Source organism: Phyllobates terribilis, unplaced genomic scaffold (assembly GCF_046119375.1).
Source record: "Phyllobates terribilis strain yellow unplaced genomic scaffold, ASM4611937v1 Scaffold_10__3_contigs__length_209671492, whole genome shotgun sequence".
Classification (NCBI taxonomy): domain Eukaryota; kingdom Metazoa; phylum Chordata; class Amphibia; order Anura; family Dendrobatidae; genus Phyllobates; species Phyllobates terribilis.
Window position 1 is genome coordinate 72941357 of NW_027362770.1, and position 144179 is coordinate 73085535.

Here is a 144179-nt window from a genome sequence, read left to right on the forward strand (position 1 = left end):
CTACGTCCCTGTATTGACTACAGAGGACTCAATCTCATCACGGTAAAAAACAAATATCCCCTGCCACTCATCTCCGAATTGTTTGACCGTCTCAAGGGCGCCAGGATCTTCTCCAAGCTGGATCTACGAGGAGCGTATAATCTGGTCCGTATCCGTCAAGGAGACGAGTGGAAGACGGCATTCAATACCCGGGACGGTCACTACGAGTACCTTGTGATGCCCTTCGGTCTCTGTAATGCTCCCGCGGTCTTTCAGGAACTAGTCAACGACATCTTCCGTGACCTCCTGTACTCCTGCGTAGTGGTATACCTGGACGATATCTTGGTCTTCTCTCCGGATCTCCCCACACACCGGAGGGATGTTCATCAGGTCCTGCTTAGGCTTCGGCAGAACCACCTTTATGCCAAATACGAGAAGTGCCTCTTCGATCAGACCTCCCTTCCGTTCTTGGGCTATGTTATCTCCAAAACAGGTCTACAAATGGATCCCGAGAAGCTCTCTTCCGTTCTAAAATGGCCTCGTCCTGAAGGTTTGAAGGCAATACAGCGATTCCTGGGCTTCGCTAATTACTATCGTCTTTTCATCCCACACTTCTCGTCTCGGACTGCTCCCATATCTGCACTTACCCGTAAGGGGGCTAACCCCAGGACATGGTCGCCTGAAGCCGAGGAGGCCTTCCTTTCCCTAAAGAAAGCCTTCGCCTCTGCTCCCGTCCTGCACCGTCCGGACTGTAATAAACAATTCTACCTGGAGGTTGATGCCTCCTCCTCCGGAGCCGGAGCGGTGCTCACCCAAAAATCTTCTACCGGGAGAATGGTAACATGCGGCTTCTTCTCCAAAATCTTCTCCTCGTCGGAGCGCAACTACTCCATAGGAGACCGTGAATTGCTAGCCATCAAATTGGCACTGGGGGAGTGGCGCTATCTGCTTGAAGGGGCTCTCTACCCGGTAATTATCTACACGGATCACAAAAACCTGGCATATCTCCAAAATGCCCAGAGACTCAATCCTCGCCAGGCCCGGTGGTCGTTGTTTTTTGCCCGCTTCGACTTCATTCTTCATTTCCGTCCGGCGGACAAGAACGTCAAAGCTGATGCCTTGTCCCGGTCCTTCCTGTCCTCCGATCAAGAGGAGGAACCTACGCACATCATCGACTCCTCCAAAGTGATGAATGTGGCCCCCTTGGATCTGACTCGTCTTCCACCCGGTAAGACGTTCGTAGCTGTGCCAGATCGGGAGAGGGTTCTTCGCTGGGGACATTCTTCTAAACTAGCTGGCCATGCTGGCCAAAAGAAGACCTTCCAACTTATTACCCGGCATTACTGGTGGCCTACCCTGCGTAAGGACGTGGTAGACTTCGTCGCGGCCTGTTCATCCTGTGCCCGTAACAAAGTTCCCCGACATCTACCTGCCGGCCATCTCCTGCCCCTTCCCGTACCTGCTGCTCCTTGGCAACACATCGCTATGGACTTTATCACCGACCTTCCAGTTTCTGCCGGTTGTACTGTCATTTGGGTTGTCGCTGACCGTTTTTCTAAGATGGCCCACTTCATTCCCCTGCCTAGTCTCCCGTCTGCACCTGAGCTGGCTAAAGATTTTATCCGCCACATCTTCCGTCTCCATGGTCTGCCTCTCCACATCGTGTCGGATCGTGGGGTTCAGTTCACCTCACGCTTCTGGAGAGCCACATGTAAGCTGCTGGACATTACCCTGGACTTCTCCTCCGCTTACCACCCTCAGTCCAATGGTCAAGTGGAGCGGATCAATCAGATCTTGACCAGCTACCTCCGGCACTTCGTTGATGCTCACCACTCGGACTGGGTGGATCTGCTACCATGGGCCGAGTTCTCTTATAACAACCATGAGAGCGAATCCTCTTCCAAATCCCCGTTCTTTATAGTTGGTGGCCAACATCCCCGGATTCCACTTCCTGTCTCCATTTCTGTGGACAACCCTGCTGCGGAGTCTCTTGTCAGCGAATTTTCTACTATTTGGGAGAGCACCAGGTCCGCTCTTCTTCTCTCCTCTGAGCGGATGAAGAGATATGCTGATAAGAGACGTCTGGATCCGCCCCAATTCCGTCCGGGAGACAAGGTTTGGCTCTCATCCAAACATGTGCGGCTCAAAGTACCCTCCTACAAGTTGGGTCCTCGATTCATCGGTCCCTTCGAAGTCCTCAGGCAAATTAACCCTGTGGCCTACAAATTAAAACTCCCGGCCACCCTACGGATCCCCAACTCCTTCCACGTATCTCTCCTCAAACCCGTTGTCTTTAATTTTTTTTCCAAAAATCCAGGTACCCTTCCTGCTCCGGGTTCCGCTGATGACATCTTTGAGGTAGAGAGTATTCTGGCCTCCAAGAGGGTAAGAGGAAAAACCTTTTTTCTGGTAGATTGGAAGGGGTTTGGTCCTGAGGAGAGAACTTGGGAACCCAGGGAGAACATCAATGCGCCGCTTCTCCTTGAAAAATTTCTTTCTGGCCAAAAAATGAGGGGGCCTAAAGGGGGGGTACTGTAGCATCGGCGTCTCTGCCCCGTTCTAGGCAGAGACGCCGTCCCTCTCACCTCCCCGCTCCTGGCGCGGCGTCCTCCAGCGCTTCTCTCCCCGCTGCTTCCGGCACGCGCTCCTTCCCCGGCTGTGTGCTTAGGGCGTGCGCGCTTCCCCTCTCTTAAAGGGACCGCACGCGTCGTCCTAAGGAGTCCCCGGCCAATTGCCGGAGGACCTCCCATGTAAAAGGCACCTCCTCCAAAATGGAGGTGCCCGAGCAATGTTGTAGCACTGTTCACTACTCTGCTTCAGCCCTCAGGTCCCGTTGCCAGTTACCTGCCAGATACCTGCCAGATTCCTGCCAGCTTGCTGTCTTATTCCTGCCTGATATTCTGCTACCTGCCTGCTAGCCTGAGGTCCGACGGTCTGCCTTCCAGCTCCTGTCAGTCTGTCTAAGGACCAGCTTGCCCGCTCACCTGGGAGCGCACATCTGCTACCTGCCTGCTTGCCTGCGGTCCGACGGTCTGCCTCCCAACTCCTGTCAGTCTGTCTATGGACCAGCTTGCCCGCTCACCTGGGAGCGCTCATCTGCTGCCTGTCTGCTAGCCTACCTGGAGGCTCTGCCGTCACGTGCTGTGACCACCCGCCTGTCCAGAGACTTCTGCCCGCTCACCTGGGAGCGCTCATCTGCTACCTGTCTGTTGGTCTTCCTGGAGGCTCCGCCGTCACATGCTGTGACCACCCGTTTATCCAGAGACTCTCGCCTGCTCACCTGGGAGCTCACGTCTATCATCAGCCGCCACAGGTCGTACCAATCCTTTACCCAGAGACTGCCCCGGTCACTTGCTGTGACCTCCTGCCCGTTCATCCAGAGACTGCCCCGGTCACTTGCCGTGACCTCCTGTCCGTTCATTCAGAGACTGTCCCGGTCACCTGCTGTGACTGCCTGCCCGTCTACCCTGGTCGCCACCCGCTCCCTTACAAGGACCGCCCCCTTGTATAGTAGCTCAGAGGTTCCGCCTCCCAGACCCGTTACACATTAGAGGACTTCCTGGGAGAAATCACACCCAGGGTAGATAGGGTTTCCCTCTATGCCAGTACTTTCACCGAGCTAAATACAACTCAGCAAAAAAAGCTGTGGACTGGCTCCGTACCGTCCCTGGCCACATTCACCTATCCACGTGTTTGTGGTTAGGCGGTCCTTCCCAGTAAGTTCATAGGGGAGGGCACAGGTAATGTTGTGGGACATGTGCTTGTGGAAGGCGCAGACGATACCAGGAAAAATAGTTGCGGCTGGGGACCGAGTATGGATACCCGGTCGCCGCCGCCATAAGATTGTGGACTGCTTCCACTCCCATGAGCCTAAAAGGCCACATTTCAAGTGCAAGCTGCTGCCCAGAAATCTGGCAGTTTAGTATTGCGGCCTGTGGGTGGGCGGGTGGGTGGCTGCCTGCATGCCTGTGCTTGCATTCCAAGTAACAGAAAACTGAGCAGATGGTGGTCTCTATCATCATCATGGTCTCACCTCTGCACTATGAACTCTCCTGAAAGAGAAGCCAGGGCCCACCAGAGGAGTCTCTGGTTTTCTGGTGGGTCTGTCCATCCCTGCCGAGAAGCGGCCCTGGCTAAGAAAAGTGTGGGGGAAGGTTCCTGGACACTCTATGGCTGCTTTTTTAGTGTGGATCGGACGTGCTTATTCATGTTATTTCTCAAACCGCATTGCAGATCAGGCCATTGCCCAACTCTGTAGTCATGAAATTAAATGCGCAAAGAAAGATGTTTGTGTGTCAAAGCACCCCCAACAAGTGCAAGTTGATGTTGGATGGGCTGCCATTGTTTCTACAACAAGCTGCATTAGATGACTTCCTGGGAGAAATGACACCCAGTAGATACAGTTTCCCTCTATGCCAGTCCTTTCACTGAGCTAAATACAACTCAGCAAAAAAAGCTGTGGACTGGCTCCGTACCGTCCCTGGCCACATTCACCTGTCCACGTGTTTGTGGTTAGGCGGTCCTTCCCAGTAAGTGCACTGGGGAGGACACGGGTAATGTTGTGGGACTCGTGCTTGTGGAAGGTGGAGAGAATACCGGGAAAAATAGTGGCGACTAGAGATGAGTGTTGTTCGACTCGAACTGTTCGCCAATCTCAAATTCGAACTGTTTTGGGCGGTGTTCGAGCCGTTTGGCGAACACGAACGATTTGAAAAAAATTCGGCTGTTCGAGGTTATGTTCGATAACTGTTCGTGCACCAAAATCATAACTGGATTTTTTCTCAGTAATGATGAAAATTAATGTTAATAGGCAGTTTGAGTGTACAGCGGGGCGGGGGGAGGGTCAGGGGATGGATCTCTGCAGGAATAATGAAGATCTCCATTTTTTTTTCTCTTTCCCGCATTTACAGTGGGGAGGAGCAATCTGTCAGCCTATCAGCAGAGCACACACGGAGCAAAGTGCTTATTTTCACACAAGCAAGGGCATGTGTCATTGGTAGTGTATGTCACATGTCCTTGCCCTATAAGACCCAGCCATTTTCCCCGTCGCCACCATTTTCTCACTGCTGCAGCTGCGTGTTAGACGGCACCGCTGTTGCTGTGTGCGCTATACCTTGTTAATTTCAAGCCAATTTTCGCACAAATCTACAGATAGCTTGGGAGTAGGGAATAGTTGTGATTGCAGTCTTTTTAAGGACTAGGTTACAGCATTTCCTACGACTTTTATCAGGCAGGTCTGTGCTCTTAAATAGATAGGTTGGGAGTAAAGACTAATTGTAATTGCAGTCCTTTTCAGGACTAAGTTACATCAGTTCCTATCAGTTTTTGCCAGGCAGGTCTGTGCCAGTGCTGTGCAAGTTTTTTTCACAGCATTTGGCTAAATCTAGCAAAGCTAACCCTTTTTGGCCTATTGCAGAGTGTGTTAGTCAGTGGAGTAGCCTATCTGTGTTGCAAGCTACACCACCTGTGTATAGAATACCAATTTTTTTACTGCACCTAGTGAAGTAAAACCTTTTGGGCATAGCATCATGTTATTAGTCCATCTATACTGACCTCCATCAGGTTGCAAATTGAATATCATTTTTTTCTGCATCTAGCTCTGAAAAAATATTTGGGCTTCTAGCAGTGTGTGGGACTTGGTCTATTAGTCCATCTATACTGACCTCCATCAGGTTGCAAATTGAATATAATTTTTTTCTGCGTCTAGCTCTGAAAAAATATTTGGGCTTCTAGCAGTGTGTGGGACTTGTTCTATTAGTCCATCTATACTGACCTCCATCAGGTTGCAAATTAAAAATAATTTTTATCTGCATCTAGCTCTGAAAAAATATTTGGGCTTCTAGCAGTGTGTGGGACTTGTTCTATTAGTCCATCTATACTGACCTCCATCAGGTTGCAAATTGAATATAATTTTTTTCCGCATCTAGCTCTGAAAAAATATTTGGGCTTCTAGCAGTGTGTGGGACTTGGTCTATTAGTCCATCTATACTGACCTCCATCAGGTTGCAAATTGAATATAATTTTTTTCTGCATCTAGCTCTGAAAAAATATTTGGGCTTCTAGCAGTGTGTGGGACTTGGTCTATTAGTCCATCTATACTGACCTCCATCAGGTTGCAAATTCAAAATAATTTTTTGTCTGCATCTAGCTCTGAAAAAATATTTGGCCTTCTAGCAGTGTGTGGGACTTGTTCTATTAGTCCATCTATACTGACCTCCATCAGGTTGCAAATTCAAAATAATTTTTTGTCTGCATCTAGCTCTGAAAATATATTTGGGCTTCTAGCATTGTGTGAGACTTGGTCTATTAGTCCATCTATACTGACTTCCATCAGGTTGCAAATTGAATATAATTTTTTTCTGCATCTAGCTCTGAAAAAATATTTGGGCTTCTAGCAGTGTGTGGGACTTGTTGTATTAGTCCATCTATACTGACCTCCATCAGGTTGCAAATTGAATATAATTTTTTTCAGCATCTAACCCAGACGATAGTTTTGGCCTAATACCACAGTTTGGCCACTCAGCTCTGCTCGGTTCCCATCCATTGTTTTTTTGTGCAAACAACTCCAAAGTTGTGAATTAGTTAACCACCAAAATGAGTGGAAAAAGGCCTGCTGCTGGTGGAAAGGGGAATAGGCGTGTTGGGAAGGGGAAAAAAGGTTGTGTCTGTGGGGTAGGTGTTAAAGCAACAGTAACATCTGCAGAAGAAAGACTATCTTCCAGCCAAACTAAAATGTCTACTTCTTTTAGCGGACAATGTGATAAGATCCCTTTCTTACGGCCACGCCAATCGCTACAAATTCCAGATGAGGCACAAAAACAGCAGGTGGTTCAACGGATATCAAGTGCTCCTTTAAGTGGGCTCTCCTCCACATCAACTTCAACATCACAAATACTCCAGTCCTCAGAGGTGTCACCCCAATCGCACTTGCTTCCTCACAGCTCCCAAATCTCCAGCTGCCCGTCTGAGTATGAGGTAGAACAGATGGTTGAGTCTGCAGAGCTGTTTACTCATACTATAGCCTGGGAATCAGAGGTCGTCTCCAGCGCTTCTGTGAATCCAGACGAGGAAATTATCTGCACTGATGCCCAGAATCTTTATGAGTCGGATCCAGGACCAGACGCAGAAGGTTCTGAACATAATGTAGACCATCATTCCCAAACTGTAACTCCTGTTGGTGGAGACAATGAGGAAGACGATGATGAGACTCAAATACCTCATTGGAGCGACAACTTTAGTTTTTTGTCAGGGCAGGAACAGGTTGGCTCTGAGGACGACGGGTGTGATAACACACAGGGTGATGATGATGAGGTTGGAGATCCCACTTACTGTCAACCCACAGTCAGCCAAGAGATGAGGTCAGCAGAGGAGGTGGAGGAGGATGCTAGTGACGACGAGGTCAGGTTGCGCCTTCCTGGACAGAGACGTAGTACTGGAAGCACGTCAACAACTGCATCCTCAAACACAACTCTGCCTCTGACCACAAGTCGTGGTGGCTCTTCAGGTCGCATGGGTGCTAAGCCTTGCATAGCCTGGGCATTTTTTCAGATCGATAAAGATGACCCAACTCGTGTTATCTGTAACATTTGTCAACAAAAGCTAAGTAGAGGCCAAATAATACATAGTTTGAGTACTTCATGCATGAACCGGCACATGGACATGAAGCATAAGTTGCAGTGGGAAGCTCACTGTGCTACAATGCGGCCTAGCCGGCCGGGCCAACCACCGTCTGCCACATCTTGTGCATCCGCGGCCTCTTCATCCTCTGTGACTGTGGGGACAGCAGTCACACCTGTTTTGGGACGCAGACCTGCCACGTCTTTACCCGCAACAGCCAGCGTGATTGGCAGGTCATCATTTTCTTTGGAGGTGGTAACACCAGCTGGTGTTGAGCGCTGTCCGACATCGATAGCACCACCTTTAGATCAAGGCAACCTAACATGTCCGCCTGCATCTTCCTCACAGACCGGCAGTTTGCCGGGACACCCTTATCAACCCCGTCTAAGCACAACAGCCAGCCCGCGGTCCCTCAGATGTGGACAAGTAAAAGACCATTTCCTCTTAGCCATGACAAAGCTAAGAGGTTGAATTTCACCATCTGCAAGCTCTTGGCTACAGAAATGCTGCCTTTCCGCCTGGTGGACACAGAGGATTTTGGAGACCTTATGTCCGTCGCAGTGCCCCAGTACCAGATGCCCAGTCGGCACTACTTCTCAAAGAAAGGTGTGCCTGCGCTCCACCAGCATGTCGCACACAACATCACCGCTTCTTTGAGAAACTCTGTGTGTGACAGGGTGCATTTCACCACAGACACTTGGACAAGTAGGCATGGACAGGGGCGTTACATGTCGCTGACTGTGCACTGGGTAACTATGGTGACAGCAGGACAAGGGGCTGCTGTCCAAGTCTTGCCGTCCCCACGAGTTGTGCGTCAATCCTCTTTATCTCAAAGTTCCTCCACTGCTTCTGCCTCCTCAACCTCCTCTCGGTCCTCCACCTGCACCAAAAGCCTGTCTGGTCATGCCACAAGCTTTCTAACTGCGCAGAAGGGATCCTGCACACCTCCTTACTATGCTGGCAGTAGGGCTCAACGTCATCAGGCGGTTTTTACTTTGAAATGTCTGGGAAATGTGAGTCACACAGCTGAGGAGTTGTGGTCAGCTCTGGAGAACCAATTTCATGAATGGTTGTCTCCACTGGACCTGAAACCAGGGAAGGCCGTGTGCGACAATGCTGCAAACCTGGGTGCGGCCCTTCGCCGGGGCAATGTCACACATGTGCCTTGTATGGCTCACGTGTTGAACCTCGTTGTCCAGCAATTTTTAGCCCACTATCCCAGACTAGATGGCCTTCTGCAGAGGGCACGGTCGCTGTGTGCTCACTTCTGCCGTTCGCATCCCGCAGCTCAGTGACTTACATCTCTACAGAAGTCGTTGGGCCTGCCACTTCACCGGCTAAAATGCGATGTGCCTACCCGGTGGAATTCAACTCTGCACATGTTGCAGCGACTGTGGCAGCACCGACAAGCCCTGGTGCAATACGTTCTGATGTATAGCCTGGGCCAAAGAGATCCAGAGGTGGGGCAAATCACGCTGGAGGAGTGGTCTCAGATCAGGGACCTATGCACCCTTCTGCACAGTTTTGAAATGGTGACGAAGATGTTTAGTGCTGACGATGCCATTATCAGCATGACTATTCCGGTGATTTACATGCTGGAGCACATGTTAAACAGAATTCGGAGTCAGGTGGTGGCACAAGAGGAGGTGGAGGAAGTAGAGGAGGAGGAGTTGTATGCGGAAGGGCTAACATCTGCAAGGTCCAGACGGTCGGCAGCACCAAGGCGGCAGGCATGTGAGGGTGGGGGAGATGGTTTTACCAGGGCGCATGGTAGCAGCCAAACTAGTGAGGAAGGTGCAGGAGCCCAGGAAGAAGTGGAGGATGAACTGATGGAAGACTCATCAGATGAGGGAGACCTTGATCACATTTCTGTTGTGCGAGGTTGGGGGGAGAGGACAGAGGAAGGAAGCATGATTGTTACCTCGCCACCAACACAACAGGGACTTGGTGCTCCTGGATGCGCAAGACACATGAGTGCCTTCTTGCTGCACTACCTGCAACATGACCCTCGAATTGTGAGAATTAGAAATAATCCTGACTACTGGGTTGCCACACTGTTATATCCCCGGTACAAAAGTAAATTTGCAGAAATTATTCCTGCCATAGAAAGGGATGCACGCATGCAGAAGTATCAGCAGAGACTGTTGCAGAATCTTACATGTGCTTTTCCACAAAACACCAGTGGTGCACGTAGTGAATCTCACAGTTCCAACTTGCCAACTGTGGGACCGTCGAGTGTTCAGCACTCAAACTGTAACAGAAACACAGTATCTGCTGGTAACATCAATTTTGCGGAATCATTTCACCACTTTTTTAGCCCATCCTTTGCAAGGCCACAGGAGACAAGAAGTCTGACACATAGTCAACGCCTAGAGACGATGGTACAGGAGTATCTCCAAGTAAACATTGAAGCCATGACTGTGTCACTGGACCCTTGCTCTTTTTGGGCTTCCAATCTGGATAAATGGCCGGAGCTCGCCACTTACGCCTTGGAGATCTTGTCATGCCCCGCAGCCAGCTTTCTGTCTGAACGTGTATTCAGCGCTGCTGGTGGTGTGCTGACAGATAAGCGCACGCGGCTCTCCACTGATAATGTAGACAGACTCATGTTCATAAAAATGAACAAATCATGGATCCGAAACGACTTTTCTACCCCTGTGTCATCCTGGGGAGAGTAAAAGCTTGATGATTGGTTAAAATCACCTCACCAACCGTTTTAAGCTTTCAAATTACTAATCATGTTTATCTGTATCTTGGCTGGAAAATAATTTGGGCTTTGTAGCAGTGTGCAGTACTGATTCTATTAGGCCATCTATACTAAGCTCCACCAGATTTAAAATTAATAATAATTTTTAGCTGCATCTAGCCTGGAAAATAATTTTGGGGCTCCGAGATGCGCAAGACACATAAGTTCCTTCTTGCTGCACTACCTGCAACATGACCCTCAGATTGTCAGAATTCGAAGTAATCCTGACTACTGGGTTGCCACACTCTTAGATCCCCCACACTCTTCGATCAATCTTTTAATTTTAATAAAGACCAAAAAAATGGTCATTTTTGAAATTATAAGCATTAGCAGGTTATTAGAAACTGAAATCAAACAGTTTTCAACTCAAAACTTTATTCTAGGTTATGTTACATTTGCACATAGGACCCCTTGTTCGAAAGGAGCTTCTGAACTCTCTTATCCATTGAATTTGTCAGGTTTTGGATGGTTTCTGCTTCAATTGTTTTGCATGAGGACAGAATACCCTCCCAGAGCTGTTGCTTAGATTGGAACTGCCTCCCGCCATCATAGACACTCCTTTTGATGATGCTCCAGAGGTTCTGATTGGGGTAGAGGTCAGGGGAGCATGGGGGTCACACCATAAGTTTGTCCCCTTTTATGCCCATATCAGCCAGAGATGCAGATGTGTTATGTGGAGCATGAGACGGTGCATTATCATGCATGAAAATGATGTTGCTGTGGAATACACGGTTCTTCTTCTTGAACCATGGCAGGAAGTGCTGTTTGAGAAACTCCACATACATTATGGAGTTCATCTTTACCCCTTCAGGGATCCTAAAGGGGCCGACAATCTCTCTCCCCATGATTCCAGCCCAAAATATTACTCCATCTCCTCCTTGTTGGCGCTGTAGCCGTGTTTGCGTGGGGTGTCCATCCACCAACCATCCTCCACTCCATCCATCTGGACCATCGAGCGTTGCACGGCACTCATCCGTGAACAAAACAGTTTTGAAGTCAGTCTTCATGTATTGTTTGGCCCACTGGAGCCGCTTCTGCTTGTGTGCAGTGGATAGAGGAGGTCGACAGGATGGCGTACGCACAGCTGCAAACCTCTGAAGGACCCTGCATCTTGTTGTTCGGGGGACGTTGGAGGCACCAGCAGCTTCAAAAACTTGTCTGCTGCTATGACAAGGCTTTTTTGCCGCTGCTCTTTTAACCTGACGTAATTGCCTGTAGAAAAGAGTCCTCAATTTGCCCTTATCAGCACGCACACGTGTGTACTGTGAATCAGCTACATACTTCTTGATTGCCAAGACACTTCATCCTGATCATCGCACAATGTTGATTGTAGTCATGCCTTGACCTAAACACTCCACAATTTGTTGCTTCTCAGCAGCCGACACATCCTTTTTCTTTCCCATTTTGGCAGAAAATGTAGGCTGCTTAATAATGTGGGACATCCTTCTTAAGTAGTCTTGCCGTTCATTGGACACACCTGCCAAACTAATTAGCACAGGTGTCTGCAATTGCTTACAGTGATATAAAGAGCCCTGACACACATCACCATCAATGAGTTTAACTGACAAACAAACAAATTCTTCCCTTATCACTCCTAAACACTTTTTGCATAATAATTTGGAACACAGTGTACATGTGCTTTTCCACAAAACACCAGTGGTTCACGTAGTGAATCTTACAGTTCTAACTTGCCAACCGTGGTCTGTATGGAGTTGTTCAAAAAAGGGCCCAAAATTAAGATAACATAGACGGGAGAGGTCTCTATGAATAGGAATTCCTAAGAATTTGATACCCTGTGAGGGCCAGGCAAAGGGAAAGTTGGACTGGATGGAATCCTGTATGGATTTGGGGAGGGAGACATCGAGGGCCTCAGACTTCGCTGTAATGATTTTAAAATTTGACCATGTAACAAAGTGATCTATTTCAGCCATAACAGCAGGGATGGATATATGTGATTGAGTGATATATACTAGGACATCATCAGCAAATAGAGAGCACTTGTACTCGGTGCCTCCCACCTCAATCCACCTAATATTGGGGTTATGGCGAATTGATGAGAGCAGGTGCTCCGTCACTAGGATGTATAAGAGAGGGGACAGAGGACATCCCTGCCTTGTCCCATTGGTGATTATGAAAGGTGATGAAAATGTTCTGATGCACCCCCTGTGCCTTGGGACATCCGGAGCCGGACCCTTTTTGGTGGATGCTGGTGGTTGTAGTCTCCGTGGCTGCGACCCGGTTCCGTGGCTCAGGGCTGTCAAACCAGTGGCGGAACTATTTATGTGGTTTTGATGTTTAAATGTCCGACTACGCCACCCGTGGATTGCGGTCAGAGTGAACCGCCGCTGCAGGGCAGACCGCTGAGGCTGGTGTTGTGGGTGCAGCAGAGCGTAGCATAACTCCCCACGGGAGAAGTATAGCCTCAGGGCAGTGTATGCGGAGGATGGGGGTGATGGTGCAGGGCAGCAGCAGTAACGACACGGAGTCAGTGATGCAGTCTAGGGCCTTTACTCACAGTTCTTATTATCCAGACCACTTCTGCAGGTAACAGCTGCCCACGTCGTACTGTGCTCACCAGGTGAGGGGCTCAGACAACTCCCAGATAACTTTGGAGCGCTTCACAGGACCCCCTTTGTGTGTCCTTTGTCTGGCCTTTCTTACCAACCCTTCTGTCCGGCTGCCCCGGGCCTCCTCTTGGTAAACTTGGCGCCAGTTTCCCTGACCCTATGTGCTGCCCTCCTAGCGGGTGTAGCGAGGGGCTGCGCCACATAAAATGTCACAGCCTCCGGTTTCTAGCTGAGGGTCGTTTCCCGCCTCCACTAGTTTCAGGGACCGGTCTCCCCCTTTGGCCTGACCCCTCCACGCAGGAGGATTCGGGCGTGCGGTGGCGACTCGCCCGTCCACACCCCTGGAATCCCTTCGTTCCTCATTACTGGAGCCTTCTCCGCTCCTCTTCCTTCCTTCTCCCTCTTCCAGGCCTGGGCCTCTGTTACTAGGCCCGCCTCTGGAGCAGAGCTCATGCAGAGCCCCTGCTCCCTGTCACTTCTGCTCAGACTTGTCTGCACTGAACTAAGATGGTGCCCACCTTTTATACTCCCTTCTCAATGCACCCAGGAACTGCTTCCTCCCTGCTCCTGCACTACAGGGTTCCCCTTCCTCAGTGTTCCCTCCCCCCACTCCAGCCAGGAACAGGGACTGTCGTGCCCATCTCAGGGGCATATTGGTCGCCCTGCCCCACGGCAAAGTGGTGTAATGCATGCAGGTGTCGGGGTCCTGATCCACACTCCATCCTTACCTGAGAGTGAGATATCACACCTCTGGGTGAGGTGCAATACCCCTGCAGCAACCGAGCCCTCGGGGTGATACAGTTCCATTTATCTTCAGCCTAGGTGATGCATTGCGATACAGAGCCGTGATTTTGGCTATAAAAGGGTCCCCTAGACCCCTACCCTAAGCTTTTTAAGAGAATAATATATGGCGTGCCAGGAGACTCTATGGAATGCTTTCTCAGCATCCAACGAGAGTATCTAATTACAAATTTTTAACTGCATCTAGCCCAGGAAATACTTTGTGCCTAGTAGCAGTGTCTGCTAGTCAGCGGATTATTCCAGCTGTTAAGCAAGCTACACCACCTGTAGTTTGGACACTTAATTTTTTCAAAGGAAATGCTTCCGGACCCCGGGATACTCAGTGAAGAGCATCAGGAGGCACCGCAAGTCATAGGGGCTGGGACTTGCGGTAGGACGCCTTGCGGTGGACCGCCGAGCTCGATCCTTATAAAAGCTTTTTAACTGCAGCAGCTTTAGTGGACGCTACTGGAGCTGGAATTACGCGGCTGCTGGCATGAGACTTGCCCCCCAATAGATCCTTGTAAAAGGATTTAAAGTGTATTCATTCAAATTAGAGAGACAATTTAAATTAAAAAGCTTAGACCTGCCTCCACCACAGGGGGGCTCGCTCGACCCACTAGCGGACAGGCACCAGTATTGGGAGAGGGGTGCTGGCCGTCAGGGTCCACCGCGGCTCTGGCATAAACCCGGCGACACGGAGGTGGCACGGGCAGGAACGGACTGGCCGTGTCGGCTTCTCACTTTTTGGATTTTAGAAGGGCATGACATGCCTATATCTGTGTCTCCCCCTCCTTTTACTCCTCCACCTCTTTTCTTTTCGCATGACTATATGTTCTTGTCTCTTTTCCATGTGTTATTTATGTCTTCTGAGCAGTTTGTCAGCTTTTGGACACCTTTGAAAGTGTTTTCTATGTGTTTCTATGCGTTTTTGTTTGCCTGCCATTGGTTTTAACAGTGTTCGAAGGTGTTCGACGAACAGTTCGACGAACAGTTCGGCGAACACAAGGGTGTTCGACGAACCGAACCGAACTCGAACACTACGGGGGTGGCTCAACACTAGTGGCGACTGGTGACCGAGTATGGACACCCGGCTGCCGCCGGCATGAGGTTATGAAAAGCTTCCGCCTCCACTAGCCTAAAAGGCTATATTTCAAGTGCAAGCAGCTTTAGAGGACTTCCTGGGAGAAATGACAACTGGGTAGATATGGTTTCCCAAGTCCTTTCACCAAGCTAAAGAATATGGCTGTGGTGAAATACAACTCAGCAAAAAAAGCTGCATTAGATGACTTCCTGGGAGAAATGACACCCAGAGTAGATACAGTTTCCCTCTATGCCAGTCCTTTCACCGAGCTAAATACAACTCAGCAAAAAAAGCTGTGGACTGGCTCCGTACCGTCCCTGGCCACATTCACTTGTCCACATGTTTGTGGTTAGGCGGTCCTTCCCAGTAAGTGCGCTGGGGAAGGAACGGGTAATGTTGTGGGACCCGTGCTTGTGGAAGGCGGAGACGATACCGGGAAAAATAGTAACGGCTGGGGACAGAGTATGGATACCTGGTTGCCGCCATAAGATTGTGGACAGCTTCTGCCTCAACGAGCCTAAAGGCCACATTTCAAGTGCAGGTGTGGCACCCCAGGGGTCTGGTTTCCACAGTAATAGCAATATTACGTCTGAGAGCAGGTGGGAGGTCTCCTGGTCAGGAATCCTATGCATGCCACACCTCCTGCCCAGTCCTGGGAGGGGAAGAACTTCCCCTATATAAAACTAGGGCTGAGGCAGGGTTAGAGGAGAAAGAGGAGAAGAAGAGTCCCAGACAGAGACATAGTCTGGTCTGGAGAGGAGCAGCTATAGGAAAGAGAGATCAGGAGCTCAGTGGGAGCAGTGCTAAAAGGAGTCAGGGGCTGGAAGCTGTAGAGCTCGCCCTGATTGAAGAGTTCTCACCGGACCCGGAGTCCGAGGCTGTGGGGACTAATCCTTACCCAGCAGCAGAAACCGACCGGCAGGGGATTTCAGGTCCTCTGGCCCAGAAACCCGAAGGCACGGTCACACGCAAGGGACCAGCACCGCCGTCGTGGAGCGGAAGCTACCAGAAGGCCCCGAGTCACCGGCCATACGGGTGAGCACCACACGGTACACTCAGGGACGTGGGCTACTTTTACCCGCCTCTAGCAAGGTAGCCAGAAGAGTACAATTAGTTGGGGAGGCCTACAACTCCGCCTGGCCAGGGGAGATCCTATCTGCTCACAGACTGACCAGGCCCCGATCGCTAGCCAGTACTCCGGGAGGGTCTACCTTTGCCACCAGTAAAGACCCTGAACTACACCGCACCGTCTCTGAGTGGTTCCTGGTGCCTGCGTGCAACTCTGCTAACCCTATCATTCACGTCGGCTGCCCTGAGGCCATACCCCTCCCGTTGGGGGTTATACCACCTACGCTGCACAATCGTACCACCGGCCTCAGCGGTCTGCCCTGCAGCGGCGGCCTCATAGCCGCATTCAACGGGTGGCGTAGTCGAACACTCTAACATCTACTGCTAAATACTGCCACTCAGCTTGACTCCCTGGGCACGGACCGGGTCACCGCCACGAGACTACTACCCCTATCAGATCCGGCTCCGGGTAGGCTCCCGCGTGCGCAACGCTGCGCGACTCAGGCTCAGGGGCGCGTCAACTTTTGGCGTAGTCGGCAGGATTACGTGCCCGCAACCGACGGGTACTGCGTGCCTGAAAGAAGACTGTTAAACTTACCTGTGGTGAAGAATCCCGCCATCCGGCGCCATCTTCTGCCTTCTTCCCGCCATCCGTGAAGTTTTCCCGCCATCCGGCGCCATCTTCTGCCTTCTTCCCGCCATCCGTGGAGTTTTCCCGCCGTTGGACGCCATCTTGAAGACGCCGCGCGGGAAGAAGAGGGGCGTGGACTCTGAAAGCGCGCGAGAACTGAAGCCCCGCCTCACGTCAGGATGTTGCGTAAGGTCCTGGAAGGAGCCCAGCAGACGCCGACGTCACAGGAGCGCGACGGAAGGTCCTCAACCCTGACGATCCACTGCGGAACCGCGGCCTACGGAAGAGGATCATCGCAAGGTAGGCCACGGTCCACTAGGGGGGAGGAGGATGTCGGATACGGAGGAGAGCTTCACTGCCACCGCCACCGCCAGCGCCACCGCTGCAGCGGTCATGCCTTTCACCATGCCCTATATCCCGGGGGCAGCCTGGCTACCCCAGTACTCAGGGGAGTCACATACCCTGAATGACTTTAGAGAAAAGCTGGATAGCCTCTTCCAGGTGTACCCCCTCACAGAAGAGCAAAAAGTGAGCATCCTGGTGGCCCAACTAACCGGGGCAGCCCAAAGGGAGGTAAAGTCCTGGCCACCTGGGAGGAGGACTGTCGCAGGGATATTAACCCGGCTGAAGGACACCTTTGATACCCGCACCTCAGCCGAGATTAAGCTTAGATTCTACGGGTGCAAACAGCGAGCACATGAGAATATAAGGGACTATGCACTAAACCTACAAGAGGCCCTGAGAGCCATTAAGCAGACCGACCCTGACGGCGTGGGAAACGAGGACAGGCTGTTGACCGAACAATTTATAGAGGGACTATATTGCAATGCCCACCGAACCCAGTTGCGGGCAATGGCCTTACAGGATCCTCATCTGGACTTTGCACAGTTCAAGGACAGAGCCATCCGGGTGCTCCGAGAACCGGCACCGGGTGGCGTGGTGACCCACAGGCGCCCTACTACCGCTTACCACCAGGAGGCGGCGCCCTTGTCGGCAGGGCCTGTGGGAGCTGACGCGCAGGCTTTGAACAATGACCCGGCTCCAGACCTGCACCATCAGGTCCAAGAGCTAGCTAAAAGCGTTGCTGCGCTAACCCGAACTGTGCAGTCTTTACAGGTTTCTGCTCCAGGGAAGATCCAGCTGGCATCCGGACCGGAGGACATCCCGTGGCGTCGACCAAGGAGGACCCCACCGGCCAGAGGAAGACCCAGCGACCGATACAACGAGGACGGACAACCCATCTGCCGCCGCTGCAATCAACCCGGACATATGGCAAGGTACTGTCCTTTAAACTGGCACAACCTGGGGTAGAGGGCCAACCCCCAGGAATAAGATCACCAGGCCCATCGAACTGGCGTGACAAATATGTGGGAGGACGTCCAGTCTTGCCTGTGGTACTGGATGGCATTCCTATGAGTGCCCTACTGGACACCGGGTCACAGGTCACCACCATCCCGTACGTGCTCTTCAAGCAGTACTGGAATGACTCGGATATAACCTGCTACCCTGACGACGACTTGAGTATCATCGCCAGCAATGGTCAGCCCGTGCCACAGATCGGATTTAAAGAGATGACCATTAAAATCGGTAGAGTCGAACTGGCAGCACAGGGACTGATCATTGTAGACATTGACAAGCGCGAGAGTCACCCAAAGATAACTCTAGGAACTAATGTGATTGAAAATTGTCTTGCAGAGGTGATTTTCATTTTACAGCAGGTTGCCAAGAACGCCAGCTCCGGCCAGCAGCATGTGCTCCAAAAAGAGATCCGGGCACTGATGCGGCGGCAACAGGTGGAACTCTCCGGTGGTGAGATAGGAAGCGTGAGAATGTGTGACCCTTTCCCTATTGCCATGCCCCCGAAAAGTGAAATGATGATTTGGTGCCGGGCAGCTATTGGTCTGAGAGGTAGAGATTACCAGGCAATGGTAGAACCAGTCTACTCAGACAGTAGGCCCACCATTTTGACGGCACGGGGGGTGGTTGATGTACGCCATGGGAGGGTGCCCGTTCGCATAATAAATATCGGGAAGAGGGAAGTATACCTGCCCCGGTATGCCACGCTAGCCAAATTGTATACCATCGACCAAAATTCTGTACAATCAGTGGAACCCTTGCCTCCATCTCACCCAGAGGAAGGTAACGGCTCTAAGAAACCAATGGAGGACTGGTGTCAGCAACTACATTTGGGAACTGACTCCACTCCCTCACACCAGAAACAGGGAGTCTATCGGGTGGTTCAAGAGTACGAGAGAGTGTTCAGTAAACACCCGTTAGACTTCGGGCGAGTAAAGGGGGTAGAACACCACATCCCCACGGGAGACCATCCTCCCATAAAGGAGAGATACCGACCCGTACCCCCTGCACACTACCAACACGCCAAGGGGATGCTTAGAGACATGAAGGAGGCTGGAGTAATCAGGGATAGCTGTAGCCCCTGGGCAGATCCACTAGTCTTGGTTAAAAAGAAGGACAACACCATGAGAATGTGTGTAGATTACCGGAAAATCAACCGTATCACACACAAAGATGCGTACCCCTTACCAAGGATAGAGGAGTCTTTGGCTGCTTTAAAATCTGCTAACTTCTTCTCCACTTTGGATCTCACTAGCGGGTACTGGCAGGTTCCTGTAGCAGAGGCGGACCGGGAGAAGACCGCATTCACCACCCCGATGGGACTTAGCGAGTTTACCTGCATGCCGTTCGGACTCTGCAACGCACCAGGAACCTTCCAACGATTGATGGAATGTTGTCTGGGACACCGAAACTTCGAGACGGTCCTGTTATACCTGGACGATGTCATCGTCTACTCCAAGACCTAGGAGGACCACCTGAAACACCTGGCAGAAGTGTTCGAAGCCCTGGAAAACTACGGCCTAAAGGTGAAACCCTCCAAGTGTCACCTCCTGAAACCAAAGGTGCAGTACCTGGGACACGTGGTGAGTGCTGACGGAGTGGCTCCCGACCCTGATAAGATCACCGCAATTAAGGAATGGCCAAGCCCCTCCAGCGTAAAGGAAGTGCGGCAGATCCTCGGGTTGGTAGGCTACTACCGAAGATTCATTCCCGGTTTCACCAAAAAGGCAGCTCCTATGCAGGACCTCCTGATAGGCCAGTCCAGGAAGGCCAAGAACCAGAAGCCACCCTTCAAATGGGAGAGGCTGGAAGAAGAGTCCTTCCGCCAGCTGAAGATGGCCCTCACGGGGGATGAAATCCTGGCGTACCCTGATTACAGCCAGCCCTTTATCCTCTACACCGACGCAAGTAACATCGGGCTAGGAGCCGTACTGTCCCAGATCCAGCAGGGGAAAGAACGGGTAATTGCTTACGCCAGCCGAAAACTGCGACCCACCGAAAGAAACCCTGAGAATTACAGCTCATTCAAGCTAGAGTTCCTGGCAGTGGTGTGGGCAGTCACCGAACGCTTTAGGCACTACCTTGCCTCTTCCCGGTTCACCGTGTACACGGATAACAACCCGTTGACACATCTGGACACTGCAAGACTCGGTGCCCTGGAGCAGAGATGGATGGCCCGTCTGTCCAACTATGAATTTACGATCAAATACCGGGCAGGACGCTCCAATACCAACGCGGATGCCTTGTCCAGAATGCCAAACCTACCGGACGTAGGGGAAGATCCAGAGGAACTGGAAGAAGTTGAACTCCCCGCGTTCCACCGTCATGGGACTATCCAGTATTCCCACCGTGTAAGGGGTAAGCAATCTGCTACGTTCAACCCCTTACCTCATTACAACTGGGCGGAAACGCAAGACAGTGACCCCGCCGTCCGACTGGTGAAGGAGATGCTGACTCAGCCAGATGCCCGCCTTGACCCAGACGCTCCGGAGGAGGCCAAGCAACTGTGGGTTGAGAAGAGTCGACTGTTCCTTTACAAGGGGAAGTTGTGCCGCAGAATGGTTAACTCCCGGACGCATGAACTGATCTGGCAAGTAGTGGTGCCAAGAAGAGACGCGGCTATGGTACTGGAGGCATACCACAACGGAGCTGGGCACTTCGGATGGAAGAAGCTGGAGTTCCTGCTGCGCGGGCGGTTCCATTGAGTAGGCATGAGAGGAACCATCGAGAGGTGGTGCAGAGACTGTGGCCCATGCAACCTAAGAAGGAAGGACCATGCTAGCCAGAAGACTCCCCTGCAGTCCATTGTCACCAAGCAGCCATTGGAACTGGTAGCCTTGGATCATGTAAAACTGACCCCCAGCAGAAGTGGCTACGTCTATGCGTTAACCATCGTGGATCACTACTCCCGGTTCTTGGTTGTCGTCCCCGTCAAGGACTTAACGGCTCAAACAGCAGCTAGAGCCTTCCAGCAGCACTTCTGCCGTCCACACGGATACCCAGAGCAGGTGCTGACGGACCAGGGACCTGCCTTTGAAGCGGAGGTCTTCCAGGAGTTCTGCACTCTGTATGGCTGCCGGAAGATAAGAACAACACCCTATCATCCACAAACCAATGAACTCTGCGAGAAAATGAACCAGGTGGTGATAGACCTTTTGAAAACATTGCCCCTGGAAGAACGCAGTCTGTGGCCTGAGAAACTGCCTGATCTGGTGGACCTATACAACCACATCCCTGTAGGTTCTACCAACTGTACCCCGGCTTACCTAATGAGAGCAAGACCTGGTAAGCTGCCTGTTGACCTGGATATGGGAGTCCTGACACCCGAGGACACTTCACCAGAAGCAGACTGGGACACAGAGAGGCAGCAGCAGTACCGGAAAGTACAGGAGAGCGTGTGACACCCAGAGTAGATACAGTTTCCCTCTATGCCAGTCCTTTCACCGAGCTAAATACAACTCAGCAAAAAAAGCTGTGGACTGGCTCCGTACCGTCCCTGGCCACATTCACTTGTCCACATGTTTGTGGTTAGGCGGTCCTTCCCAGTAAGTGCACTGGGGAAGGAACGGGTAATGTTGTGGGACCCGTGCTTGTGGAAGGCGGAGACGATACCGGGAAAAATAGTAACGGCTGGGGACAGAGTATGGATACCTGGTTGCCGCCATAAGATTGTGGACAGCTTCTGCCTCAACGAGCCTAAAGGCCACATTTCAAGTGCAGGTGTGGCACCCCAGGGGTCTGGTTTCCACAGTAATAGCAATATTACGTCTGAGAGCAGGTGGGAGGTCTCCTGGTCAGGAATCCTATGCATGCCACACCTCCTGCCCAGTCCTGGGAGGGGAAGAACTTCCCCTATATAAAACTAGGGCTGAGGCAGGGTTAGAGGAGAAAGAGGAGAAGAAGAGTCCCAGACAGAGACATAGTCTGGTCTGGAGAGGAGCAGCTATAGGAAAGAGAGATCAGGAGCTCAGTGGGAGCAGTGCTAAAAGGAGTCAGGGGCTGGAAGCTGTAGAGCTCGCCCTGATTGAAGAGTTCTCACCGGACCCGGAGTCCGAGGCTGTGGGGACTAATCCTTACCCAGCAGCAGAAACCGACCGGCAGGGGATTTCAGGTCCTCTGGCCCAGAAACCCGAAGGCACGGTCACACGCAAGGGACCAGCACCGCCGTCGTGGAGCGGAAGCTACCAGAAGGCCCCGAGTCACCGGCCATACGGGTGAGCACCACACGGTACACTCAGGGACGTGGGCTACTTTTACCCGCCTCTAGCAAGGTAGCCAGAAGAGTACAATTAGTTGGGGAGGCCTACAACTCCGCCTGGCCAGGGGAGATCCTATCTGCTCACAGACTGACCAGGCCCCGATCGCTAGCCAGTACTCCGGGAGGGTCTACCTTTGCCACCAGTAAAGTCCCTGAACTACACCGCACCGTCTCTGAGTGGTTCCTGGTGCCTGCGTGCAACTCTGCTAACCCCATCATTCACGTCGGCTGCCCTGAGGCCATACCCCTCCCGTTGGGGGTTATACCACCTACGCTGCACAATCGTACCACCGGCCTCAGCGGTCTGCCCTGCAGCGGCGGCCTCATAGCCGCATTCAACGGGTGGCGTAGTCGAACACTCTAACATCTACTGCTAAATACTGCCACTCAGCTTGACTCCCTGGGCACGGACCGGGTCACCGCCACGAGACTACTACCCCTATCAGATCCGGCTCCGGGTAGGCTCCCGCGTGCGCAACGCTGCGCGACTCAGGCCCAGGGGCGCGTCACAGGCAGCTGTCAAAAATTTGGCAGTATAGTATTGCAGCCTGTGGGAGGGTGGGTGGCTGGCTGCGCTTGCATTCCAAGCAATGGGGTAGGGACAACTGAACGCTGCACTGGTACAAGGACGTGGGCGGTGATTGTTGCAAGTCTGCAATGACAGAAGCATGGTGGGAGGCATCTTCGCATGCGCCAAGGATCACTTATGATGGGCACACTTTTAGGCAGTGACCTGGGAGTCAGAAATACTTCCACAGGTCTTCCCCATGCTGTTCCCATGTCTTTTCAGCACTGTATGCATGTGTCTGATGATGTGTCACACACCACATGGCCAGATAAGGTTGTAAAATGTTAAAATGACATTTCCCAGTGAATGCATTTGTCATGGTTGAAAGCAGTGCAAAATTGCAAAACGCATTAAAAATGCTACGTGTTAATATAGCCCAAGGTGTGGAGGAGTATTTGGTTATTTATTTTGCCTTATATACAAGTCATTACCCTGAAAAGGATGTTCCTTAACATATTTCCCAGGAAAATCCATTTTGGTTTCGTTTTTGTATGTTTTATTGTGAGTCCGTAAAAGTGGCGTAATACTCTGAAAACGTTGTTGACAGCAGTGACCTGGGAGTCAGAAATGCTTCCAAGGGTCTTCCGCATGCTGTTCCCATGTTATTTGAGCACTGTTCCCGTCGATTTGGGCAATTTTTAGGCCCTCTGCAGACCGCCGGGGGAAGCCGTCTGAAATATACTCAAATTTCCTATAGACTTACATTGGTTTCGTTGCTCGGGTCGAGCACCTGAGTATTCCAATTTGCTCGATCCGAGCAACGAGTACTCGAGAATTTTGGTGCTCGCTCATCATTAATGGAGACCCAATCAGGATGCTCCACATTTCGAAAAATTAGCGTCAGACACCAGCAAAGTAGCAACAATTTCACTATAATAGAAATAAGACCCACACCTCTTCCAGTACAGCCAATCCAGGAGATGGAGACCTAACCAGGACTGTTCACATTTCCCTAAATGAGGGCCTAACACCACTGAAGTGGCATAAATTTCACTAGATTCTAAGTATTGCAAAGGAGACAAAAACTTCTTCCACTACAGCCAACCCAATAGATGGACACTCAATCAGAATTCTCCACATTTGCAATATTAGCGACCGATACCAGGAAAATGGCATCAATATCACTACAGTAGAAATAGTGTAAATAAGACCCACACCTCTCCCAGTACAGACAACCCAGGAGATGGAGACCTAACCAGAAGTGTTTACATTTCCCTAAATTAGGGCCTAACACCACCGAAGTGGCATCAATTTCATCAGAGTACAAGTAGTTTAATGGAGACCCAAACCTCTTCCACTACAGCCAACCCAATAGATGGAGACCCAATCAGGATTCTCCACATTTCCAAAACTTATTGGCAGACTCCAGCAAAGTGTAATCAATTTAACTACAGTAGAAATAGTGTAAATAAGACCCACACCTCTTCCACTACAGCCAACCCAGGAGATGGAAACCTAACCAGAACAGTTCACGTTTTCCTAAATGAGGGCCCAACACCATCGAAGTGGCATAAATTTCACTAGAGTATAAGTATTGCAAAGGAGACCAAAATCTCTACCACTACAGCCAACCCAATAGATGCAGATCCAATCAGGATCTCCACATTTCCAAAAATTAGCAGCAAACATCAGCAAATTGGCATCACTTTCACTACAGTAGAAATAAGACCCACACCTCTTCCAGTACAGCAAAACCAGGAGATGGAGACCTAACCTGGACAGTTCACATTTCCCTAAATGAGGGCCTAACACCACCGAAGTGGCATAAATTTCACTAGAGTATAAGTATTGCAAAGGAGACCAAAATCTCTTCCACTACAGCCAATTCAATAGATGGAGACTAGTGATGAGCGAGATGCTATTTCCCGGTTGCTCGGGCAGGAACTCGGGTCCCCTCCCTGCATGTAATGCCGTAGCCATGTTGGTTGTGGGCATTACAGTGATTGGCTGGCCGCACAGCGTCATCAGGTCTATATCAGACCTGGCGCCGCCATGCTCATGACAGTCGGTCCGGATCAGACAGTGTAGGGAGAGCTGCTGCTGTGTCAGGGAGAGATTTGATTGTGTATTAGGTAGTGTAGGGAGAAAAACCGTACATTACACATATCCTTCTTAACAAACAGTCCTTCTGAGGACTAATCCATCTGCAGAGATATCAGGCAGGCAGGGTGTATAGGCAGGCAGTGTATATAGCAGACTGCAGTGAATATAGCACAAGAGGCTCCATTCCAATTCTGCCTTCTGCTGCTGTTAGATATTTCTATACAAAGGCCCAGATCTCAGGGGCCAGGAATACTTTTTTTGGATCTTAATCCTCATTATTTGCTTAAAAAGCAATCCAGAGAACACAGTTTTTTTTTGCGCCATTTGCTTGTTGGCACAGCAGAATACAGCCAGGTCCTTTTTTATATTAGAGCGCTAGAAATCCAGCTATTTAAAACTGTGTTTTCTCCGTCAAACGGATCACATATATGTTGTCAGAAAATACTGCCATTTCTGGCCTCCATTAAAAATTTCCTTTAGTGTGTCATTGAAGCAATTCACCGCAGTTTGCTGTTCAAACTACTTACCTACAGGCCAGGTATTTAAAACCGTGTTTTCTCCGTCAAAAGGAAAACATTTACGTTGTCAGAAAATACTGCCATTTCTGACCTCCATTAAAAATTTCCTTTAGTGTGTCAGTGAAGCAATTCACCACAGTTTGCTGTTCAAACTACTTACCTAGAGGCCAGGTATTTAAAACTCTGTTTTCTCTATCACACGGATCACATATAAGTTCACTCCAAACTCAGTCATTTGTAGTGAGCATGGAAGATACTGTCCTCCATTTAAAATGGGCAAGGCACGTGGCAAGGGATGGGGAATTGGACGTGATGGTAATGGTGCATACAGAGGCCGAGGACAAGGCCGTGGGCAAGCCGAAATTGTGCCACAACAAACACCCACATCTTCTCGCCTGAACTTCCTGTCCCAATTTCTAGGGGACCGCAGCACACCACTATTGAACCCAGAGCAGTGTCAAAGGGTTGTTGGTTGGATAGCGGATAATGCTTCCAGTCACTTAGCCACCACCACCACCACCACCCTGTCTTCCACACGGTCAAGTCTCAGTAGCCGTGAGTCTGGACCACATATTCCTCACCCTGATCCTTCCTCCCACCATGCCGAGTACCCAGAAACAACTGATGCCACACTTGGACACTCTGAAGATCTGTTCACTTTTCCATTTATAGATTCGGGCCTCTCGCCCGGTCCACTTGAAGCGGGTCAAGAGGAGATCGCGTGTAACGATGCCCAAATATTTGAGCAGCCACGGTCACATGAAGGCAACGGTGGGAAAGTGTCACAAGAGGTGGATGATGATGAGACATAATTGCCAGAAAGTCAGTAGGACCAGGGTGCGGAAGTGGAAGATGAGGTGGTGGATGATATAGTAACTGACCCAACCTGGCAGGAGGACATGCAGAGCGAGGACAGCAGCACACAGGGGGAGGGAGGCAGAGCACCCCAACAGGCAGGAAGAAGCAGTGTGGCGGCCGCAGAAAGAAGGCAGGCAGCCGTTCCCCGTCACACCAACATGAAGGAAGTTGCCAGTACAACTGTTAGGTCTTCCCGAGTCTGGTTGTTTTTAAAGACTCTGCCGATAACCCCAAAAAGGCCATTTGCACCACCTGCCAGGCCAGCATCAGCAGGGGTGGCAAAACGACCAGCCTGACCACCACCAGCATGATCAGGCACATGGAAGCAAAGCACCCGACTTTGTGGGCCGAACCCCAGGGTCCAGGAAAAGTGTCTGCGGGTGGCACCATTGCTTCTTCCGCTGTTGTGCATGCAAGCCAATCCCCTGTCCATGGTGCATGTGAAGACGCCTCCTGCCCTGCACCAGTCATTGCACACTCTCAAGTAGCAGCATCAGGAAGCACGTCCACTTCCTTGTACCAGCGTAGCATTCAGTTGTCCATACCCCAGTCCTTGGAACGCAAGCGCAAATATGCAGCCAAAGCCCCACAGGCCACACTACTAAATTTTCACATTTCACGAGTGCTTGCGCTCGAAATGTTGCCTTTTAGGCTTGTGGAGACGGAAGCATTCCACAACCTGATGGCAGCGGCCGTCCCTCGGTACTCGGTCCCCAGCCGCCACTATTTCTCCCGGTGTGCCGTCCCCGCATTACACAAGCACATGTCCCAAAACATTAGCCGTGCTCTCAACAACACAGTTACCGGGAAAGTCCACCTAACCACGGACACGTGGACAAGTGCTTGTGGGCAGGGACGGTACATCTCGCTGACGGCACACTGGGTTAACATAGTGGAAGCCGGGACCCAGTCGGACCTTGGGACGGAACACGTCCTTTGGAGGCCAAGGATTGCGGGCCCTAGGTCAATCAGGGTTGCCCCCACAGTCTACAGCTCCTGCACCTAATCCTCCTCAGCCTTCTCCTCCTCTTCAGCCTCCATCTCCGTAATGACCACATCAGTCACAAGCTGGAAGCACTGCAGCACTGCCTCGGCCAAGCGGCAACAGGCTAATATGCTTAGGTGAAAAAACACACAATGCTGAAGAGTTGTGGACAGCTTTGAAAGAGCAGGCAGATCTGAGGCTCACACCACTGAACCTACAGCCAGGCATGGTCGTGTGTGACAATGGCCGGAACCTGGTGGCGGCCCTGAGGCGAGGCAAGCTCACACACGTACCATGCCTGGCCCATGTGCTTAACCTCGTGGTTCAGCGGTTTCTCCAATCCTACCCGGAGCTGCCGGATCTGCTTGTTAAAGTTCGCCGCCTGTGTGCCCATTTTAGAAAGTCAGCTACAGCTTCCGCCGCCCTTGCAGTGTTTCAGCAGCGTTTGCAGCTTCCGGCTCACAGATTGGTGTGTGATGTCCCCACGTGTTGGAACTCTAAAATGCAGATGTTGGGAAGGATTTGTGATCAGAAGAGGGCAGTTGTTGAGTACCAGCATCAACAAGGCCGTCTGTATTCAGTTCAGACTCCACACATAACCTCAGGAGTGGACATGGATGTCAGATATATGTACCATCCTCCAAAACTTTGAGGACTCCACCAAGATGGTGAACGGCGATGATGCCATAATTACCATTCTGCTTCTCTCTCTTCTGAAACGCTCTCTGCTCACAATCAAAGAGGATGCATTGCAGGCGGAGCACGATGAGATGGAGCAAGGAACCATACAGGGTGATTACACACAGCCCAGCCTCATCTCATCCCTATGTGGATTGGGGGACAATGAGGAAGTGGAGGAAGAGGAAGAGGAAGAGCAGGAGCTAGTTTCATGCGCTATAGACGGTACTACCTGCACTATCATACCGTGTGTTCAGCATGGATGGCCAGAGGACAGAGAGGAGGAGGAGAAGAGCATGGTCAGTCATCCTCTTGGTGAGGACACAGAAGTCTCTCCTGTTAGTAGTCTGGCACGCATGGCTGAGTTTATGTTACGCTGCCTTTCCCATGACCCTAGCATTCTCAAAATTTTGGGTGACAGACAGTCATTACTGGTTGGTGACACTTCTAGACCCACGCTACAAGGAGAACTTTATATCTCTTATTCCTGAGGTGGACAGGTCTACAAAAATAGGGCAGTACCAAAAGGCCCTTGTTGCGAACTATTAAAAAAATTTCCATCTGAAAACACTGGCGGCAGAGGGTACACTTCGCTGGACAACCAAGGAGTACAGGTGAGAGAGACACAACTTCAATCCAGCAGAGGCAGGGGAACACTGTCAAAGTTCTGGGAGAGATTTCTCAGACCCTCCCATCGCACAGGCCCTGAGGCGCGGGGTACTCTCACAAGGAGTGCAAAGTTTGGAAAGATGCTGAGGGAGTACCTTGCCGATCGTACCAATGTCCTCCATGATTCCTCTGTGCCTTATAATTATTGGGTATCCCAGCTGGATACGTGGAATGAACTGGCTCTCTATGCCTTGAAGGTCCTGGCCTGCCCTGCCGCCAGTGCTTTATCCGAGCGAGTTTTTAGTGCCGCTAGTGGAATTATAACTGATAAACGCATCCGCCTGTCAACTGAAAATGCTGACAGGCTGACTCTTATAAAAATGAACAAGGGCTGGATTGGGCCAGACTTCTCAACACCACCAAATGATAGCAGCATAGGCGGATTATAATGAGGGCAATCTGGGCTGTCTGTCTGTGATGTCTATTTATATGTATTTTTGTGTTTCAAATATGTTTATGTGTGTATGTATATGTTTGTATATATTTGTGTGTGTGCGTGACTGCGTGCGGCCTCCCACTGTCTCTGGGGGGGCGCCGTGCGGCCTCCCGCTGTATCTCAGGGGCACCGTGTGGCCTCCTGCTGTGTATAGATGGCACCGTTCGGCCTCCTGCTGTGTATAGATGGCACCGTGCGGCCTCCTGCTGTGTATAGATGGCGCCGTGCAGCCTCCTGCTGTGTATAGATGGCGCCGTGCGGCCTCTTGCAGTGTATAGATGGTGCCGTGCAGCCTCCCGCAGTGTATAGATGGCTACGTGCGGCCTCCCGCAGTGTATAGATGGTGCCCTGCGGCCTCTCGCTGTGTATAGATGGTGCCGTGCGGCCTCCTGCTGTGTATAGATGGCGCCGTGCGGCCTCCCGCTGTGTATAGATGGCGCCGTGCGGCCAACCGCTGTGTATAGATGGCGCTGTGCGGCCTACCGCTGTGTATAGATGGCGGCGTGCGGCCTCCCGCTGTGTATAGATGGCGCTGTGCAGCCTCCCGCTGTGTATAGATGGCACCGTGCAGCCTCCCGCTGTGTATAGATGGCGCCCTGTGGCCTCCCGCTGTGTATAGATGGCGACGTGCGGCCTCATGCTGTTTGTAGATGGCTACGTGTGGCCTCCACCTGTGTATAGATGGCGCTGTGCGGCCTCCCGCTGTGTATAGATGGCGCCGTGTGGCCTACCGCTGTGTATAGATGGCGCTGTGCGGCCTCCCGCTGTGTATAGATGGCGCTGTGCAGCCTCCCGCTGTGTATAGATGGCGCCGTGCTGCCTCCCGCTGTGTATAGATGGCGCCGTGCGGCCTCATGCTGTTTATAGATGGCTACGTGTGGCCTCCTGCTGTGTATAGATGGCGCCGTGCGGCCTCCCGCTGTGTATAGATGGCGCCGTGCGGCCTCCCGCTGTGTATAGATGGCGCCATGCGGCCTCCCACTGTGTATAGATGGCGCCGTGTGTCCTCCTGCTGTGTATAGATGGCACTGTGCGGCCTCCCGCTGTGTATAGATGGCACCGTGTGGCCTCCTGCTGTGTATAGGTGGCACTGTGCGGCCTCCCGCTGTGTATAGATGGCGCCGTGCGGCCTCCTGCTGTGTATAGATGGCACCGTGCGTCCTCCTGCTGTGTATAGATGGCTACGTGCAGCCTCCTGCTGTGTATAGATTGCTACGTGCGCCCTCCCGCTGTGTATAGATGGCACCGTGCAGCCTCCCGCTGTGTATAGATGGCTACGTGCGGCATCCTGCTGTTTATAGATGGCTACGTGCGGCCTCCTGCTGTGTATAGATGGCTACGTGTGCTCAATATTAAGCCATACAATTAATGCAAGGCTATATGCCCACGATGTAGAAATGCTCCGGATTTTTTCCTGAGCGTTTCTGCATCTCCCTGGCAGAAAAAACGCATGCGGATTGAACATGCGGATTGTACATGCGGATTGTACATGCGTTTTTCCTGCCAGGGACATGCGGAAGTGAAGCGTTCTTCACATGCATTTCTGCATGCGGGTTGTCAAGTGCTTTCCAAGCGATTTTAGCATCACTTGGAAAAGTGCTTGACAACTTGGTCACACTATATAAATCCATGCAACCGGCATGGATTTATATATGGTGACAGTAAAAGAATGGTAAAAAATAATAAAAATATATATACTTACCTTCTGATGGCCTGCCGATGTCAGCGGTCGCGTTACCCGTCACATGACTAAATGACGTCACCACAGGTCCTTTAGTCTACCACGAGCTGCCGGCAAACCAGGACGCATTGGATAAAGACACCGGGGGCCATCAGAAGGTAAGTATAATATTTATTTTTTATTTTATTCTTTTTTTACAGGTTCTATGGTACCCGGGTCCAGAGGAGAGTCTCATGTGTTCCACACCCGGGTACCATCAGCACATTGTAAAGCATGGAATCCGCGTGTACATATGCAGTGATGCGGATTCCATGCGTTCCAATGCAAGTCAATGGCGGCGAAAACGCAGCGCTTCCGCAAAATAATTGGTAGTGCTGCTTTTTTTTCCGCAATGATAACCCGCAGTGGAAATTTCCGCAGCATGTGCACAGCACATGTGGATTATCTTTGGGGAACATGGCAGACCTTCTACCAAGCATTTTTTAAGCGTTTCTGCAGCGGAATTGCCGCTGCGGAAACGCTTAACGCATAATAGGGACACAGCCTTAAACAAATTATTATAATTAATATATTAATATTGTGCCAAATTAATTTCATGTGAACTATCACATAATCTATCACAGGGGATCATGTGACATGTGATACATCAGGTGTGTGTGGGTGTGTGTGTGTGTGTGTGGGGGGGCCCACACCTTCTAAACTGCCCGGGGCCCTTGCTACTCTTAATCCACCCCTGGATAGCAGCGTAACATAAACTCAAATCCAGTGTCTTTTCTTGGGAGGTGTATTCCCATGCACCTTTTCACACCCATACATGGGTATACACTTCCTGATTTTGTCTATTTGCTCTTGTCCTCCTCCTTCTCCTCATCCTCCACCATCATATCACCAGGGTGACCGTGGTCCATGATGCAACACCCACATAATTTTTTTAAAGGGTGTTTATGATGCCTGTAAAAAATTTTTTTTATACAGTATGTTCATTTTTACCCCCCAGGGGTAAATGTTTGTCAGCCCATACACTTGTGCATGGGCATTACAAGTGTAGGAGGCCCACTCCTTTCTAATGGGAACATTTTTTTATGAGGCCCTCCTCCACGTCTCTTCCAAGGGGCATTGAAGTGCCTCCAAATTTTTGGCAGCCCTTGCATTCACTACATAGGCCAACACTATGGGAGACTCTCTCCTTTCTAATGGGAATTTGTCGTTACTGTGGCCCTGCTCTGTGTGTCTTTAAATTCTTAGTGGTGTTTTTCCTAAAATTGGTCAGCCGTTGGACTCACTGCATACCCTATAACTGAGGTCTAAGATGGTACACATGCAAGAAATAGGAGCATGTTCACACTAGCAAAAAGAAGCAAAACCTACAAAAGACAAAAAATATATATCTCATACCCTACCATCATTACATATAAATGTAAAGCAAAGTTGCATATTAAATATAGGGTACTTAGTGAACTATTTTTGATCAAAAAAAGTATACAAGCCGTCCCACCAGCGACAAGGTGACCCTAAATTGGGACGGTCCTACACTGTCTATATTAAAAACCTTACTGTATATCAAAGTTGAAGTAATGCATATAAAAGGGTAGACAAATAGGACCGGGTCCCAACTCCAGACCACCTAGGCCCGTGGTAAGCTACATATATACTAATCAGCTCAACAAAGGGGATGCCACACCCTTAATTTGCACAGAATGCAAACAAGACAAACAACCAAGCAATGTGAACTGAGATCTAAGATGGTACACATGCAAGAAATAGGAGCATGTTCACACTAGCAAAAAGAAGCAAAACCTACAAAAGACAAAATATATATATCTCATACCCTACCATCATTATATATAAATGTAAAGCAAAGTTGCATATTAAATATAGGGTACTTAGTGAACTATTTTTGATCAAAAAAAGTATACAAGCCGTCCCACCAGCGACAAGGTGACCCTAAATTGGGACGGTCCTACACTATCTATATTAAAAACCTTACAGTATATCAAAGTTGAAGTAATGCATATAAAAGGGTAGACAAATAGGACCGGGTCCCAACTCCAGACCACCTAGGCCCGTGGTAAGCTACATATATACTAATCAGCTCAACAAAGGGGATGCCACACCCTTAATTTGCACAGAATGCAAAGAAGACAAAAAAACAAGCAATGTGAACTGAGGTCTAAGATGGTACACATGCAAGAAATAGGAGCATGTTCACACTAGCAAAAAGAAGCAAAACCTACAAAAGACAAAAAATATATATCTCATACCCTACCATCATTATATATAAATGTAAAGCAAAGTTGCATATTAAATATAGGGTACTTAGTGAACTATTTTTGATCAAAAAAAGTATACAAGCCGTCCCACCAGCGACAAGGTGACCCTAAATTGGGACGGTCCTACACTGTCTATATTAAAAACCTTACTGTATATCAAAGTTGAAGTAATGCATATAAAAGGGTAGACAAATAGGACCGGGTCCCAACTTCAGACCACCTAGGCCCGTGGTAAGCTACATATATACTAATCAGCTCAACAAAGGGGATGCCACACCCTTAATTTGCACAGAATGCAAACAAGACAAAAAAAACAAGCAATGTGAACTGAGGTCTAAGATGGTACACATGCAAGAAATAGGAGCATGTTCACACTAGCAAAAAGAAGCAAAACCTACAAAAGACAAAAAATATATATCACATACCCTACCATCATTATATATAAATGTAAAGCAAAGTTGCATATTAAATATAGGGTACTTAGTGAACTATTTTTGATCAAAAAAAGTATACAAGCCGTCCCACCAGCGACAAGGTGACCCTAAATTGGGACGGTCCTACACTGTCTATATTAAAAACCTTACTGTATATCAAAGTTGAAGTAATGCATATAAAAGGGTAGACAAATAAGACCGGGTCCCAACTCCAGACCACCTAGGCCCGTGGTAAGCTACATATATACTAATCAGCTCAACAAAGGGGATGCCACACCCTTAATTTGCACAGAATGCAAACAAGACAAAAAACAAGCAATGTGAACTGAGGTCTAAGATGGTACACATGCAAGAAATAGGAGCATGTTCACACTAGCAAAAAGAAGCAAAACCTACAAAAGACAAAAAATATATATCTCATACCCTACCATCATTATATATAAATGTAAAGCAAAGTTGCATATTAAATATAGGGTACTTACTGAACTATTTTTGATCAAAAAAAGTATACAAGCCGTGCCACCAGCGACAAGGTGACCCTAAATTGGGACGGTCCTACACTGTCTATATTAAAAACCTTACAGTATATCAAAGTTGAAGTAATGCATATAAAAGGGTAGACAAATAGGACCGGGTCCCAACTCCAGACCACCTAGGCCCGTGGTAAGCTACATATATACTAATCAGCTCAACAAAGGGGATGCCACACCCTTAATTTGCACAGAATGCAAACAAGACAAAAAAACAAGCAATGTGAACTGAGGTCTAAGATGGTACACATGCAAGAAATAGGAGCATGTTCACACTAGCAAAAAGAAGCAAAACCTACAAAAGACAAAAAATATATATCTCATACCCTACCATCATTATATATAAATGTAAAGCAAAGTTGCATATTAAATATAGGATACTTACTGAACTATTTTTGATCAACAAAAGTATACAAGCCGTCCCACCAGCGACAAGGTGACCCTAAATTGGGACTGTCCTACACTGTCTATATTAAAAACCTTACTGTATATCAAAGTTGAAGTAATGCATATAAAAGGGTAGACAAATAGGACCGGGTCCCAACTTCAGACCACCTAGGCCCGTGGTAAGCTACATATATACTAATCAGCTCAACAAAGGGGATGCCACACCCTTAATTTGCACAGAATGCAAACAAGACAAAAAACCAAGCAATGTGAACTGAGGTCTAAGATGGTACACATGCAAGAAATAGGAGCATGTTCACACTAGCAAAAAGAAGCAAAACCTACAAAAGACAAAAAATATATATCACATACCCTACCATCATTATATATAAATGTAAAGCAAAGTTGCATATTAAATATAGGGTACTTAGTGAACTATTTTTGATCAAAAAAAGTATACAAGCCGTCCCACCAGTGACAAGGTGACCCTAAATTGGGACGGTCCTACACTGTCTATATTAAAAACCTTACTGTATATCAAAGTTGAAGTAATGCATATAAAAGGGTAGACAAATAAGACCGGGTCCCAACTCCAGACCACCTAGGCCCGTGGTAAGCTACATATATACTTATCAGCTCAACAAAGGGGATGCCACACCCTTAATTTGCACAGAATGCAAACAAGACAAAAAACAAGCAATGTGAACTGAGGTCTAAGATGGTACACATGCAAGAAATAGGAGCATGTTCACACTAGCAAAAAGAAGCAAAACCTACAAAAGACAAAAAATATATATATCATACCCTACCATCATTATATATAAATCTAAAGCAAAGTTGCATATTAAATATAGGGTACTTAGTGAACTATTTTTGATCAAAAAAAGTATACAAGCCATCCCACCAGCGACAAGGTAACCCTTCTTTTTGCTAGTGTGAACATGCTCCTATTTCTTGCATGTGTACCATCTTAGACCTCAGTTCACATTGCTTGGTTTTTTGTCTTGTTTGCATTCTGTGCAAATTAAGGGTGTGGCATCCCCTTTGTTGAGCTGATTAGTATATATGTAGCTTACCACGGGCCTAGGTGGTCTGGAGTTGGGACCCGGTCCTATTTGTCTACCCTTTTATATGCATTACTTCAACTTTGATATACAGTAAGGTTTTTAATATAGACAGTGTAGGACCGTCCCAATTTAGGGTCACCTTGTCGCTGGTGGGACGGCTTGTATAATTTTTTTGATCAAAAATAGTTCACTAAGTACCCTATATTTAATATGCAACTTTGCTTTACATTTATATATAATGATGGTAGGGTATGAGATATATATTTTTTGTCTTTTGTAGGTTTTGCTTCTTTTTGCTAGTGTGAACATGCTCCTATTTCTTGCATGTGTACCATCTTAGACCTCAGTTCACATTGCTTGGTTTTTTGTCTTGTTTGCATTCTGTGCAAATTAAGGGTGTGGCATCCCCTTTGTTGAGCTGATTAGTATATATGTAGCTTACCACGGGCCTAGGTGGTCTGGAGTTGGGACCCGCTCCTATTTGTCTACCCTTTTATATGCATTACTTCAACTTTGATATACAGTAAGGTTTTTAATATAGACAGTGTAGGACCGTCCCAATTTTGGGTCACCTTGTCGCTGGTAGGATGGCTTGTATACTTTTTTTGATCAAAAATAGTTCACTAAGTACCCTATATTTAATATGCAACTTTGCTTTACATTTATATATAATGATGGTAGAGTATGAGATATATATTTTTTGTCTTTTGTAGGTTTTGCTTCTTTTTGCTAGTGTGAACATGCTCCTATTTCTTGCATGTGTACCATCTTAGATCTCAGTTCACATTGCTTGGTTTTTTGTCTTGTTTGCATTCTGTGCAAATTAAGGGTGTGGCATCCCCTTTGTTGAGCTGATTAGTATATATGTAGCTTACCACAGGCCTAGGTGGTCTGGAGTTGGGACCCGGTCCTATTTGTCTACCCTTTTATATGCATTACTTCAACTTTGATATACAGTAAGGTTTTTAATATAGACAGTGTAGGACCGTCCCAATTTAGGGTCACCTTGTCGCTGGTGGGACGGCTTGTATACTTTTTTTGATCAAAAATAGTTCACTAAGTACCCTATATTTAATATGCAACTTTGCTTTACATTTATATATAATGATGGTAGGGTATGAGATATATATTTTTTGTCTTTTGTAGGTTTTGCTTCTTTTTGCTAGTGTGAACATGCTCCTATTTCTTGCATGTGTACCATCTTAGACCTCAGTTCACATTGCTTGGTTTTTTGTCTTGTTTCCATTCTGTGCAAATTAAGGGGGTGGCATCCCCTTTGTTGAGCTGCTAGTATATATGTAGCTTACCACGGGCCTAGGTGGTCTGGAGTTGGGACCCGGTCCTATTTGTCTACCCTTTTATATGCATTACTTCAACTTTGATATACAGCAAGGTTTTTAATATAGACAGTATAGGTCCGTCCCAATTTAGGGTCACCTTGTCGCTGGTGGGACGGCTTGTATACTTTTTTTGATCAAAAATAGTTCACTAAGTACCCTATATTTAATATGCAACTTTGCTTTACATTTATATACAATGATGGTAGGGTATGAAATATATATTTTTTGTCTTTTGTAGGTTATACCCTGTAACTGTATAGCAGACCCTCTCTTTTCTAATGGGAACATGTCGTACCTTGTTACTGTGGCCCTGCTCCATGTGTCTTTAAATTCCTAGTGGGGTTTTTCCTAAATTTGGTCAGCCGTTGGACTCACTGCATACCCTATAACTGTATAGCAGACCCCTCTCCTTTCTAATGGGAACATGTCGTACCTTGTTACTGTGGCCCTGCTCTATGTGTCTTTAAATTCTTAGTGGGGTTTTTCCTAAAATTGGTCAGCCGTTGGACTCACTGCATACCCTATAACTGTATAGCAGACACTCTCCTTTCTAATGGGAACAGGTCGTACTTGTTACTATGGCCCTGCTTTGTGTGTCTTTAAATTCTTGGTAGGGTTTTTCCTAAAATTGGTCAGCCTTTGGACTCACTGCATACCCTATAACTGTATAGCAGACTCTCTCCTTTCTAATGGGAACATGTCGCACCTTGTTACTGTGGCCCTGCTCTATGTGTCTTTAAATTCTTAGTGGGGTTTTTCCTAAAATTGGTCAGCCGTTGGACTCACTGCATCTATATATATAATTGTCTTATCCCGTCTGTCTGTCTGTCTTTCTGTCTGTCTGTCTGTCCAGGAAATCCCGCGTCGCTCATTGGTCTGGCCGCGGCCAATCAGCGATGCGGGATTTCAGATAAAAGATGGCGGCCGTTAGCGGCTCATCTGCCACACGGAGATCAGCGGCGATGCAGCCGGGAGATAAGCTGCGCTAGCAGCAGAACTACCCTGACCGGCGGCGCCGCTGACCTCCATGGGGCTAATGTCGGGAGATCAGCGGCTTGGCCCGCTGATCTCCCGACGGCAAGTGTGAACGGAGGACCGGGGAGCGGCGCCGCCGGTCGGGATGCTTCTGCTGCGAGCAGCCGCTCATCTCACAGCTGATCGCAGCGGAAGTACGCCCACAGGCAGCGCCGCTCCCCGGTCCTCACTAATACGACGCTGATTATTCGCAGCCGCCAGCCGCGACCAATCAGCGATATGGGCGGCAAATTTAAACTTGCTCTCCAGTACTCAGTAACACGGTTCACCGATATTGCTGCGAAATTTAAAAACCGCTTCTGTGATTGGTCGCGCCCAGCTGGCCGTGATCAATCAGCGACTGCCGCAGCACGTCCGCGAATTGGCGCCGGATTTTAAACACGCAGGCCACCGTCGGGAGATCAGCGGCACTAGCCGCTGATCTCCCGACGGTAGCCGCATGGAAGTCAGCGGCGATGCAGCCGGCAGATGACCGGCGCGAGGCGTTCATCTCCCGGCTACTCACACCGAAAGTACCCGCACATCAACGCCACTCCCCGTTCTCAGTAACACCGGTCGCTGATTGGCCGCAGCCGCCGGCCGCGACCAATCAGCGATTTTGGCGCCAAATTTAAACCCCGCTCTGCTGATTGGTCGCGATCGCCGGCCGCGACTAATCAGCATTATTGTCCCCAAATTTAAACACCGCTCTGCTGATTGGTCGCGGTTGCTGGCCGCGACCAATCAGCATTATTGGCGCCAAATTTAAACACCGCTCTGCTGATTGGTCGCGGTTGCTGGCCGTGACCAATCAGCATTATTGGCGCCAAATTTAAACCCCGCTCTGCTGATTGGTCGCGGTTGCTTGCCGCGACCAATCAGCATTATTGGCGCCAAATTTAAACACCGCTCTGCTGATTGGTCGCGGTCGCCGGCCGCGACCAATCAGCATTATTGGTGCCAAATTTAAACACCGCTTTGCTTATTGGTCGCGGTGGCCGGCCGTGACCAAGCAGCGATATTGGCGCCAAATTTAAACACCGCTCTGCTGATTGGTCACGGTTGCCGGCCGCAACTAATCAGCATTATTGGTGCCAAATTTAAACACCGCTCTGCTGATTGGTCGCGGCCGTGACCAATCACCATTATTGGCGCCAAATTTAAACACCGCTCTGCTGATTGGTCGCGACCGCCGGCCGCAACCAATCAGTATTATTGGCGCCAAATTTAAACCCCGCTCTGCTAATTGGTCACGTTCGCCGGCCGTGACCAATCAGCGATATAAGCGCTAAATTTAAACACCGCTTTGCTGATTGGTCGCGGTTGCCGGCCGCGACCAATCAGCGATTTTGGCGCCAAATTTAAACACCGCTCTGCTGATTGCGCCCCGTCGGCCGCATACATATTCTAGAATACCCGATGCGTTAGAATCGGGCTACCTACCCTATAACTATATAGCCGACACTCTCCTTTCTAATGGGAACATGTCGTACTTGTTACTGTGGCCCTGCTCTGTGTGTCTTTAAATTCTTAGTGGGGTTTTTCCTAAAATTGGTCAGCCGTTGGACTCACTACATACCCTATAACTGTATAGAAGACCCTCTTCTTTCTAATGGGAACATGTCGTACCTTGTTACTGTGGCCTTGCTCTGTGTGTCTTTAAATTCTTAGTGGTATTTTTCCTAAAATTGGTCAGCCGTTGGACTCACTGCATACCCTATAACTGTATACCAGACCCTCTACTTTCAAATGGGAACATGTTGTACCTGGTTACTGTGGCCCTGCTCTGTGTGTCTTTAAATTCTTAGTGGGGTTTTTCCCAAATTTTGGCAGCCCTTGCAGTCACAGCATTGGCATTACCACTATAGAAGACTTGCTACTTTATAATGGGAACATTTTTTTTACTGAGACCCTCTTCTATGTCTCTTCAAAGGGGTATTGGGTTGCGTCCAAATTTTTGGCAGCCCTTGCAGTCACTGGATACGCAATAACAGTATAGGAGACCCACTTGTTAATAATGGGAACAACAAAGCATAGCCGGCTGATGGCTCTCTAACAATAGCTAGGGCCGACTGCTGGCCTTTTAAGAATAGTAAGGGCCATCTGATGTCCCTATAAAAATAGGCTTTATGACTTTCAGAGTCCCTCCATCATAAATAAAAAGGATGTGTCTGATGATGTGTCACACACCACATTGCCAGATAAGGTTGTAAAATGTTAAAATGACATTTCCCGGTGAATGCATTTGTCTTAAAAAATAAAGTAAAAAAACAACAAAACAATAGGTTCTTTCTTTAGTATAAAAAACAGCGTCACCAACTTAACCTTAATGTAATCACATTGTTCAGCTCATGCACCTCCTCCTCCATTTCCGAAATGACCACATCAGTCACAACCTAACAGCACTGCAGCACTGCCTCGGCCAAGAGTCAACAGGCTGTGCTGAAGATAACATGCTTAATTGACAAACCGCCCAGCGCTGCAGAGTTGTTGAAAGCTGTAACACAGCAGCCTGATCTGTGCCTCTCACCACTGAACAAACAGCCAGGCATGGTCGTGTGTGACAATGGGCGGAACCTGGTGACGGAGAAATGACAGCCGGGGTAGATACGGTTTCCCTCTATGCAAGTCCTTTCACCGAGCTAAACAATATGGCTGTGGTGAAATACAACTCCCATTCAGAAGCTGCTTCAGATTGAAAAACATTATGCCCACCAGAGGATTTGATTCTGAGGGCTCACCTTTCTCCCCCGCTCAAGAGCCCCATAGCAGCTGCAAAGTTAGCGCTATCATGAACTCTCCCGAGGTAGAAGCCAAGGCACACCAGAGGATTCTCTGGTGGGACAGTCCAACCCTGCTGAGAAGCAGTCCTGGCTAAGAAAAGTATGTGAGAAGGTACCCGGACACTCTATGGCTCCTTTTTTACTGAGGAGGAAACACACGCAAACACGGGGAGAACATACAAAGACCTTGCAGACGTTGTCCTTCCTGAGATTTTAACCCAGAATCCCAGCGCTGCAAGGCTTCAGTGCTAACCACTGATCCAATGTGCTGCCATTCACCCTCTAATATCTAACAGGCTGGAGAAACTTGCACCTACTGCCACTCTATCTTCAGCTCCTTTGTGAGAAAATGTTTTTGGGCAGCCACTCAGTCTACCAAATAAAATTCCTGAGAAGGAAATTGGGGATGGCTTCGCTACTGGTACTAGGGGCAGTGCTAATACCATGGCGTCGTACCATAGTTTGCTGGAAATATTCCAGGCTGGTAGGAGGCAAGCAAATTCCCACAGAAAAGTACCAGCAGTAATGTTCAGGCCACATTTCAAGTGCAAGCAACTTTAGAGGACTTCCAGGGAGAAATGACACGCAGGGTAGATACGGTTTCCCTCTATGCCAGTCCTTTCACCGAGCTAAATACAACTCTCAGCAAAAAAAGCTGTGGACTGGCTCCGTACCGTCCCTGGCCACATTCACCTGTCCACGTGTTTGTGGTTAGGCGGTCCTTCCCAGTAAGTGCACTGGGGAGGGCACGGGTAATGTTGTGGCACCCGTGCTTGTGGAAGGCGGAGGCGATACCGGGAAATATAGTGGCAGCTGGGGACTGAGTATGGACACTGGCATGAGGTTGTGAAAAGCTTCCACCTCCACAAGCTTAAAAGACCATATTTCAAGTGCAAAGAGCTGCCCAGAAATCTGGCAGTTTAGTGTTGCGGCCTGTGGGTGGGTGGGTGGCTGGCTGCATACTTGCACTTGCATTCCAAGTAACAGAAAACTAAGCAGATGGTGGCCTCTATCATCATCATGGCCTCACCTCAGCACTATGAACTCTCCTGAAGGAGAAGCCAGGGCCCGCTAGAGGAGTCTCTGGTTCTCTGGTAGGCCCGTCCAACCCTGCCAAAAAGCAGCCCTGACTAAGAAAAGTGTGGGGGAAGGTTCCCGGACACTCTATGGCTGCTTTTTTAATGTGGATCAGCCATGCTTATGCATGTTATTTCTCAAAACGCATTACAGATCAGGCCATTGTCCAACTCTGTATTCAAGAAATTAAATGCGCAAAGAAAGATGTGTGTGTGTCAAAGCACCACCGACAAGTGCGAGTTGATGTTGGACGGGCTGCCATTGCTTCTGCAACAAGCTCAATTACAGGACTTCCTGGGAGAAATGACATGCAGGGTACATACGGGCTCGTTGCTCGGGTCGAGCACCCGAGTATTCCAATTTGTTCAACCCGAGCAACGAGTACCCGAGCATTTTAGTGCTTGCTCATCACTAATGGAGACTCAATCAGGATTCTACACATTTCCAAAATTAGCGGCAGACCCCAGCAAAGTGGTATGAACTTCACTACAGTAGAAATAATGTAAATAAGACCCACACCTTTCCAGTACAGACAACCCAAGAGATGGAGACGTAACCAGGAGTGTTCACATTTCCCCAAATGAGGGCCTAACAACACCGAAGTTGCATAAATTTCACTAGAGTATAAGTATTGCAAAGGAGACCAGAACCTCTTCCACTGCAGCCAACTCAATAGATGGACACTCAATCAGAATTCTCCACATTTCCAATATTAGCGGCCGATACCAGCAAAGTGGCATCAACTTCACTACAGTAGAAATAATGTAAATAAGACCCACACCTCTTCCAGTACAGACAACCCAAGAGATGGAGACTAGTGATGAGCGAGCAGTAAAATGCTTGGTTACTCGTTGCTCGGGTCGAGCAAATTGTAATACTTGGGTGCTCAACCCGAGCAACGAGCCCAATGTAAGTCTATGGGAAACTCGAGCATTTTTCAGGCGGCTCCCCCCGGCGGTCTGCAGAGGGCCTAAAAATTGCCCAAATTGATGGGAACAGTGCTCAAATGACATGGGAACAGCATGGGGAAGACCCCTGGAAGCATTTCTGACTCCCGGGTCACTGCTGTCAACAACGTGGTCAGAGTATTACGCCACTTTTACGGACTCACAATAAAACATACAAAAACAAAAACAAAATGGATTTTCCTGGGAAATATATTAAGGAACATCCTTTCCAAGGTAATGACTTGTATATGAGGCAAAATAAATAACTAAAAACAAAAATACTCCTCCACACCTTGGGCTATGTTCACACGTAGCATTTTTGATGCGTTGTTGATTGCTTTCAACAAAGACAAATGCATTCACTGGGAAATTTTAACATTTTACAACCTTATCTGGCCATGTGGTGTGTGACACATCATCAGACACATGCACACAGTGGTGAAAAGACATGGGAACAGCATGGGGAAGACCTCTGGAAGCATTTCTGACTCCCAGGTCACTGCCTAAAAGTGTGCCCATCATAAGTGATCCTCTGCGCATGCCAAGATGCCTTCCGCCATGCACCTGTCGTTGCAGACTTGCAACAATCACCGTCCACGTCCTTGTCCCAGTGCAGCATTCAGTTTTCCCTACCCCATTCCTTGGAATGCAAGCGCAAGTATGCAGGCAGCCACCCACCCACCCACAGGCTGCAATACTATACTGCCAAATTTTTGACAGCTGCTTGCACTTGAAATTTGGCATTTTAGGCTCGTGGAGGCGGAAGCTTTTCATAACCTCATGCCGGCGGCGGCCGGGTGTCCATACTCGGTCCCCAGCCGCCACTGTTTCTCCCGGTGTCGTCTCCGCCTTCCACAAGCACGGGTCCCACAACATTACCCGTGCCCTCCCCAGTGCACTTACTGGGAAGGACCGCCTAACCACAAACACGTGGACAGGTGAATGTGGCCAGGGACGGTACGGAGCCAGTCCACAGCTTTTTTTGCTGAGAGTTGTATTTAGCTCGGTGAAAGGACTGGAATAGAGGGAAACCGTATCTACTCCGGCTGTCATTTCTCTGTCACCAGGTTCCGCCCATTGTTACACACGACCATGCCTGGCTGTATGTTCAGCGGTGAGAGCCACAGATCAGGCTGCTGTGTTACAGCTTTCAACAACTCTGCAGCGCTGGGCGGTTTGTCAATTAAGCATTAAACATATTATCTTCAGCATAGCCTGTTGCCGCTTGGCCAAGGCAGTGCTGCAGTGCTGTCAGCTTGTGACTGATGTGGTCATTTCGGAGATGGAGAAGTAGGTGCAGGAGATGAACAATGTGATTACATTGAGGTTAAATTGGTGACGCTGTTTTTTATACTAAAGAAAGATCCTATTGTTTTGTTTCTTTTACGTTATTTTTTAAGACAAATATATTCATCGGGAAATGTCATTTTAACATTTTACAACCTTATATGGCACTTCCTGTTTTATTTATGATGGAGGGACTCTGAAAGTCATAAAGCCTATTTTTATAGGGACATCAGACGGCCCTTACTATTCTTAAAAGGCCAGCAGTCGGTCCTCACTATTGTTAGAGAGCCATCATCCAGCTATGCTTTGTTGTTCCCATTATTAACAAGTGGGTCTCCTATACTGTTATTGCATATCCAGTGACTGCAAGGGCTGCCAAAAATTTGGACGCAACCCAATACCCCTTTGAAGAGACATAGAAGAGGGTCTCAGTAAAAAAAATGTTCCCCTTATAAAGGAGCGGGTCTCCAATAGTGGTAATGCCCATGTTGTGACTGCAAGGGCTGCCAAAATTTGGCAAAAACCCCACTAAGAATTTAAAGACACATAGAGCAGGGCCACAGTAATGACAAATTCCATTTAGAAAGGAGAGAGTCTGCTATACATTTATAGGATATGCAGTGAGTCCAACGGCTGACCAATTTTAGGAAAAATCCCACTAAGAATTTAAAGACACATAGAGCAGGGCCACAGTAATGACAAATTCCATTTAGAAAGGAGAGAGTCTGCTATACAGTTTTAGGGCATGCAGTGAGTCCAACGGCTGACCAATTTTAGGAAAAACCCCACTAAGAATTTAAAGACACACAGAGCAGGGCCACAGTAACAAGTAAGACATGTTCCCATTAGAAAGGAGAGGGTCTGCTATACAGTTATAGGGTATGCAGTGAGTCCAACGGCTGACCAATTTTAGGAAAAACCCCACTAAGAATTTAAAGACACATAGAGCAAGGCCACAGTAATGACAAATTCCCATTAGAAAGGAGAGATTGTCCCATAGTATTGGCCTATGCAGTGAATACAAGGGCTGCCAAAAATTTGGAGGCACTTCAATGCCCCTTGGAAGAGGCATGGAGGAGTGCCTCATAAAAAAAATATTCCCATTAGAAAGGAGCGGGCCTCCTATACTTGTAATGCCCATGCACAAGTATATAGGCTGACAAACATTTACCCCTGGGTGGTATACATGAACACACTGTATACATTTTTTATTTTACGGGCATCATAAACACCCTTTAAAAAAATTATGAGGTTGTTGCATCACGGACCACGGTCACCCTGGTGATATGGTGGTGGAGGATGAGGAGAAAGAGGAGGACAAGAGCAAATAGCCAAAATCAGGAAGCGTATACCCATGTGTGGGTGTGAAAAGGTGCATGGGAATACACCTACCAAGAACAGACACTGGATTTGAGTTTATGTTATGCTGCTATCATTCAGTGGTGTTGAGAAGTCTGGCCCAATCCAGCCCTTTTTCATTTTTATAAGAGTCAGCCTGTCAGCATTTTCAGTTGACAAGCGGATGCGCTTATAAGTTATAATTCCACCAGCGGCACTAAAAACCCGCTCTGATAAAACGCTGGCGGCAGGGCGGGCCAGGACCTCCAAGGCATAGAGAGCCAGTTCATTCCACGTATCCAGCTTGGATACCCAATAATTATAAGGCACAGAGGAATCACGGAGGACGTTGGTCGGCAAGGTACTCCCTCAGCATCTTCCAAAACTTTGCACTCCTTGTGAGAGTACCCCACGCCTCAGGGCCTGTGCGATGGGAGGGTCTGAGAAAATTCTCCCAGAACTTTGACAGTGTTCCCCTGCCTCTGCTGGATTGAAGTTGTGTCTTTGTCGCCTGTACTCCTTGATTGTCCAAAGAAGTGTGCCCTCTGCCGCCAGCGTTTTCAGATGGGAATTTTTTTAATAGTTCCGCAACAAGGGCCTTCTGGTACAGCTCCATTTTTGTAGACCTATCTGTCTCAGGAATTAGAGATATAAAGTTCTCCTTGTAGCGTGGGTCTAGAAGTGTCACTAACCAGTAATGACTGTCACCCAAAATTTTGAGAACACGAGGGTCATGGGAAAGGCAGCGTAACATAAACTCAGCCATGCGTGCCAGACTACTAACAGGCAAGACTTCCGTGTCCTTACCAAGAAGATGACTGTTTATGCTCTTCTCCTCCTCCTCATCCTCCTCCTCTCTGTCCTCTGGCCATCCACGCTGAACAGACGGTATGACAGTGCAGGTAGTACCGTCTATAGCGCATTAAACTAGCTCCTGTTCTTCCTCCTCCACTTCCTCATTGTCACCCAATCCACATAGGGATGAGATGAGGCTGGGCTGGGTGTAATCACCCTGTATGGTTCCTTGCTCCATCTCATCGTGCTCCGCCTGCAATGCATCCTCTTTGATTGTGAGCAGAGAGCATTTCAGAAGACAGAGAAGGAGGATGGTGACACTAATTATGGCGTCATCGCCGCTCACCATCTTGGTGGAATCCTCATAGTTTTGGAGGATGGTACATATGTCTGACATCCATGTCTACTCCTGAGGTCTTATGTGTGGAGTTTGAACTGAATACCGACGGCCTTGTTGATGCAGGTACTCAACAACTGCCCTCTTCTTCTCACAAATCCTTCCCAACGTCTGCAGTGTAGAGTTACAACGCGTGGGGACATCACACACCAGTCTGTGAGCCGGAAGCTGCAAACGCTGCTGAAACATGACAAGGGCGGCGGAAAGTGCAGGTGACTTTTTAAAATGGGCACACAGGTGGCGTAATTTAACAAGCAGATCCGATTGCTCTGGGTAGGATTTGAGAAACCTCTGAACCATGAGGTTAAGCACATAGGCCAGGCATGGTACGTGTGTGAGCTTGCCTCGCCTCAGGGCCGCCACCAGGTTCCGGCCATTGTCACATGCGACCATGCCTGGCTGTAGGTTCAGCGGTGTGAGCCTCAGATCTGCCTGCTCTTTCAGAGCTGTCCACAACTCTTCAGCATTGTGTGATTTGTCACCTAAGCATATTAGCTTCAGCACAGCCAGTTGCTGCTTGGCCGAGGCAGTGCTTCCAGCTTGTGACTGATGTGGTCATTTCGGAGATGGAGGCTGAAGATGAGGAGGAGGCTGAGGAGGATGAGGTGCAGGAGCTGTAGACTGTGGGGGCAACTTTGTTTGACCTAGGGCCCGCAATGCTTGTCGTCGGGAGGACGTGTTCCGTCCCAAGGTCCGACTGGGTCCCGGCTTCCACTATGTTAACCCAGTGTGCCGTCAGCGGGATGTACCATCCCTGCCCACAAGCACTTGTCCACAAGTCCGTGGTTAGGTGGACTTTCCTGGTAGCTGCGTTGTTGAGGGCACAGCTAATGTTTTGGGACACGTGCTTGTGTAATGCGGGGACGGCACACCGGGAGAAATAGCGGTGGCTGGGGAACGAGTACCGAGGGACGGCCGCCGCCATCAGGTTGCGGAATGCTTCCGTCTCCACGAGCCTAAAAGGCAACATTTTGAGCGTAGTCGCGAAATTTGAGAATTTAGTAGTGTGGCCTGTGGGGCGTTGGCTGCGTATTTGCACTCGCGTTCCAAGGACTGGGGTATGGACAACTGAACGCTGCGCTGGGACAAGGACGTGGACATGCTTCCTGATGCTGCTACTTGAAAGTGTGCAACGACAGGGGCAGGGCAGGAGGCATCTTCGCATGCACCATGGACAGGGGATTTGCTTGTATGCACAACAGTGGAAGAAGCAATAGTGCCACCTGCAGACACTTTTCCTGGACCCTGGAGTTCGGCCCACAAAGTCGGGTGCTTTGCTGCCATGTGCCTGATCATTCTGTTGGTGGTCAGGCTGGTCGCTTTGCCACCCCTGCTGATGCTGGCCTGGCAGGTGGTGCAAATGGCTTTTTTAGGGTTATCAGCAGAGTCTTTAAAAAACAACTAGACTCAGGAAGACCTAACAGTTGTACTGGCAACTTCCACCGTGTTGGTGTTTCGGGGAACGGTTGCCTGTCTTCTGTCTGCGGCCACTACACTGCTTCTTCCTGCCTGTTGGGGTGCTCTGCCTCCCTCGCCCTGTGTGCTGCTCTCCTCACTCTGCATGTTCTCCTGCCAGGTTGGGTCAGTTGCAATATCATCCACCACCTCGTCTTCCATTCCGCACCCTGGTCCTCCTCCTGACTTTCTGGCAATTATGTCTCATCATCGTCCACCGCTTGTGACACTTTCCCACAATCATCTTCGTGTGACCATGGCTGCTCAAATATTTGGGCATCACTATATGCGATCTCTTGCCTCGCTTCAAGTGGACCGGGCGAGAGGCCCGAATCTATAAATGGAAAATTGAACAGTTCTTTAGAGTGTCCAAGTGTGGGATCATTGGTCTCCTGGCACTCGGCATGGTGGGAGAAAGGATGGTCAGGGTGAGGAATATGCGGTCCAGACTCACGGCTACTGAGACTTGACTGTGTGGAAGACAGGGTGGTGATGGTGGTGGCTAAGGGATTAGAATCATTATCCGCTATCCAACCAACAACCTTTTGATACTGCTCTTGGTTCAATAGTGGTGTTCTGTGGTCCCCTAGGAATTTGGACAGGAAGTTCAGGCGAGAAGATGTGGGTGTTTGTTGTGGCACAATTTCAGCTTGCCCATGGCCTTGGCCTCTGCATGCACCATCACCATTACGTCCAGTTCCCTGTCCCTTGCCACGTGCTTTTCCCATTTTAAATGGAGGACAATATCTTCCACGCTCACTACAAATGACTGAATTTGGAGCGAACTTATATGTGATCCGTGTGACAGAGAAACCACAGTTTTGAATACCTGGCCTGTAGGTAACTATTTTGAACAGCAAACTGGTGTCAATTGCTTCACTGACACACTGAAACAAATTTTTAATGGAGTTTAGAAATGGCAGTATTTTCAGAAAATGTATATGTGATCTGTGTGATGGAGAAAACACAGTTTTAAATACCTGGCCTGTAGGTAGCTATTTTGAACAGCAATCTGGTGTCAGTTGCTTCACTGACACACTGAAACAAATTTTTAATGGAGGTCAGAAATGGCAGTATTTTCTGAAAATGTATATGTGATCCGTGTGACGGAGAAAGCACAGTTTTAAATACCTGGCCTGTAGGTAACTATTTTGAACAGCAAACCGGTGTCAAAAACTTCGCTGACACAGTGAAAATAAAATTTGAATGGAGGCCAAAAATGGCTGTATTTTCTGAAAACGTATTTGTGATACGTTTGATGGAGAAAACACCGTTTTAAATAGCTGGACTTTTAGCGCTGGACCTGGCTGTATTCTACAGTGCCAACAAGCAAATGGGGCAGAAAAACGGTGTTCTCTGGAATGCTTTTTAAGTAAATAATGATGATTAAGATCCAAAAAAAAATATTTCTGGCCCCTGAGCCTTTGTCTAGAAATATCTAACAGCAGCAGAAGGCAGAATTGGAATGGAGCTTCTTGTGCTATATGTACTGCAGTCTGCTATATACACTGTCTCCCCATATACACTGCCTGCCTGATATCTCTGCAGATGGATTAGTCCTCGAAAGGACTGTTTGTTGAGATGCATATGTGTAATATACGTGTTTTCTCCCTACACTACCTAATACACAAGCAAATCTCTCCCTAGCTTAGCAGCACCTCTCCCTACTCTGCCTGATTCCGGAGTGACTGTGACGAGCACAGCGGCGCCAGGTCTGATATAGTCCTGATGACGCTGTGCGGTCAGCCAATCACTCTAATGCTACAACCACCATGTCTGCGGCATTACAATGAGTGGCAGGCAATCCCTACATGTTGATTGGCGCTCTGAAGAGCGCCAAACATGCAGGGAGGGGACCCCAGCATCCGCCCGAACATCTTGCAAGTATTCGGCGAGCTCCGAGCATCTCGAGTACTCAGATGCTCGGGCAAGTACCGAGTAGTGTTGAGCCACCCCCGTAGTGTTCGAGTTCGGTTCGGTTCGTCGAACACCCGTGTGTTCGCCGAACTGTTCGTCGAACTGTTCGTCGAACACCTTCGAACACCGTTAAAACCAATGGCAGGCAAACAAAAACACATAGAAACACATAGAAAACACCTTCAAAGGTGTCCAAAAGCTGACAAACTGCTCAGAAGACACAACTAACACATGGAAAAGTGACAAGTACATATAGTCATGCGAAAATAAAAGAGGTGGAGGAGTAAAAGGAGGGGGAGACACAGATATAGGCATGTCATGCCCTTCTAAAATCCAAAAAGTGAGAAGCCGACACGGCCAGTCCGCTCCTGCCCGTGCCACCTCCGTGTCGCCGGGTTTGTGCCAGAGCCGCGGTGAACCCTGATGGCCAGCCCCACTCTCCCAATACTGGTGCCTGTCCGCTGGTGGGTCGAGCGAGCCCCCCTGTGGTGGAGGCAGCTCTAAGCTTTTTAATTTAAATTGTCTCTCTAATTTGAATGAATACACTTTAAATCCATTTACAAGGATCTATTGGAGGGCAAGTCTCATGCCAGCAGCCGCGTAATTCCAGCTCCAGTAGCGTCCACTAAAGCTGCTGCAGTTAAAAAGCTTTGATAAGGATCGAGCTCGGCTGTCCACCGCAAGGCATCCTACTGCCAGTCCCAGCCCCTATGCCTTGGGGTGCCTCCTGATGCTCTTCACTGAGTATCCCATGGTCCCGAAGCATTTCCTTTGAAAAAATTAAGTGTCTAAACTACAGGTGGTGTAGCTTGCTTAACAGCCGGGATAATCCGCTGACTAGCAGACACTGCTACTAGGCACAAAGTATTTCCTGGGCTAGATGCAGTTAAAAATTTGTAATTAGATACTCTCGTTGGATGCTGAGAAAGCATTCCATAGAGTCTCCTGGCACGCCATATATGATTCTCTTAAAAAGCTTGGGGTAGGGGTCTAGGGGACCCTTTTATAGCCAAAATCACGGCCCTGTATCGCAATACGTCACCTAGGCTGAAGATAAATGGAACTGTAGCACCCTGAGGGCTCGGTTGCTACAGACGTATTGCACCTCACCCAGAGGTGTGATATCTCACTCTCAGGTAAGGATGGAGTGTGGATCAGGACCCGACACCTCCATGAATTACACCACATTGCCGTGGGGCAGGGCGACCAATATGCCCCTGAGATGGGCACGACAGTCCCTGTCCCTGGCTGGAGTGGGGGGAGGGAACACTGAGGAAGGGGAACCCTGTAGTGCAGGAGCAGGGAGGAAGCAGTTCCTGGGTGCATTGAGAAGGGAGTATAAAAGGTGGGCACCATCTTAGTTCAGTGCAGAGAAGTCTGAGCAGAAGTGGCAGGGAGCAGGGGCTCTGCATGAGCTCTGCTCCGGAGGCGGGCCTAGTAACAGAGGCCCAGGCCTGGAAGAGGGAGAAGGAAGGAAGAGGAGCGGAGAAGGCTCCAGGAACGAGGAATGAAGGGATCCCAGGGGTGCGGACGGGCGAGTCGCCACTGCACGCCCGAATCCACCTGCGTGGAGGGGTCAGGCCAAAGGGGGAGACCGGTCCCCGAACTAGTGGAGGCAGGAAACGACCCTCAGCTAGAAACCGGAGGCTCTGACATTTTATGTGGCGCAGCCCCTCGCTACACCCGCTAGGAAGGCACCACATAGGGTCAGGGAAACTGGCGCCAAGTTTACCAAGAGGAGGCCCGAGGCAGCCGGACAGAAGTGTTGGTAAGAAAGGCCAGACAAAGGACACACAAAGGGGGTCCTGTGAAGTGCTCCAAAGTTATCTGGGAGTTGTCTGAGCCCCTCACCTGGTGAGCACAGTACGACGTGGGCAGCCGTTACCTGCAGACGTGGTCTGGATAATAAGAACTGTGAGTAAAGGCCCTGGACTGCATCACTGACTCCGTGTCGTTACTGCTGCTGCCCTGCACCATCACCCCCATCCTCCGCATACACAGCCCTGAGGCTATACTCCTCCCGTGGGGAGTTATGCTACGCTCTGCTGCACCCACAACACCAGCCTCAGCGGTCTGCCCTGTAGCGGCGGTTCACTCTGACCGCAATCCACGGGTGGCGTAGTCGGACATTTAAACATCAAAACCACATAAATAGTTCCGCCACTGGTTTGACCGCCCTGAGCCACGGAACCGGGTCGCCGCCACGAAGACTACAACCACCAGCATCCACCAAAAAGGGTCCGGCTCCGGGTGTCCCAAGGCCCAGGGGGTGCGTCAGAACATTTTCATCACCTTTCACAATCACCAATGGGACAAGGCAGGGATGTCCTCTGTCCCCTCTCTTATACATCCTAGTGACGGAGCACCTGCTCTCATCAATTCGCCATAACCCCAATATTAGGTGGATTGAGGTGGGAGGCACCGAGTACAAGTGCTCTCTATTTGCTGATGATGTCCTAGTATATATCACTCAATCACATATATCCATCCATGCTGTTATGGCTGAAATAGATCACTTTGTTACATGGTAAAATTTTAAAATCAATGCAGCGAAGTCTGAGGCCCTCGATGTCTCCCTCCCCAAATCCATATAGGATTCCATCCAGTCCAACTTTCCCTTTGCCTGGCCCTCACAGGGTATCAAATACTTAGGAATTCCTATTCATAGAGACCTCTCCCATCTATGTTATCTTAATTTTGGGCCCTTTATTGAACAATTCCATACAGACCACGGTTGGCAAGTTAGAACTGTAAGATTCACTACGTGAACCGCTGGTGTTTTGTGGAAAAGCACATGTACACCGCGTTCCAAATTATTATGCAAAAAGTGTTTAGGAGTGATAAGGGAAGAATTTGTTTGTTTGTCGGTTAAACTCATTGATGGTGATGTGTGTCAGGGCTCTTTATATCACTGTAAGCAATTGCAGACACCTGTGCTAATTAGTTTGGCAGGTGTGTCCAATGAAAGGCAAGACTACTTAAGAAGGCTCTCTCACATTATTAAGCAGCCTACATTTTCTGCCAAAATGGGAAAGAAAAAGGATGTGTCGGCTGCTGAGAAGCAACAAATTGTGGAGTGTTTAGGTCAAGGCATGACTACAATCAACATTGTGCGATGATCAGGATGAAGTGTCTTGGCAATCAAGAAGTATGTAGCTGATTCACAGTACACACGTGTGCGTGCTGATAAGGGCAAATTGAGGACTCTTTCCTACAGGCAATTACGTCAGGTTGAAAGAGCAGCGGCAAAAAAGCCTTGTCATAGCAGCAGACAAGTTTTTGAAGCTGCTTGTGCCTCCAACGTCCCCCGAACAACAAGATGCAGGGTCCTTCAGAGGTTTGCAGCTGTGCATACGCCATCCTGTCGACCTCCTCTATCCACTTCACACAAGCAGAAATGGCTCCAGTGGGCCAAACATTACATGAAGACTGATTTCAAAACTGTTTTGTTCACGGATGAGTGCCGTGCAGCGCTCGATGGTCCAGATGGATGGAGTGGAGGATGGCTGGTTGATGGACACCCCACGCAAACACGGCTACAGCGCCAACAAGGAGGAGGTGGAGTAATGTTTTGGGCTGGAATCATGGGGAGAGAGATTGTCGGCCCCTTTAGGATCCCTGAAGGCGCTAAAGATGAACTCCATAATGTATGTGGATTTTCTCAAACAGCACTTCCTGCCATGGTTCAAGAAGAAGAACCGTGTATTTCACAGCAAGATCATTTTTCTGCATGATAATGCACCATCTCATGCTGCACATAAAACATCTGCATCTCTGGCTGATATGGGCATAAAAGGGGACAAACTTATGGTGTGACCCCCATGCTCCCCTGACCTCTACCCCATTCAGAACCTTTGGAGCATCATTAAAAGGAGTGTCTATGATGGCGGGAGGCAGTTCACATCTAAGCAACAGCTCTTGGAGGGTATTCTGTCCTCATGCAAAACAATTGAAGCAGAAACCATCCAAAACCTGACAAATTCAATGGACGAGAGAGTTCAGAAGCTCCTTTTGAACAAGGGGTCCTATGTGAAAATGTAACATCACCTAGAATAAAGTTTTGAGTTGAAAACTGTTTGATTTCAGTTTCTAACAACCTGCTAATGCTTATAATTTCAAAAATGACCACTTTTTTGGTCTTTATTAAAATGAAAAGGTTGATCGAAAAGTTTGGGGGATCTAAGAGTGTGGCAACCCAGTAGTCATGATTACTTCGAATTCTGACAATATGAGGGTCATGCTGCAGGTAGTGCAGCAAGAAGGCACTTATGTGTCTTGCGCATCTCGGAGCCCCAAAATTATTTTCCGGGCTAGATGCAGCTAAAAATTATTTTTAATTTTAAATCTGGTGGAGCTTATTATAGATGGCCTAATAGGATCAGTGCTGCACACTGCTACAAAGCCCAAATTATTTTCCAGTCAAGATACAGATAAACATGATTAGTAATTTGAAAGCTTAAAACGTTTGGTAGGGTGATTTTAACCAATCATCAAGCTTTTACTCTCCCCAGGATGACACAGGGGTAGAAAAGTCGTTTCGGATCCATGATTTGTTCATCTTTATGAACGTGAGTCTGTCTACATTATCAGTGGAGAGCCGCGTGCGCTTATCTGTCAGCACACCACCAGCAGCGCTGAACACACGTTCAGACAGAACGCTGGCTGCGGGGCATGACAAGATCTCCAAGGCGTAAGTGGCTAGCTCCGGCCATTTATCCAGATTGGAAGCCCAAAAAGAGCAAGGGTCCAGTGACACAGTCGTGGCTTCAATGTTTACTTGGAGATACTCCTGTACCATCGTCTCTAGGCGTTGACTATGTGTCAGACTTCTTGTCTCCTGTGGCCTTGCAAAGGATGGGCTAAAAAAGTGGTGAAATGATTCCGCAAAATTGATGTTACCAGCAGATACTGTGGTTCTGTTACGGTTTGAGTGCTGAACACTTGACGGTTCCACAGTTTGCAAGTTGGAACTGTGAGATTCACTACGTGCACCACTGGTATTTTGTGGAAAAGCACATGTAAGATTCTGCAACAGTCTCTGCTGATACTCCTGCATGCGTGCATCCCTTTCTATGGCAGGAATAATTTCTGCAAATTTACTTTTGTACCGGGGATCTAACAGTGTGGCAACCCAGTAGTCAGGATTATTTCTAATTCTCACAATTCGAGGGTCATGTTGCAGGTAGTGCAGCAAGAAGGCACTCATGTGTGTTGCGCATCCAGGAGCACCAAGTCCCTGTTGTGTTGGTGGCGAGGTAACAATCATGCTTCCTTCCTCTGTCCTCTCCCCCCAACCTCGCACAACAGAAATGTGATCAAGGTCTCCCTCATCTGATGAGTCTTCCATCAGTTCGTCCTCCACTTCTTCCTGGGCTCCTGCACCTTCCTCACTAGTTTGGCTGCTACCATGCGCCCTGGTAAAACCATCTCCCCCACCCTCACATGCCTGCCGCCTTGGTGCTGCCGACCTTCTGGACCTTGCAGATGTTAGCCCTTCCGCATACAACTCCTCCTCCTCTACTTCCTCCACCTCCTCTTGTGCCACCACCTGACTCCGAATTCTGTTTAACATGTGCTCCAGCATGTAAATCACCGGAATAGTCATGCTGATAATGGCATCGTCAGCACTAAACATCTTCGTCGCCATTTCAAAACTGTGCAGAAGGGTGCATAGGTCCCTGATCTGAGACCACTCCTCCAGCGTGATTTGCCCCACCTCTGAATCTCGTTGGCCCAGGCTATACGTCAGAACGTATTGCACCAGGGCTTGTCGGTGCTGCCACAGTCGCTGCAACATGTGCAGAGTTGAATTCCACCGGGTAGGCACATCGCATTTTAGCCGGTGAAGTGGCAGGCCCAACGACTTCTGTAGAGATGTAAGTCGCTGAGCTGCTGGATGCGAACGGCGGAAGTGAGCACACAGCGACCGTGCCCTCTGCAGAAGGCCATCTAGTCTGGGATAGTGGGCTAAAAATTGCTGGACAACCAGGTTCAACACGTGAGCCATACAAGGCACGTGTGTGACATTGCCCCGGCGAAGGGCCGCACCCAGGTTTGCAGCATTGTCGCACATGGCCTTCCCTGGTTTCAGGTCCAGTGGAGACAACCATTCATGAAATTGGTTCTCCAGAGCTGACCACAACTCCTCAGCTGTGTGACTCACATTTCCCAGACATTTCAATGTAAAAACCGCCTGATGACGTTGAGCCCTACTGCCAGCATAGTAAGGAGGTGTGCAGGATCCCTTCTGCGCAGTTAGAAAGCTTGTGGCATGACCAGACAGGCTTTGGGTGCAGGTGGAAGACCGAGAGGAGGTTGAGGAGGCAGAAGCAGTGGAGGAACTTTGACATAAAGAGGATTGACGCACAACTCGTGGGGACGGCAAGACTTGGACAGCAGCCCCTTGTCCTGCTGTCACCATAGTTACCCAGTGCCCAGTCAGCGACATGTAACGCCCCTGTCCATGCCTACTCGTCCAAGTGTCTGTGGTGAAATGCACCCTGTCACACACAGAGTTTCTCAAAGAAGCAGTGATGTTGTGTGCGACATGCTGGTGGAGCGCAGGCACACCTTTCTTTGAGAAGTAGTGCCGACTGGGCATCTGGTACTGGGGCACTGCGACGGACATAAGGTCTCCAAAATCCTCTGTGTCCACCAGGCGGAAAGGCAGCATTTCTGTAGCCAAGAGCTTGCAGATGGTGAAATTCAACCTCTTAGCTTTCTCATGGCTAGGAGGAAATGGTCTTTTACTTGTCCACATCTGAGGGACCGAGGGCTGGCTATTGTGCTTAGACGGGGTTGATAAGGGTGTCCCCGGCAAACTGCCGGTCTGTGAGGAAGATACAGGCGGACATGTTAGGTTACCTTCATCCAAAGGTGGTGCTATCGATGTCGGACAGTGCTCAACACCAGCTGGTGTTACCACCTCCAAAGAAAATGATGACCTGCCAATCACGCTGGCTGTTGCGGGTAAAGAGGTGGCAGGTCTGCGCCCCAAAACAGGTGTGACTGCTGTCCCCCCAGTCACAGAGGATGAAGAGGCCGCGGATGCACAAGATATGGTAGACGGTGGTTGGCCCGGCCGGCTAGGCCGCATTGTAGCACACTGAGCTTCCCATTGCAACTTATGCTTCATGTCCATATGCCGGTTCATGCATGAAGTACTCAAACTATGTATTTTTTGGCCTCTACTTAGCTTTTGCTGACAAATGTTACAGATAACACGAGTTGGGTCATCTTTATCGATCTGAAAAAATGCCCAGGCTATGCAAGGCTTAGCACCCATGCGACCTGAAGAGCCACCACGACTTGTGGTGAGAGGCAGAGTTGTGTTTGAGGATGCAGTTGTTGACGTGCTTCCAGTACTACGTCTCTGTCCAGGAAGGCGCAACCTGACCTCGTCGTCACTAGCATCTTCCTCCACCTCCTCTGCTGACCTCATCTCTTGGCTGACTGTGGGTTGACAGTAAGTGGGATCTCCGACCTCATCGTCATCACCCTGTGCGTTATCACACCCGTCGTCCTCAGAGCCAACCTGTTCCTGCCCTGACAAAAAACTAAAGTTGTCGCTCCAATCAGGTATTTGAGTCTTATCATCGTCTTCCTCATTGTCTCCACCAACAGGAGTTACAGTTTGGGAATGAGGGTCTACATTATGGTCAGAACCTTCTGCGTCTGGTCCTGGATCCGACTCATAAAGATTCTGGGCATCAGTGCAGATCATTTCCTCATCTGGATTCACAGAAGCGCTGGAGTCGACCTCTGATTCCCAGGCTATAGTATGAGTAAACAGCTCTGCAGACTCAACCATCTGTTCTACCTCATACTCAGACGGGCAGCTGGAGATTTGGGAGCTGTGAGGAAGCAAGTGCGATTTGGGTGACACCTTTGAGGACTGGAGTATTTGTGATGTTGAAGTTGATGTGGAGGAGAGCCCACTTAAAGGAGCACTTGATATCCATTGAAGCACCTGCTGTTTTTATGCCTCATCTGGAATTTGTAGCGATTGGCGTGGCCGTAAGAAAGGGATCTTATCACATTGTCCGCTAAAAGAAGTAGACATTTTAGTTTGGCTGGAAGATGGTCTTTCTTCTGCAGATGTTACTGTTGCTTTAACATCTACCCCACGGACACAACCTTTTTTCCCCTTCCCAACACGCCTATTCCCCTTTCCACCAGCAGCAGGCCTTTTTCCACTCATTTTGGTGGTTAACTAATTCACAACTCTGGAGTTGTTTGCACAAAAAAACAATGGATGGTAACCGAGCAGAGCTGAGTGGCCAAACTGTGGTATTAGGCCAAAACTATTGGCTGGGTTAGATGCAGAAAAAAATTATTTTGAATTTGCAACCTGATGGAGGTCAGTATAGATGGACTAATAGAGAAAGTCCGACACACTACTAGAAGGCCAAATATTTTTCAGAGGTAGATGCAGAAAAAAATATATTCAGTTTGCAACCTGATGGAGGTCAGTATAGATGGACTAATACAACAAGTCCCGCACACAGCTAGAAGCCCAAATATTTTTTCAGAGGTACTGTAGATGCAGATAAAAATTATTTTTAATTTGCAACCTGATGGAGGTCAGTATAGATGGACTAATAGAGAAAGTCCGACACACTACTAGAAGGCCAAATATTTTTTCAGAGGTAGATGCAGAAAAATATATATTCAGTTTGCAACCTGATGGAGGTCAGTATAGATGGACTAATACAACAAGTCCCACACACAGCTAGAAGCCCAAATATTTTTTCAGAGGTACTGTAGATGCAGATAAAAATTAGTTTTAATTTGCAACCTGATGGAGGTCAGTATAGATGGACTAATAGAGAAAGTCCGACACACTACTAGAAGGCCACATATTTTTTCAGAGCTAGATGCAGAAAAAAATTATATTCAGTTTGCAACCTGATGGAGGTCAGTATAGATGGATTAATAGAACAAGACCCACACACAGCTAGAAGCCCAATATTTTTTCAGAGGTAGATGCAGAAAAAACTATATTCAGTTTGCAACCTGATGGAGGTCAGTATAGATGGACTAATAGAACAAGTCCCACACACTGCTAGAAGCCCAAATATTTTTTCAGAGGTACTGTAGATGCAGATAAAAATTAGTTTTAATTTGCAACCTGATGGAGGTCAGTATAGATGGACTAATAGAGAAAGTCCGACACACTACTAGAAGGCCAAATATTTTTTCAGAGCTAGATGCAGAAAAAAATTATATTCAGTTTGCAACCTGATGAAGGTCAGTATAGATGGACTAATAGAGAAAGTCCGACACACTACTAGAAGGCCAAATATTTTTTCAGAGGTAGATGCAGAAAAAAATATATTCAGTTTGCAACCTGATGGAGGTCAGTATAGATGGATTAATAGAACAAGACCCACACACAGCTAGAAGCCCAATATTTTTTCAGAGGTAGATGCAGAAAAAAATATATTCAGTTTGCAACCTGATGGAGGTCAGTATAGATGGACCAATAGAACAAGTCCCACACACTGCTAGAAGCCCAAATATTTTTTCAGAGGTACTGTAGATGCAGATAAAAATTAGTTTTAATTTGCAACCTGATGGAGGTCAGTATAGATGGACTAATAGAGAAAGTCCGACACACTACTAGAAGGCCAAATATTTTTTCAGAGGTAGATGCAGAAAAAAATATATTCAGTTTGCAACCTGATGGAGGTCAGTATAGATGGATTAATAGAACAAGACCCACACACAGCTAGAAGCCCAATATTTTTTCAGAGGTAGATGCAGAAAAAAATATATTCAGTTTGCAACCTGATGGAGGTCAGTATAGATGGACTAATAGAACAAGTCCCACACACTGCTAGAAGCCCAAATATTTTTTCAGAGGTACTGTAGATGCAGATAAAAATTAGTTTTAATTTGCAACCTGATGGAGGTCAGTATAGATGGACTAATAGAGAAAGTCCGACACACTACTAGAAGGCCAAATATTTTTTCAGAGGTAGATGCAGAAAAAAATATATTCAGTTTGCAACCTGATGGAGGTCAGTATAGATGGATTAATAGAACAAGACCCACACACAGCTAGAAGCCCAATATTTTTTCAGAGGTAGATGCAGAAAAAAATATATTCAGTTTGCAACCTGATGGAGGTCAGTATAGATGGACTAATAGAACAAGTCCCACACACTGCTAGAAGCCCAAATATTTTTTCAGAGGTACTGTAGATGCAGATAAAAATTAGTTTTAATTTGCAACCTGATGGAGGTCAGTATAGATGGACTAATAGAGAAAGTCCGACACACTACTAGAAGGCCAAATATTTTTTCAGAGGTAGATGCAGAAAAAAATATATTCAGTTTGCAACCTGATGGAGGTCAGTATAGATGGATTAATAGAACAAGACCCACACACAGCTAGAAGGCCAATATTTTTTCAGAGGTAGATGCAGAAAAAAATATATTCAGTTTGCAACCTGATGGAGGTCAGTATAGATGGATTAATAGAACAAGTCCCACACACAGCTAGAAGCCCAATATTTTTTCAGAGGTAGATGCAGAAAAAAATATATTCAGTTTGCAACCTGATGGAGGTCAGTATAGATGGATTAATAGAACAAGTCCCACACACAGCTAGAAGCCCAAATATTTTTTCAGAGGTACTGTAGATGCAGATAAAAATTAGTTTTAATTTGCAACCTGATGGAGGTCAGTATAGATGGACTAATAGAATGATGCTATGCCCAAAAGATTTTACTTCACTAGGTGCAGTAAAAAAATTGGTATTCTATACACAGGTGGTATATCTTGCAACACAGATAGGCTACTCCACTGACTAACACACTCTGCAATAGGCCAAAAAGGATTAGCTTTGCTAGATTCAGCCAAATGCTGTGAAAAAAACTTGCACAGCACTGGCACAGACCTGCCTGGCAAAAACTGATAGGAACTCATGTAACCTAGTCCTGAAAAGGACTGCAATTACAATTAGTCTTTACTCCCACAACCGATCTATTTAAGAGCTCAGACCTCCCTGATAAAAGTCGTAGGAAATGCTGTAACCTAGTCCTTAAAAGGACTGCAATCACAACTATTCCCTACTCCCAAGCTATCTGTATATTTGTGCGAAAATTGGCTTGAAATTAACAAGGTATAGCGCACACAGCAACAGCGGTGCCGTCTAACACGCAGCTGCAGCAGTGAGAAAATGGTGGCGACGGGGAAAATGGCTTGGTCTTATAGGGCAAGGACATGTGACATACACTGCCAATGACACATGCCCTTGCTTGTGTGAAAAAAAGCACTTCGCTCCGTGTGTGCGCTGCTGATAGGCTGACAGATTGCACCTCCCCACTGTAAATGCGGGAAAGAGAAAAAAAAATGGAGATCTTCATTGTTTCTGCAGAGATCCATCCCCTGCCCCTCCCCCCACCCCGCTGTACACTCAAACTGCGTATTAACATTAATTTTCATCATTACTGAGAAAAAATCCAGTTATGATTTTGGTGCACGAACAGTTATCGAACATAACCTCGAACAGCTGAATTTTTCTCAAATTGTTCGTGTTCGCCGAACGGCTCGAACACCGCCCAAAACAGCTCGAATTTGAGATTGGCGAACAGTTCGAGTAGAACAGCGCTCATCTCTAGTACCGAGTACTTGCGATTATGCTCGCTCATCACTACTCCTGACCACTATGTACAATGTTCACATGCTTCGCCAGCGGTGTGTCACTCTTGTTTGCGATGTCATGCAAGTGCTCTCCCACACTCCTTCTAAATTCTCTTTTAGTTTTACCGACATACTCGATGCCGCAAATACAATTATCCTTATAAATGATGCCTTTGGACCTACAGTTTATAAAGGTTCTGATGTCAAATGTCTTGCCCGTAGTGTTGCTCTTGAATGTTTTGGTTTGAGCAATAGACCTACAGGCAACAGAGCCAATACACCTGAAGCAACCTTTCACCGGACTCTGAAGCCAATTCTTCTTAGTATCTGGTGTGTAGTGGCTATGAACAAGGCGATCCCTCAATGACCTGCCTCTTTTGTATGTGACCTGTGGGGTGGTTAGAACAAGGTCCCCAATGTCCTCATCCATTAGTAGTATCGGCCAGTGTTTTCTTAGAATATTTATAACTTGATCAGATTTATTCGTAAAGGTAGTAATAAATCTGCATACACTCTCCTTCTCACCTCCCCTCATGGGGGGGTTTAGAAGACTAGACCTATCTTTCGCCCGAATCTCTTCATAAGACATAGTCAGAATCCTTTTAGGGTAACCCCTGCCCACAAATCGATCTCTCAGTTCAGCAGCCTGTCTGAATGAAGGTAATGCCGTCCGAACAATTTCTTCTCAATCTGGTGAACTGTCCCCTGGGGATACCCTTTTTCAATGGCTTAGGATGGTGGCTCTCCCAACGTAATAGTGAGTTTGTGGCCGTGGTCTTCCTGAATGTCTCAGTTCTAAGTTCACCAATAGTCTCTCTAACAATCAGAATGTCCAAGAAAGGAAGACTGTCAGTCCCCACTTCATAGGTTAAATGTAGGTTCACGTCGTTCTGATTCAGTCTATCTACAAATAAACCAAATTCAAGAGAGTCACCTTTCCAGACAACAACGATGTCATCTATGCAGCGGGTCCATAGTGCGACCCGCTCACTACCTGCTACAGGGATGTCACCGAAGACGACGGTTTCCTCCCACTAGCCCAGGAATAGGTTAGCATACGATGGGGCGCATGCATTTTTTGACCATTTTATCCCTTCCTCTCGTCTTATTAATTAATCCTTTATTTATTTAAACATATACCCCTGTCCACAACTTGACCCAATTGTAGTGCTTGTTACATTGTGGTATTATACATCTTGTTATAAATTATATTCTCTGCGTTGAATTGTAGTGGAAGGAAATACCGCTCCTCATTGGCCATTCCATTCTGTGTGTTGGCACTGAATCCACTTACCTGTTATGATCGCTTTTTGTTTTAGGGGTTATTTTGGATAGAGGAGGCATATACTCTAGAGCTACCACCACAATAATGAGACTCCACTGAAGAATCTATATTAAGAGGAAACGTGTTGGGAGCAGCGTACCTCGCACCTATGAAAGAAACCCCCCCGTATTTGGTATGGCTAAGATTGACTGGGACTGCTGTAAACAGAAGCCTTACATCGGGTGAGAGAGTTCTAATTAGTGGCTATTTTTGCTTACACTGATTGCTCTTGGTTGTGTTTAATTTGTTGGATCACTGTGTCTGTGTTATAGCATATCAGCCGACATTGCCTTGTGGTGTGAGGCCATTGAGACGCAGCTTATTTTACCAACTGTGTGTTTGTGTTTGTTTGTCCTATGCACTTTAGCCCAATTACATGGGATTTTATATGTTGTAAGTTTTTAATATATTTATTAAAAGTTATATTTTAGTTTGCCACATTTGCTATTCTTTATTGCCCTTGGTGGTAATTATCTTTGACCCATTGCTATTTATTAAGAGCCAGATTTGGCACATCTTATTGATGCACCATTTCTAGGGCAGCCGAGAGCTGGTGTTATTAGCCTCAGAGGGGGCTAGTATTCATGGCCCCTTTCCTGCCTATAAATATCAGCCCACAGCTGTCTGGTTAGCCTATTGTAGCGTCGGCGTCCCTGCCCTCTGCTAGGCAGGGACGCTGTTCCCCTCACCTCTCTGCTCCGAGCCCGGCGTCCTCCTCCCGCTCTGCTGGCAGCGCGCGCTCCTTCCCGGCCACTGTGCTTAGGGCGCGCGCGCGCTCCCTCCCTCTTAAAGGGGCCACGCGCGCCGTCCTAAGGAGTCCCCGGCCAATGGCCGGAGGACTTCACCATATATAAGGCACCTCCTCCAAAATGGAGGTGCCCGAGCAATGTTGTTGCACTGTTCTACTCTGCTTCAGCCCTCAGGTCCCGTTGCCAGTTACCTGCCTGATTCCTGCCAGAGTCCTGCCAGTTTGCTGTCTGTTTCCTGCCTGATACTCCTGCTACCTGCTTGCTAGCCTGAGGTCCGACGGTCTGCCTTCCTACTCCTGTCAGTCTGTCTATGGACCAGCTTGGCCGCTCACCTGGGAGCGCACATCTGCTACCTGCCTGCTAGCCCTCCTGGAGGCTCCGCCGTCACATGCTGTGACCACCTGCTATTCCAGAGACTCCTGCCCGCTCACCTGGGAGCGCTCCTCCGCTACCTGCCTGCTTGCCTACCTGGAGGCTCCGCCGTCACATGCTGTGACCACCTGCTATTCCAGAGACTCCTGCCCGCTCACCTGGGAGCGCTCCTCCGCTACCTGCCTGCTTGCCTACCTGGAGGCTCCGCCGTCACGTGCTGTGACCACCTGCTATTCCAGAGACTCTTGCCCGCTCACCTGGGAGTGCTCATCTGCCTGCCTGTTGGTCTTCCTGGAGGCTCCGCCGTCACATGCTGTGACCACCCGATTATCCAGAGACTCTCGCCTGCTCACCTGGGAGCTCACGTCTATCATCTGCCGCCACAGGTCGTACCAATCCTTTACCCAGAGACTGCCCCGGTCACTTGCCGTGACCTCCTGCCCGTTCATCCAGAGACTGCCCCGGTCACTTGCCGTGACCTCCTGCCCGTTCATCCAGAGACTGCCCCGGTCACTTGCCGTGACCTCCTGCCCGTTCATCCAGAGACTGCCCCGGTCACTTGCCGTGATCTCCTGCCCGTTCATCCAGAGACTGCCCCGGTCACTTGCCGTGACCTCCTGTCCGTTAATTCAGAGACTGTCCCAGTCACCTGCTGTGACTGCCTGCCCGTCTACCCTGGTTGCCACCCGCTCCCTTACAAGGACCGCCCCCTTGTATAGTAGCTCAGAGGTTCCGCCTCCCAGACCCGTTACACCTATGCTGGTTAGATTTTATAGGGGGCCCTATATCAAGTTTTTTCTCGGGTCCCCCTGTAATCTAGCCAGTAAATGCTAAACAAACAGCTGTGAGCTGTTATTAATAGTCAAGGAACATTTGGACCTAATGGCCCCTTCCTAGGCTATTAATATCAGTCTGCATCTGTTTAACCTTTGCTGGTTAGTGAATATAGGATGGAACCCACAAAAATGTTGTGTGGGTCTCCCTTATAATAACCAGTAAAGGCTAAGCAAACAGCTGTGAGCTGATATTAACAGCCTGGAAACATTAAGGGCTTTTGGTCCGTTCCTAGAATATTAACATCAGCCCCCAAGCCGTTGGCTTTCCCTTTTCTAATTATGAAAATTACAGGGGACCCAACACTTTTTTTTTCCTGTTTTTTTATTAACTAGTACAGTAAAATACACACCCAAGGTAACTTTAGTTCACAGCCTCCAGGTGTTCCAGCAGCTTGAAACGCCAGTAACCTTAAAGGGTTTGTCTGGTCAAAACCGATAAGTCTGCAGCCACACTGTGTGACTGCAGTTTAATGAATCCCCTCAGCGCACCCACTGTGTGCTGCGGGGATTCGCCAGTTTTAGACCCGGGACCAGAGGGTATGCATGAGTTATGCATACCCCCGGCTAGTGGGCTTGGCCTTGCTCTCCATACACTTGTATGGAGCGAGGCCGTGCCCTCTAGTCGGCTACGTCACTAGATGGGGCACGGTCTCGGCTCAATATAAGTATATGGAACAAGGCCACGCCCACTGGCTGGGAGAATGTACAACTTATACATACCCTCCGGTCCCAGGTCAGAAACCGGAGAATCCCCGCAGTGCACATTGCATGCGCTGGGGGGACTCTTAAGACTGCAGTTACGCAGAGTGACTGCAGACTTATTGGTTTTGACCAGATAACCCCTTTAATAATGACCCTCAAAGTTTCCCATGAGGTTTACAGGCCTCGCAGATGCTGGGAAATCTGTTGGCTTTGAACTCTGGTGGAAGGTTACCTGAGATCAAGCCACCCAGGTCTCATGGTAGCTCTAGTGCCTGACTGTTGAATGACGGAGTGCCGAGTGCTGAATAGGCTCCAGGTGCTGAGCGCAGATCATATCATTATTGTCTGTTTTCCAAGAAATCAGATCGACCTGGCGACAATGATGGGAGTTGTAGTCAGCACTCATAGTGTACATTATGTGTAAAATAATGAATTCAATTAAAAAAAGAACATGGGCTCCCGCCGATTATTCATAACCAGCAGAGCTAAGCTGCCCACTGGGGGCTGATATTACTAACCAGTGAAAGGGGCCATTAGCCCAAAATGTTCCTCAACTATTAATAACAGCTCACAGCTGTTTGATTAGCATTTACTGACCAAATTACAGGGAAACTCCAGAAATGTTTTTACGTAGGGTCCCCCTATAAATTCTAACCAGCAAAGGCTAAACAGACAGCTGCAGGCTGATATTAATAGCCAGGGAAGGGGCCATGGATATTGTCCCTCTCCGAAGCTAATAACATCAACCCTCAGCCACCCCAAAAACAGCACATCAATAAGATGCGTCAAATCTGGTGCTTAGCCTCACTCTTTCTTGCCCTAGTGTGGTGGCAAGTGGGGTAATAAGGTTGGGGTTGATGTCAGCTTTGTGTTGGTAGCTGACATTAAGGGGTTAGTAATGGAGAGGCGTCTATAAGATGCCCCCATTACTAACCCCAGAGTCAAATTGAAAACATAAACTAAACACGCAGAATAAAGTACTTAATTTGAAATAATGACATAGACTCATTTACTGAATCTCAATTTAACAAAAACAATTATACTCACTTAATGCCCAATCCACTGAGGCCAATGTCCCCTGTAAAAAAAAATAATAATAAAGCAACGAAATCCTCACCTATCCCCGACGTGAAGATAATCCATTTGTCCATAGACGCGTCTAGCTCTGATATACAGTTAGGTCCATATATATTTGGACAGAGACAACATTTTTGTAATTTTGGTTCTAGACATTACCACAATGAACTTTAAACAAAACAATTCAGATGCAGTTGGAGTTCAGGCTTTCAGCTTTCATTTGAGGGTATCCACATTAAAATTGGATGAAGGGTTTAGGAGTTTCAGCTCCTTAACATATGCCACCCTGTTTTTAAAGGGACCAAAAGTAATTGCACAATTAACTCCAAGGCTATTTCATGGACAGGTGTGGGCAATCCCTTCATTATGTCATTCTCAATAAAGCAGATAAAAGGCCTGGAGTTGATTTGAGGTGTGGTGCTTGCATTTGGAAGGTTTTGCTGTGAAGTAAACATGCGGTCAAAGGAGCTCTCCATGCAGGTGAAACATGCCATCCTTAAGCTGCAAAAACAGAAAAAACCCATCCGAGAAATACAATATTAGGAGTGGCAAAATCTACAGTTCGGTACATCCTGAGAAAGAATGAAAACACTGGTGAACTCATCAATGCAAAAAGACCTGGGCGCCCATGGAAGACAACAGTGGTGGATGATCGCAGAATAATCTCCATGGTGAAGAGAAACCCCTTCACAGCAGCCAACCAAGTGAACAACACTCTCCAGGAGGTAGGCGTATCAATATCCAAATCTACCATAAAGAGAAGACTGCATGAAAGTAAATACAGAGGGTTCACTGCACGGTGCAAGCCACTCATAAGCATCAAGAATAAAAAGGCTAGACTGGACTTTGCTAAAAAACATCTAAAAAAGCCAGCACCGTTCAGGAAGAACATTCTTTGGACAGATGAAACCAAGATCAACCTCTACCAGAATGATGGAAAGAGAAAAGTATGGCGAAGGTGTGGTACAGCTCATGATCCAAAGCATACCACATCATCTGTAAAACACGGCAGAGGCAGTGTGATGGTTTCGGCATGCATGGCTGCCAGTGGCACTGGGTCAATAGTGTTTATTGATGATGTGACACAGGACAGAAGCAGCCGAATGAATTCTGATGTATTCAGAGCCATACTGTGTGCTCAGATCCAGCCAAATGCAGCCAAACTGATTGGTCGTCGCTTCATACTACAGATGGACAATGACCCAAAACATAAAGCCAAAGCAACCCAGGAGTTTATTAAAGCAAAGAAGTGGAATATTCTTGAATGGCCAAGTCGGTCACCTGATCTCAACCCAATTGAGCATGCATTTCACTTGTTAAAGACTAAACTTCAGACAGAAAGGCCCACAAACAAACAGCAACTGAAAACCACCGCAGTGAAGGCCTGGCAGAGCATCAAAAAGGAGGAAACACAGCGTCTGGTGATGTCCATGAGTTCAAGACTTCAGGCAGTCATTGCCAACAAAGGGTTTTCAACCAAGTACTAGAAATGAACATTTTATTTATAATTATTTAATCTGTCCAATTACTTTTGGTCCCTTTAAAACAGGGTGGCACATGTTAAGGAGCTGAAACTCCTAAACCCTTCATCCAATTTTAATGTGGATACCCTCAAATGAAAGCTGAAAGTCAGAACTTCAACTGCATCTGAATTGTTTTGTTTAAAATTCATTGTGATAATGTCTAGAACCAAAATTAGAAAAATGTTGTCTCTGTCCAAATATATATGGACCTAACTGTATCTAGATGGCATGATGTCAGCATTGAGAATATCAAGCAGCAGAGACACTGAGCTGCGTGTGCTAGCGCAGCTCAATGCCTCGCGGTGACTGGAAAAAGGTGAGCGGGGTTCATATCCAATGAACTCCTTTCACCTCAATGATGTCAGCTTGAGCGCCGTGAGAACTTTCCCACGATGCTCATGCTGACGTCATTGAGGTGAACGAATTAACCGATCATTTACTGAGCACTGGTGAGGATGTAAACTAGGATTGGGTGCATAATATGACCAGGCGACAAAACTTTTATCTTGCCAAAATCTGACCATTCTGTGTTCATTAAATGGTCAATATTTCAGCATGGGAAACATGGGAAAGTTCTCACGGCGCTCACGCTGACATCATTGAGGTGAAAGGAGTTCATTGGATATGAACCCCGCTCACCTTTTTCCAGTCACTGCTTGATATTCTGAATGCTGACATCATGCCATCTAGATGTATCAGAGCTAGACGCGTCTATGGACAAATGGATTATCTTCACGTCGGGGATAGGTGAGGATTTCGTTGCTTTATTATTTTTTTTTTTTACAGGGGACATTAGCCTCAGTGGATTGGGCATTAAGTGAGTATAATTGTTTTTGGTAAATTGAGATTCAGTAAAGGAGTCTATGTCATTGTTTCAAATAAAGTACTTTATTCTGCGTGTTTAGTTTTTTTTTACAATTTGACTCTGGGGTTAGTAATGGGGGCATGTTATAGACGCCTCTCCATTACTAACCCCTTGATGCCAGCTACCAACACAAAGCTGACATCAACCTAAACCTTATTACCCCACTTTCCACCACACCAGGGCAAGTAAGAGTGAGGCTAAGCGCCAGATTTGACGCATCTTATTGATGTGCTGTTTCTGGGGTGGCTGAAGGCTGATGTTATTAGCTTCGGAGAGGGACAATATCCATGGCCCCTCCCCTGGCTATTAATATCAGCCTGCAGCTGTTTGTTTAACCTTTGCTGGTTAGAATTTATAGGGGGACCCTACGTAAAAACATTTCTGGAGTTTCCCTGTAATTTGGCTAGTAAATGCTAATCAAACAGCTGTGAGCTGTTATTAATAGTCGAGGAACATTTTGGGCTAATGGCCCCTTTCCCTGGTTAGTAATATCAGCCCCTAGCGGGCAGCTTTCCTCTGCTGGTTATGAATAATCAGCGGTAGCCCATGTTCTTTTTTTAATTGAATTCTTTATTTTGCACATAATGTACACTACGAGTGCTGACTACAACTCCCATCATTGTCGCCAGGTCGTGCTGATTTCTGGGAAAACAGACAACAATGATATGATCTGCACTCAGCACCTGGAGCCTATTCAGCACTCGGCACTCCGTCATTCAACAGTCAGGCACTAGAGCTACCATGAGTCCTGGGTGGCTTGATCTTAGGTAGCCTTCCACCAGAGTTCAAAGCCAACAGATTTCCCAGCATCTGCGAGGCCTGTAAACCTCATGGGAAACTTTGAGGGTCATTTTAAAGGGGTTATCTTGTCAAAACCGATAAGTCTGCAGTCACTCTGCGTAACTGCAGTCTTAAGAGTCCCCCCAGCGCATGCACTGTGCACTGCGGGGATTCTCCGGTTTATGACCCGGGACTGGAGGGTATGTATAAGTTGTACATTCTCCCAGCCAGTGGGCGTGGCCTTGTTCCATATACTTATATTGAGCCGAGACCGTGCCCCATCTAGTGACGTAGCCGACTAGAGGGCACGGCCTCGCTCCATACAAGTGTATGTAGGCAGAGCACCCCAACAGGTAGGAAGAAGCAGTGTGGTGGCTGCAGACAGAAGGCAGGCAACCGTTCCCCGTAGCACCAGCACGAAGGAAGTTGCCAGTACAAATGTTAGGTCTTCCCAAGTCTGGTTATTTTTTAAAGACTCTGCTGATAACCCCAAAAAGGCCCTTTGCACCACCTGCCAGGCCAGCATTAGCAGGGGTGGTAAAACTACCAGCCTGATCACCACCAGCATGATCAGGTACATGGCAGCAAAGCACCCGACTTTGTAGACCAAACCAAAGTGTCCAGGAACAGTGTCTGCGGGTGGCACCACTGCTTCTTCCGCTGTTGTGCATGCAAAATCAGGCACATGGCAGCCAAGCACCCGACTTTGTAGGCCAAACCCCAGGGTCCAGGAACAGTGTCTGCGCGTGGCAGCACTGCTTCTTCCGCTGTTGTGCATGCAAGCCAATCCACTGTCCATGGTGCATGCGAAGATGCCTCCTGCCCTGCACCTGTCATTGCACACTCTCAAGTAGCAGCATCAGGAAGCACCTCCATGTCATTGTCCCAGCACAGTGTTCAGTTGTCCATATCCCAGTCCTTGAAACGCAAGCTCAAATGCGCACTCAACGCTCTACAGGCCACAGTACTAAATTCCCATATTTTGAGACTGCTTGCACTCAAAATGTCGCCTTTTAGGCTCGTGGAGACGGAAGCATTCTGCAACTTGATGGCGGCGGCCGTCCCTCGGTACTCGGTCCCCAGCCGCCACTATTTCTCCTGGTGTGCCATCCCTGCATTACACAAGCATGTGTCCCAAAACATTAGCCGTGCCCTCAACAACACAGTTACCGGGAAAGTCCACCTAACCACGGACTTGTGGACAAGTGCTTGTGGGCAGGGACAGTACATCTCGCTGACGGCACACTGGGTTTACATAGTTCAAGCCAGGACCCAGTCGGATCTTGGGACGGAACACGTCCTCCAGATGCCAAAAGATTGTGGACACTAGGTCAATCAGGGTTGCCCCCACAGTCTACAGCTCCTGCACCTCATCCTCCTCAGCCTCTTCCTCCTCTTCAGCTTCCATCTTCGAAATGACCACATCAGTCACAAGCTGGAAGCACTGCAGCACTGCCTTGGCCAAGCGGCAACAGGCTGTGCTGAAGCTAATATGCTTAGGTGACAAACCGCACAATGCTGAAGAGTTGTGGACAGCTCTGAAAGAGCAGGCAGATCTGTGGCTCACACCGCTGAACCTACAGTCAGACATGGTCGTGTGTGACAATGGCCGGAACCTGGTGGTGGCTCTGAGGCGAGGCGAGCTCACACACGTACCATGCCTGGCCCATGTGCTTAACCTCGTGGTTCAGCGGTTTCTCCAATCCTACCCCTCACCTCCTCCTCCAAATTATTCCTCAACATTCAATCCTGGATCTCCAAACACAGACAGCCACCTCATGCTCTCTCCTGTTCCCACCTGCTAACACTTTCTCTGCTCCTCCTCACTGCTGGAGATATCTCTCCAAATCCTGGTCCTCCTCGCCATATCCCCACAGTCACTTCTACCTCCTATCCACGACCTTCTTCAAACTGTCGCAACCCTTCTAACCTCATACCCATCCAACTAATACCCACCTCCTCAGCTATACTAACAGGAGCTCTATGGAACGCTCGCTCTGTCTGCAACAAACTTTCCTTCATCCACGATCTTTTCATTACAAACAAACTCTCCTTCCTCGCCATCACCGAAACCTGGCTCACCCCCTCTGACACAGCCTCCCCAGCTGCCCTTTCATATGGCGGATTCCACCTTTCCCACACCCCCCGCCCCAATGGCAAACATGGTGGAGGCGTAGGTTTCCTCCTATCAGAACTCTGCGCTTTCACCAAAATCCCACTGCCACCCTCCGTTACACTCCCCTCTTTTGAGGTGCACTGTGTGCGCATCTATTCCCCCTCCAACCTCCAACTGGCCGTCGTTTACCGACCCCCAGGGCAAGCCACCACCTTCTTAGACCATTTCACCACCTGGCTGCTTCACTTCCTTTCCACTGACATCCCCACTATCATAATGTGTGACTTCAACATCCCCATTGACACTCCCCACTCGTCTGTCTCTAAGCTCCTATCCCTCACTTCCTCCTTTGGACTCACTCAATAGTCTTCCACACCCACCCACAAAGATGGCCACACACTGGACCTCATCTTCACCCGCCTCTGTTCCCTATCTAACCTCTCTAACTCACCACTCCCTCTCTCTGACCATAACCTCCTCACATTCTCTAGCCTCTCCTCTCCGGGTGCAAAATCCCCACTCCACAAACTCACACACCCTCGCAGAAATCTCAAACACCTTGACCTACACTCTCTCTCTGAATCCCTCCTTCCTCTCACAGACATAAATTCCTTACACGATGCAGACGTTGCTGCTGCTTCATATAACACCACAATAGCTTCAGCTCTAGACTCGATCGCCCCTCTCACACACACCACACCTCGCACATTCAACAGGCAACCCTGGCACACTAAACTTACCAAAGAACTGCGCCAGGCCTCCAGGGTTGCGGAGCGGAGATGGAAAAGGTCTCACTCCATCGAGCACTTCATCGCATTCAAGCAATCCCTCACTAATTTCAAGTCCGCACTCACTACAGCAAAACAAACCTACTTCTCATCTCTCATATCCTCCCTATCTCACAACCCTAAACAGCTATTTAACACTTTCAACTCTCTCCTTCGTCCCCCAGCACCTCCTCCCTCTTCTCTCATCTCAGCCGACGACTTTGCCTCATTCTTCAAACAGAAGATTGACACGATCAGACAAAACTTTGGCCTAAAGTCCACACAACTCCTCCTCATATCTACTCAACCCTCCTCCTCCAAACCCCACTTCTCCACCATTACAGAAGGTCAAGTCTCCTCTTTACTCTCCAAATCACACCTCACCACCTGCGAACTTGACCCAATCCCATCCCACCTCATCACTAACCTCACCACAGTCTTCATCCCAACCCTAACCCACCTCTTCAATCTATCACTAACAACCGGAGTCTTCCCCTCATGTTTCAAACATGCCGCAATCACACCCATCCTCAAAAAGCCCTCCCTTGACCCTTCCTCTCTGACTAGCTACTGCCCCATATCACTCCTCCCCTTTGCCTCAAAACTTCTAGAACAACATGTCCACCTTGAACTGTCCTCCCACCTCTCCTCCTGCTCCCTCTTTGACCGTCTACAATCTGGCTTCCGACCGCATCACTCGACTGAAACTGCCCTGACCAAAGTCACCAACGACCTACTAAATGCCAAATCCAAGCAACACTACTCCATCCTCCTCCTTCTGGACCTGTCATCTGCCTTTGACACAGTGGACCATTCCCTCTTACTCCAGATTCTCTCATCTCTTGGCATCACGGACTTGGCTCTATCTTGGATCTCCTCATACTTAACAGACAGGACATTCAGCGTCTCCCACTCACACACCACCTCCTCATATCGCCCCCTATCTGTCGGTGTCCCCCAAGGTTCAGTTCTAGGACCTCTGCTCTTCTCCATCTACACCTTCGGCCTGGGACAGCTCATAGAGTCTCACGGCTTTCAGTATCACCTCTATGCTGACGACACACAGATCTACCTCTCTGGACCCGATATCTCCTCCCTACTAACCAGAATCCCACAATGTCTGTCCGCCATCTCATCCTTCTTCTCTGACAGATTTCTAAAACTCAACATGGATAAAACAGAGTTCATCATCTTTCCACCCTCTCATTCACATCCCCCATCCGACCTATTCATCAACGTCAATGGCTGTTCACTCTCCCCAGTCCCACAAGCTCGCTGCCTTGGGGTAACCCTGGACTCTGATCTCTCCTTCAAGCCACATATCCAAGCCCTTTCCACCTCGTGCCGACTCCAACTCAAAAACATCTCCCGGATCCGTGCATTCCTCAGCAAAGACAATGCAAAAACACTAGTGCATGCCCTCATCATATCCCGCCTCGACTACTGCAACCTCCTGCTCCGTGGCCTCCCTTCCAACACTCTTGCACCTCTCCAATCTATCCTAAACTCTGCTGCTCGACTAATCCACCTGTCCCCCCGCTATTCCCAGGCCTCTCCTCTCTGTCAATCCCTTCACTGGCTCCCCATTGCCCAGAGAATTCAGTTCAAAACCCTAACCATGGCATACAAAGCCTTCCACAACCTGTCTCCCCCATACATCTGTGACCTAGTCTCCCGGTACTTACCTGCACGCAACCTCCGATCCTCACAAGATCTCCTTCTCTACTCCCCTCTTATCTCCTCCTCCCACAATCGTATACAAGATTTCTCCCGTGCTTCCCCCCTACTCTGGAACTCTCTACCCCAACATATCAGACCCTCGCCGACCGTGGAAACCTTCAAAAGGAACCTGAAGACCCACCTCTTCCGACAAGCCTACAACCTGCAGTAAACACCACTGCACGACCAGCTCTACCCTCACCTAATGTATCCTCACCCATCCCCTGTAGACTGTGAGCCCTCGCGGGCAGGGTCCTCGCTCCTCCTGTACCAGTCGCTGACTCGTTTTGTTAAGATTATGTAAATGCTTTTGTTATGTATATCCCTATCACATGTAAAGCGCCATGGAATAAATGGCGCTATAATAATAAATAATAATAATAATAATACCCGGAGCTGCCGGATCTGCTTGTTAAAGTACTCCGCCTGTGTGCCAATTTTAGAAAGTCACCTACAGCTTCCGCCGCCCTTGCCATGTTTCAGCAGCATTTGCAGCTTCAGGCTCACAGACTGGTGTGTGATGTCCCCACGCGTTGGAACTCTACACTGCAGATGTTGGGAAGGATTTGTGAGCAGAAGAGGGCAGTTGTTGAGTACCAGCATCAGAAAGGCCGTCGGTATTCAGTTCAAACTCCACACATAAGACCTCAGGAGTGGACATGAATGTCAGACATATGTACCATCCTCCAAAACTATGAGGGCTCCACCAAGATGGTGAGCGGCAATGACGCCATAATTAGCGTCACCATCCCACTTCTCTGTCGTCTGAATCGCTCTCTGCTCACAATCAAAGAGGATGCATTGCAGGCGGAGCACAATGAAATGGAGCAAGGAACCATACAGGGTGATTACACACAGCCCAGGCAAATCTCATCCCTATGTGGATTGCGTGACAATGAGAAAGAGGAGAAGGAGGAGGAAGAACAGGAGCTAGTTTTATGCACTATAGACCGTACTACCTGCACAACTGTCATACTGTCTGTTCAGCGTGTATGGCCAGAGGACAGAGAGGAGGAGGAGGAAGAGAGCATTATTAGGGGTCCGGGCGGTGGAACCTCTGTGCTTCAGTGCAAGGAAGGACCAAAGGGGCGTGACTAAGTGCCTACTCGACCTGACTAAGGTCGCATGTCGGCTCAATCGACTACGTGAACCAGGGAGGGACCAAGCAGGGGGACCAGGTGCCACTCTGGGACCGACCTTGTGTGAGAGCAGGTGACTCCAATGGGTCAGATGGCAGGAACTGACTGGTACAGTGGATAAGCACGGCAGGGAGGCTGACAGGAGGTCCGGGTAGATAAGCAGGCTGGTCTGGCTGATAGCCAGATGGGTGCTCCGGGTGGGCGAGCAGGTAACTGGCAGATGCTTCCAGGTAAGCAGGCTGGCGGGCACGACAGGTAACTGGCAGGTGCTTCCAGGTAAGCAGGCAGGCGAGCAGAATTATAGACAGGCTGGGGGCCTGGGCTGTAGAGCAGGACTGACAGGCAGACTGTCGGGCAGGATTGACAGGCAGACTGGCGGGCAGGACTGACAGGCAGCGGGACCTGAGGGCTGAAGCAAGTTTTAGCACACAGAACAACAACTTTAAATAGGGGAAGTCCTCCGGCCATTGGCCGGGGACTTTTCAGGACGGCGCGATCGGCCCCTTTAAGAGGGAGGGAGCGCACGCCCTAAGCACAATGCCCAGGAAGCTGCGCGCAGTGCGCGCCACAGTAGCTTCAGGATGGGAGCCGGAAGACGCCGGACCAGGGCCGTGGCGGTGAGGGGGACGGCGTCTCTGCCCAGCAGGAGGCAGAGACGCCGATACTACAAACATGGTCAGTCATCCTCTTGGTGAGGACACGGAAGTCTTGACTGTTAGCAGTCTGGCATGCATGGCTGAGTTTATGTTACTCTGCCTTTCCCATGACCCTCGCGTTCTCAAAATTTTTGGTGACAGTCATTACTGGTTGGTGATACTTCTAAACCCAGGCTACAAGGAGAACTTTATATCTCTTATTCCTGAGGCAGACAGGACTACAAAAATGGGGCAATACCAGAAGGCCCTTGTTGCGGAACTATTAAAAAAATTCCCATCTGAAAACGCTGGCGACAGAGGTCACAGTTCGTTGGACAACCAAGGACAACAGGTGAGAGAGACACAACTCCAATCCAGCAGAGGAAGGCGAACACTGTCAAAGTTCTGGGAGAATTTTCTCAGCCCCTCCATTGCACAGGCCCTGAGGCGCGGGGTACTCTCACAAGGAGTGCATAGTTTGGGAAGATGCTGAGGGAGTACCTTGCCGACAGTACCAACGTCCTCCGTGATTCCTCTGTGCCTTATAATTATTGGGTATCCAAGCTGGATACGTGGAATGAACTGGCTCTCTACGCCTTGGAGGTCCTGGCCTGCCCTGCCGCTAGCATTTTATCAGAGCGGGTTCTTTGTGCCGCTGGTGGAATTATAACTGGTAAGCACAACCGCCTGTCAACTGAAAATGCTGACAGGCTGACTCTTATAAAAATGAACAAGGGCTGGATTGGGCCAGACTTCTCAACACCACCGAATGATGGCAGCATAACATAAGCTCAAATCCGGTGTCTTTTTTTGGGAGGTGTATTCCCATGTACCTTTTCACACCCATGCATGGGTATACGTGTCCTGATTTTGGCTATTTGCTCTTGTCCTCCTCCTTCTCCTCATCTTCATCCTCCACCACCATATCACCAGGGTGACTGTGGTCTGTGATGCAACACCCACATAATTTTTTTAAAGGGTTTTTATGATGCCCGTAAATTTTTTTATACAGTATGTTCATGTATACCCCCCAGGGGTAAATTTTTGTCAGCCCATACACTTAGTGCATGGGCATTACAAGTAAAGGAGTCCCGCTCCTTTCTAAAGGGAACATTTTTATATGAGGCCCTCCTCCACGTCTCTTCCAAGGGGCATTGGAGTGCCTCCCAATTTTCCCAAATGACGAGAGAGGAGGTCCGCGGTTGCCTTACTACCTGGATACCTAACAAGCACAGAGTTATGATGTTTCTTGATTACTTTATGGCACAGATCAGTGTGGTACAAATAACTTTCCTGAAGGGCAGGAGGCAGAGGCATCCCCCTGAGCCTCCAGCACCTCACCCTCCAGTTCAGGAAAAAGAGCCAAAATAACTACCCCTTTCTGTAATATCAGGGCAGTGTTCTCATGGTCACAACTACCAGGGAAGCTCCGGGACAAAGCATCAGCCTTGACGTTTTTTAACCCTGGACGAAAAGTGACAACAAAATTGAACCTAGTAAAAAAACAGGGACCATCTGGCCTGCCTAGGGTTGAGACGTTTAGCTGACTGTAGATATGACAGTTTCTTATGGTCAGTAATAACATTAATAGGATGAAGAACCCCCTCCAACCAGTGTCGCCATTCCTTGAACGCCAATTTGATCACCAAAAGTTCCCTATTACCCACGTCATAATTTCTCTCAGCCGAAGACAATTTTTTAGAAAAGAAGGCGTATGGACGCCATTTACCAGGGGACGAACCGTGAGACAACACAGCCCCAACCCAGACATCCGAAGCATCGACCTCCACAATAAAGGGTTGAGAAACATCAGGTTGACTTAGAATAGGTGCAGTGGCAAAATGATTCTTTAAGGAAGAAAAAGCCTAGAGGGAAGCCTCCGACCAGTTGGAAAAATCAGACCCCTTCTTAGTCATATCAGTAAGGGGTTTCACTACCACCGAGTAATTTTGGATGAATTTCCTGTAAAAATTAGTAAAGCCCAGAAAACATTGTAGGGCCTTCAGGTTCTTGGGACGTTCCCAGTCAAGGACTGCACAGATCTTCTCCGGATTCATCCGAAAACCTGAAGATGACAGCAAGTACCCCAAAAACTGCACCTCCTGAACAACAAAAACACATATTTCTAGTTTGGCATAATGTTTGTTATCCCTTAATATCTTGAGCACCATCTTAACATGCCCCCGATGGGTCTCAAAATCAGGTGAATAAACCAAAATATCATCCAGATAGACCACCACAAACCTCCCCAACAAATGATGAAAATTATCATTTATGAAATGCTGGAACACCGCAGGTGCATTGGTCAAACCAAAAGGCATAACCATACTTTCAAAATGACCTTTCGGAGTATTGAACGCTGTCTTCCATTCGTCCCCCTCTCTGATTCTAACCAGATTGTAGGCTCCCCTTAAATCCAACTTGGAGAATACATTAGCTCCCACAACCTGGCTGAACAAATCAGGAATCAGAGGAAGGGGGTATGGATCCCGTTTGGTAATTTGATTTAATTCCCGGAAATCTAAACAGGGACGTAGACCGCCATCTTTTTTCTTCAGAAAGAAGAACCCTGCCGCCATGGGCAAAGATTAGGGTCTGATATGTCCCTTATCCAGACTTTCCGCAATAAAAACCTTCATGGCTTGTCTCTCAGGGCCAGAAAGATTATATAGTCTGGACTTTTGGTAGTTTAGCTCCGGGGATCAGGTTAATAGGACAGTCATAAGCATGATGAGGAGGCAAATACTGAAACCCCTTATCAGAAAAAATGTCCTCAAAGCCAGACAGAAAAGCAGGCAGTATCCCCATAGAGACAGCAGCAATAGAAACATTCAGATAGTTCTCATGGCAGTAAGGATGTGTAAAAGAATCACCTTTGATAATGTGGGAACATTGTAAGCACCCTAAACAGGGAAAAGTACCTCTACGAGGAGTGATCAAGGTACGTTGAATGGGTCCAGTGCTCATAGAACCCACATCAGCTTTAACAAGTAAATCCCAAACATTACGTGTCCTTTTATGACAAAGTAATGGTGCAACTGTGAATTCTGGTATCTTAAGGTAAGATCGTGTCAGAAGAGACCAATGGCGTTGGATGCACTTATAGATCAACCCACTGAAGGGGTGGTACGTATTAACAAAAGCCAGTCGGGAGATTTTATCAATAACCTGGGTAGAACTATTCTGTTTCTCAAATGTCCTATTAGGATAGCCTCTCAGTCGGAATATCTCATTCATCTCACTGTGTCTTATCTGTCTCACTGTATCATCTGATACAATCCTGTCTACCCTACAGTGTTGGGATTTAGGAAGGGATTTTTTAACGTGTCGTGGATGACAACTAGTGTACATAAGAAGACTATTTTTGTCAGTTGGTTTTATGTACAAGTCACTGACAAGTATTCCTGTATTGGAAACCTTGTATCTAGGAAATGTATAGAGTGTTGGTCACAGTGCTTAGTGAAGGTCAAATTGGGTGCCCTTGTGTTCAAATAGTCAAAAAACACTGTGAGTTCACTATCGGATCCTGTCCAAATAAGGAAAATATCGTCTATAAATCTTTTCCAATGCAATACATTTGTTTGAAAAGAAACGTAAGGATAGACGAAGGCATTCTCAAAGTCCGCCATAAAAATGTTCGCATAGGGAGGGGCCACATTTGACCCCATAGCAGTCCCCCTTTTTTGTAAATAAAATTGGTCCTCAAAGAGAAAAATTTTTTTGGCTACGATAAGAGTAAGTAAATCAACACAGAAGCAGATCTGATGTGGCGAAAGATCAGTGTAAGTATGAAGGAAATGGATAGTTGCCTGAATGCCCCTTGTATGGTCAATGCTGGTATACAGACTATTTACGTCCATAGTGACTAATATACTATTAGGTGGGATGGGGCCTAATTTCTTAATAGTAAGTAGTAAGAAAATGAGACCTATCCTTTAAATAAGAAATGATGTTTGGTGATGGCTAGAGGCGACAAAATGGACTCAGTGGAAGCGACGATCGGTCTACCAGGTGGGGTTTGTAAGTTTTTGTGGACTTTCGGTAATGTATAAAAAACCGGTATAACAGGATCAGTTTTCACCAAAAATTCCGCTAATTTTATATCAATGGTACCCATACACTGATGTCTGTGAATCAGTTCTGAGATAAAACCAGCTATCTCAGAAGTGGGACTATGTAATATTGGTAAGTATGTTTCTTTGTCACTTAGTTGTGTCAAACTTTCCTTAATGTAATATATACGGTCCATTACTACTACCCCTCCTCCCTTATCGGCAGGTTTTATGATCAGATCCTTTCTGTTTTTTAAGGAATAGAGGGCCCTATTCTCCTCCAGCGTAAGATTATATCTATTATGAAATTTGCCCTTCTTAATTGCCAATAAAGTGTCATTAATGTCCCTCTGGACCAGATCAATATAGGCTTCTACGTGATGATAAGACCACGGAGGTTGAAAATGACTAGAAACGCGTAAATGTAAGTCCTGTACATAAAACATATCAGCCTTATGCTTCTCTGGGGGGGAGCGGCATGTACCCATTCTCCTTAGAGAAGTGCACCTTAAGTCTTAGAGTCCTATAGAAATGGAGTAATTCCTGTTCAAGAGTAAAAGTATCAAATGCTGGTGTGGGGCAGAAAGAGAGTCCTTTTTGAAGCACAATTAATTCAGCTGGTGCTAAATTGTATGATGAAATGTTGAAAACAATGTTGTTTGTCCTACCTGGGACCGAGTCGTCATCCTGGGTAGGTCCCTTTGATAGTGATCGCCTGCCCCTCCTTGTCTTCTTCTGAACGGGCGTGATCTGCGTGGTGGTAAAAAATGACCGGGTTCACTATCAGTTGATGAATTGCGTCCTGGTGATGAAGTATAACCTCGTCTGTAGAAATAACTGCCCCTGCTGTTATCGGATGTCCGCCATCTGTACACTTGATTGTTTAAATAGTCTTCTGTATCGCGTAGAAATTTTGACTTTTTCTTAGCTTGTAGATTTTTCCGATAATCGCCAACATCCTTCTCCACTTTATTTTTCAAAGTAGAAAATTCCTCTGAGGTAATGGTATTACGAAGCTGTTGTTCGGTTGTAGCGATCCTTGTGTTGAGATCTGTTATCTCCCTCTGTAAAAAATCTATTGTGAGTAATATAATGTCCATCGAACATTTATTGATAATACCCTCGAATTTCATACAAAAATCGGGATTGTTATGAAAAAGGGTCGGACGTAAAGGAACTCTCAGACCACGGGGAATTCGCTGAATCTTGTGGTATTCAGCCAATGTTATGCAGTGTAATTCAAGGGTTGCATGTCTCTTGAGTTCCTTCTCTACGTCCCTTGTACATACCTCCTCAATTGGAGTATGAAGGAAGGTACCGGGAGTAGTGACCCTTGCAATAATGCCACTTGCCTCCTCCTGGTTAAATGCAAAGGTAGAAAAGGCCATAAGTGCCGCAGGAGCGGGATCCCAGAATAAGTCAATATAATATAAATGAGGGGTCGCTCACTGCTTAAAAATAAGATAAGGGTGCTCTGAAGAAAAATGATCCAATATATGAAGAAAAAACTTCGGCACTCCAATTTGGATATCAATAGAACAATTTATTCATATAAACAGATCCTTAACGGCAAAAAAATCAATGCATATGCATGTGCAAAAAGATTCTTAGTAGTCATAGTAACATAGTAACATAGTTTTTAAGGTTGAAGGAAGACTAAGTCCATCTAGTTCAACCCATAGCCTAACATGTTGATCCAGAGGAAGGCAAAAAAAAAACATATGGCAAACACTAAGCTCCACATTGGGGAAAAAAATTCCTTCCCGACTCCATACGGCAATCAGACTAGTTCCCTGGATCAACGCCCTATCAAGGAATCTAGTATATATAACCTGTAATATTATACTTTTCAAGAAAGGCATCCATGCCCTTCTTAAATTTTAACAGTGAATCACTCATTACAACATCATGCGGCAGAGAGTTCCATAGTCTCACTGCTCTCACAGGAAAGAATCCCCGTCTGTGATTATGATTAAACCTTCTTTCCTACAGACGTAGAAGATGCCCCCTTGTCCCCGTCTCTGGCCTCAGAGTAAAAAGATCAGTAGAAAGGTCTTTGTACTGTCCCCTCATATACTTGTACATAGTAATAAGATCACCCCTAAGCCTTCTTTTTTCCACAGTAAATAACCCCAAGTGTAATAACCTGTCTTGGTATTGCAGACCCCCCCTCTAATAACCTTGGTCGCTCTTCTCTGCACCCGCTCTAGATCAGCTATGTCTTTCTTATACACCGGAGACCAGAACTGTACACAGTATTCTAAGTGTGGTCGCACTAATGACTTGTATAGAGGTAAAATGATGTTCTCCTCATGAGCATCTATGCCTCTTTTAATGCATCCCATTATTTTATTTGCCTTTGCAGCAGCTGCCTGACACTGGCCACTAAACGTGAGCTTGTATACCAATACACCCAGGTCTTTTTCAGTTACTGTTTTGCCCAGTGTTTTACAATTAAGCATATAATGAACCATAAACCAAACGTTTTCGACCTATATTGGTCTTTGTCAAGGTTTCTCTAAGAGAAAAAAACACAAGTATCAAAATCAAAATAAATTAACAGATTCAATGATTTAAGAGTATCTCATAAGGAAAATTAATTTGGCACAATTAATCATATGTAGACTACTAAGAATCATTTTGCACATGCATACGCATTGATTTTTTGCCGTTAAGGATCTGTCTATATGAATAAATTGTTCTATTGATATCCAAATTGGAGTGCTGAAGTTTTTTCTTCACATACTGTCTATGGAGCAAGGCACAATTACAGAAAAAAAGAAACAGAACTATTACATTTTATATTTAATCCAAAGGGAGGCAGTGTTTATGAAAAATATTTTACAAAGGGGACAAAACAATAAAGCACATGCAGTCACATAAAATAAAAGGGATTAACAGAAGAACTTACTATACCGATCGCAGAGACGATTCAGTTTAGCCGAAGGAGAGCACTTCATTTAGCCGTTTTGGGAATTGTGGTCCCTGCATACATGAAAAATGTATCTCTCAGCATGAACGCAAATCATAATTCGGCTTGATCTTTTACCAGCCCCCTGAGTCCCACCTACATACTCCCCTGTGATGACCTCACATTGACCGTGTTGTGGGCTGGTCTCAGCCCTTCATGTTTTTATGAATTCCCCAGCTTATGCATTAACTAATTGCCGGATGACAGCAGAAGTTGGAGATTGATGCCATATTTTCCATCGGGATTTTATCTTTGCTTAGAGACCAAACATGGCATAGCTCTTGTCAGTTATCTTGCACTTATGATTTACGGCTTATCGGCAGGGCTCACAGATATGAAAAAATATGCATATTGTTCCCCAATTAGCACTGTCGCTAAAATATGTGTCTGATCACAATCGGATTTATAGAAATTCCCCTATTGTATATTTTCTTTCGGTGCCTCTGGGTCCAGCAGATGCCTGGTGATGAAAGGAATGTGCACCTGGAAAGGACAATAGCTATGCTAACGAGGGTGAGACATTCCCTTTGATCCTTAACACACTGTTTCCTCTCTATTCAACTTATACTCTTTATCTATATGCAATATACATCTTCAGTCACCTGGCCCATATGTTAAAGTGTGCTTATGCGTCAACACATGTCTCTATGGCTGTTCAATTCTCTGAAGTCTCAATTAACTGTCAATTGTATAGCTCTTGCAGGTTAATTAACCTGGTTAATTATCTTCATCCCTGTAACAGTCTATTGTATAATCCTACATCTAGGTGTCAGATCAGATTGCAAATGACAGAGGGGAAAAGGAGGAAGGGGGTGAGTGACTTCAGAGATTTTTTATATTTTCTTTAACACACAATTATACTCACCCCACGCCTAATCCTAGAAGCCATTGTCCCCTTTAAAAAACAGAAAATAAAAAAGTAACCTTATACTTACCTAACGCCTTATCAATTTGAAGTCATTGTCACCTGTAAAAAAAAAACAAACATAAAAAAACAACAATATCCCTCACCTGTCCGACATGATGAAATAATCCATAATGTTCCACGATGATCTCACTTGTAGAGCAGTCACATCAGCAGTCACTCATATGACTGCTCTGCAAGACAGAAGGCTACTCACTGACACAGGCAGTCTGTAGCACTGAGCTGCCGTCACAGAGTTCCCAGGCATTCATCAGCTGATGAACCCTGGTGACCTCACTTATGGCACCAACGCTGAGTGAGAACTTTCTCACGCAGCGGCAGTGCCATAAGTGAGATCACTGGAGCTCATCAGCTGATGAACTCCTGTGACCTCTCTTATGGCAGCTCAGCTCTATACACTGTGGGAGCGATTACACTCCTGTCAGTGTGTAGCAGGCTGCTGGGTAGAACAGTCACATCTGCTAATGTGACTGTTCTACAAGTGATCTGTATCGTCATGGGACAGTATAGATTACGGCAGATAGGTGATAATTATGTTGGTGTATTATGTTTTCTTTTTTACAGGTGACATGGCTTTGGGGATTAGGCATTAAGGTAAGTATTATGGTGTTTTTTTTTACTTTATTACAGGGGACAAGTACATCAGGGATTAGGTGTAGGTGAGTATAATGTGTTTTTTATTTTTATTTCAATATCTATTTAGTTATTTTAACTTTTTTTTACTTTGAGCACAGGCGCCGGCTGATGACTATACCGATCAGAGGCACCTGCGCTCGCTGTTAACAGTGACAGCAGGCGTAGGCTGATGGGAGTAGTAGTACTCTCATCAGCCGATGCCTGTGACCCGTGGTAAGCTTTTTACCTCGGGTCACAGTGACAGTTGCGTGATCACGCTTATATCTGACAGCGTGATCCTGCAGCGCTCTGACCGATGGTAACAATCTTACCTCCGATTAGAGACCCTGTTTCCATGCAGATGACAGTGCAGGAAACACCCGAACCGTAACAGGGAAGTCCGTGTTCAGGGTCCATGCCCGAACACAAGGTGTTTGGTACAGTCCCTGAACTTTACTGTTTGGGTTAGCCCATCTCTATTTACAACCTCCTAATGGTAGAAAATAATAAATACATCACTTTGTGCATATATAAATCACTTCTAAGTACCAAATTCTTGTGTACATTGTCTGCAAGGGAAAATATGAGCATAGTGCAAACATAACGAGGTAGCTTCTAGCTCTGCTAAATCTTAAAGGCACACACCCAACAACTTTGAGGTAGTACACCAGGATCACTGATACAAACATTATAGATTTTGTAAAAGTGTGGATCATTGAAGGACATACACAGACTTTCTGGTTGGGATACCTTTCTTTTACCCTCCGGTAAATGAACAGATAATGAGAGACTATGAAAACTATCATATGTAGGACTGTAGATTTTTCTAAGTGATTGGCTTCAGAATTGGGATTTATGCCTTCTCTATCTTGTAGGTAGTAGACCCTCTTGACATTTCTTTAGTTGCTCCACTGTGTGTGAGGCCTCTGTAACCATAACCTGCACCTCTGCATTGTTTTCAAGATTGTGAGTCATTAATAAGATCTCTCAGTAGTGAGCCCTCAGGCTTCATTCAGATGTCCAATTTTCGTGTACAAGTGCAAAAAAAAAGTCTGTCAAAGACCAAAACTGGCTGTGACACCAAGGGGTTAAAACCAGTATTTAAATTCTAAAGCATCTTTTTTTTTCTTTCTTTGTAAGGTCTACTTTAACATATGGTGATTTGGGTCACAGCCATCCCTCTTTCCAGAACTTTCCAGGCCATCAGAGGGCTCTCTTTATTAAGATGGTTTTGACCTCACATCTAGTGATCACTGAATGTATTTTTTGAGCCCCAAAGTGTATATGAAAAAAGGTTTCTCTAATTAGACTACCTATTTACCAAGAAAGTTTACCATTATATCAAGTTTACCAGAGATATACCAAGTGTACCTCTCTGTCTAGCTATTGACGCGCCCCCTGGGCCATATTCTTTTAGGGGGAATATCCGGAGCCGGATCAGATGGGGGTTGTAGTCTTCCGAGTGGCTGTGACCCGGTCCGTGCCCAGGGTGTCAAACTGAGTTGTATGTGGCAGTCATACAGATGTTATAAGTTCTTTATTGTCGACTACGCCACCCGTTGTGTTGCGGTCACTGTGGCCGCCGCTGCAGCAGGGTCCGCTGAGGCTGGTGGTGTAGGTGCAGCTTTGGTGATATAACCCCCAACGGGTGGGGTATAGCCTCAGGGGGATCAGGTGCAGAGGATGGGAGCTGTGGTGATGCAGTGTAGGCGGCAATCAGAGACAGAGTCGGGTTATGCAGTTTAGGATGTTTTACTCACTGCTGATGTTCTGGTCACTCCAGCTTCGAGTGACCTCCCGAGCCGTGCTGCGTCCACCAGGTTCTGGATCCAGCCAACTCCCAAATAAGTCCGGAGCGTGACCCTGAGCTCTCCTTCTGTCCTTTCTCTGGCCGTCCCCACTATTGATCCACCCAGGTCCAGCTCCCTCGGGCCTTCTGCTGGGAGACCCTTGGCCTTGGGTTCCCTGACCCTCCTCGTGGTATGCCTTCGTGGTGGATGTGGTGGGTGACCGTGGCAAACGCTGCCCACGGTCTCCGGTCTCTGGCTGGGGAGTGTTTTTGCCCCCACCAGCTTGGGTTCCGGTACCCTGATGCCGACTCTTCACCCGGGGATTTAATTTGGGGTCTTAGAGTCCTTTCTTCTGCTTTCCCCTCTGGGTCTCTCTTTCTCCTCTCTCACTCTGGGTCTCTCTTCTCCTCCGCTCGCTGACTTTCTCTCTGCAACTGACCCTGTTCTTAGTTGGTGCCCACCTTATATACACCCTCTATGTGTGAGCTCAGGTGACCAGCACCCAATGAGCTCCTATCTTTACCCAGGCTGCTCCCCCTATCTGCCCCTACACTACTTGGGATGTACCACCCCCCTCCCACTCCAGCCAGGAACAGACTCGGTCGTACCTGCACATTTCTAAGTGGGAGTACCGTCGGCCTGTTCCTCGGAAATGGGATGTGTGTAGTGCATGCAGCCTACCGAGCCCAGATCCACACTCCATCCTTACCCGGGAGTGGAATATCACACCTCTGGGTTGAGGTGCAATACCCCTGTAGCAGCCGAATCCTCAGGGTGCTACATTCCCCCCTGGTAAATCACAGCACGTCCTCGGGCTGTAAGACATAACACCAAAAACATACAAATTTTTTTTTTTTTTAAACATATAAAACATATATTAGCATAAAACTTTTCAGATAAAACATTCTCGTCGTCTCTTGTTTCTCCTCCGGTCACTGTGCAACTGTTGACCGGGCAAAGTGCGACAGTCTTTCTAGAAAAATGGTTTTCCTATAAAACCGGTAGGGGGCGCTTTAGGACGCGCAACTATATACAAGGATTTGGCCGCTCTCAGTCCTCGGCCAGTTAAGGAGGGAAAGGGAATGGCTGCTCACAGTCCTCAGCCTGTGGGATTTAGGGGTTAAACGGGTAACAGTTCACTCAGCTGGTCCCAACGGGGACTATATTTGCAGTAACAGTTTCTTTATACCCCGATCGGGTAACTATTTACAGCACCTACTCCGCTGTACTCAACAACGTCTTCCTCCTGCTCCTTCTTTGGGGATCTCAGCTTCAGACCCGTCCGGATCCTCTTGCTCTTCCTCCTCACATCGCAGCTCCTCCTCTGTCAGGCGATGCACATGGAGGGCGTAAGGTCCTTTGGCACACTTGTGCCGGGTAAAGGTGACCTCGTCCCCGATGTAAAGGTCACGACCTCTGTGTCCCTCCGGTAGGTGGGACTCAACGTCTCTCCTCGTCACGAAGACGTCGCCTAGGGTGCGGTGGTCTCGGATGAAGCCCCACCCATGCTGCATGTTAAACTTTATCACAGTCCCGGTGGTGCGGGGACTGTGCGCTGCACGGGGGTCCCTCCTGGTTCGGCTCTTCTGCTCGGCGCTCCTTATTTGGGCCTGTTGTTCCCGGACCCGCCTCTCTCTCCGCTCCCTCGCAAACTCCCCGAGCTGCTGTCGGCAGCACTCAGCACGCTCCGCTGCAGCTGCCCTGGTTTCTTGAGTGAACCCCATTAGGTCTTCTCCGGTGGGGTCCCACTCAAATTGGGTCTCTTCAAGCGGGGGCGAGATCCTTATCACGGGCTTCGGAGCCAGAATCAGGGGTGCACACATGGCCCCAACTCTCCTCTGGTGCTCCAGTTCATAATATCTCTGGGGCCAGATGAAAGGCTGTCCGTCCGGCCACGTGTGCTGGGCAAACAAGTCCTCTCCCAGACGCGGCACCCTTGGTTTTACGGGTGCGGGCGCGGTGGTGGTGGCGCCCGGGTTGCCCAGGCCTTGCGGCCAGGCCTGGGGCACCTGGAAGGTGAAGGGCACCGTCAGGACGGCGGCGCCCTGGGCTACCTGGCCTTGCGGCCAGGCCGGAGGCTCCGCGGAGGTAGGGGGCGCTGTTGGTGATGCGACGCCTGGGAATTCTAGGCCCTGCGACCAGGCTGGTGTTACTTCCTGTTTTGCCACGCTCGGGGTCGGTGCGCATGGCGTCACAGGGGTCGCGGCGGCGGCTTCCGGTTGGGGCCTAGTCTGCGTCGGTGACATGGCGTTTTCGGGCACAGCAGGGGGACTTTCGGGCTCTGCGACGGGGAGCTGGGGCAGGTAAGCGGTGTCCTGGTTTGGGGTATAGACGACCCCTTTACCTGCCTCCATGCGTTCGGCTCCCTTCTCGGCGCCGTCTCCGGCCTTGGGTCCTCCCGCGCCATCCTCAGAGGCGGTCTGTCTCCTCATCTTGGCTGGCGTGCTCCGGGTCCTGGTTTGCTGGGCCATCTCTCGGCTCCACTCCGCCAATGTCTCTCGCTGTACCCGGGCCATCCTCCGTGCGAGGCCCTCCAGGGCAGTCTGTGCACACTCCCGGTCTCGGGGGAGCTGTGCGAGGACCTCCACTAGGCCTAGTGGGGTCGTGGTTTCCAGCAGGCTCCTGACCAACGGGTCGGTGCTGCTCTGCTCTTCTTCCAGCAGGCTCCTGGCCAGCGGGCCGGTGCTGCTCTGCTCTCTGGCCATCTCCGGGTGAGCTTCTTCGCTACTCCTCTCCAGGCTTCTTGCCTCCGGGTGCGCTAGCTCCAGACTGCTCCAAGCGACACCCATCTTTGCTCTCTCCTTTCGTCTCCTCCCCCTTCGAGGGCGGTCCCGGGGCCACTTGGTGACTGTCAGCTCCAGGGGCAGTTCTTTCACGCTGACAGACACCTCTAGCATCACAGTCTCTGTTGGTGGGGGCGGTTTCCACTTTTGGCGCCATTTTCGGTCCTGGCCCACGATGGGAGGTGGCCTCTTGCCATCCTCTGGCACGCCCATAATGGCGTCCGCTCTGACAAGGCGGGAAACCTTTGGAAATGGCGGGAACCGCTTCCCAGTGGCGGGAAACTCTGCAGATGGCGGGAAAAAGCTGTTAAGGGCGGACAACCGGCGGGAATCGACTGGTGATGGGGTCCGATGGCGGGGACCCTCCGGAACCGGCAGGAGACTTCTTTTTGAGGTAAACTCGCACTTTTCTTCAGGCACGCAGTACCCGGGTGTTGCGGGCACGTAATCCTGCCGACTACGCCAAAGTTGACGCGCCCCCTGGGCCATATTCTTTTAGGGGGAATATCCGGAGCCGGATCAGATGGGGGTTGTAGTCTTCCGAGTGGCTGTGACCCGGTCCGTGCCCAGGGTGTCAAACTGAGTTGTATGTGGCAGTCATACAGATGTTATAAGTTCTTTATTGTCGACTACGCCACCCGTTGTGTTGCGGTCACTGTGGCCGCCGCTGCAGCAGGGTCCGCTGAGGCTGGTGGTGTAGGTGCAGCTTTGGTGATATAACCCCCAACGGGTGGGGTATAGCCTCAGGGGGATCAGGTGCAGAGGATGGGAGCTGTGGTGATGCAGTGTAGGCGGCAATCAGAGACAGAGTCGGGTTATGCAGTTTAGGATGTTTACTCACTGCTGATGTTCTGGTCACTCCAGCTTCGAGTGACCTCCCGAGCCGTGCTGCGTCCACCAGGTTCTGGATCCAGCCAACTCCCAAATAAGTCCGGAGCGTGACCCTGAGCTCTCCTTCTGTCCTTTCTCTGGCCGTCCCCACTATTGATCCACCCAGGTCCAGCTCCCTCGGGCCTTCTGCTGGGAGACCCTTGGCCTTGGGTTCCCTGACCCTCCTCGTGGTATGCCTTCGTGGTGGATGTGGTGGGTGACCGTGGCAAACGCTGCCCACGGTCTCCGGTCTCTGGCTGGGGAGTGTTTTTGCCCCCACCAGCTTGGGTTCCGGTACCCTGATGCCGACTCTTCACCCGGGGATTTAATTTGGGGTCTTAGAGTCCTTTCTTCTGCTTTCCCCTCTGGGTCTCTCTTTCTCCTCTCTCACTCTGGGTCTCTCTTCTCCTCCGCTCGCTGACTTTCTCTCTGCAACTGACCCTGTTCTTAGTTGGTGCCCACCTTATATACACCCTCTATGTGTGAGCTCAGGTGACCAGCACCCAATGAGCTCCTATCTTTACCCAGGCTGCTCCCCCTATCTGCCCCTACACTACTTGGGATGTACCACCCCCCTCCCACTCCAGCCAGGAACAGACTCGGTCATACCTGCACATTTCTAAGTGGGAGTACCGTCGGCCTGTTCCTCGGAAATGGGATGTGTGTAGTGCATGCAGCCTACCGAGCCCAGATCCACACTCCATCCTTACCCGGGAGTGGAATATCACACCTCTGGGTTGAGGTGCAATACCCCTGTAGCAGCCGAATCCTCAGGGTGCTACACTATCGCCCCATATCACTCCTCCCCTATGCCTCAAAACTACTGGAACAACATGTCCACATTGAAGTGTCCTCCCATCTCTCCTCCTGCTCCCTCTTTGACCGCTTACAATCCGGTTTCTGACCGCACCATTCTACTGAAACTGCCCTGACTAAAGTCACCAACGACCTACTAACCGCCAAATCCAAGTGTCACTACTCTGTCCTCCTCCTCCTGGACCTGTCATCTGCCTTCCACACAGTGGACCATTCCCTCTTACTACAGACACTCTTCTCTTGGCATCACAGACTTGGCCCTATCTTGGATCTTTTCATACCTAACAGACAGGACATTCAACATCTCCCACTCACACACCACCTCCTCATCTCGCCCCCTATCTGTCGGTGTCCCCCAAGGTTCAGTCCTAGGGCCCCTGCTCTTCTCTATCTACACCGTTTGCCTGGGACAGCTCATAGAGTCTCATGGCTTTCAGTATCACCTCAATGCTGATGACACACAGATGTACCTCTCTGAACCCAATATCTCCTCCTTACTAACCAGAATCCCACAATGTCTGTCCTCTATTTCATCCTTCTTCTCTGCCAGATTTCTAAAGCTTAACATGGACAAAACTGAATTCACCATCTTTCCCCCACCTCACTCAACCCCCCCAACTGACCTATCCATCAAAGTTAATGACTGCCCACTCTCCCTAGTAACATAAGCTCGCTGCCTCGGTGTAACCCTGGACTCTGATCTCTCCTTCAAACCACATATCCAAGCCCTCTCCACTTCCTGCTGACTCCAACTCAGAAATATCTCCTGGATCTGCACATTCCTCAACAAAAACTCTGCAAAAACACTAGTGCATGCCCTCATCATCTCCCACCTCGACTATTGCAACCTTCTGCTCTGTGGCCTCCCGTCTAACACTCTCGCACCCCTCTAATCTATCCTAAACTCTGCTGCCCGACTAATCCACCTGTCCCCAAGCTATTCCCCGGCCTCTCCTCTCTGTCAATCCCTTCACTGGCTCCCCATTGCCCAGAGACTCAAGTTCAAGACCTTAACCTTGACATACAAAGCCATCAACAACCTATCTCCTTCATACATCTGTGAGCTAGTCTCCCAGTACTTACCAGCACGCAACCTCCGATCCTCACAAGATCTCCTTCTCTACTCCCCTCTTATCTCCTCTTTTCACAATCGCATGCAAGACTTCTCCCGTGCATCCCCCCTACTCTGGAACTCTCTACCCCAACATATCAGACTCTCGCCTACCGTGGAAACCTTCAAAAGAAACCTGAAGACCCACCTCTTCCGACAAGCCTACAACCTACAGTAACCACCACTCCACCATACCACTGCACGGCCAGCTCTACCCCCACCTACTATATCCTCACTCATTCCTTGTAGATTGTGAGCCCTCTTGGGCAGGGTCCTCTCTCCTACTGTACCAGTTGCTGACTCGTTTTGTTCAAGATTATTGTAAGTGTATTTGCTATGTATACCCCTTTTCACATGTAAAGCGCCATAGAATAAATGGCACTATAATAATAAATAATAATAATAGTAATAATGGCCCCGTTCCCACTATCAGTATTTGGTTAGTATTTGGTCAGTATTTTTTCTCAGGAGTGGGAGCCAAAATCAGGAGTGGGTGATAAATGCAGAATTGGTACACTTGTTTCTATTATACCTTTTCTCTGATTGTTCCTCACCTGGTCTTGGCTCCCACTCCTGAGAAAAAATACTGACCAAATACTAATAATGGGGCCATGGCCAAAATCAAATTAACTGACTGCTGGTGCATGTAAAAATTGAGACTTGAACAAGTTGCACTCAGTTTGATAACCAAATTTATGTATGCCGACTAGTGTTGAGCGATACCTTCCGATATCAGGAAATATCGTATCGAATTGGATCGGGCCGATACCCAAAAAGTATCGGATATCGCCGATTCCGATACCGGAAACCAATGCAAGTCAATGGGACACAAATATCGGAATGAAAATAAACCCTTTCTTTCCTTGTAGGTTAATTCTACATGAAGTAAAACAACTAAGAATAATGTAGAATGACATGAAAAGCCGGCAATTCATCAGCGGCATTCACCGGTACCCGACAATTTACAACAGAAAGAATAGAGCTTCACACATAGATTAGATAGATAGAAACATGTCAGTCACATATATATGAAGTACAGTGACAGTGTTGCTTACTGTACTTGTCATTTAGTGTAAAGGATTTATTAAAAAAAATATTAGTGTTTTCGTGCACCGTCTCTTTAAAAAAGCCGGCCGGCAATTCAGCATCTGTACCCGACAATTTATAACAGACAGAATAGAGCTTCACACATAGATTAGATAGATAGAAACATGTCAGTCACATATATAAGAAGTACAGTGACAGTGTTGCTTACAGAACTTGTCATTTAGTGTAAAGGATTTATTTAAAAAAATAATAGTGTTTTCATGCACCGTCTCTTTAAGAAAGCCGGCCGGCAATTCAGCATCTGTACCCGACAATTTAGAATAGAAGGAATAGAGAATCACACATAGATTAGATAGATAAAAACATGTCAGTCACATATATATGAAGTACAGTGACAGTGTTGATTACTGTACTTGTCATTTAGTGTTAAAATAAAGGATTTATTTAAAAAAAAATTGGCGTGGGGTTCCCCTTAATTTTAGGCTCTAGCGGAGGTTAAGCAGACAGCTGGGGCAAATGTTTGAAGCCTGGGAAGGGGGTAATACCCACGGAGCTTCCCAGGCTACTAATATCAGCCCCCAGCTGAATACCTAGCCTTTACTAGCTATTAAAATAGGGGACCCCCCAAAAAAAATGACGTGGGGTCCCCCCTAATTTAATAGCTAGCACAGGCTAGGCAGACAGCTGGGGGCTGATATTAATAGCCCAGGAAGGGTGCCATGAATATTGGCCCCCTCCCAGGCTAGAAACACCAGCCGTCAGCCGCCCCAGAAATGGCGCATCCATAGGATGCGCCAATTCTGGCACTTAGCCTCGCTCTTCCACGCTGCCCTGGTGCGGTGGCAGGGGGTAATAGGGTTGGGGTTGATGTCAGCTTATAATGCCAGCTGACATCAAGCCCAGGTTAGTAATGGAGAGGCGTCTATAAGACACCCCCATTACTAACCCCATAGTCAAAGTTAAAAGAAAACACAAACACCCAGAGTAAAGTCCTTTAATTGAAATAAAGACACAATTCTTTATTGTTCTAAATTAAACCATACTTACCATCACGCCCATTCCAGCTGAAGCCAACGATCTCCTGCAATAAAAGAAAAATAATAAAGCAACCTCATCCTTACCTTTCGATGGTTCCCAGGACAGCTTCAGCTCTGCTACATCGAGATGACAGGCTGGACCGCAGCAGAACGCTGCCATCCAGCCTGTCATCCCGCGGACACTGAGAAGCACAGGCTTGCTTGCGCTCCACAGTGTCTCTCTGTGACGTCATCCAGATGAGCCGAGTTCATGTCCAATGAACTCAGCTCACCTCATGCACGTCACTGACAGCGTGGGAAAATTCTCCTGCACTCAGCGCTTCAGCGTGAGAATTCTCCCACGCTGTCAGTGACATACATGAGGTGAGGTCATGTCCAATGAACTCAGCTCACCTCATGCACGTCACTGACAGCGTGGGAAAATTCTCACGCTGAAGTGCTGAGTGCAGGAGAATTTTCCCACGCTGTCAGTGACGTACATGAAGTGAGCGGAGTTCATTGGACATGACCTCGGCTCATCTGGATGCCGTCACAGCCAGACACTGAGGAGTGGAAGTATGCCTGCGCTTCTCAGTGTCTGCGGGATGACAGGATGGATGGCAGCGTTCTGCTGCGGTCCAGCCTGTCATCTCGATGTAGCAGAGCTGAAGCTGTCGTGGGAGCCATGGAAAGGTAAGGATGAGGTTGCTTTATTATTTTTCTTTTATTGCAGGAGATCGTTGGCTTCAGCTGGAATGGGCGTGATGGTAAGTATGGTTTAATTTAGAACAATAAAGAATTGTGTGTTTATTTCAATTAAAGGACTTTTTTCTGGGTGTTGTGTTTTTTTAAATACTTTACTAGAAATTCATGGTGGTCATGTCTAATATTGGCGTGACCCCATGAATTTTGGGCTTAGGGCCAGCTGATAATGCCAAGCTGGCCTTAACCCCTTTATTACCCAGTGAGCCACCGCACCAGGGCCCTGGATGAGTTGGGTACAGCGCCAGAAGATGGCGCTTCTATGAACGCGCCATTTTCTGGGGCGGCTGCGGACTGCAATTTGCAGCGGGGGTGGCCCAGAAAGCTTGGGTCTCCCTGCGCTGCGGATTCCAGCCCCCAGCTGCCTAGTTGTATCTGGCTGGGCACAAAAATAGGGCGAAGCCCCACGCATTTTTTTTTAAAATTATTTCATGAAATTCATGGAATAATTAAGAAAAAAAGGGCTTCCCTATATTGTTGTGTCCAACCAGGTACAAATAGGCAGCTGGTGGTTGGGGGCAGCCCATTCCTGCCTGCTGTACCTGGCTGGACACAAATATAGTGCGAAGCCCCACGTCAATTTTTTTTTAATTATTTCATGAAATAATTTTTTTAAAAAAGGGCTTCCCTATATTGTTGTGTCCGGCCAGGTACAAATAGGCAGCTGGTGGTTGGGGGCAGCCTGTTCCTGCCTGCTGTACCTGGCTGGACACAAATATAGGGCGAAGCCCCACGTCAATTTTTTTTAAAATAAGTCCTTTATTTTAACACTAAATGACATTTGAGGAGTTAATAAAGATGCAGTCCCTAAATTATTATTTATTTTTTAATTAATTTTTCCCAAAACTTTTGACGTGGGCTTCGCCATATTTTTGTATGCCAGCCAGGTACAGCATCCAGCTTCTATGAACGCGCCATTTTCCGGGGTGGCTGCGCACTGCAATTTTCAGCGGGGGGAGGGGGGGGGGGCAGAAAGCTTGGGCCTCCCTGCGCTGCAGATTCCATCCCCCAGCTGCCTAGTTGTACCTGGCTGGACACAAAAATAGGGAGAAGCTTCACGTATTTTTTTTTTTTAATTATTTCATGAAATTCATGAAATAATTAAGAAAAAAAGGGCTTCCCTATATTGTTGTGTCCAACCAGGTACAAATAGGCAGCTGGTGGTTGGGGGCAGCCCGTTCCTGCCTGCTGTACCTGGCTGGACACAAATATAGTGCGAAGCCCCACGTCAATTTTTTTTAAATCATTTCAGGAAATTCATGAAATAATTTAAAAAAATTGATGTGGGGCTTCGCCCTATATTTGTGTCCAGTCAGGTACAGCAGGCAGGAACGGGCTGCCCCCAACCACCAGCAGCCTATTTGTACCTAGCCGGACACAACAATATAGGGAAGCCCTTTTTTTCTGAATTATTCCATGAATTTCATGAATTTAAAAAAAAAAAAAAACGTGGAGCTTCGCCCTATTTTTGTGTCCAGCCAGGTACAACTAGGCAGCTGGGGGCTGGAATCTGCAGCGCAGGGAGGCCCAAGCTTTCTGGGCCCCACCCGCTGCAAATTGCAGTCCGCAGCCGCCCCGGAAAATGGCGCGTTCATAGAAGCGCCATCTTCTGGCGCTGTACCCAACTCATCCAGGGCCCTGATGCGGTGGCTCACTGGGTAATAAAGGGGTTAAGGCCAGCTTGGCATTATCAGCTGGCCCTAAGCCCGAAATTCATGGGGTCACGCCAATATTAGACATGACCACCATGAATTTCTAGTAAAGTATTTAAAAAAAACACAAACACCCAGAAAAAAGTCCTTTAATTGAAATAAACACACAATTCTTTATTGTTCTAAATTAAACCATACTTACCATCACGCCCATTCCAGCTGAAGCCAACGATCTCCTGCAATAAAAGAAAAATAATAAAGCAACCTCATCCTTACCTTTCCATGGTTCCCACGACGGCTCCAGCTCTGCTACATCGAGATGACAGGCTGGACCGCAGCAGAACGCTGCCATCCAGCCTGTCATCCCGCAGACACTGAGAAGCGCAGGCATACTTCCACTCCTCAGTGTCTGGCTGTGACGGCATCCAGATGAGCCGACAATGAACTCGGCTCACCTCATGTACGTCACTGACAGCGTGGGAGAATTCTCCTGCACTCAGCGCTTCAGCGTGAGAATTTTCCCACGCTGTCAGTGACGTGCATGAGGTGAGGTCATGTCCCATGAACTCGGCGCACCTCATGCACGTCACTGACAGCGTGGGAGAATTCTCACGCTGAAGCGCTGAGTGCAGGAGAATTTTCCCACGCTGTCAGTGACGTGCATGAGGTGAGCTGAGTTCATTGGACATGACCTCGGCTCATCTGGATGACGTCACAGAAAGACACTGAGGAGCGCAAGCATGCCTGCGCTTCTCAGTGTCCGCGGGATGACAGGCTGGATGGCAGCGTTCTGCTGCGGTCCAGCCTGTCATCTCGATGTAGCAGAGCTGAAGCTGTCCTGGGAACCATGGAAAGGTAAGGATGAGGTTGCTTTATTATTTTACTTTTATTGCAGGAGATCGTTGGCTTCAGCTGGAATGGGTGTGGCGGTAAGTATGGTTTAATTTAGAACAATAAAGAATTGTGTCTTTATTTCAATTAAAGGACTTTTTTCTGGGTGTTTGTGTTTTTTTTAAATACTTTACTAGAAATTCATGGCGGTCATGTCTAATATTGGCGTGACCCCATGAATTTCGGGCTTAGGGCCAGCTGATAATGCCAAGCTGGCCTTAACCCCTTTATTACCCAGTGAGCCACCGCACCAGGGCCCTGGATGAGTTGGGTACAGCGCCAGAAGATGGCGCTTCTATGAACGCGCCATTTTCCGGGGCGGCTGCGGACTGCAATTTGCAGCGGGTGGGACCCAGAAAGCTTGGGTCTCCCTGCGCTGCAGATTCCAGCCCCCAGCTGCCTAGTTGTACCTGGCTGGACACAAAAATAGGGCGAAGCGCCACACATTTTTTTTTTTAATTATTTCATGAAATTCATGGAATAATTAAGAAAAAAAGGGCTTCCCTATATTGTTGTGTCCGGCTAGGTACAAATAGGCAGCTGGTGGTTGGGGGCAGCCCGTTCCTGCCTGCTGTACCTGGCTGGACACAATTATAGGGCGAAGCCCCACATAATTTTTTTTTAATTATTTCATGAATTTCCTGAAATAATTAAAAAAAAATTGACGTGGGGCTTCACACTATATTTGTGTCCAGCCAGGTACAGCAGGCAGGAACGGGCTGCCCCCAACCACCAGCTGCCTATTTGTACCTAGCCGGACACAACAATATAGGGAAGCCCTTTTTTTCTTAATTATTCCATGAATTTCATGAAATAATTAAAAAAAAAAAAACGTGGAGCTTCTCCCTATTTTTGTGTCCAGCCAGGTACAACTAGGCAGCTGGGGGATGGAATCTGCAGCGCAGGGAGGCCCAAGCTTTTTGCCCTCCCCCCCCCCCGCTGAAAATTGCAGTCCGCGGCCGCCCCGGAAAATGGCGCGTTCATAGAAGCTGGATGCTGTACCTGGCTGGCATACAAAAATATGGCGAAGCCCACGTCAAAAGTTTTGGGAAAAATTTATTAAAAAATAAATAATAATTTAGGGACTGCATCTTTATTAAGTCCTCAAATGTCATTTAGTGTTAAAATAAAGGATTTATTTAAAAAAAAAATGGCGTGGGATCCCCCATAATTTTAGTCTCTAGCGGAGGTTAAGCAGACGGCTGGGGCAGATGTTTGAAGCCTGGGAAGGGGGTAAAACCCACGGAGCTTCCCAGGCTACTAATATCAGCCCCCAGCTGAATACCTAGCCTTTACTAGCTATTAAAATGGGGGACCCCCCAAAAAAAAATGACGTGGGGTCCCCTCTATTTTAATAGCTAGCAAAGGCTAGGCAGACAGCTGGGGGCTGATATTAATAGCTCAGGAAGGGTGCCATGAATATTGGCCCCCTCCCAGGCTAGAAACACCAGCCGTCAGCCGCCCCAGAAATGGCGCATCCATAGGATGCGCCAATTCTGGCACTTAGCCTCGCTCTTCCACGCTGCCCTGGTGCGGTGGCAGGGGGTAATAGTGGTGGGGTTCATGTCAGCGCCAGCTGCCATGAAGCCCAGGTTAGTAATGATGGCCGTCTATATGACACCCCCATTACTAACCTACAAAGTGTTAAAAAGAAAAAACACACTACACCCAGAAAAAAATAATTTATTTGAAATAAAACACCATTTTATTTAATTCTTAGTTTACTAAAAAAAAAATAGTTACCTGTCCACGTTCCTGCGCTGATCTCCCATGCACAGCTGTCACATCTGGAGATGGTGACAGCTGTGCATGGCTGCTGTAAGCTCACGCTGCCGGGAACACGTCCGCTCCCGGCAGCGGGAGCCACTGACTGAGGTCACCGGAGTGCATTCAGGCAGCGCAGCTCCGGAGACCTCCTTTACGGCAGTGCTGTACCGTGGGAATTTCTCACGATACAGCAGTGCCGTAAAGGAGCTAACCGGAGCAGCGCTGCTTGAACTCCGGTGAACCCTTACGGCCCCGTCATTCTAGCGGCGGCAGCGGTTCAGAGCGGTCACATTCTATGTGGCTGCTCTGAACTGGAGATCTTCGTGGGACACTCGTGGACTACTACGGAGGGGTAAGGATAAGGTTGTGGTTTATTATTTTATATTTTATTACAGGAGATCGATGGCTTCGGGGAATTAGGTGTCTAGGTGAGTATAGGTGTAGTTTTTTATTTTTTACTTTATTTTAGGTGGCGATCGGCGGGGACAGGTAATGTATGAACTAATTTCTTTTAGGTAACCACTGGCCACCAATGACATGTATTTAACATTTATTGGGGACACAGTAGGGCAATTTAAATAGCAGGATCAGGCTGATGGGAACTACTGCTCCCATCGAGCTGATCCTGCTGGCAGGAGTGGACGGGGGACAGACATAGGCCGATGGGAGTAGTAGTGTCACATCGGCCTATGTCTGCCCGCACACACACCCGCACACACACCCGCACACACACACCCCGCACACACACCCCGCACACACACCCCGCACACACACCCGCACACACACCCCGCACACACACACACCCCGCACACATCGCACACACACCCCGCACACACTAATCATGACGGGTCTGGGAGGTGAGGCTGACCTGTGCGGCCGTGGGAAAGTTGATGTGAGTTCATGCAGTCAAGCATGAACTCACATGAACCCTCTGAGGGCACCGCGGCTACTTCAAATGAACAGCTGATCGGCATCACCTGATACCTCAGCTGTTCATTTGAAATAACCGGCGGGAAAGCGCAGCACAGAACGGGAAAGCCGGCGGTGAAGTCTTTTCACTGCCGGCTTCCCCGCCCGGGTCCTTCGCTCCTTGGTGCTGCGCTCCCCGCCCGGTCCTAATTTACGATCGGGATGGGAGGTGGCGAGGGGAGCGGAGGATCGGGGTGGGAGGCTGCGGGGAAGCAGTATGGGGCTGCGTGATTGTTTAAAAGCCGGCGGCTTTTTACCGCGCGCCGGCTTTTAAACAATCAGGAGAATTCTCCCACGCTGGGATGGCATTCTGATGACAAGCTGGATCGCAGCTGAGCGCTGCCACCCAGCTTGTCATCCTTCAGAGACACTGCAGAGCGCAGGCATTATGGGAACTTCCGATTCCGGTATTCGATATTATAAAAGTATCGGAATTAAGTATCGGAATTCCGATACAGTGAATATCGGCCGATACCCGATATTTCAGTATCGGAATGCTCAACACTAATGCCGACAGAAAAGCATTTTAAATGGTTTACAGAAATCAACCACATGAAACAACCATGAGAAATAAATAAAAAAATAGATAAAAATGACTAGCCATCGGATGGTATTATCAATTAAAGCTTATAACAATTATTAGGAAAAAAAAAGAATTAATAGGACAAATATTTCCATCATCCCAATAGACATTGAGTTAAATGGCTGGGTGCATGCTCATCCTCAACTTCATTCAAACTCCTCCTCAACGAAGTGCAGAAAGATGGAACCTTTAGCTTAGCTACAGTGGAGCAAAGGAAGCGGTTGCACATGGTAGGCACACTCACATTGGACGGCTTAGCCAGAACAACCGCAACTCTTAAACCAGCACTCACATTAAAAATGTTATAGGCTAAACCTGTGTGAATGCATATGCAGCGCAGGTGTATTAATGTTACTCACGGATCGCAGTCTTCTCAAGTTTCCAGCACCGCTTCTGAATGATGTAACTGAGGTTCCAATTCTCCAGATCATACTGGGCTCTATATGTGAGCCAGATGTTGCTTTTACAGTGTAAGCCTATGGAGCATCATAAGCTCTATAAACTTACACTGTATATTGTAATAACAACCTCTGGCTCACACATAAGCATCAGTGTGAGCCAGCAAGGTGGAATAGCCATCACATGAACATGAAGAGAACCAGAGCAGTGCTTGAAACAGGAAATAATAGCGATTGGTGAGCATATTAATACACCTACAATATACTGCATATACATTCATGCAGGTTTAGTCCATAACATTTTTAATTGGAGTTCTTTGATTGTATCGGTGTGCAGTTAAACTCTCTGTTAGAGCAGAGAGCTATGGTGTCCATTCCATGGTGTCCCCCTCTCTGTTCTGTAGTCCACAGAATTAAGGCAGAATGTCAGGGGCATGGACAGGACATCAGAGTCCCGACATTTGTGGTACAATGATGAAATTCGGGATTAGATGAGCAAAAATTGTTCATCATTTTCCATTTTATCAAATAATTCTTGTAGAGGACTGGGGTGGGAATTATTGCTGCATGCGTGGGGACTAAGTGAACATTATTACTGTATGAGGGGAACTCATTGTGTATTATTACTTTTGTTGAAAAACTGGGGGACATTATTAATTGTTAAGGAAACACTCAGGCGACTTTATTACTTTTTAGGAGCACTCAAAGGGCAATAGTACAAAAGACACCTTCTTCAAGGGGAGTCAACGGACACCCTTGAAGAAGGTGTCTTGCACACCGAAACGTGCGTATGGGCACGAGGTCTTGAAATGGGACACATGGGTAAGGTACCTTCACTTTATCATATATGTTTAATGTTGCAATGACTGTCTCATATGGGTTTTTTTGATGGCTGTATGTGACATGTTACGCATGTCTGACACTTTTTTACGCTGATTTCTACCTTCATATACTTGGTTGCAGGATTTGATGTTCTGGATATTATTTACTTTGGGACTATGTAATAGGGTAAATTTACCCACCATAAAGGATTATCCAGGCCAACTGAATCTTCACTGCGACTTTATATATGCTGGGACATATTCCATCTTTTTAGTACCTGGTGGGTTGTGCATTAACATTTATACTCCTTCTTGCCCATGGTGTTCCTTGTGCTTCTCCTCCTTTGGTTGTGAGCCCATTCCGTTACCTTTGTATTTGACATGATGGAAGAATTATCCTTCTGTGCTGGTGCTAAATAGCAGGGCTCTTTTTAATTTATTTGACTTTTGCTAATTAAAATTTTGACCTTAAGGGTATGTGCACACGATGCAGAAATGCTCAGGATTTTTTCCTGAGCGTTTCTGCATCTCCCATGTGGATTGTACATGCGGTTTCCTGCCAGGGACATGCGGAAATGAAGCGGTCTTCACTTTCATTTCCGCATGCGGGTTGACAAGCGCTTCCCAAGCGATTTTAGCATCACTTGGAAAGTGCTTGTCAACTTTACACTATATAAATCCATGCAACCGGCATGGATTTATATAGTGTGTGATGTCAAAAAATAAAAAATAAATCTATACGTTACCATCTGATGGCCCCCGGTGTCCTGCTTCATCGGTCCCGGCTGCCGGCAGTGAAGACTGTAGGACCTTCCGACGTCAGCGTCACGTGACCCGTCACATGACTCTGACGTCAGCGAAGGTCCTTCATTCAACCGCGAAGTGCGCGGGAAGCCGGCAGGACGCAGCGCGGGCCGTCAGAAGGTGAGAATATATATATTTTTTATTTTATTCTTTTTTTTTTAATGGTACCTGGGTCTGGATGAGAGTCCTCTCATCCACACCCGGGTACCATCCGCACATTAGAACGCATGAAAAGCGCATCAACATATACAGTGATGCGGATTCCATGCGGTCTAATGCAAGTCAATGGCGGCAAAAGAGCAGCGTTTCCGCAAAATTAATTGACATGCTGCGGATTTTTGACCGCAGCGTTTACGCTGCGGAAAAATCCGCATCATGGGCACAGCATATGCGGATTTCCATTGGGGAACATTGCTGCCCTTCTACCATGCGTTTTTCATGCGTTTCCGCGGCGTTTACGCAACTGCAAAAACGCCGCGGAAACGCATGAAAAACGCATCGTGTGAACTCAGCCTTACTTGTGCTTTCTGGCTTTTTTGATGACTCATTTTTGGTGCTTTTTAGGTTTAATTGATATTGAGTCTTTGCCAGCTTTGTATATGTTGGTCCAGGAATTGTTTGTTTTCTAAACACCTATGATATGCATGATGCATAACTTTAAAATTCTTATTAATATACTTTGCAACAAACTAATGTACTGTATATGTAGTGACAGGATATCCCTATCCCATAATGATACATTTCACATGCAGTATGTCGACATCATATGATTGTATATTACAACCTTATTTTGATTTTTTGGATTGAATATTTTTGCATGGCTTGGCAAAAAAAACATTTATTGTGATGAGCAGTTTTTATAAAAATTGAGATACATACATATATATATATATATATATATATATATATATATATATATATATATATATATACACTGCTCAAAAAAATAGAGGGAACACTTAAACAACAGAATATAACTCCAAGTAAATCAAACTTCTGTGAAATCAAACTGTCCACTTAGGAAGCAACACTGATTGACAGTCAATTTCACATGCTGTTGTGCAAATGGAATAGACAATAGATGGAAATTATTGGCAATTATCAAGACACCCTCAATAAAGGAGTGGTTCTGCAGGTGGGGACCACAGACGACATCTCAGTATCAATGCTTTCTGGCTGATGTTTTGGTCACTTTTGAATGTTGGTTGTGCTTTCACACTCGTGATAGCATGAGACGGACTCTACAACCCACAGAAGTTGCTCAGGTAGTGCAGCTTATCCAGGATGGCATATCAATGCGAGCTGTGGCAAGAAGGTTTGCTGTGTCTGTCAGCGTAGTGTCCAGAGGCTGGAAGCGCTACCAGGAGACAGGCCAGTACACCAGGAGATGTGGAGGGGATCGTAGGAGGGCAACAACCCAGCAGCAGGACCGCTACCTCCGCCTTTGTGCAAGGAGGAACAGGAGGAGCACTGCCAGAGCCCTGCAAAATGACCTCCAGCAGGCCACAAATGTGCATGTGTGACACCCCAGGGGTCTGGTTGCCACAGTGATAGAGATATTATGTCTGAGAGCAGGTGGGAGGTCCTTTGGTCAGGGATCCTGTGCATGCCACACCTCCTGCCCAGTCTTGGGAGGGGAAGAACTTCCCCTGTATAAACCCGGGGCTGAGGCAGGGTGAGTCAGACAAGGAGAGTGGAGAAGAGAAGCAGCATAGGAAACAGCAGAGTTACAAGGAGTCAGGGGCTGGCAGCTACAGAGCTCGCCCTGACTAAGAAGATTCTTTACCGGACCCGGAGTCCGAGGCTGTGGGGACTAACTCCTACCCAGCAGCAGAATCCGTCGGGCAGGGGATTTCAGGTCCTCTGGCCCAGAAGCCCGAAGGCACGGTCACACGCGTGGGACCAGCACCGCCATCGTGGAGCGGAAGCCATTAGAAGGCCCCGAGTCACCGGCCATACGGGTGAGCACCACACGGTACACTCAGGGACGTGGGCTACTTACATCAGCTTCTAGCAAGGTAGCCAGAAGAGTACAGTCAGTTTGGGAGGCCTACAACTACGCCTGGCCAGGGGAGATCCCATCTGCTCAAAGACTGACCAGGCCCCGTTTGCTAGCAAGTACTCCGGGAGGGTCTGTCGTTGTTACCAGTAAAGACCCTGAACTACACCGTACCGTCTCTGAGTGGTTCCTGCTACCCCCATCATCCACGTCGGCTGCCCTGAGGCCATACCCCTCCCGTTGGGGGTTATACTATCACGCTGCACAATCCTACCACCGGCCTCAGCGGTCTGCCCTGCAGCAGCAGCTTCCTGGCTGCACTCAACGGGTGGCGTAGTCATCAACTATTTACTACTAATAGACTGCCGTCTAGTTTGACTCCCTGGGCACGGACCGGGTCACCGCCACGAGATTACAACCCTCCACGGATCCGGCTCCGGGTAAGCTCCCGCGTGCGCACCGCAGCGCGACACAGGCCCAGGGGCGCGTCAACTTTGGCGTAGTCGGCAGGATTTCGTGCCCGCAACCACCGGGTACTGCGTGCCTGAAAAGCAAAGACTGTTCAAACTTACCAGTGGTGAAGGTTTCCCGCCATCCGGCGCCATCTTCTACCTTCTTCCCGCCATCCGCGAAGTTTTCCCGCCATCCGGCGCCATCTTCGACCTTCTTCCCGCCATCCGTGGAGTTTTCCCGCCATTGGACGCCATCTTGAGGACGCCGCGCGGGAAGAAGAGGGGCGTGGACTCCGAAAGCGCGCGAGAACTGAAGCCCCGCCTCACGTCCGGACGTTGCGTAAGGTCCTGGAAGGAGCCCAGCAGACGCCGACGTCACAGGAGCGCGACGGAAGGTCCTCAACCCTGACGATCCACTGCGGAGCCGCGGCCTACGGAAGAGGATCATCGCAAGGTAGGCCACGGTCCACTAGGGGGGAGGAAGATGTCGGATACGGAGGAGAGCTTCACTGCCTCAACCCCCGCCAGCGCTACCGCTGCTGCAGTTATGCCCTTCACCATGCCCTATATCCCGGGAGCAGCTTGGCTACCCCAGTACTCAGGGGAGTCACATACCCTGCATGACTTTAGAGAAAAGCTGGATAGCCTCTTCCAGGTGTACCCCCTCACAGAAGAGCAAAAAGTGAGCATCCTGGTGGCCCAACTAACCGGGGCAGCCAAAAGGGAAGTAAAATCCTGGCCACCTGGGAGGAAGACTGTCGCAGGGATACTAACCCGGCTGAAGGACACCTTTGATACCCGCACCTCAGCCGAGATTAAGCTTAGATTCTACGGGTGCAAGCAGCGAGCGCATGAGAGTATAAGGGACTATGCACTAAACCTACAAGAGGCCCTGAGGGCCATAAAGCAGACCGACCCTGATGGGGTGGGAAACGAGGACAGGCTGTTGACTGAACAATTTATAGAGGGTTTATATTGCAATGCCCACCGAACCCAGTTGCGGGCAATGGCCTTACAGGATTCCCATCTGGACTTTGCACAGTTCAAGGACAGAGCCATCCGGGTGCTCCGAGAACCGGCACCAGGTGGCGTTGTGACCCACAGACGCCCCACTACCACTTACTACCAGGAGGCGGCGCCCTTGTCAGCAGGGCCTGTGGGAGCTGATGCGCAGGCTTTGGACAATGACCCGGCTCCAGACCTACACCATCAGGTCCAAGAGCTAGCTAAGAGCGTTGCTGCGCTAACCCGAACTGTGCAGTCTTTACAGGTTTCCACCCCAGGGAAGATCCAGCTGGCATCCGGACCGGAGGACATCCCGTGGCGTCGACCAAGGAGGACCCCACCGGCCAGAGGAAGACCCAGTGACCGATACAGTGAGGACGGACGACCCATCTGCCGCCGCTGCAATCAACCCGGACATATGGCAAGGTACTGTTCTTTAAACGGGCACAACCTGGGGTAGAGGGCCAACCCCCAGGAAAAAGATCACCAGGCCCATCGAACTGGCGCGACAGATATGTGGGAGGACGTCCAGTCTTGCCTGTGGTACTGGATGGCATTCCCATGAGTGCCCTACTGGACACCGGGTCACAGGTCACCACCATCCCGTACGTGCTCTTCAAGCAGTACTGGAATGACTCGGATATTACCCGCTACCCCGACGACGACTTGAGTATCATCGCCAGCAATGGTCAGCCCGTGCCACAGATCGGATTTAAAGAGGTGACCATCAAAATTGGTAGAGTCGAACTGGCCGCACAGGGACTGATCATTGTAGATATCGATAAACATGAGAGTCACCCAAAAATAACTCTAGGAACTAATGTAATTGAAAATTGTCTTGCAGAGGTGATTTTCCTTTTACAGCAGGTTGCCAAGAATGCCAGCTCCGGCGAGCAGCGGGTGCTCCAGAAAGAGATCCGGGCACTGATGCAACGGCAACAAGTGGAACTCTCCGGCGGTGAGATTGGTAGCGTAAGAATGTGTGACCCTTTTCCTATTGCCATGCCCCCAAAAAGTGAAATGATGATTTGGTGCCGGGCAGCTATTGGTCTGAGAGGTAGAGATTACCAGGCAATGGTAGAACCAGTTTACACAGACAGTAGGCCCACCATTTTGACAGCACGGGGGGTGGTCAATGTACGCCATGGGAGGGTGCCCATTCGCATAATAAATATCGGGGAGAGGGAAGTGTACCTGCCCCGGTATGCCACGCTAGCCAAATTATATACCACTAATCAAAGTTCTATACAATCTGTGGAACCCTTGCCTCCATCTCACCCGGAGGAAGGTAACGGCTCTAAGAAAGACATGGAGGACTGGTGTCAGCAACTACATTTGGGTACTGACTCCACTCCCTCACATCAGAAACAAGGAGTCTATCGGGTGGTTCAAGAGTATGAGAGAGTGTTTAGTAAACACCCGTTAGACTTCGGGCGAGTCAAGGGGGTAGAACATCGCATCCCCACGGGAGATCATCCTCCCATAAAAGAGAGGTATCGACCCGTACCCCCTGCACATTACCAACACGCCAAGGGGATGCTTAGAGATATGAAGGAGGCTGGGGTAATCCGGGATAGTTGTAGCCCCTGGGCAGCCCCATTAGTTTTAGTCAAAAAGAAAGACAACACCATGAGGATGTGTGTAGATTACCGGAAAATCAACCGTATCACACACAAGGATGCGTACCCCTTACCAAGGATAGAGGAGTCATTGGCTGCTTTAAGATCTGCTAACTTCTTCTCTACCTTGGATCTCACTAGCGGGTACTGGCAGGTTCCTGTAGCAGAGGCGGACCGGGAGAAGACCGCATTCACCACCCCGATGGGACTTAGCGAGTTCACCTGCATGCCGTTCGGACTCTGCAACGCACCAGGAACCTTCCAACGCCTAATGGAGTGTTGTCTGGGCCACAGAAACTTCGAGACGGTCCTGTTGTACCTGGACGATGTCATCGTATATTCCAAGACGTATGAGGACCACCTGAAACACCTGGCGGAAGTGTTCGAGGCTCTGGCGAGTTACGGCCTAAAGGTGAAACCCTCCAAGTGTCACCTCCTGAAACCAAAGGTGCAGTACCTGGGACACGTGGTGAGCGCTGACGGAGTGGCTCCCGACCCCGATAAGATCACCGCAATTAAGGGATGGCCAAGCCCCTCCAGCGTAAAAGAAGTGCGGCAGTTCCTCGGGTTGGTAGGCTACTACCGAAGGTTTATTCCCGGTTTCACCAAAAAGGCAGCACCTATGCAGGACCTCCTGATAGGCCAGTCCCGGAAGGCCAAGAACCAGAAGCCGCCCTTCAAATGGGAAGAGCTGGAAGAAGAGTCCTTCCGCCAGCTGAAGATGGCCCTCACGGGGGACGAAATCCTGGCGTACCCGGATTATAGCCAGCCCTTTATCCTCTACACCGACGCCAGTAACATCGGGCTAGGAGCCGTACTGTCCCAGATCCAGCAGGGGAAGGAACGAGTAATCGCCTACGCCAGCCGAAAACTGCGACCCACCGAAAGGAACCCCGAGAATTACAGCTCATTTAAGTTAGAGTTCCTGGCCGTAGTATGGGCAATCACTGAGCGCTTTAAGCATTACCTCGCTTCTTCCCGGTTCACCGTGTACACGGATAACAACCCACTGACACACCTGGACACGGCAAGACTCGGTGCCCTGGAGCAGAGGTGGATGGCCCGTCTGTCCAACTACGAGTTCACAATTAAATACCGGGCAGGACGCTCCAATACCAACGCGGACGCCCTGTCCAGGATGCCCAACCTGCCGGACGGAGGAGAAGATCCGGAGGGACTGGAAGAAGTTGAACTCCCTGCGTTCCACCGTCATGGGACTATTCAGTATTCCCACCGGGTAAGGAGTAAGCAGGCTGCTACGTTGAACCCCTTACCCCACTACAACTGGGCGGAAACGCAAGACAGCGACCCTGCCGTCCGACTGGTGAAGGAGATGCTGACTCGGCCGGAGGCTCGCCTTGAACCAGACGCTCCGGAGGAAGCCAAACAACTATGGGCAGAGAAGAGTCGACTGTTCCTTTACAAAGGGAAGTTGTGCCGCAGAATGGTTAACTCCCGGACGCATGAATTACTCTGGCAAGTAGTGGTGCCACGAAGAGACGCAGCCATGGTGATGGAGGCATACCACGACGGAGCTGGACACTTTGGGTGGAAAAAGCTGGAGTTCCTGCTGCGCGAGCGGTTCCACTGGGTAGGCATGAGGGGAACCATCGAGAAGTGGTGCAGAGATTGTGGCCCGTGCAACCTGAGAAGGAAGGACCGAGCCAGCCAGAAGACTCCCCTGCAGTCCATCGTCACCCGGCAACCGTTGGAACTGGTAGCCTTGGATCATGTAAAACTGACCCCAAGCAGAAGTGGCTACGTCTACGCGTTAACCATCGTGGATCATTACTCCCGGTTCTTGGTTGTCGTCCCCGTCAAGGACTTAACGGCTCAAACAGCAGCTAGAGCCTTCCAGCAGCACTTCTGCCGTCCACACGGGTACCCGGACCAAGTGCTGACGGACCAGGGACCTGCCTTTGAAGCGGAGGTCTTTCAGGAATTCTGCAATCTGTATGGCTGCCGGAAGATAAGGACGACACCCTACCATCCGCAGACTAATGGACTTTGTGAAAAAATGAACCAGGTGGTAATGGATCTTCTAAAAACGTTGCCCCTGGAAGAACGCAGTCTGTGGCCTGAAAAGTTGCCCGATCTGGTGGACCTATACAACCACATCCCGGTAGGTTCCACCAACTGTACCCCGGCTTACCTAATGAGGGCAAGACCTGGTAAGTTACCTGTTGACCTGGAAATGGGAGTCCTGACCCCCGAGGACACTTCACCAGAAACAGACTGGGACACAGAGAGGCAGCAGCAGTACCGGAGAGTACAGGAGAGCGTGGAGCGAAGTCTCTGTCAGGCTAGGGAAAGACAAGAGAAAACTTACAACCAGTATGCTCCCGCTGTTCCCCTGGTACCCGGAGAGCAGGTCTTGAAGAGGAAGAGACGGCTCCACAAGTTGGACGACCAGTGGGAGAAGGACCCGTACACCGTACTGCCCTCAAGCCACGAGAACCCGAAGGTCTGTACCATCAGTAAAGACGGAGGGGAAACCACAGCCATTGTATCCCGGGACCACCTGAAGAAGTGTCCCGAACAACTGAGGAACCCTGAAGAGGAACAAGAAGACCATCGACCCGTGGAAGAAAGGGAAGATATGGTTAGTACCGTGCTCGGGGACTTCCCTCAGTCTTGGACTCAAGTCAATGGTGCAGTTGTGGTACCCGTACTCACCTTCCTCCAACCATCATCCCAAGAACCTACGGAGCAACGGGTAGAGCTGGAAGAACAGCCGGTCCAGGAGGCAGAAGACTCCACACAAGCAGAACAGGAGAATCAACCCTCTGCTTATAGTGAGCCTGCCGTACCCCTAGTGAGACAAAGAGCCGGTAGACAGCTGCCCAGTTTACCCTTGACAGCTCCTACACCCTGTAGTTCAGGGCCAGACAGTCAGCTCCGTAGGTCCACTCGGGCCACTAGAGGCCAGTTACCCGCACGCTGGAGAATTTAAAGTGTATAAATTGTTTTATTTATGTTTTTCTGTGTATTGTTGCTTGTGAATAATTTTGTGTTTCCAGTTGTTTTTAGGAAACCTTGGTGGATTTACCGGGAATCCTTGTATATAGTTGGAGCGTAACCCAGGATGGACTAGAGACTGTTAAGGACTCGGGGTAGGACAGACCCCTACCTGGTTACGGCTCCCTGTGTTGGTGAAATGGACACCTTTGCTTTTCTTCAAAGACTGCATCCGGTTGCGGACACGCCGTAACCATCTTATGTGTTTTTCTTATAGTATTGTTATTGTTATACTTTGTTATGTTTTTCTAAATGTGTTTAGTCCCGGAGTACTAAATTTCACTAGGGGGGAATGTGACACCCCAGGGGTCTGGTTGCCACAGTGATAGAGATATTATGTCTGAGAGCAGGTGGGAGGTCCTTTGGTCAGGGATCCTGTGCATGCCACACCTCCTGCCCAGTCTTGGGAGGGGAAGAACTTCCCCTGTATAAACCCGGGGCTGAGGCAGGGTGAGTCAGACAAGGAGAGTGGAGAAGAGAAGCAGCATAGGAAACAGCAGAGTTACAAGGAGTCAGGGGCTGGCAGCTACAGAGCTCGCCCTGACTAAGAAGATTCTTTACCGGACCCGGAGTCCGAGGCTGTGGGGACTAACTCCTACCCAGCAGCAGAATCCGTCGGGCAGGGGATTTCAGGTCCTCTGGCCCAGAAGCCCGAAGGCACGGTCACACGCGTGGGACCAGCACCGCCATCGTGGAGCGGAAGCCATTAGAAGGCCCCGAGTCACCGGCCATACGGGTGAGCACCACACGGTACACTCAGGGACGTGGGCTACTTACATCAGCTTCTAGCAAGGTAGCCAGAAGAGTACAGTCAGTTTGGGAGGCCTACAACTACGCCTGGCCAGGGGAGATCCCATCTGCTCAAAGACTGACCAGGCCCCGTTTGCTAGCAAGTACTCCGGGAGGGTCTGTCGTTGTTACCAGTAAAGACCCTGAACTACACCGTACCGTCTCTGAGTGGTTCCTGCTACCCCCATCATCCACGTCGGCTGCCCTGAGGCCATACCCCTCCCGTTGGGGGTTATACTATCACGCTGCACAATCCTACCACCGGCCTCAGCGGTCTGCCCTGCAGCAGCAGCTTCCTGGCTGCACTCAACGGGTGGCGTAGTCATCAACTATTTACTACTAATAGACTGCCGTCTAGTTTGACTCCCTGGGCACGGACCGGGTCACCGCCACGAGATTACAACCCTCCACGGATCCGGCTCCGGGTAAGCTCCCGCGTGCGCACCGCAGCGCGACACAGGCCCAGGGGCGCGTCACATGTGTCTGCACAAATGGTTAGAAACTGACTCCATGAGCGTGGTATGAGGGCCCGACGTCCACAGATGGGGTTGTGCTCACAGCCCAACACCGTGCAGGACGCTTGGCATTTGCCACAGAACACCAGGATTGGCAAAGTCGCCACTGGCGCCCTGTGCTCTTCACAGATGAAAGCAGGTTCACACTGAGCACATGTGACAGACGTGACAGAGTCTGGAGAAGCCGTGGAGATCGATCTGCTGCCTGCAACATCCTTCAGCATGACCGGTTTGGTAGTGGGTCAGTAATGGTGGGGGATGGCATTTCTTTGGAGGTCCGCACAGCCCTCCATGTGCTCGCCAGAGGTAGCCTGACTGTCATTAGGTACCGAGATGAGATCCTTAGACCCCTTGTGAGACCATATGCTGGTGTGGTTGGCCCTGGGTTCCTCCTAATGCAGGACAATGCCAGACCTCATGTGGCTGGAGTGTGTCAGCAGTTCCTGCAAGATGAAGGCATTGAAGCTATGGACTGGCCCGTCTGTTCCCCAGACCTGAATCCAATTGAGCATATCTGGGACATCATGTCTCCCTCCATCCACCAACGTCACGTTTCACCACAGACTGTCCAGGAGTTGGCGGATGCTTTAGTCCAGGTCTGGGAGGAGATCCCACAGGAGACCATCCGCAACCTCATCAGGAGCATGCCCAGGCGTTGTATGGAGGTCATACAGGCATGTGGAGGCCACACACAATACTGAGCCTCATTTTGACTTGTTTTAAGGACATTACATCAAAGTTGGATCAGCCTGTAGTGTGTTTTTCCACTTTAATTTTGGGGGTGACTCCAAATCCAGGTCTCCATTGGTTAATAAATTTGATATCCATTGATGATTTTTGTGTGATTTTGTTGTCAGCACATTCAACTTTGTACAGAACAAAGTATTCAATGAGAATATTTCATTCATTCAGATCTAGGATGTGTTATTTGAGTGTTCCCTTTATTTTTTTGAGCAGTGTATATACATATATATGAATGTCCATACAATAAATATATATATGTGTGTATACACATATGTGTACGCGTGTGTGTGTATACACATATATATAACAGTTATATACATATTGTAACCTCTTCATGAACTTTGTACCACAATCTGACAGTTTTTTTTCATGTTAAATTCCTGTAAATCATAGCACAATTTTCCATGACACTCTTGTATAGCTTGGCATAATCTATATGCTTTACAAAATGAGCTAGAGATAAAAGCTGTGGTGGCTATGTCTGGCTATTGAAATTGAGGAAGATGAGTCATCAGTCAGAGCAGCTGGTTTGTTATCATGTGGAATGATCTGCAAACAATACTTACAGAATAGGTTCTGGACTGCAATGGAAAAAATGTTTCCAATCTTAATCTCCTCTTCATAAATGCCATGTTTTACATTTTAGTGAGATTATTTTTTTTCCTTTAAAGAAATGAGGTCTTCTTAAATGGGTATTCAATGACTCCTTTTGATTTTGTTGAATAAAATAAGAAAAAAGCATACTTACCTCCTGGACAGGCGGAGATCATCCACTCTGTTCTATGTGTCCCCTGGAGATCTCGAGTTGTGACATTATTTATTTCATGTCAGCCTTCTGATGGAACTGGGAAGGTATGCTTTTCTTAAATGAATTTCGCACAGCAGGTCCATTCAAAATGGGTTGTCCAGCAGTGGGAAACCCTTTTAAGGTGGCAATGCACCTTAGATTAATGTTGTGTAAAGCCTCTGATTCCAATGTTCTGTATACAGTTTGGCTGTCATTTAATGGGCAGATGTTAGGGACAAAATGATGGGGCATGTCAAATTTTAATATGCCTGATCTTTTGTTCTCCGATGCGAGTGACCTCCGAGGCTGGATGTGGAAAGACAAGAATGGAAAGCAGCGAGGCAGGTGGAGAGGTGAGTATTACTTGCTTTTTTTTCTTAACCAATACTCACCTTTTTGGCGATCCTACTGCTTGCCATCTGGTTATTTTCTTTCTATTGTCGGGCAACCCACATTTCCAGCTTCTTAACTATTAGCCAAGACTTCCGATCACATCCAGTACTCGTAGGTTACTGTGCATCATAATATTGCAATATATCTGACAAATCACGGTCTCCTGTGAAGTTCAGCCAGTGGCCCGAGAAATCAAAATGGCAGCACCATAGCCTTAAATACAAAGGTTTAATGCTACTAACGTAAATACAGATGTAGTAATCATTAACTTGTCAAATGACATAATACTATATTAACATAGCCATGTAGCACGTAAATGACAAGTTATGAATTGCTGCATGTGTACAACTTCAGAAGCAATAACAGTAGAGGGATGTAGAACCAGAACCAACATCAATATATGAACACAGAACCAGTATCAACATTAATACATTGATACAGAAGAAGAGCCAACATCAGTAGGGAAATAAAGATTCATAACCACCATTAGTACATGAATACCACATCAGAACCAACATCCCTACAGTATTACACTAGAGCCATTATTATTAATACATCACCAAAATCACCACCAGTGTATGAAAACATCACCAGAACTATCATTAGTATTAGAACATATCACCAGAACTATCATCAGTATATGAATAGTTCACCAGAACCATCATCAGTACATGCATTTACATGTATATATCACCAGAAACACCATCAGAACATGAATACACTACCAAAGTTACCATCAATTCATGAGTACATCACTAGAACCATCATCAACGCATGAGTACATTACCAGAAACATCATCAGTACATGAACACAACACCAGAACCACCATCTGTAACACTGAACCTCGCTCTCTAAGCCTCCAATGATATTAGATATTAATCTGTATGTAATATAACTAATGTAAATCACTTCATGACCTTAAGACCCCTATGCTGAATGAAAATTGGCTGAACCCACCAATTTCGATATGACTAGCTGCCCATCTGACTTGTATTGGGGCCTCCAAATAGGGAGAAAGAAGGATATAGCCATTGCAATTTCAATATCCAATCCTTTTGTTTTCAGGGGAGGTAAGCCACTGCAAGAGTTAACTGGCAGAAGCTTTCTCCTCTCTTCTGTGTAGACAGTATGAAATGCTCAGTGGAGCAAAGATGGAAGTAATAACTGTCTACTGACAGCTATATCATGTGTGCGGGCACTTTAAGACAACTAAAATTAGACATTAGGAATTCTACTAACCATTTAACCAATCTATACCACAAGAATTATTACATCCCTATGTATTTTACTGACTGGAGGGAAACAGGCTTCATTGATACAAGCTAAAATCTTTATATGTATAATGGGACTTGGGATTGTCTGATCACTCATATTATTACACTGTCATACACAGTATTGCAATATGTAGGACTAATCTTGGTCACTTATTAAAGGGGTTGTCTACTACTATTAAAGTGGTTGTCCACTTCTTGATCTAAATGTTTGGCCCTGATAACATAAAAAAGCTTATACTCACCTTCCGTGCCGGCTGCGCCATTCCAGCACTGTCAGCACTCACGGTCCCATGGCTGCTGTGCGGTTGTTGTGACACATGAGCCAGGCGCCAATTATCACTGGCGTCACTGTCCCCGTCTTCTGTCGAATTGAACATGAAGAGGAAGTCCGGGCTGCAGCTGATCTCAGACTTCTTTTTCATGTTCAATTTGTCTGAAGGCAGAAACAGTGATGCCATCGCTGATTGGACGCCTGGATCCTGTGTCACAACAACCGCACGGGAGTCTTGGGACTGCGAATGCCGACACCGCTAGAACGAAGCCGACATGGGAGATAAGTATAAGCTTTTTATTTTATCGGGGCCAAATGTGGGGTATGAAAAGGAGTTGTCCAAGTAGTGGACAACTTCTTTAAGCTCAGCCTGTGGCTGAGCTTCACAGGAGAGTCAAAATGGCAGAGATGGAGTATTCAAATACAAAGGGTTAATGCTTCTAACATAAATACAAATATAGTAATCCTTATTTTGTCAGAATACTTTGTTAATATCCATGTTAATATCCACCCAACCATTACCGATTTTTTTCCTTTCAAGAGATTGGTCAGGGCCGCCGTTCTCCCAGCAAAATTAGGCATAAACCGGCGGTAATACCCAAGGATGCCAAGGAACGGCCTCACCTGCTTTGTACTTGATGGTTTAGGCCAGTTTTTAATGGCCTCAACTTTATTGCTTTGGGGCTTGATAACTTCTCGGCCAATCACATACCCCAAATATCGGGCTTCCTCTAGCCCTATCGCACATTTTTTGGAGTTTGCCGTTAACCCCGTGGCTCTGAGAGAATCCAGCACCGATTGTACCTGGGATAGGTGCTTATGCCAGACGGTGCTAAAGATGATGATATCATCTAGATACGTGGACGTGTATTCCTGACTGGGCTTGAGCGCTATGTCCATCAGCCTCTGGAATGTAGCCGGGGCCCTATGTAACCCAAAAGGTAAGACCATATAGTGATATACACCCTCTGGAGTTATAAAGGTGGTCTTTTCCTTCACCGATTTCGTGAGAGGTACCTGCCAGTAACCCTTGGTGAGATCGAGCGTGGTAAAGTACTGGGCCTGACCCAGTATCTCAATCAGCTCATTCGTCCTGGGCATTGGATAAAGGTCCAACTTCGAGACGTCATTCAATTTCCGGAAATCATTACAGAAGCATAACGATCCGTCTGGTTTCGGGATCAGTACGATGGGGCTAGCCCACTCACTCCGTGATTCCTCGATGACGCCTAACTGGAGCATTTGTTGTACCTCAGCCGTGATGGCTTGCCTCCGGGCTTCGGGTACCCGTTATGGTCTCATTCGTACCCTTACCCCAGGTTCGGTGACAATATCATGTTGGAGAACCGTAGTCCTACCCGGTAGCTCTGAGAACACGTCGGTATTTTGCTGCACCAGCGAGCGAGCCTCCCGTCGCTGCTGTTTAGTGACAGCATCACTTATCCTGACCTCTCCCTGGACGCATCCCTGGCTGAGGGTAGAGAACTCTCTGACGGCATGCCCGATGTGACCTCTGTAACTAAACTCTCTCGATCTTTCAAAGGTTTTAGCAGGTTTACATGATAAAGCTGCTCTGGTTTCCTCCTTCCGGCCTGATAGACCCGGTGATTTACCCCCCCAATTTTTCTCGAACCTCATATGGCCCTTGCCACTTGGCCATGAGCTTACTCTCGGCTGTGTACTAACACCCGATCACCCTTGTTAAAAGACCTTACCGTGACTCTTTTATTATATGTGCGACTCTGTGCTGCTTGGGTATCTAACAGATGTTCTTTCACGATGGGCATGACCACCGCGATCCGGTCCTGCATACTAGCCATGTGTTCAATTACACTCCTATGTGGAGTCGGCTCTTGTTCCCACATCTCTTTGGCTACGTCCAACAGACCCCTAGGATGTCTGCCGTACAATAACTCAAAGGGAGAGAACCCTGTGGAAGCCTGGGGTACCTCAGGGACGGCGAACATCAAGTAGGGTAGCAACATGTCCCAATCCCTTCCATCCTTAGACACCACCTTTTTTAACATGGACTTAAGGGTTTTATTGAACCATTCTACTAGCCCGTCGGTCTGAGGGTGGTACACCGAGGTGCGCAAGTGTTTTATTTTCAGCAGTTTGCACAGTTCCCTCGTCACCTTGGACATAAAAGGGGTCCCTTGATCCATCAGGATCTTCTTAGGTAGCCCAAGGTGACAGAACATGGCAAACAGCTCCTGTGCAATCAGTTTCGCCGAGGTGTGGCATAGCAGAATAGCCTCTGGGTACCGGGTGGCATATTTGACGACCACAAGTATATGTTGGTGGCCACGAGCGGATTTTACAATGAGCCCTACCAAGTCCATTGCAATCCATTCAAAACGTACCTTTATCACTGGCAGGGGTACCAATGGGCTACGGAAACATGGGGTGGGCGTGGTCAGCTGACATTCGGGGCAGGATTCGCAGTACTTCTGCACCTCCATGTAAATCCCAGGCCAAAAGAACCGCTGCAAGATACGCTCTTGCATCTTTTTAACCCCTAGGTGTCCACCCAGCAGGTATGTGTGTGCCATCTCCAGAACCACCCGACGGTACGACTGAGGAACCACTAACTGTTCCACGACCTCGTCCCTGATTTTGTCTACCCTATAGAGCAACTCACTGTTGACCACCATGCGTGGAAACACAGTATCTGCACTGGGCTGTTGAGCTACGCCATTTACCTCTAACACCCTTTCCCGTGCCCGAGTCAGGGTGGAATCCTGTAGCTGAGCTGTCCCAAACGTGCCCTGGGACACTTCCAGCTCAGGGATCGATGGGGTCTCCTCGACCTCTCCTGCCAGCACCTCTAGGGGAAACCTATCAGGGTCACACTATGTCCCTAGGTTGGACACCCTTACGGCAGGTACCCCTGACTCAGGTTCTTCGGGTACAGCGCCCATAATAAATTTTACCGGGGGAGAGTGGATTTTGTTTTTCCACAGAGTCCAGAACAGGGGCAAGTCTCTTCCAAACACTGTCCCATAGGGAAGAGTTTTTACCACCCCCACCACATGTTTCATGTCCCCACATGGCGTGGATAAAACTACCTCCGCGGTTGGGTATTCTCGGAGGTCCCCATGGATACACACAACCCTGACTGTCCGTCCACTGGGGTTGTCTCCTGCCACCAGCGACCCATGTACCAAAGTCACTAGGCTCCCCAAGTCTAAGAGGGCCTCCGTTGGGTACCCATTAACCAGTACCTGGCACAGTTGGGGTTCACTGACTGGGGAGTCAGCACTCGCAGTGCAGACGGTCTTGGCGTACACGGAGACCCGGTGGGTATACCCGAGGTCCATGGGCTCTGTAGTCAGGGGGCAGTTAACAACCACATGTCCCGGCCCCTGACACCGCCAGCACCAAATGGTGGAGGTACTGTTAGTTCTTGTGACTGTTTGGGAGGGAACCGGTCTCCTGCCACTCTCACTCCGGGGTACCCCTTCAGCACGGGTACAGTGCTGACTGTCCTCAGCAGAGGGATGCGACCCGGTTACTGGATTGTCAGGGTCCGGCGTGACAGCCGCGAGGGGGCTGAGTCCTGTATAGAGTCCTGAGTGGCTGAGTACCGCTCGATCAGGCTGACCACCTGGTCGAGGGTGCCGGGGTCACCTTGCCCCACCCAACGTTAAATAGTGGCCGGCTATCATCTCATTGGTGTGCTGCTGCTTGAACTGCTCCTGCTGCTGCCGCTGCGTTAGGACCAATTGCCTTAACAGCTCCTCGATTTTGTCCACGGGTTTGGGCTCATAGGTGGAAGGCCAGATTGTAGTGATGCAGCTGCCAGTGGGGTATGCCTCAGTCACAATGCCCGCATTCTACACCAAACTGTAAGGCGGCAGAGTTCACACCGTGCAGTAACTGAGGCAATGACCCAAGCAAGTCCAACATAAGCAGCTTTTATTCAGCAAACTCACAGGTAAAATAGAAAGTTCTCCGGTTCACAGCCAGGTTAACACAAGTCCATAAACAACGGTTGCCGGGGGCAATGGCCGCGCCGGCCCCTCAGAGCCTGATGGGTGCCGAGCCATCCGAGGCGTGGGTTCAGCTACACACAGGCTCGCCGAGCTTTCTGGCTATGCTTCTAGCAGGTCCCAACACTGAACAACACTAACCCTTAATGCAGGGCTGTTAAAGGAGCTGTGGCAAGAGCCACTGGAAAACCCGGGTTGGAGGGAGGAGGCCGCCCCACTGCCTTTCTGTAGCCTCCTCCAAGAAATGAAGGCCCTGCCAGGTTTTACTTAATCTGCCTTAGCCAGATAGCCTGACCAGGTCAATGCTCACCTCCATTCCTGCATTGCAGCTGCAGCTGTGTCTGTGACTGCAATGCACTCCAACGGGTTTAATAGGTCTCTGTACACATTCTGAGGGATTTATAACATCCCTCGTATATGATCCCAGTCACTGCCTCACACATGGCATTAGCACAGTTCAGAGCAGTTCAACAGGTAACTCACATGCTATAGTCTGTGGTATTTGTAAGAGGGTGGAGAACCCATTTTCAACCCTCCTACAATCCATGTTTCAAAATCCTGTTGTAATACATGGCAGTAGAGATGAACAAATTCATTCACAAGACTATGGTCTAGCTGACATGTCAGTATTCTGTGGTCGCTAAATGGTGCCCTGCAAGCAAGCTCTTAACCCCTTCACAACATCTGCTGTTCATTTACGGCGCTGCGGGAGGTGTGCTCCAGCAAATCGTATGGCGTGACAATCGCGCAAGCGGCCGGCATGAGGGCTGGCCGGCATGATCAAAAGCAGGTGTCAGCACTGTATGAAAGCTGACACCCTGTGCAATGCCCATGATTGGTGTTAGCGCCTATCACAGGCGTTTAATCATCCTGATGCAGCTGTCAATATTGACAGCGACATCGATCGGCATAGCAGAGGGAGGGAGCTCACTCTTGGCTTTGATCGGCACAATGTGATTGTGCTCGTGTTTTGCCGATGGCCTCGATCATGAGATTGTCGTGGAGTCATCCAGGTACGGTGGCCTGTAAGTTCCTGCTCAGACCAGGAACTGAAACGCCTCCTCCCTGTGTGCGATGCATTGATCTAATGCATTGGAATGCAAAAGAATTTCAGAGTATTAGATCAGCGATCAGGGAAAGTTGATGTCCCATTCTGGGACAAGGTAAAAAAAAATAAAAAAAAGTTTTTAAAAATTGTAAAAATATTTTTTTTAAAAAATTACAAAATAAAGAACAAACAAATAAAAAAATACTAATCTAATAAATATATAAAATAAACAAATAAAGTACACATATTTGGTATTGTCTCATCCAGAGCGACCTGACCTATAAAAGTATCCCACTATTTAACCCTTTCTGTCAAGATTGTAAATAAATACAAATAAAAAACCTGTCAAAAACTAAGCTTTTTCATCATACTGCTGAACAAAAAGTGGAATAAAACGCAAAGAAAAATTCGAAAGAAAATAAAAATTGTATTGCTGAAAACATCTTGTCCAGCAAAAAAACAAGCAGCCATACAGTTCCATCAGTAATAAAATAAAAAAGCTATAGTTCTCAGAATAGATTGATGCAAAAACAATTATTTTTTCTATAAAATAGTTTTTATTGTCTTAAAGAACCAAAACATAAAAAAAAGATATAAATGTGGTATCGCTATAATCATACTGACCCAAACAATAAAGCTGTCATCACTTTTACACGGTGAATGGCAAAAAAACCCTAAAAACAATTCTTGGAATTGCTGGTTTATGTTCATTCTGACTCCTAAAAATCAGAATAGAAAGCTATAAAAAAAAACTTGTGACCAAAAATGGTACCAATAAAAACAGCAACTTGTCCCACAAAAAACAAGCCCTCCCATGACTCTGTCTGCAGAAATATAGAAAATGATAGCTCCCAAAATATGGTGATGCAAAAACTTTGTTTTGCAAAAAAAAGCAAGTCTTTTAGTGAGTGACAGCAGCCAAACATAAAAACCCGATATAAATCTGGTATCGCTGTAATCACACCGACACGAAGAATAAAGTTGTCTAATCACTTATACCTCACGATGAATGGCGTAAAAAATAAAGAAAACCAATTCTTCACCTAGTGTTGATTTGTTCACAAAGATTGCAGTAAGGCTCAGTTCATATTTATCCTACACTCTTCACTGAGCGCTTACATCGGATTTTCCGTGTAAATCCCTGAAATACGTGATTCAGAGGGAACCACCATGTGGAAGATTTTCTATAATGAGGCAGATGGAGACAATGTGGACACCGTCTGACTTTTGATCTGGTGGTGTACATGTAATTAAGCGTGCATAAAAACGGCCTCGACCACAGTTTTGTGCACCTCTGAAAAAGAAGGACACCATTGAAGAGAGGCCAGATGGAGTACAGAGTAACTACTGCTTCATTATAGTGAGTGGATCCCTCAGGCGTTTCATTTGAATCTCTTCATTTGGAGATTTAGATGGAAACCCCAATGTAAGTGCTCAGCATAGAGCACAGGATAAATGTTATGTAAAATGTTCCCAATAAAAGCTTAAACCCAATCCACAAAAAAAGCATGTCCCCACTCAGGTCCATCATCTGTCAATGGAAATATATGGGGCTTCCATGTTACTGCTAGCACAAAACGTCTGGAAAAATGCTATGGCTCCTCGCCCCCCAAAAGAAAGCAAGCAAATTCTGCGCTCCCAAATCCAAATGCCCCCTCCCTTGTGAGAACCACATTGTGCTTAAACAGGAGTTAGCATTCACGTTTGGCATTTCTGTAGAAAGAATTAAATAGCGCTCCTTCCGGTCCGATTCACTCCGCGTGGCTAAACAGTACTGTACAGACACATATGGAGTATTGCCACGTTCAGCGTAAATTGTATGACAAATTTTGGTGCCATATTACCCACTTACCAGTGTGACAATGTAAAATCTGTGTCTAAGACAATGGTATAAAATTCTGTGACACACATGTGGTGTCAATATGATCACTGCATCCCTAGATGAATTCATTAAGAGGTGCAGTTTGTAATATGAGCTCATTTATGGAGATTCTGGTTGTTCTGGCATCTTAGGGGGTCTACCAATGTGACATGGCACCCTCAAACCATTCCAGCAAAATGTGCACTGCATTATGGTGCTCCTTCCTTTCTAAATTTTGTACTGTGCCTCAGAAGTAGTTTCCGACCGCATGTGAGGTATTGGCATTCTCAGGAGAAATTGCTTAACATATTTTGTGATGCATTTTCTCCTATTATCCCTTTTGAAAAAATTGAAAACTTGGAGCCAAAGTAACATTTTAATGTAAAAAATGGTAATTTTTCATTGACTCAGCCCAATGTTATACAATTCTGTGAACCACTTGACGGTTAAAAATGCTCACTACACCACTAGATGAATTCCTCAAGAGGTATAGTTTCCAAAATTGGGTAAATTGTGGGGGGTTCTGCTGTTTTGCATGTCAGGGACTCTTCAAATGTGACATGGCATCCAGCCAAAAATTGTGCTCTAGAATACAATTGGTGCTCCTTCCCTTTCGAACCCAGTCGTATTCCCAAACAGTAGTTTCCTACCACATATGGGGTATTGGCATATTCATGAGAAACTGCACAATAACTTGTATAGTTCATTTTATTTTACCCTTGCAAAAATGAAGAAATTTGGGGCTGAAGCAACATTTTTGCGGGAAAAATGTATTTTTTCATTTTCAAGACTGAATATTATAAAATTCTGTGAAGCATCTGTGGTGTCATAGTGCTCATTACACCTCTGGATAAATTCTTTGAGTGATGTAGCTTGTGGGGAGTTTCCACTGTTTAGGCACATCAAGGGCTCTCTGCAAATGCGACATTTTGTCCGCTATCTATTCCAGGAAAATTAGAGGGATGCAGTTTTTAAAATGGTGTCACTTTTGGCTATTTTTTGTCATATAGGCTCCTCAAAGTCACTTCAAATGTGATGTGGTCCCTCAAAAAAAGGTTTTGTAAATTTTGGTGGAAACATGAGAAATTGCTGATAATTTTATTTTGTCAGAAAGGTTGAAAGTTTATGTCTCAAAAATGATGCTCATACAAAGTAGACATGAGAAATGTAATTTACAAATTATTTTGCACGGCATGACTAACTGGTTTAAGTATATAAAAATTTAAAGTTTAAAATTGCGAAATTTTCAAAGTTTTCTCCAAAATTCAGATACTTTCACAAATAAACGAAAAAAATTCGATCTAAATTTTGCACTAACATAAAGTACAATGTGTCAGAAAAAAACAATCTCAAAATCACTGAGCGTCCAGAGTTATTACTACATAAAGTAATATTGGTCATAATTGTAAAATTTTGGCCTAGTCAGGAAGGTTAAAACAGGCTTCGGGGCAAAGGGGTTAAGAACCTGATGAAATGGAATTGTTGTGACATGATGTTGCGCTGCCTGGGACTACTAATCAGAAGAGGATCCAGGAATACCAGCAAGTAGGAGGAAATTCAGAGGGCTCCCATGTTCAGCCATGTAGTACTGATGTAGCCATTGGAGAAGAGTCATATGAATTGATTCGCTCACCTCTATCTGGTACCCCTTCAAATACATTCAAAAACAAAACCCTGGTATGGGGGTGCTTTCTAGGTTATACTGTTGGTGATATATTCCAAATTCAAGGCACACTTGGCTACCACAGCATTCTGCAACAACTTTCCATCCCATCTGGTTTCTACTTAGTGGGATCATTATGTGTGGTGCAACAGGACAATGACCAAAACACATCTCCATGTTATATAAGCACTATGTGACCATAACGTGTGGTGGAGTGCTGCATCAGATAACTTGGCCTCCACAACCACCAGACCTCAACCCAATTGAGATAGTTTGGGATGAGTTGGGATGAGTTGGACTGCAGAAAAAATGGCAAGTGTGTCTAAAGCTGTCACAAGAGTAAAAGGTGCATATTCTGGTTTGTTTCACATGTGTTTCTTTACTCCTTGTTTCCATATTTGGAAATCCATCAGCTGCATAAATATAATGAACTGTTATTGGAGTCTGTTCATACTGTGCATTCATCTTGCAAAACTCCTGTGGCTCCTGCATACCTTCAGTTCTGTTGATTAATCTTCTGCTTGCTAACTCTTGGTTAACCCAATATTGGCAGTGTATCACAAACTGCTATTGAGCGCTATTCCTAATGTGGATTCATTTTTACAAAAATCATGTGGTTCCACTGTCTTTCACTGCGTACTGCTTTTAAAATTGCATGTCCCTCTTTTGCCCTTTTTATTTTGTGGTTTCAAGTGTGTCCAAGTCCTTACTATTCCATGTGCTGTCCAGACTGCATAGCCAACCTCCAGGGTTTGTGTGTGAACCTTGACTGCAGGCTTCGCGAATCCACCTTTCCAAATGAGCCTAACATATGGATTGTTAAATTCAGTTACGTTTTTTTCAAACAGCTTTCCAGCATAGACCAATGATGACGGATGGTTTTACCTATCTCACAGCTTTGCTCACTGAAATAGTAAGAGATGCCCGCCAAAAATACCAGTTATTAAACTCTCCTATCTCCTACACCTCTTTTTGATATTAACTATTATCTTCAAACTTGACAATTAATATCCATTTAGTTATGCCTTAACATTATCTGTTCTTTATAGTATATATTAACTGAGACAAAACCGTGTATCAATAAAAGATATTCAATACACACAAGTATACAGTTAATATAATACTAATTACCACAGTACACAATAATAATACACATTGAACCCACAATCACCTAGTAATATATTTTGCACCCACGTTACATCCAATGAGCAGCCCACCCGTCTAAAATTAATAAATGTCCATATATACAGTATATACTAGCTACTGAACCTGTTCTATGCCCGGGTGGTGCATTTTTATTGGTATACTAGCTGTACTACCCGGCTTTGCCCGAGTTAATAACTGCTGTTAGCAAAATAGAATGTGCTAACAAAAATGTATTCTCCACACAAAAAACACAAAACAAATAGATACAAATGTAATTATTAAAAGGCAAAAACTAAGCTAATAGAAGCATGTCACAACATATATTTCAACACCAGAGATATTCCACACAGATTTAACTAAATTGGCCAAGTAATGTGAAGTAAACTTCTACTCCTTATTCGAGAGCCTTTTGATAAATGACATTCTTAGTTCTTCCTTCAGGTGCAAACACGAAGAGATTTTTGGCTGTTCCAACTCTTGAACAGGCCACATAAAGTTGACCATGAGAAAAGCATGGAGATTGTAAATTGATTCCAACTACTTTCAAGGACTGTCCCTGAGCCTTGTTGATGGACACAGCAAATGCCAGTCGAACAGGAAACTGGAGGCGTTTAAGATCAAAAAGCTAATCAGATGGAATGAGAGGAATTGTTGGAATGAAAACATCTTCTCCTGTGGCACATCCTGTCAAAATGGTTGCCTCAATTACATGTGGAAACTTTATGTCTGACTGGTAACAAAAGGCAGCATGTTTCAAATCTCCAACCATTTCCTGTGCCCTGGTGGAAGAAATAGCAATTCTCTTAGTGGCAAATCGGCCTTCTCTCTGCTGAGATGACTCATTGGCCCTTGAGGAAGCAGCTCTTCATCTCTTATCTGCAAGCCTCGCTTCCCTCTCCTCAGAAAGTTCATTGGCTCTTGAGGAAGCAGTTCTTGTTCTCTTGTCTGCAAGCCTCACTTCCCTCTCCTCAGAAAGTTCATTGGCCCTTGAAGAAGCACCTCTTGTTTTCATGTCTGCAAGCCTCGCTTCCCTGTCCTCAGAAAGTTCATTGGCTCTTGAGGAAGCAGCTCTTGTTTTCATGTCTGCAAGCCTCGCTTCCCTCTCCTCAGAAAGTTCATTGGCTCTTGAGGAAGCAGCTCTTGTTTTCATGTCTGCAAGCCCCGCTTCCCTGTCCTCAGAAAGTTCATTGGTTCATGAGGAAGCAGCTCTTGTTTTCATGTCTGCAAGCCTCGCTTCCCTCTCCTCAGAAAGTTCATTGGCCCTTGAGGAAGCAGCTCTTGTTCTCTTGTCTGCAAACCTCGCTTCCCTCTGCTCAGAAAGTTCAATGGCTCTTGAGGAAGCAGCTGCTGTTCTCATGTGTGTCAGCCTTGTTTCTCGGTTTTCACATTTTTCATTGGCCCGTAATGCAGCTTTTCTTTTCGCATCAGCTGACATTCGTGCCATGAAATTCCTTTTCTTATGAGGCATTATTGTGGTAAAAATAGTCTGGAACTGGCAGTTTCTATATCCTCTCACATAGAAGTAATGCGACTGACATCAGCCCTTCCACCAACACACCCTAACTGACATCTTAATACCTTGCACAAGCTTTGTTATACTGAGAATGTCCTTTGTTGCCTATATTAACCAATCACAGCCCAGATTAATTAACTGTAGCAAAATAGAAGCTGAGCTGTGATTGGTTGCTATTGGCAACCTGATAAATCTTTGTGAGATGAGTTTTGTGTGTGTTGAGGGTGGTATATGTGTTCAAGCATGTAGTAGTGTGTGGCGCATTTTGTGTGTGTGTTCATATACCCGTGTGTGGTGAGTATGAGTATCCCATGTCGGGGCCCCACCTTAGCAACTGTACGGTATATACTCTTTGGCGCCATCGCTCTCATTCTTTAATTCTCTCTTGTTCACATGTGGCAGCTGTCAATTTGCCTCCAACACTTTTCCTTTCACTTTTTCCCCATTATGTAGATAGGGGCAAAATTGTTTCGTGAATTGGAACGCACGGGGTTAAAATTTCGCCTCACAACATAGCCTATGATGCTCTCCGGGTCCAGATGTGTGACTGGGCAAAATTTTGTGGCTGTAGCTGTGACGGTGCAGATGCCAATCCCGGACATCCACACATACATACATACATTCATACACACACACACACATTCAGCTTTATATATTAGATGGTCTCTCATCCTGGCATATGCTCCCCCATCCTGCTTTCCCATCCTGCTCGCCCATCCTGGTATGTGCTCCCTCATCCTGGTATATTCTCCCCCATCCTATTATGTGCTCCCCCATCCTATTATGTGCTCTCCTATCCTATTTTGTGCTGCCCCCATCCTGCACCCCCATCCTGCTATGTGCTGCCCCATCCTGTTTTGTGCTCCCCATCTTATGTGCTGCCTCATCCTGTTGTTTTTTTATGCTCCCCAATCCTGTTATGTGCTGCCCCCATCCTGTTATATGCTGCCCCCATCCTGTTATGTGCTCCCTCACCCTGTGCCCCCATCCTGTTTTGTGCCGCCCCATCCTGTGCCTCCATCCTGTTATGTGCTCCCCCATCATGTTTTGTGCTCCCCCTATCTTGTTATGTGCTGCCCCCATCCTGTCATGTGCACCCCCATACTTTTATGTGCTGTCCGCATACTGTTATTTGCTGCCCCTATCCTGTTATGTTCTGCCCCATCCTGTTATGTTCTGCCCCATCCTGTAATGTTCTGCCCCATCCTGTTATGCACTCCCCCATCCTGTTATGCACTGCCCCATCCCGTTATGTGCTGCCCGCATCCTGTGCCTACATCCTGTTATGTGCTTCCCCATCCTGTTATGTGCTCCCCATCTTCTTTTGTGCAGCCCCCATTCTGTTTTGTGCAGCCCCCTTCCTGCATTCCATCCTGTTTTGTGCTGCCCTCATCTTGCTCCCCCATCCTGGTATTTGCTCTCCCATTATGGTCCATGCTCCTTTCCTGGTATTTGTGCCACCCTGGTCCCTCATCCTGGTATTTGTGCTCCCTCATTCTGGTATTTGTGCTGCCCCCATCCTAATTTATGCTGCTCCATCCTGTTCCCCATCCTGTTTTGAGCTGCTCCCATCCTGCTCCCTCATCCTGGTCCCACATCCTGTTTTGTGCTACCGCCATCCTGTGCCTCCATCTTGTTATGTGCTCCCCATCTTCTTTTGTGCTGCCCCATCCTCTTTTGATTAAAGATTCACCGCACACTCCGGGCTTGGGTGATGAACAGTTTATTGATTCTTCGTGACAAGCAGAATTCAAACATGCAAGAACATTTTTATGCTTGAATGTGACCAGATATTTCAAAGCGTCACTGCAAGGAAAACATAACAATGAGTATATTGCTAATGGGAGAATGGATGATGAAGGCATCAAGGGGATACAAAGTTAAACCCACTAAAGACTGGTGGTAAATATGTGGCGCCCCTGAGGGTTTGACCGCCACAGGAATGCTGTACTTCTTTAATGGAGTGTGGTGTTCCTCCTCTGAGGTAAGGCCGGTGTGATGGTAGTGATCTAGCCTTTTGCATCCAACACCACATTTCCACCAGAGGGAGCTAGTTTGCACTAGGTGCTGCTCCCCTGGTTACAGGGAGACTGGGGAACACAAAGTGGTAGGAACCAGTTAGTGGGTGTGGGTGGAGGAACAGTTAGTTAGTTACACTTCTAATTTGATATTTAATAGAATGCCATCTTTGATCTTGGTCCTTCTGTCCTTCGGTCTTCTGCTGGTTCTTTTTGGTCTAGCCTTTGCTAGTCTGTCAGCTGTCACTGTGCTGTCAAAATACTGTGTGTAATGTGACTTGCCTCCGGGAGCGCGGATCCTGTGTGGGCCTGCACCGGCATGGGACACAGCCCTCGTACCCCGATCTTTGGGACGAGAGGTAGGTTACAGACAAGGAATGACTCAACCCGGCCGAGGACCAGGATCAAGAAGGCCCGGGAGCTTTAGAGTGTGGCTCCCTAGCAAATGGGTCCCGGGGAGGATGCAAACGGAGCGGAGTACGCCATCTGTCCTCGCCTACCTGATCTATTCAGAGGGATTCCGGCTGCAAGAGGCGGCGACCGCGACCCATCAGCAGAGCAGCGTTTAAATTTTCCGCCCATATCGCTGATTGGTCGCAGGCGTTGACCGCGACTAATCAGCGCCGTATTAGTGAGGACCTGGGAGCGGCGCTGCCTGTGCGGCTACTTCCGCTGCGAGAAGCCGGGAGATGAACGGCTGCTCGCAGCAGAAGCATCCCGACCGGCGGCGCTGCTCCCTGGTCCTCCGTTCACACTTGCCGTCCGGAGATCAGCGGGCCAAGCCGCTGATCTCCAGACGATAGCCGCATGGAGGTGAGCGGCGCCGCCCGTCGGGGTACTTGTGCTGCCAGCAGCGGGGAGATGAGCGCCTTGCACCAGTCATCTCCCTGCTGCATCACCGCTGACCTCCGTCCGGCAGATGAGCCGCTAACGGCCGCCATCTTTTTCTGAAATCTCGCGTCGCTGATTGGCCGCGGCCGGACCAATCAGCGACGCGGGATTTCCTGGACAGACAGACAGACAGGAAGAAAGACAGACAGACAGATGGGATAAGATGATTATATATATAGATTGAAGGCATACTGAACCAGCATAGCTACCATAGCATCTTGCAGAGGCATGCTATTCCTTCCGGTGTGCGTTTAGTTGGACCATCATTTATTTTTCAACAGGACAATGACTCCAAACACACCTCCAGGCTGTGTTAGGGCTATTTGACCAAGATAGAGATTGATGGGGTGCTACGCCAGATGACCTGGCCTCCACAGTCACCAGACCTGAACCCAATCAAGATGGTTTGGGGTGAGCTGGACCTCAGAGTGAAGGCAAAAGGGCCAACAAGTGCTAAGCATCTCTGGGAACTCCTTCAAGATTGTTGGAAGACCATTCCCGGTGACTACCTCTTGAAGCTCATCAAGAGAATGCCAAGAGTGTGCAAAGCAGTCATCAAAGCAAAAGGTGGCTACTTTGAAGAACCTAGAATATAAGACATATTTTCAGTTGTTTCACACTTTTTTGGTAAGTATATAACTCCACATGTGTTAATTCATAGTTTTGAGGCCTTCAGTGTGAATGTACAATTTTCATAGTCAAGAAAATACAGAAAAATCTTTAAATGAGAAGGTGTGTCTAAACTTTTGGTCTGTACTGTACATTGCTCAAAAAAATAAAGGGAACAGTAAAACAACAGAATATAACTCCAAGTAAATCAAACTTCTGTGAAATCAAACTGTCCACTTAGGAAGCAACACTGATTGACAATCAATTTCACATGCTGTTGTGCAAATGGAATAGACAATAGATGGAAATTATTGGCAATTATCAAGACACCCTCAATAAAGGAGTGGTTCTGCAGATGGGGACTACAAACCACATCTCATTAACAATGCTTTCTGGCTGATGTTTTGGTCACATTTGAATGTTGGTTGTGCTCTCACACTCGTGGTAGCATGAGACGGACTCTACAACCCACAGAAGTTGCTCAGGTAGTGCAGCTCATCCAGGATGGCACATCAATGCGAGCTGTGGCAAGAAGGTTTGCTGTGTCTGTCAGCGTAGTGTCCAGAGGCTGGAGGCGCTACCAGGAGACAGGCCAGTACACCAGGAGATATGGAGGGGGAAGTAAGAGGGCAACAACCCAGCAGTAGGACCTCTACTTCCGCCTTTGTGCAAGGAGGAACAGGAGGAGCACTGCCAGAGCCCTACAAAATGACCTCCAGCAGGCCACAAACGTGCATGTGTCTGCACAAACGGTTAGAAACCGACTCCATGTGGGTGGTATTGTGGCGCCCCTGAGGGTTCGGTCGCCACAAGGGGGGATACTGCAGCCTGTCAGCAGGTGTAGTGTCTCCTCACCCAGGTAAGGAAGGTGCACTGGTCAGGACCCTGAACCTACATTCAACACTACACACTCCTGACCTATGGGAGGCAAGTATGCACCATAGTGCTGCCTCAGCAGGATCACGAGTGGGGGAACCAAAAGTTAGGGGAACCATGTAGTGGGTGAAGGGTAAAACACACTTTTAGTTTACACACATAATTTCATATATAATAGCCAACCATCTTAAGCACAAGGTTCTTGGCTCCTGTTCTTTGATTGTGGTCTTTGCAGCTGACAGTGGCTTTGTGTAGGAGCCTGCAGTGTGCTGAAGATGCACGGTCCTCGTGCTCTGACCTTGACACGAGGAGCGGGTATGAGTTAACAGTATCTCTACCCCGGTCAAGTTCCCTTGCTTAAAAAGGTCGGGAGCTAAAGTGACAGCTCCACAAGCAAAAGGGTCCCAGGGAGCACAGATGGAGCGGCGTACGCCACTAGTACTCTCCATTCTGTCCCTGCCAGAGGGACTCCTGCTGCAAGAGGGGTACCGGCCCCCGACATCTGACTTTGCCACTTCACGTCTCTGTCAGAGAAGCCCGGTAGGCTACGGTGGATCCTGTCGGGTGACAGGCGGAACGGAATTGCCGCCTTACCCTATATCTGTGCATAGTCCAGAGGGAGACCCAGCCTTTCCACGCACATGGACAGGAGAGGTTCAAAGGGGACTGTTAGGAACACTAGGAGGGTCCTGATCGAAGTACCTGAATTCCTTGGGTGCGCTGAGCCCTCATCCCTGGTGGCCGCAGTGATCCGTGAAGAGCAGGGAGAAGCCTTGCCGCTGCTTAAAAGAACTGTGAGTAAAAGACCTGGAAGACTATCCCTATGGCCTCTGGTTCCTTCATTTCTGCACTGCACCACACAGCACCTGAGTGACCCAGGACTACTCTCCCCATCCTCCTGTCATATCTGCCCTGAGGCCCTGCTCCGCCTGTGGGGAGTTATAACATCGCCTGCTGCCGCTACATCCAGCCTCAGAGGACTGCTAGCAGCGCTGGTGGCACATCACCAGACACCACAGGTGGCGTAGTCGATAAATACCACTCAACCCTGAAAGCCCTTACATCCTTTTTAATGTGACGGCCCTGGGCACGGGACGGGTCCAGGCCACGGCTGCATCCCCTCAACATCTGACCCGGCTCCGGGTACCCACCATCTTCCCAGGGCAGGGCTGCAAGCATCACAGTATGAGGGCCCGACGTCCACAGATGGGGGTTGTGCTCACAGCCCAACACCGTGCAGGACGCTTGGCATTTGCCACAGAACACCAGGATTGGCAAAGTCGCCACTGGCGCCCTGTGCTCTTCACAGATGAAAGCAGGTTCACACTGAGCACATGTGACAGACATGACAGAGTCTGGAGACGCCGTTGAGAGCGATCTGCTGCTGAAACATCCTTCAGCATGACCGGTTAAGCAGTGGGTCAGTAATCGTGTGGGGTGGCATTTCTTTGGAGGGCTGCACAGCCCTCCATGTGCTCGCCAGAGGTAGCCTGACTGCCATTAGGTGCCGAGATGAGATCCTTAGACCCCTTGTGAGACCATATGCTGGTGCGGTTGGCCCTGGGTTCCTCCTAATGCAGGACAATGTCAGACCTCATGTGGCTGGAGTGTGTCAGCAGTTCCTGCAAGATGAAGGCATTGAAGCTATGAACTGGCCCACCCGTTCCCCAGACCTGAATCCGATTGAGCACATCTGGGACATCATGTCTCGCTCCATCGACCAACGTCACGTTGCACCACAGACTGTCCAGGAGTTGGCGGATGCTTTAGTCCAGGTCTGGGAGGAGATCCCAAAGGAGACCATCCGCAACCTCATCAGGAGCATGCCCAGGCATTGTATGGAGGTCATACAGGTACGTGGAGGCCACACACAATACTGAGCCTCATTTTGACTTGTTTTAAGGACATTACATCAAAGTTGGATCAGCCTGTAGTATGTTTTTCCACTTTAATTTTGGGAGTGACTCCAAATCCAGGTCTCCATTGGTTATTAAATTTGATTTCAATTGCAAATTTTTGTATGATTTTGTTGTCAGCACATTCAACTTTGTACAGAACAAAGTATTCAATGAGAGTATTTCATCCATTCAGATCTAAGATGTGTTATTTGAGTGTTCCCTTTATTTTTCTGAGCAGTGTATATAGCTTTAAACAGCATATAGCTGAAATGTCCATAAAGTTCGGAGAAAGGAATTATCCCACCAAACTACTAGAACAGGAAGTACAGAGAGCACAGACACCTCATGTGCTCCAAAAGAGCCCCAAACATCAGGGACAAACTAGTCAAAGCAGACATTGGAGGCGCACCACTTACTACAATGCAGCGTCTCCTTGGCCCACGTAAATACGGCACATTCCCATGTCTAAGCTGTGCGGCCTGTTCCAATATAATCAAATCTGACTGTATCTGCACCCAAGAACCGGGAAAACATACTCTATCAAAGACTTCTACACCTGCGACTCAAACTTTGTCATATATGTCATCAAGTGCCCATTCGGACTGTTATATGTGGGTGAGACTACACAACATGTTAGAGATCGCATCGCTAGTCATAAATCCACCATCCGTTGCAGCAAAACATGGTTACCTTTACCTGAACATTTCAACCAAGCTAGACATTCTGTCTCCCAGTTGCGATTTCAGGTCATCGATCAGGTACACAGACACAGGAGAGGTGTTAACCACATTCAACTACTTAAAAAGAGAGAGGCCATTTGGATTCATACCCTACAAACTTTGGCCACAAAAGGCCGAAATAGGGAAATTAACTGGCTTAATAAATATGTATTTCCTCTCTACACAGACACGCTGACTGGCCCCTTTCCTCCAGGTGAGCCTTACAGCCCTCCTTCCCTTCCCCCCTCCCCCTATTTGTATTTCATACCTCATTAGCTATCCTGCCATCCTCTACACAGCCTCAAGCCATACTGTATACTTCCCTTCTTTCCTCCTCTTCCACTCATCTACACACTTATTATAGCCTTCCCCCCCCCCAACAACACCCTCCCCCCCATATATAGCTTTAAACAGCACCAGTTAGCTACCAGCTCCATATCTCCACTAGACAGTTTAAGCCCTTTCCTTTAATTGGCCGTTTTGTGTCACCCCCCCAGTCACGGCCATCTTCTCTCCATACTTGTTCTATCCCATATCCCCCTATCTCATGTTACTATACCTCTGCCTTTCCCCTCTGTATCACCCTGTACATTATCATATTCCCATCTACCCTACTTCATCCCCATAATTTACATTCCTAGCCAATTCTCCTGTTTCCATTCCTCTACATGGGTTTATTCTCTTTCTGTACATAACCCTCCCCCCCCCCATCATATCTCTGCTTTTCCCACATTAGTACTCTGCCTCCGCTGCTGCCCCGTATCGCCAGGTTATACAGCGCTCCTGCAGTGTTCCCCTCTGATATGAGGCTATCACGCATGCGCCCTTTGTCAGGAAGCATTTCTGCTTCCATGGTTACCACCATTCTGGCTTCAGCTCCCGGCCAGTGTGACGCGACTTCCGGGGGTGTGGCCTAGTAACGCACTTCCGGTCCGGCGGTACACGCCGACGTTATAAACCATGGGCATACACTCTGCACCACACCTGGACAAGGACCCTAGGGCACAGGAGCTCCCTGGCGCCGTGGTAACAAGGTAACTGGCTGACCCCTCCTACCATATCTGCTACCAGTCCTCTCTCCATGTGGTATGTATTTTATTTATCAGTCTCCCTTACTTCCACAGCAACCCTCTGTTTCCCTGTTGTGCATTTTGACTAGGTAACTTGTAAGTTGTGCACAATCCAGTCCACCTAGCAGGCCACATACCTTTATTAACACTGTGCTTTACCTTACAGCCTTTTGCCAAAACCTCTTATCCTTGGACTTGGTTCCATTGAATTCCATTTACTATTCTACATTCAAAGTAAGATTTTATCCTTGTGCCTGCTACACTTTCTCGTACCCTTATATCCTTATATCTACTGCATTAATGTCCTCTGGTGGTGATCCACAAGGTACTATGTTACTATGTATATACTGTATATTATTTGTACTATTTGTAAATTTTGTATGTTTAATTTTGTTTCTACCTATGTCACGTTATATGCCATACCAACAGACAGCATGCCCCCCTGTGTATATACCACTGCTGTAGTTGTATTTACCACCTGTCTTTTGTGGGTTTAACTTTGTATCCCCTTGATGCCTTCATCATCCATTCTCCCATTAGCAATATACTCATTGTTATGTTTTCCTTGCAGTGGCGCTTTGAAAAAGACCCACTAGGGTCAAAACATTATCTATATCTGGTCACATTCAAGCATAAAAATGTTCTTGCATGTTTGAATTCTGCTTGTCACGGAGAATAAATAAACTGTTCATCACTCAAGCCCGGAGTGTGCGGTGAATCTTTAATCTATTGATCTGTGGGTACCATACCCCGTTCCACCAGCACCTCGCCCATTAATTGTGTGCACGCCAATCCTTTTATATACCATCCTCTTTTGTGCAGCCCCCATTCTCTTTTGTGCAGCCCCATCCTGTCATATGCTGTCCCCATCCTACTCCCCCATTCTGTTATGTGCAGCCTCCATCCTGGTATATGCTCCCCCATCCTGTTATGTGCGCCTCCATTCTGTTATCTGCTGCCCCCATCATACTCCCTCATCCTTTTATGTGCTGCCCCGATCCTGCTCCCCCATCCTTTTATGTGCTGACCCATCCTGTGCTCCCATCCTTTTATGTGCTGCACCCATCTTACGCCCCATCCTGTTATGTGCTCCCCCATTCTGTTATGTGCTCCCCATCTTCTTTTGTGCTGCCCCATACCCTTTTGTGCAGACCCCTTCCTGAGCTCCATCCTATTTTGTGCTGCCCCCATCTTACACCCCCATCATGGTATTTGCGCCCCCATCATGGATCATGCTCCTCTATCTTGGTATTTGTGCACCCATCCTGGTCCCTCAGCCTGGTATTTGTGCTCCCCCATCCTGGTATTTGTGCTGCCCCCATCCTGGGCCCCCATCCTATTTTATGCTGCTCCATCCTGTGCTCCATCCTGTTTTGTGCTGCCCCCATCCTGCGCCACCATCCTGTTTTGTGCTGCACCACCCTGCTCCCCCATCCTGGTATTTGTGCTCCCCCATCCTGGTATTGGTGTCCCCATCCTGGTCCCCCATCCTGGTATTTGTGCTCCTCATCCTGGTATTTGTGCTCCCCCGTCCTGCTATTTGTGCTCCCATCCTGGTATTTGTGATCACCCATCCTGGTATTTGTGCTGCCCCCATCCATACAAAAAAAAAAATAAAAAAACACTCCTACTCACCTTTTTCCCCTCTCCCTTGCTGCGCGTCCTCGATCTATGGAGAGTCTGGAGGAGCATTGTGCCGAAGTTCGCGCCTGCGCATAGTGTGATCTCCATTTTTTTTTAAGACAAATTTGCACACTGCCGTGATCTACGGCATCACAGTCCTTCATTCTCGTCCCCCTCCCTCTCACCTATAACGGCTGATGTTTTCTTCTGTCTCTGGCGAGACTGCGCAGTCTATAGAGGCTGTATATATACAGTTGAAACCAGAAGTTTACATACACTATATAAAAAGACACATTTGCATGTTTTTCTCAATATCTGACATGAAATCAGAATAAACCTTTTTTTGTTTTAGATCAATTAGAATTACCATAATTTTTAATATTTGTTCTACTTCACTTTGTCAGGCAGGTCCTACTGTATTTAAGTGATTTCTTGTTTGCAAACAGGTGTGGTAGTAATCAGGCCTATGTGTGGATAGGGAAATTGAACTCTGCTTCCCAAAGATGTGATTAACCACAGTTAATTTATGTTTTAAGGGGGCAGGGAATCAATTTTTCACACAGGGCCCTGTAGGTTTGGATTTATTTTTCCCTCAATAATTAAGACCTTCATTTAATAACTCCATGCTTTGTTTACTTGTATAGAAAACTGGGTTAATTTGCGCTGCCCTGCGGGCCAAGGTAATTAGATATTAGGTATTAGCAGGTATATAAAAGCAGCTGAATAACAACATAAATAGATTGGTAAATTAAAATAACAATTTAATGGTAGAGTTAAAAAGGACAATGACAGTTTAATATTGAAATTTAAAAGGACAATGAGTATAAAATATTAAAATGGGTAGAGGCAATGACAATAATTCAAATAAATAAGTAGGTATCGGCGTGGAATAAAAGGTGCAAGGTAAGTCCTCGTCAGGTCCTGGTTAGTCAGCTGGTTAGCAGTTCGTAGGAGTCCTCTTGTATGGTAATAGGAAGCGGGGACCAAAGTTTTGGGTTACAGTTCAGTAGCTGGGTCTAGGAGAAACGGGGGAGGGGGAAATTACTCTAGGGAAAGTAACTGGTTTAATGGCTGAATAGAGATAAATGGTAGTTACCTAAGATACTAGGTTTGATGGGAGCACTCAAGTGGCGGGATGCAGTATGAAGACGCTCTGAAAGGTATAAGCAAGGAGAATCAGTATCAATGCTAGCAAGCAGATGAGTAGAGTGTAAATGGTAGTTACCGGTATAGGTGGATATGAGCCTTGATGGGTAGGATGAAGAGTGGGCCCGCTAATGGATGCTAAGAGGTTCTTTGGAGACCTGTGTGGATGGGAGAATACAAGGTGAAAATAGGAATGAGGTTGATTGTTGATTCTAAATAATGGAAGTGGAGGTTATTACTTGCTTGAATGGAGGACGTATGTGGCCCCAAAAGTAGGGGCACGCTCCTAGGTGGTAACAGGACCGGTGGCCTGGCTGGGACAGGGGTGGGACCCCCAAGGTCCAATTTGCTGTTCTGATCAATAGGATGATGCTTGGATCACTTAGGTGATCTAAGGAGGGAATAAGGATGGAGGTCAAAACTGGCACTGAATGATGGTTAAGTTAATGTACTGGGGAACTTGGGACGAAGTGAGGATGATATCCGGGGGAGGGGGGGGGGGGGAAGAGAGAGCCGACTATATTGGGTATTAATGATAGGCTTGAGCGTCGGAGGTTCTGTGGCTTACCTCCTTGGTAGAAGAGATCTTTGAAAAGAGGGCGCTGTAGTGGAGAGCGTGCGTTTCCTGAATGATAATGGTGAAGCTTGATGGTAGGAGGTTTTGGGGCTTACCTTCTGGGCATTGAAGGTGGAAGCCTGCGTCTGCGGGTGTCCGTCTGAGCGGAGATGAAAGGGCGGTTCTTACCTCCGTTCCTTTGGTGGAGTCCCCCGGGTGGGTAGCTGGAGAGGAGGATGGGCGGGGGATGCAGGAGCAGAGTCCCGGCCGGCGACTACTGCTCTGTACCTTACCGCGCGTGTAGTTGTGGAGCTGGTGCAGGACCTAGGAGGACCTGATGTGACGTCACAGTCACGTGTAGATCATGTGATTCAATGAAAGACGGTGTGGCAGAAGGACCAATTCCTACTAGTTTCGAAAGCTCCGGCTTTCTTCATCAGGGATTGCTTTGTTTACTTATGTTATCTTTGTCTTATATTTAAATTTGCTTTGTGATCTGAAAAATTTAAGTATGAAAAACATGCAAAAGAATAATAAATCAGGAAGGGGCTTTTTCACACCACTGTATATGTATGTAATAGGAGAGTTAATTACAGAGATAATTTGGTTGCTCAAGTGAGTGAACCAATGGTTAGTCATCATTTTTTTTACAATTTGCAAAAGATTCACAATTTGGAATCTCGATGATTAGAAACCTTTTTCAATTTTGTCCAGCAGCTCATATCCTTTGAGGCCCGGATGATAAGTGTTAGAAAGGTTCTATTAATCTCTCCATTTTCATAATGCGATCATATTTAGTTACAGATACACATTTTTGGGCCTCTTTGATGTAAGCTTGATGATTTTTGGATTACAGTGACCCCCTCCACCCGCCCATCAGATGCTCTAATAACTAACTCTCTACTTTATTTCAGACATTGGATGCCATTTTTCCTTTTGGTTGAGATCATTTTAGGTAAAGTTAATATTATTTTATGAATAAATACAGTGGATCCAAGAAAAGTAAAAAATTATTCATTTGGTTAGTGGGACAACATGAGAAACCTTTCTCAAGATCAGATTGTGTCCTAGAGCTGTAACTGCCAATAACTGTGTACCAACAGTATTGAGATTGGTACCGATGCAGGCACACCCGGGCAAGTACCGGGGCCCTGAGCATGCAGGGGGCCCACTCGCGGTCGGGCACCCCGCCAGGCTATGGGCGGAGAGCAGTGCCAGTGCCTGCCCTTCTCCCTCGCTTGCTCAGGGCCCCGGCAGCCGGATACTTACCTCTCCCCTTGCCTCCGCAGATCCGCTGTCTTCCTGCTGTGCGCTCCCTGTGACGTCTCAGGTCAGAGGGTGCGGTGACGTCTTTCCACCATGCCCTCCCCTGAGCCGTCGCAGGCAGCGCAGAGCGGGAAGACACCGGCGATGCTGGAGTCCGGACCTGAGCAGCGGCAGCAGATGAGGAGGAGTGAGGTGAGTATTTTATTTTTTTATTTTTTTTTTAATGTATGGAAGCATGGGGCATTATAATGGGGGGACAGCCTGCATGGGGCATTATAAGGGGGGAACCACCTGCATAGGGCATTATGTGGGGGGAACAGCCTGCATGGAGCATTATATGGGGGCCAGTATCCTGTAAGGAGCGTTTTATGGGGGCCAATATCCTGTACGGAGCGTTTTATGGAGGCCAGTATTCTGTATGGAGTGTTATATGGGGGCCATTATTCTATATGGAGCGTTATATGGGGGCCAGTATTCTGTAAGTAGCGTTATATGGGGGCCAGTATTCCATATGTCGCATTTTTGGGGCCCAGTATACTGTGTGGAGCGATTCGCTGGTTTCTGAGATATTGTGGAATTTACAATAGATATCACTCATGTAGTGTAAGAAATGAAATCTTTTCATTGTACTATATATATATATTTCTCTGCAGTATCTGTACATCATGAATCTTGGTATGTGTTAAAGGGGCCCACGGAGACTCTTTCGCCCGGGGCCCAGAAAAACCTGGAGCCGGCCCTGGGTGCAGGATACAAAGAGAAACTGCAGTTGGAAAGATTGCATTCATAAGACAATACTATGGAAAAATTGTAAAGTAGATGTGGATCAGTCACCTGTAGTATATAGTTATGCTCACCTAGGGGGTTGTTTTCAGAAGATAACACCAAACCAGACTTGATAGTGAACATGCCAATACACTGCAGGTGGAGGAACTGTCTTGTATCAATATGAGAGCTAGAGGTCGCTTGGAAGATAAAACATATCGTTGGGCTGCTATTGAGGAATGATCCGGTAAGCAGTAGAAACCATAATTTGTATTTCTTTTTCAGATCTATAACATCAACACATTTCTGTATTGGACAGACGCCTTCTACAGGATCAGAACTTCATACAACCATATAACACATACTTGTTTACACATATTAAAAAAGAAGGCACCAAATTGATAATCTCACACTTTGGGTTTGTCCCTTAAATAAGATACTAATGTGTATATATAGTGTTAATACATAAGTTTAAAAGCAAATATTTTCTAAAAGTGATCATAAAATTTAAGATTGATTAAAATGTAATCTGTATTTAAAGTAGTGGACCTTATAGATAGTTTAGTTTCAGAGACTGGGAAAGAAGGGTGAATCTGGGAACGGTGGTTTCGGAAATGGTTCACTTTTATCGCAGTACTGCTGCACTCACCCTTTTGTCCCATACAGGCTTCTGTATTCCAGTAATATCCTGGTATCCATGTTGATCAGGAGGTTCTCGCCATCTGGGTGTTAGCTATTTTCTACAATTGTGTAACACCTTAATTATAGGACACACTGATGTCAACTTTGCTGCTTTCTCTTTTAAATTCAGACAATTTCTAATTTTTACGCATCCTATCCTATATACCATGCAACTTCTTCTAGATCTCGAATTGAGATGGCTTCACCGACTGCAGTGGATTGGCAGCAGCAGATGGTTAGGTGTTGTGGTCTGAACACAACACCTTAAGGTGTTCGTACCTATACACTGGGGGAAGACAGTTCCCATTCCCCCGACATATTTAAGACATGGTACTGTTGTATGAGCGCTGTCTTTCCTACTATAGTTTTTCTTTAAGTTATTTGATTTCGAAGGGAAGTAATTGTGAAATGTCTTTCATCAGAGTCCCTAAGTTTTTCTGGCAGACCCCTGCCTCCTCAATTCTCAACGTTGCCTATTTCTTAATGTTCTTAATCTTGAGATATACAGGGAGATACTTATCCATCATGCAATACCTTCATGGAGGTGTATGATTAGCTCCAAATTTATATTGCAGCAGGACAACGACCCCGAACATACAGCCCATTTTAATAAGAACTATCTTCAGTGTAAAGAAGAACTCGTAGAAGTGATTATATGGCCCCCACAGAGCCATGATTTCAACATAAACGATTCTGTCTGGGATTATATGAAGAGACAGAAGGATTTACACAAGCATACATCCACAGAATACCTGTGGTTAATTCTACAAGATGTTTGGAACTACCTACCTGCTGAGTTCCTTCAAAAACTATGTGCAAGTGTACCTGAAAGAATTGATGCTTTGATGCTGTTTTGAAGTAGGGTGTTCACACCAAATATTGATTTGATTTAGAATTATTTTCTGTTCATTCATTTTGCATTATTTTTTACAGTATTCTTTATCACTTCCAACATTTAACACCAGGTAGAAAATAAAAAATAAAAAATGTAAAAAAAAGTTAAAAATATTGAAAAAAGTAAAATTAAAAGATATTAAAAAGTAAAACATATTTGGTATCATAACATCTGTTAAAATCCAATCTATCAAAATATAAAATTATTTAACTCATAAAGTTAAACTGCAATGAGAGAAAAAATCAAAACCCTTGAACTTCATTATTTGCTGGGGTTACCAAAATGCAATTAAAATGTTGTATGTACCCCAAATAAACAAAACGGTCAGCCCACCACACAAAAACAAAACCTCACACAGCTCAATAGACAGAAAAATAATAACATTATGGGTCTCAGACAATGGCAACACAAACCCATAATTATGGGCCTTTTTTGTAATTTCATACCCACTTGGAATTTTTTCCTGTTTTTCAGTACATTGTATAGTAAAATGAATGGTGTCATTTAAAACTACAACTTGTTTAGCAAAAAACAAGCCCTCATACAGCTATATCAACAGAAAAATAAAAAAGCTAACATAAAAAGCTAAAATTGGCTGAATCCATAGGAGATTAAAGGCAGTTTTTCAGCCCAAATTGACAGTATAAACTAAGTACTTAGCATTGTCCTAGATGTATACCCTAAAAAATGTGACTGCCTTTATCATAAACTCAAGTTTAATCAAATAATGTAATTTGGATGCACCGTTTCTGTGGCCAAGAGGCTCACATCACCGTTCTGCCCACTGGTTTTGCATTCCCTGCATCCCTCACTGGTAGATAACAGCACTGGCTTGCCTGGAGCAAGCACTGTATGCAGAGAAAGCTCAGGCAAGCCAGTGCTGTCAATCACCAGTGAAGGACACATGGTCTTGAAAAACAATGGGTGAAAGTGAGAATTGAACTGCGTAGCCACACCAAGGTTGCACCCATCTCCCTAATTAGCATATTTATTAAACTTCAATTTCAGCAGAACAGAAGCAGTGACTAAAACAAAGGCACAAAAAGGTCCCCTATAGAGGTCGTCTACATGAACATGTGTTACTGTAGTGCCCCGAGGGCTCGGCCGCTACAGGGGTATTGAACCTCTGCCAGAGGTGTGATATTCCACTCCCGGGTAAGGATGGAGTATGGACCAGGGCTCGGGTAGCTGCATACATCACACACACCCCATTTCCGGGGGACAGTTCAACGGTGCTCCCATTAGACAGTAATGCAGGCACGACAGATCATGCCCCTGGCTGGAGTGGGGAGGGGGGAGGAAAACCCGGTGATGTAGGAGCAAGAGGGGACAGTTCCTGAGCGTAGATAGGAGCTCATTGGTTGCTGGTCACCTGAGCTCACACACTAAGGGAAGTATAAAAGGTGGGCACCATGTTAAATCAGGGTCAGTCAGTCGTACTGTCAGTCTGTTCAGTCAGAGAAGAAGACAGGGAGCAGAGGCTCTGTAGGAGCTCTCCTCAGGAGTGGGCCTAGAGAAGAGGCCGAGAAAGGAGGAAGAGAAGGAACAGGAAAGAAGGAGAAGAGAGAGAGAGAAACAGAAGGGCTCAGGAACAAGAAGGTGGAAGGGACCCTAAGAACCCATGAGAATACCGGGTGAAGGGTCAGGCAGATTAAGGGTACCGGATCCCAAGTTGGTGGAGGAGAAACTACCCTCAGCCAAAGACCGGAGGTCGTGACCATTTATTGGTGCGACACCTCAACAAACCTGCTAGGAAGGCACCATATAGGACAGCGGGAAATGGGGCCCACGTTTACCCGCGCAGATCCGCAGCAGCTGGACAAAAGTGGGTCACTGGTGAGGCAGGCCAGAGAAAGGATAGAAGGGAGTCCTGTGCCCTACTCCGGAATTGCCTGGGGGTTGACCGAGCCCCTCACTTGGTGGACGCAGCACGGCTTGGGCGGTCATTGCCTGTACAGAAGTGACCCGGAGCATATGAGCTGTGAGTAAAAGGCATCGGACTGCAGTACGTTGTTTGTGTGTTCCTTGCTCCTCCAGCACTAACAGTACCGGGACTCTCCTCACCATCAACCTCACCATCCCCTGCACTGCCCTGGGGCTACACTCTTCCCGTGGGGAGTCATACAATCTCAGCTGCACACACCACCAGCCTCAGGGGATTACCTTGCAGCGGCGGTTCATAATCACCGCAATCCACGGGTGGCGTAGTCGGACATCACTTAAAACTTATAAAGGGACTACCACTGGTCTGACCACCCTGAGCCACGGACCGGGTTGCCACTACTACCCCCATTGTCTCCCTATTGACCGGCTCCGAGTGCCCCGCGGCCCAGGGGGCGAGTCATTGCAATGCCAGGTGGTGGAACCACTGTGCTGTGGTACAAGGAGGGATCGGAGGGGCGTAACTAGTGGCCTCACATGGACCGACCTTGGCTATACGGTGGCTTAGTCAACTTCGTGAACCAAGGAAGGACTGGAAAGGTGGACCAGGTGCTACCCCGGGACTGATCTCGTGTGAGAGCAGTCGACTCCCATGGGACTGGTGACAGGCACAGACTGGCACGGCTGGTAGACAGGCTGGCGGGCACGGCTGGTAGACAGGCTGGCGGGCACGGCTGGTA